Source organism: Cetorhinus maximus, chromosome 2, assembly GCF_964194155.1.
Source record: "Cetorhinus maximus chromosome 2, sCetMax3.hap1.1, whole genome shotgun sequence".
NCBI classification, from domain to species: Eukaryota; Metazoa; Chordata; class Chondrichthyes; order Lamniformes; family Cetorhinidae; genus Cetorhinus; species Cetorhinus maximus.
Window position 1 is genome coordinate 18,908,864 of NC_135880.1, and position 144,179 is coordinate 19,053,042.

Genomic DNA, 144,179 nt, shown 5'->3' on the forward strand with positions numbered 1-144,179 from the left:
GCTGGCCTTGTCCGTACAGTAATGAACGAAAGTCAACACACGCCTGAATAGAGCTTCTGTCACCAGCTCGACGCAACTATAGACAGCTGATTGGGAGACTCCACACTGATCCTCCACTGAGCCCCGGAAAGAGCTGGAGGCATAGAAGTTGACCTTCAGAGCCACTGGCATGGGGTGTCCACCCACACAGTCGGAGCTGATCTCAGGCCCAATCATCTGACAAATGGAGGTGACTGTCTCCCTTGAGAGACGGAGTCTCCTTTGGCATTGCACCTCAGACATATTGAGGTAGCTGCATCGCCGCCTGTAAACCCTGGCAGCAGGATAGTGGCATCTTCTATGGCCCCTTCCACCTTGCACTGCCAGCTGGCCCTGCCCCCCTTGTATCTGCACCTCACCTTCCACAGATCGCTCCCACGGAAGCTGCATTGGGACACCCTGGCCTCCTCTCCCTTCTGCCCTTCTCTTCCTCCTCAAAGGAGGAGCCACCAGCAGAGACCACAATCCCCGTTATCAGGGTGATGGAAGGCTGCCTAATATCTGGAAGGACTCACACAGCCTTAATCCTCTGGGAGCCTGGAAGACAACAATGAGTCCTGAAATGAATCCTACAAATGCTCAGAATGCAGGCCTGAAGCGAGATGAAGCTGTCCAGTTCACAAAAGCAACCAGCAGCACACGATCTCCAAAACTCCTCACTACTCACAATGACAACGCTGCTGACCCTCCTTATCCCGTCCATGGATGGGCTTTTTCAAATTGTGGCCTGCCCGCCTGCCCGTGCGACGGCCGAAAATTCGCACGGACTACGTAAAGCCAGAGACAATTGGTGTGTCAGAGGCCTTAACTGGCCCATTAATTAATGGTGGGCATGCCTCCATCTCCCTTGCGCGCCTGCCTAGCGAAATATCATGAGAGTGCGCATTGATGTCGACATGCTCGGCCGAGGTCAACGTGCATCATTTCATTCTCGAGTGGGTCGGGCGCACACCTGCCTGCCAAGCAAAACATTCTGCCCAGGTTATTACCACCACTTGCTGTGTAGAACAGGTCTTCCTCATGTACCCTCGCATATTAAATCTGTATCTCCCAGTCCTGCACCATCAACTAATGGGAACAGTTTTTCCCTGCCTGTCCTATCTAAACCTCTCATAATCTTGTACACCTCTATCAAATCACCTCTCAACCTCCTTTGCCCCAAGGAGAACAACCCCAGCTTCTCCAACCTAACCTTGTAGTTAAAACCCTTCCATCCTTGGAACCGTTCTGATAAATCTCCTCTGCACCCTCTCAAGGTCCTTGACATTTTTCTTGAAGTGTGGTGACCAGAACTGGATACAGTGTTGTAGCTGTGGTCTAACCAGAGCTTTTATGAAGGTTCAGCATGACCTCCCTATTTTCGTACTCAATGCCTGCATTTATGAAGCACAAAATTATGTATGCTTTGCTAGCTCCTCCCTTCCCACCATCTTCAAAGATCCACGCACATGCACTCCCAGGTCCCTAGAACCGTGCCATTAAATCTATATTGCCTCTCTCTATCCCTTCACTCAAAGTCAAAAGTTAAAATCTAGGAGGTGAGACGGTAAGAGGTGGAGTGAGGAAGATCTTTTTCACTGATGATAATAAAAGCAGTGAACAAGTTGCCACTGAACTAGACAGTCAAAATGAGTTCAAGAGACAAATGGATGCATTTTGGAGAGAGGGATTTGTTGAGAAGACAGCCAAGTGTTCTGGAAACAGACAGATTAACAGCTTCTCCCTGAGCTTAACAAGCCTTACCTGCTTACCCAATGTCAGAGTAATCTCCTTGCAATGCCTGCAGAGGCCCAGTGACTGTAGAACTAATGGGTACAAAACAAAAAACAAAAACAAAAATACCTGGAAAAACTCAGCAGGTCTGGCAGCATTGGTAGAGAAGAGCACAGTTGATGTTTCGAGTCCTCATGACCCTTCAACAGAACTAAGTAAAAATAGTAAAGGGGTGAAATATAAGCTGCTTTAAGGCGGGGGGTGAGGGGGGGGGTGGGGGGGGAGAGGTGTTGGGACAAGAAGAGCTAGGTAAAGGGCCAGTGATAGGTGGAGACAACCAAAAGATGTCACAGACAAAAGGTCAAAGAGGTGTTGAAGGTGGTGATATTATCGAAAGGAATGTGCTAATTAAGGGTAGAAAGCAGGACAAACAAGGTACAGATAACCCTAGTGGAGGTGGGGTGGGGGGAAGGAATCTAAAAAGACTAAAAGGTAGATATAAAACAATGGATGGAAATACATTTAAAAATAATGGAAATAGGTGGGAAAAGAAAAATCCATATAAATTATTGGAAAAAACAAAAAGGAGGGGAAAAAAACGGAAAGGGGGTGGGAATGGAGGAGAGAGTTCATGATCTAAAATTGTTGAACTCAAATATTCAGTCCGGAAGGCTGTAAAGTGCCTAGTTGGAAGATAAGGTGCTGTTCCTCCAGTTTGCATTGAGGTTCACTGGAACAATGCAGCAGGCCAAGGACGGACATGTGGGCATGAGAGCAGGGTGGAGTGTTGAAATGACAAGTGACAGGGAGGTCTGGGTAATGTTTGCGGACAGACCGCAGGTGTTCTGCAAAGCGGTCACCCAGTCTGCGTTTGGTCTCTCCAATGTAGAGGAAACCGCATTGGGAGCAACGAATGCAGTAGACTAAGTTGAGGGAAGTGCAAGTGAAATGCTGCTTCACTTGAAAAGAGTGTTTGGGCCCTTGGACGGTGAGGAGAGGGGAAGTGAAGGGGCAGGTGTTGCATCTTCTGCGGTTGCATGGGAAGGTGCCGTGGGAGGGGGTTGAGGAGTAGGGGGTGATGGAGGAGTGGACCAGGGTGTCATGGAGGGAACGATCCCTACGGAATGCCGCCGGGGGTGTGAAGGAAAGATGTGTTTGGTGGTGGCATCATGCTGGAGTTGGCGGAAATGGCGGAGGATGATCTTTTGAATGCGGAGGCTGGTAGGGTGATAAGTGAGGACAAGGGGGACCCTATCATGTTTCTGGGAGGGAGGAGAAGGTGTAAGGGCGGATGCGCGGGAGATGGGCCGGACACGGTTGAGGGCCCTGTCAACCACCGTGGGTGGAAACCTCAGTTAAGGAAGAAGGAGGACATGTCAGAGGAGCTATTTTTGAAGGTAGCGTCATCAGAACAGATGCGCCGGAGGCGAAGGAACTGAGAGAATGGGATGGAGTCCTTACAGGAAGTGGGGTGTGAGGAGCTGTAGTCAAGGTAGCTGTGGGAGTCGATAGGCTTGTAATGGATATTGGTGGACAGTCTATCACCAGAAATTGAGACAGGTCAAGGAAGGGAAGGGAAGTGTCAGAGATGGACAATGTGAAAATGATGGAGGGGTGGAAATTGGAAGCAAAATTAATAAATTTTTCCAGGTCCCGACGAGAGCATGAAGCAGCACCGAAGTAATCATCGATGTACCGGAGAAAGAGTTGTGGGAGGGGGTCGGAGTAGGACTGGAACAAGGAATGTTCCACATACCCCATAAAGAGCATGTTGCCAGACCTGCTGAGTTTTCCCAGGTATTTTTGTTTTTGTTTTTTGTTTTGGATTTCCAGCTTCCGCAGTTCTTTGCTTTTAACTAATGGGTACAGTCACTTTAACAGCCACAAATAGAATGATTGGAGCCCCTGAAGTTCAATCGAAACCTAAAGCCGCAATGTGCATCCCTCTGTGATTTCCTCTTTGCTGGGCTGAGACTTTATTGTACAATCAAGTTATTTGAGCCCAGTGTCTGCTGCTAAGGGGTGATAAACCTTTCCACCTTCCTGCTGCTAGTTCTTGTTCTTCCTCTTCCTGCTCAGACACAGCTGCAACTGGTGAATGCTATTTGCCACTTTTTGCAACAGTAACATTACTCTGCTGGTATCGATTAAATCTGATCAGATTTGTGGCACTGATGTTGCACCCCATGCTATATATAGTTCAGGATATGTACCGCTGGCATTTTGAGTTCATTTCTCATGCCCACCCACAACCCCCTCCCCCCTCCTCCCCCCAACCACCCCACTCTCTATATTTGGCTAAACTTGTGTTTTTAGCAGATTAGTGGCAATCATTCTGATCTTACAGTGAGATATGTGAAGAGATGTCACTGTGCAAAATACCTTCAAGGGCTTCATTTCCCATGGTTAACATGTTCACATGAGAACTAATTTCTCTGCTGTTTTGAGATACTTGGGAACCTATTTCACATAGCATTAAAATGGCATGCAACGGAATTTAACCAGAAAACATTAGACACCCTAGTTTCCTTTTTTAAATTCAGCATTTATTGCCTCTCTCTCATTGCCCCTGAGAAAGTGGTGGTGAGCTGCTTTTTACAACTGCTACAGTCCATTTGGTACAGTTCTCCCACAGTGCTGTTAAGGAGACAGGATTTAGACCCAGCCAGGGAACGGTGTTATAGTTCCAAGTCAGGATGGTGGTGTTCCCATGTATCTGCTGCCCTTGTCGTTCTAGGTGGTAGAGGTCGCAGGCTTGGTAGGTGCTGTCAAAGCAGCCTTGTCGAGTTGCTGCAGCACATCTTCTACTTGGTGCACACTGCTGCCACTGAGCACAATTGGTGGAAGGGAGTGAATATTTAAGGTGGTGGATGGGGTGCTGATCAACTGGGCTGCTTTGTCCGGAGTTAAGCTTCTTGAGTGTTGTTGAAGCCGCAGTCATTCAAGCAAGTGGAGGGTATTTCTGACTTACACCTTGTAGATTGTGGACATGCTCTAGAGAATCAGCAGGTATATTCCTCACTGCATAATTACCAGCCTCTGACTGCTCTTGTAGCATTAAATGGCTGCTTCAGTTCAGTTTCTGCTCAATGGTAACTCCCAGGATGTTGATGGCGGGGGCTTAGTGATGGTAATGCCATTGAACATCAAGGGGTGATGTTTAGATTCTCTCTTGTTGGAGGTGGTCATTACCTGGCAATTGTGTGGCATGAATGTCATAAGCCATTTATCAGCACAAATGTTGTCCATGTTTTGCTGCATGTGGACATGGGCTGCTTCATTATCTGAGGAGTCATGAATGGTACGAAACATATGCTGTATGTTTTTAGGGTTTCGAGGTATAAAATCCTTCTAATTAAAATCTCTAAGTTCCGAATTCTTAATTTCTAACACGAGGGCCCTCAGGTGTGCCTGAGTGAACAAGGTATGGTTAATTAGTATTTTTGAATCAAATAGAATTTATTAAGCAAGATTTTACAGATGCTTAAAAAACAGCGAAGACAACACAAAAGTCTCTCCTCCCTCAAGTCCCTAGGATTCCTTGAGCATTGCCAGCACAGGCGATGTCTTTTTTCTTCTTCTGTCTCTGAGGTGATGTTGAACTGTATCCTAGGAGAGTCATACCACAGAAGTCATGGTAACACTGTGCCAACAAAGATTCCAATTTTCCAACTTTTATCCCCACTTCTCATGATTCTGGCATTGCTTATTTGGAAATAGTCCAAATTCACCTCTTCCATGGGCTTAGGGTCCAGGTCATCTGGTGTCACTCTACCTATGTAACTAGAAGGCTAGAAAAATTGCATTCAAGAGAACTTTTTCAGCCAGCGCGTGACAAGCCCAAGGAGAGGGGGCGCAATTCTAGATTTTGTCTGTGAATGTTGTACCATTATTTAAAAAGGGTGCGAGGGATAGGCCAGAAAATGATAGGTCAATCAGCCTGACTCCGGTGGTGGGCAAGTTATTGGAATCAATTTTCAGAGACAGGATAAACCTAACTTAGAAAGGTACCGATTGATCAGGGATAGTCAGCACAGTTTTGTTGGAGGAAGATTGTGTCTAACTAACTTTGGTTGGAAGTTTCCGTGACAGCTGAAAGCGGGCATGATAAGTGGCGGGCGCGGACAATATGGCGCAATCTGGTTAACGATGAAGGGAAGGCAGGTCGCGATCGTTCACTCAGCCTGCCGACGGCGGGCCAGCATTTCCCGCCAATGGTTGGCGGGGAGCTCATTGTAGTACATCAACATCTCATTAAAAGGCCATTCTGTCAGGCTCTGGACATCCGCCTGATCGTCCATCCATATTGGCGGGAAAGCATGTCGACGTGTTTCACAACAGCACACAGGCGACGTGCACTTGGCGGCCTTCACTTTGGGGGAACTGAGGTGAGTGAGCGGCAGTGTTTTCCACAGCTCACCAGGGTCGCCTGTTGCTTTGCAGGCTTCAGTGGTACTGGGAGGTTGGGGTTAAGTGCCGCACTGCCCCAGAGGTGACTGTTTTCGGGGGTGTGGTGTCCGGGGGCAGCTGCTACCCGGCCCCCGGAGGTGACTGTTTTCAAGGTGGGGGTGGGGTGCGGGAGAGGGTTTCCGGGGGCATCTACTGTCTACTGCCCTGGCGTTGGATCCCGCGCTTCTGGGTGCGCATTACGCTGGGCGGGCCTTAATTGGCCCGTCCACGCAAAATGGCGGCGGGCAGCTGATCAAGGGTGTCGATCGGCTCCGCAACCGCCCTCACCCGCTCCCAAACCACCCCATAATTGCTCTGGTGACAGTACAGAGGAGATTTACAAGAATGTTGCCAGGGCTTGAAAATTGCAGCTATGAGGAGAGATTGAATAGGCTAGGGTTGTTTTCCTTATAAAAGAGGAGGCTGAAGGGTGACTTAATGGAGGCATACAAAATTATGAGGGGCCGAGAAAGGGTAGACAGGAGAGACCTGTTTCCCCAAGCCTCATAGACACTAAAGCCATTAAGAACAAATATTAATAACACTTTCTACCATAAAGTCAAAACAGAAAGAAAAGTTTCCCTCTGAAATAGATACTCTGCCCTACAAATATGGTTAAATCAACTAAATCATTGCATTTTGTTTAAAGATAATGTGTCATCCTAAGTTCAAGCTGCTTTTTCGTCATTTCTTCAAAGCTGATAACAAGGCTCTTAATTGTCCACAATATAATTAAGACAACACACAACTACTCAAAGCAAGACTCTCATGCAACTTAAAGTCATAAATCCATTAAGTGTAGTTTCGCACAGCAGCTGCCTTTCTGATCCCTTGTAACCCCAACTGCCTTGACTGCCCATTGTCTCAATAACAGAATTCAAACTGAACTATTTAAAAAGTGGTTAAAATTAAATCCATAGATGTCATGTCAGACTGGCAACAAACCCTAAAAATTAATAGTATTATCAAAAACTTACTGTGCAATCATAGAGAAGGCCTGGCATTTATATAGCACCTTTCATGACCATCAGACATCTCAAGTGCTTTGCAGCCAATGAAGTATTTTTCAAATGTTGTCATTGTTGTAATATGGGATGCAATCATCAGCAAAATCCTCACTTCTGACCTTATGATGGAGGGAAGGTCATTGATGAAGCAGCAGAAGATTGTTGGGCCTAGGACACTAGCCTGAGGAACTCCTGCAGTGATGTTCTGGGTAGTGAGGTGATTGGCTCTCAACAACCCACAATCAACATCCTTTGTGCTCGGTATGACTCCAACCAATGGAGAGTTTTCCCCCTGATTCCCATTGACTTCAGTTTTGCCAGGGCTCCTTGATGCCACACTTAGTCAAATGCTACCTTGATGCCAAGGTCAGTCACTCTCACCTCACCTCGGGAGTTCAGCTCTTTCATCCATCTGTGGTTCAAGGCTATAATAAAATCTGGAGCCGACTGGTCCTGGCCAACCCCAAATTGAGCAGCAGGGAGCAGGTTATTGCTAGCACTGCCGAGGACACCTTCCATCACTTTGCTGATGAGTGAGAATAGACTGATGGGGCAGTAATTGAATTGGTTGCAATTGTCATGCATTTTGAGGACAGGGCATACCTGGGCAATTTTCTACATAGCTGGGTAGATGCCAGTGTTGTAGCCGTACTGGAACAGCTTGGCTAGGGGTGTAGCAAGTTCTGGAACACAAGTCTTCAGTACTATTGCTGAAATGTTGTCAGGGCCTTTGCGGTATCCAGTGCCTTCAGCTGTTTTTTGGTATCACGTGGAGTGAATCGAATTGGCCAAAGACTGATATCTGTGATGCTGGGGACCTCAGCAGGAGACGGAGATGGATCATGCACTTGGCACTTCTGACTGAAGATCGTTGTGAATGTTGCAACCTTGTCCTTTGACCTGATGTGCTGGGCTCCACTATTATCATGTTCCATGAAAGAAAAGATTCAAGATAAGTGGCAGAAGGTGTAGAGGGGACATGAGGAAGAACTTTTTTACACAGAGAGTAGTGGGTGTCTGGAATTCGCTGCCCAAGTTGGTGATAGAGGCAGAAACTCTAAACTCTTTTAAAAAGTACCTGGATCTGCACCTTAAGTGCTGTAAGCTGCAGGGCTATGGACCGGGTGCAGGAAGGTGGGATTAGAAAGGGCACCTGGGTGTCCTTGGGCTGGCATGGACAAGATGGGCTGAATGGCCTCCTTCTGTACAGCAAGTACAGAAAAGTTGCTGTAACTTTTCTATGGCTCTATGGTTCTAAATAGAAAAAGAAAATCAGGGCTTTAAAAAGTTCAGAGGTGCACTGACCACAGAGAATCATTAAAATAGAGAGAAAACAGCAAATTTTGGAAGCTTTAGCATTTTTATTATTCTTTCTTGCAAAAAGTCGACATGCTTTTACCTGTCCCCATAGAGGCTGCAGAGTTCATGATACCTGTTGTATGCAAGTTTATAACTTCACGCATTCAAGCAATGTATTCAGTGACAGCCAGTATTTTGGTGCCCATTTATATCGAGCCCCTCTCCATACAGATTGGTTGTACATTGTAACCAAATATATACTGGAAGCCCATCAATACAGGGTGTGCATGTACATTATTACCCAATATATATTTAGCCGCAGGGATGCAGAGTACAAAAGCCTACTGGTTATTTCCCTGGATGAGTAATCCAGAGGCCTAGACCAATAATTCAGTAGACGTCAGTTCAAACCCCAATAGAGAACTTGAGGAATTTAAATTTGGTTAATTAAATAAATGTGGAATTAACAAGCTTGGGTGGAATCTTGTGCCCTCCCCCATGGGGTCTTTGGTGGTGGGGATGGCATTTAATCGGGCGGGAGGGTGGCAAGGAAAGACCCCGCCACCTTCCTGGTTCCACCCTGATTAAGCCCATGGCGGGATGGCCCATGGTGGCCTTCCCGTACCACCGTCAATCGAGTCACTTAAGCAGGCAATTAATGCCCACTCATCCTGCCGCTGGTTAACCCAGCAGCCGGCAGGGGGTTCGCCATGTGGGGAGCATGAGAGGAAAACTCTGACATATTTGTTTGTGGGCTCCTGGAAGTTGGGGATAGGCCCCTCATTTAAAGGCACTCAGTTCCTGATTGAGGGAGCCGGTATTGGGAAGAGGAGGGCCACTAAAAGCCACACCCTGTCCTTGCTGCCAACACCTTCCACCCCCTTCCTGCCATCACTCACCTGTGTCTTGGATGCCTCCTTGCGCCAAGGTCTCGGATTGGTGTAGTACTGGCAGCAGCCACCAGCCCCCCAGTGGAGCTGCTGAGTACAGAAAAGCTGCCGGCCTCTGATTGGCCAGCAGCTCTTGGCGCCAAAATGTGGCGAGCCTTCCCTAAAATAGGTGAGCTGCGTTACCGCCACGAGATTTCACCCCTAGTATCAGTAATGATGACCATGAAACTACTGGATTGACATTAAAACCCAACTGATTCACTAATGTCCCTTATGGAGGGAAACCTGCTGCTTTCATTCCATCTGGCCTCAATTTGATTGCAGACCCACAGCAATGTGGTTGACAAGCCTCTCCGTTATATCAAGCTACTATGAAAAAGTTTTTGTTTTACCCATTCATGCCTGTCCCTAATTATCCCTGAAGGTAGCTAACAGTCAACCACATTGCTGTGGGTCTGGAGTCACATGTAGGTCAGACCAGTTAAGGTTGGCAGATTTCCTTATCTAAAGGATGTTAGTGAACCAGATAGGGTTATTTTTAATTCATTCATGGGATGTGGGCAACACTGGCTAGGCCAGCATTGATTGCCCGTCCCTAGTTGCCCTTGTTCAGAGGGCAGTTAAGAATCAACCGCATTGCTGTGGGTCTGGAGTTTTATGACAGTTGTTGATAGTTTCATGGTTACAATTACTGAGACTTAATTTTCAATTCCAGATTTTTAAATTAATTGAATTTTAATTCCAACAGCTGCTGTTGTGGGTTTTGAACCCCTGCCCCCACAGCAATAGCCTGGACCTCTTTATTTTGAGTCCACTGCACCACCATCTCTCCACGAGAGAAATAAATATAAACGGACCACCTGCATAGACCTAGGTACCAGATAGGACAAAAGCACATCGAGCCTAGTCATAACAAAACTGCTATATCAAATTGTAGCACTGAACAAATGGCTCACCACCACCTTCTCAAAGAAAGTTAGGAATGGGCAACTAATGCTGGCATTGCCAGCATCCCTTGAATGAAGAAATCAAAGAAAAAAAACAGAGAGTGTACATTCATTTCTAAGGAACATATACTGAGAGCCTATGCATATAAGGAGTGTATGTTCATTGTTAGTTATGACACAGCTGATGGTAAATGCTGAGCTATTCAAATCCCAGAGAGAAACTTGAAACAACTATCACAACTTATTTTCAATTTGTATATATTTTGAGATGCATGCCTTGAATTCAGCAGTAATAAGACCACCAAATCTTATAGGTTTTCATAAAACTAGATTAAACATTTATTAATTAGAGAAATGATTTTAAATGCATACATAGATCTACAAATTACTATTGTGATCAGTTCTAAGCCGTCTAATCAATCTAACTCCCAGTTACACCTTTGTTAAGGCAACAGTAGGACACAGATTTTAAAAGACCTGGACAAAGAAACTGAACAAGTCAACTTCCAAGTGAGTTTTCTTAACTTCAGTCCTGTAAAGACTGCAGCCTGAGGCATAAATGCCGAAGGCTTTTCATACTTGTAAGATCTTAAAATTGCCTTCACTGGCACACAGCCTTTGCACCTTTATACATATTTTTCCCCTTTGAATGCAAATACCCATTGTTTCACTATGTCTTTGGACTTTATCTCCCTGATGATAAAACCCTCTCATAGTATTAAGTTTTACCAGTAATCTTTGGGAAAAATAAACACATGTTTCTAAACTTCACCTGGCTAGGTGACACATTTCACCCCTGCTTTGAAAACAATCTAGTTTGGTTTAGTTCAAAATGCAAATGTTCCCTTGACACCCATATTTCTAAACTTCCCCATGGGCAGGATCTTCCAGTCGGCGAGCGGGGGCGGGGCCCGCTCGCCAACGCGTAAAATGATGCAGGATGACGTCGGGTGGAACTTCTGATGTCACCCCGCATCACTTCCATTTTCAGGTCGGCGGGGGCGCAGCTGAGTCAGCTGCCCGCCCGCTGACCTGTCAATGGCCTATTGAGGCAATTGAAAAAGTAATTAAGGAGTAATGGAGCCTCCCATCCAACCTTAAGGTTGGCGGGCAGGCCGGGAGCCCTGGCGGGCTTTGGAAAAAGCATGAAACCTCATCCACGGGCGGAATGAGGTTTCATGAGGGTATTTAAATTTTAATCACATCTTTCAATCACAGTGTCACCTGAAGGGACATGGCAGGGAAATTTTTTAAACTGCTGTATTTAAAGTTTTAAATCGGAGACGATCTCCCTGAGGCAGCACTTAGCCTCAGGGAGACCTGTGTGCTCTTTCGCGCGCATGCGGCTGAGGGAATCCACCTCCCCCCCCACCTCTCGCACTCCCGGCTGAGGGAATTCCCCCTCCCCCGCCCGCACAGGGAGCACATAGCGCTTCCGAGTGGACATCACCCTGGGCGGGCTTTAATTGGCCTGCCCACGTAAAATGACGGCGCGCCCCCGATTGGGGATGCTGATCGAAGGACCGCCCGCTCCCATACTTCCCCCCCCCCGCCAACGGGGGGAAGATTTTTCCCCATGTTTATCTAACTAACATGTCAAACCTAACATCTCTTCTTAAATCAAAGCACAAAGACTAGCTGCCTCCAATGCAATTAAATCTCTCTCTCACACACACACACACACACACACACATATATATACACACACTATTACATTACAATTTGTATGCTTTAACATAACAATATATATATACAAATCTTTTGCATCAACAGAAATCATTCCAGTTCAGAATCCAGGTTTTTAAATGTCCAATTTTCCCTTTAAGCTTCAAACCTTTGACAAAGCATCTGCAATCAGTTTCTTTCATCCAGCGACATGTTTAATCTGTAGATTAAATGGTTGCAGTAATAAACTCCGCCTGAACAGACTTGCACTTGTGTCTCGAAATTTGTCCCGAACTTTAGAGGATTGTGGTCTGTATAAACAATTGTTTCTGATGAATTGATTGCCACATAGATTTCGAAATTTGTCCTGAACTTTAAAGAATTGTGGTCTGTATAAACAATTGTTTCTGACGAATTGATTGCCACATAGATTTCAAAATGCTGCAATGCTATCACCAAAGCCAATGTTCCCTTTTCAATCGTTGAATATCTTCTCTGTTGTACATTCAAATTCCGTGAAAAATACCTTGTCGGTTTTTCAATTCCAGTGTCATCTTCTTGTAACAGTACGGCCCCAATGACTTTAGCACTTGCGTTAACGGCCAACTAAGATTGCTTGGTGTAATTGGGTGCTGCCAAAATTGGTGTCGTAGTTAATACAGTTTTCAAACTGTCAAATGCCTTCCGACACGCCTGCATTCATTGAAACTTCTTGTTTTTCTTTAAGTAGCTCAGCCAGTGGAGCAACCACACTGCTAAAATCTGCTTAGACCTACAATTACTTTATTCGTCAGTCTTTGAAATGTCACAGGTGCATTCTTCATACCAAATGGCATGACTTTAAACTGATATAGTCCGTTTGGCGTCACAAAAGCCGATATCTCCTTTGCTCTCCCCAACAACGGTACTTGCCAATATCCTTTTAAGAAGTCAATCTTTGTGATAAATTTTGATTGTTCCACTTTCTCAATACAATCCGTCAACCATGGCATAAGATGTGAATCCGCTTTTGTCACCATGTTCACCTTTCGATAGTCCACCCACAGTCTTTATGTTCCAAATGGTTTCAGTACCAACACAATAGGTGAACTCCAGTTACTGTAGCTAGACTCACTGATATCATTTTGAAGCATGAAACCAACTTCTTTCTGTACTTGTGATAACTTTGCCGGATTTAATCTATGAGGGTGTTGCCTTATCGAAGATAAAACTGTTACAGAGGCATCATATATAGCTAAATCTGTCATCCCCAACTTATTTCCACAACTAGCTTTGTGTGACTGCAATTGCTTTTCCAAATCACTTTGGCACTTGTCTGGAAGGCAACTCAATATTACATTTAAATTTTCAAGTACCCCGTCATTACCCAATTTGATTAGAGGAAAATCAACTTCAGAATCCTCCGTTTCTACTTCTTTCTCTTTATCTACTACCACCAACACCTCCTTTTGGTCCGCTTCCCTGTCAAAGTACTTTTTAAGCGCATTTACATGACACACCCTCTGATTCTTTCTTCTTTCTGGATTATTTATTCATTAATTTACTTTACTCAATTTCTTTTCAATCCTGTAAGGCCCACTTGTCTTTAATGAGTCACCCAGTACCGGTAACAGAACTAGCACTTTCTCTCCAGCAATAAAATTCCGACATGTAGCCTCCTTGTCGGCTTTCACTTTCATCACTTGCTGTGATATCTTTAAATGTTCCCTAGCTAACTCACATGCTCTGTCTAATCTCTCTCTGAGGTTTGATACGTAATCCAAGACAGTAGTTTCTGGATTTTGACCCACCAGTTTCTCATAAATCAATTTCAGTGGTCCCCTTGTCTTATGACCATAGGCTAGTTTGAAAGGACTAAAACCAGTCGATGCATTGGGAATGTCCCTAACAGCAAATAACAAGAATGGAATTCCCCATCCCAATCCCATGGAAAACCCTGACTGTATATCGTCATCGTAGTTTTTAGAGTTTGATGCCATCTTTCCAAAGCCCTTTGTGACTCCAGATGATAAGCTGTTGACTTAAACTGCTTCATGCCCAAACTGTTCATTACTTCCTTAAACAGCTGTAACATGAAATTTGAACCTTGATCTGATTGTATTTCATTAGGTAAATCATATCTTGTAAAAAATGTAGTTCATTCTTCCACAATCTTCTTTGTTGTAATGTTTCTCAAAGGTATTGCTTCAGGAAAGCTGATAGACACATCCATTATTGTCAGTAAGTATTGTTTGCCACTTTGCGTCTTAGGGAGTGCTCCTACACAATCAATCATGACCCTAGTAAAGGTCTTCAAATGTTGGAGTTGGAATTAAAGGTGCTGGCTTAATCACTGCTTGTGGTTTCCCTATCACCTGACATTTGTAACATGTTCCACAAAATTTGACTACATCCCTATGCAATCCAGGCCAATAGAAATGTTTCTGTATCTTCACCTGTATCATTCCTAAATGTCCCCCCTTTGGAATTTCATAAACTATCCTCAGGATCTTGGACAGAATCTTCTGTTCGGTCCTGCATGTTGACCCGTAAAAAGACACATGGTAACATTGGGCATGTGTCCTGACCCCACGCGTCATTCTGATCTTTAGTTCAGCAGACACGTGCGGGAGTTGGCTGCGTGCCCACCGATCTGTCAAAGGCCTGTTAAGGCCATTAATAAACTAATTAATGTAATTGTCAGGGCTGCCCGTCCAACCTTAAGGTTGGCGGGCAGGTGAAGAGCCCAGGCAGCCTTTGCATTTTTCATGAAACCTCATCCATGGGCAGGATAAGGTTTCATGAAGGGTTTATTTATTAAATAAAAATTCTAATGCAAATTCATAAACATACCCCAACTCATTTAACACTGTCACGTGAGGGGACATGTCTGAATAATTTTTAATTTTTAAAATTTTTCCACCTTTAAAACTGAACTTAATCTCCCTGAGGCAGCTCTGTGCTTCAGGGAGATTTCTGCACTCTTTTGCGCATATGCATGAAAGAGTACAGGCCCCAACTCTCCCTCCTACCCATGCCTGCACAGGTAGTGCTGAGAACTACCGGGCGCGTGTCACGCTGATGGGCCTTAATTGGCCCGGCCACGTAAAATGGCGGGGCACAGCCGATCGCGGGCAGCGATAGGCTCCGCGCCCGCTCCCGACCGGCCCGCCCGATGGGGAGAAAATTCTCCCCCTCATTTCTATACCCAAATGGGATAACAATCTGATGTAAAAGCAAAAAACTGCGGATGCTGGAAATCTGAAAAAAAACCCCAAAAATACCTGGAAAAACTCAGCAGGTCTGACAGCATCTGCGGAGAGGAGCACGGTTAACGTTTCGAGTCCATATGACTCTTCAACAGAACTAAGGAAAAATAGAAGAGAGGTGAAATATAAGCTGGTTTAAGGGGGGGTGGGACAGTTAGAGCTGGATAGAGGGCCAGTGATAGGTGGAGATAACCAAAAGATGTCATAGACAAAAGAACAAAGAGGTGTTGACAGTGGTGATATTAGCTAAGGAATGTGCTAATAGGTGACATTAAGGGTAGAAAGCAGGACGAGCAAGGTACAGATAGCCCTGGTGGGGTGGGGGGAAGGGATCAAAATAGGCTAAAAGGTAAAGATAAAACAATGGATGGAAATACATTTAAAAATAATGGAAATAGATGGGAAAAGAAAAATCTATATAAATTATTGGAAAAAGGGGGATCAGAAAGGGGGTGGAGATGGAGGAGAGAGTTCATGATCTTCCGACTAGGCACTTTACAGCCTTCCGGACTGAATATTGAGTTCAACAACTTTAGATCATGAAAACTCTTGTCCATCCCCACCCCCTTTCCAATCCCCCTTTTTCCCAATAATTTATACAGATTTTTCTTTTCCCACCTATTTCCATTATTTTTAAATGTATTTCCATCCATTGTTTTATCTCTACCTTTTAGCCTATTTTGATTCCTTCCCCCCACCCCACCCCCACTAGGGCTATCTGTCCCTTGCTCGTCCTGCTTGCCTCTCTTTCTGAGTAAGATGTCTGTCATAACTGCTTTACTAGAAAATCCTTTTTCTGTAACTCCACTAACTGCCTTGAGTTAAACATTTGAGTTGAATTGTGGTCTGCTCTGCTTTCCTGAATAATACTGTTAAACACAATGGCAGCTAATTGTATTTCAACACCTTCTTCCTGCCTTTGAACTGCCTGTCCTTCCTGTTTTTCTTGTTTCAACCTATGAGCCTGTGATCTCATTATCACACAATCTGGAAACAATCCAGGATGGTCTCTCTCTCTGTAACACTGCTGTTGAAGACACCTCTACAGGCTGCTCAAATACATAGGCATCACTCACATTTGTGACCTGCTATATCATTACCCAGAATAAATTGAAGCCCTGAAATGGGCAATTTTTCCACCACTCTAAAAGTCACTTCGCCTGTTTTACACTTACTCTTTAAATTAACCCTCCACAATGGAATAGGTTTAGCATCTCCGTGAACCCTACTTATTATCACCTGTTCCCGCAATACTCCCTCTAAACAACAAATGTCACTATCCCACAACATTAAGGATTGACTAACCCCTGTGCTTCTTAAAATTTTAACATCTTTACCTACTCCACCCTGTGCACACAGCAAGATTTTCCCTTCACATACAAAATCTCTAAACATTTCTGCAACCTGCTCCTCCGAATTCTCTTGGGTAAAGGTGTGAACACATTTCCACTTCTTTACCTATCACTGATTCTTCCTGTTCTACCTGCACACAAACCACTGCTTTTTTCCTGGGCCTGAACCTCAGAACACACAGTACTCTTACTTCCAGAACTTTCCTGCACCCCTATAATTCCAATGGATTTTCTCTGCAATTTCCAGCAAACTGACTTTGTGGTGTCCAACTTTATTACAATGTAAACAACTCAATTATCGAATGTCACTTCTACCCTCAGTATCTTGCTTTTTATTCTGAGAAAAAAACTTCCTGGGAATTTCCACCTACTCCTTCCCTTCCCTGACTACCCACCTTCCTTTCACCTTCCCACTTTCTCTCCTTCACCGATTTGAAAGAGTGATGAAGAAAAGGTTTAGCTCTATGAACTAACTCATAATCATCAGCTATCTCTGCTGCTAGTCTTACTGTTTGAACCCTCTGTTCCTCTACATGAGTTCTCACTGCCAAAGGAATTGAATCTTTAAATTATGCCAAAAGAATTACTTCTTTAAGAACTGCATATGTTGTCTCTATTTTTAATGCCCATATCCACCAGTCAAAATTATTTTGTTTTACTCTTTCAAACTCAATATAAGTTTGCTCAGTCTGTTTTTTCATATTCCTAAATTTCTGCCTGTATGCCTCAGGAATCAACTCATATGCACTTAAAATAGCCTTTTTTTATCATATCATAATTCACAGACATTTCTTCTGACAGTGAAGCATATACCTCATGCGCTCTACCCACCAACCTAGATTGCAACAACAATGTCCAGTTTTCCGTGGCCATTTCTTCTGTTTAGCTATGTTCTCAAATGAAACAAAGAATGCTTCAACATCTCTTTCCTCAAATTTTGGAACAGCTTGTACAAATTTAAACATCCCTTCCACTAGGTTTAAAGTTAAAGGGAAGAATTTTCCGGTCGGCGAGTGGGGGCGGGGCCTGCTCACTGATGCTTAAAATGACACACAGTGACGTCGGGTGGGCGTCCCGACATCACCACGCACCATTTAGATTTTCAGTTCGGCGGGCAGGCTGTCGCCTATTAAGGCCTGTTAAAAACAGTTAAAACAGTTAATTGAGCTGCCCATCCAACCTTACGGTTGGGGGGCAGGCGAAGAGCCCAGGCGGCCTTTGCATTTTTCATTAAACCTCATCCACGGGCGGGATGAGATTTCATGAAGTGTTTTAAAATTCAATAAAAATTTTTTAAAAGATTCAGTGACATGTCCCAGCTCATGTGACATGTCACATGAGGGGACATGTTTTAAAAGTTCTTATTGTCCTTTATTTAAATTTTAAAATTTTAAACTGAGCTCCCTGAGGCGCAGAGCCTCAGGGAGATTTCTGCGCTCTTTCGTGCGCATGCCTCGACTCAAGGAACCCCCCCACGCCCGCACAGTGCTTTGGGGCAAGCTGGGCAGGCCTTACTTGGCCCACTCACGTAAAATGGCGGCGCGGACCCGATTGGGGGCGCCGATCGAGTTCGTGCTCGCTCCCGCCCGCCCCCGCACAACCCTCCCGACAGGGGGAACATTCAGCCCAAAGGTTTTTCATCATCAGAACTTTCCTCAGTATCTGAGGTCTCTTTTTAAATTTCCACCCTTTCAAGTCGGTAAGATCTGCCTCTTTCCTTTTTCCCTGTTCTGTTGCTAATGTTTTCCTCTGGAGGTTTAGTTTCTGCATTTCCATTTCTTTTTGAAATGATCTCTCCTTTTTCCTTTCATTTTCTGCTGCCTCTAGTGCCAGTTTTTTTTCCATTTCCAATTTTTTTTCCCTTTTCGTCTGCCTCCAATTCAAGTTTTCTCAGTTCCTTTGCTTGTTCAAATTTAAGCCTTTTCTTTTATAACTGAAGTTGCACAACCTCCAGCTGTGAGGCCCTGGTGTCAGGTATCACTTCCAACTTTAAGTAATGTGCGATACCTTCAATTACATCCGCTTTCCTTAATTGTCCCACCAGCGTGAAATCGCGGTGCGGTGCTGATCGTGGGCAGTGGTCAGCTTCCCGATCGCCCCCGCCCGCCCCCGCTGGGCACCCCCTCCAAGGGCAAAATTCTGCCCATAGACACATCCCACTATTATTCTAGGCTACAATAAATTCCAATAACATTATGAGAATTATTACATCTTCTTGACAGTTACTCAATATATATTGAAAGCATCAATATACAGAGAGCATATGTATATTGTTACCCAATATATATATTGAAAGATCTACATACAGGGAGCGTACATATGTTGTTACCCACTATATATTGACAATGGCTTGACACAGGGAATATATACATTGTTGCGCAACTGTATACTGAGATCCTCTGCACGGAGGAAGTGTATGGAATTCAATGAAATAGAAAGTGCAAGAGAAGAAGATATCAAGGTGCACTAATTACCATGGAACCAACAAAATAGAGAGAAACAAAAAAGATTACTAGATATTACAAACTTGTATGTACATTGCCAGTCAGTATATACTGAGGGAAACACATAGCAAGTGTTTACTTTTTCTTAGGCAATCCCTTGAGCTCGAGGATGACTTGCTTTCACTCCATTTCAATGAATTCTCTGAAGAAGGGTCATACGGACTCTCTCTCCACACATGCTGCTAGATCTGCTGAGTTTTTTCAGCATTGCCTGTTTTTGTTTCAGATTTCCAGCATCTGCAGTATTTTGCTTTTATATCAATGGATTCTGAGTTGGCTGGTAAGTCCAATGTGCGATCTGCAGACTCTGCCACATAGCAAGTGGATAGACATTGTCAACCGATATACACTGAGATAAATGCACATAGCAAGTAGTATAGTATATTGTCAACCAGCATATATTGAAAACCTCTGTATAACGGGAGCTTGTCTATATTGGAAAATAGGGTAGATTATCAAATTAGTTTTCATGAAGCAGCATTATCAATTGAAAAATCTATGCTCCTGTGTATACTGGGTGCCTGTGCATACTGGGTGTCCATGAATATTACTGCTCATTTCTCTTTGTCTAATAAAAGAATAGTTATGACAATGGCCATAAGCAATGTTATTATGTAAACAAGTAATGCTTTTGGCATGTTTACACAGTAGGAACCCTTGAACAGTGCAAAATAATGAGGAAATTCTGGAATAAGTGACTTGCAGTGTAACTTAAAACACACCACATTTTAGCTGGGACTTGGATAGATCGGTGGAAGATTTAAGAATAACCTCCAAAGGGAAATTGAATAAACACTTGAAGGGGAAAGGTTTGCACCTCTATGGGGATAGCAGAGGAGTGGGGCTAATTGGATAGTTCTTTCAAATGGCCGGCAGGGACATGGGCCGAATTTTACAGACCCTTTGTGGTGGTGGTGGGACCATAAAGCGCGGCAAGCCGTTCCAAAGCCCGTTGACTTCAGCGGGACCGTAAAATCCCGCCAGGGGCTGGGGCCTTAAAATTCCGCCCTTGATGGACCAAATGGCCTCCTAGGATTTGATGATTCCACCATTACCCTCGCTGAATGAAGTGAGAATTTAATGATCGTGGCCCCACCCTCCCCCAGTAAAAACAATGACGATCCCAACATTCCTGGATTAATGCCACTAAAGAGTTATTGTGCTGGTTGGCTGGCAACACAGAGTTTTATTGTTCCTATGTCAATTCTAATTGATGATCACCATTGTGCAAGTGTTTGTAACAATTTTGATTAAAAATGACAATTTTCTATTATTTGCATTGGCTGACAATGATATACTGTTTAAAATCCGGTCAGAAAGGGTCATATTATCTTTCCCCCATACATATTTTGGTTTTACATGGAATACCATAAATTGCCTTTTTATATATTTCAAAATTTTCCAATTTTCTGCAGTAGCAAGGAATGTAAGTTTGGAACCAGTGTAGGAAACTTTGCAGCCATTTCTTGCCAATAGGCAAATTGGGTCACAGTTAGCCCACTGCTGAGAGGCGCGGTCTTGGCTAATAGTTCTCAAATTGAACACCCTTAGTTGTTGTGATTTTCATTACAGCTCCATTCAAACTGTCATCTTCAAGTAGTTGTATAAAACCTTCGGCTATAACTGATGGTCTGTAATAAAGAAGATGGAATTCAATGGTATGAGGAATGATTTAAGAAAAATAACTATTCAGTCCTGGCTTCTTTGAACAGCCTGAGATAGATTTCATCTGGCCTTGGTGATTTACCCACTTCCAAGGATGCTAGTTCCCTTAATACTTCCTCTCTCCCTATGTTTATCACACCCAATACTTCACACTTCTCCTCCTTAACTGCAGTGTCTGCATCATCCACCTCTTTTTTGAAGGTAGATGCAAAGTATTCATTAAGAGCCATAACCACATCCACTACCTCCATACATAGGTTACCTTTTTGGTCTTTTATGGGCCCTACGGTTTTCTCAATTATTCTCTTATTCCTAACGTATTGATAAAATGTCTTATGATATTGTGAAATTAGTCAAAAAGAAAAGGGAAGCATTCGTAAGGGCTAGAAGGCTGGGAACAGATGAAGCCTGTGGAGAATATGAAGAAAGTAGAAAGAAACTTAAGCAAGGAGTCAGGAGGGCTAAAAGGGGTCATGAAAAGTCACTGGCAACCAGGATTAAGGAAAATCCCAAGGCCTTTTATACATATGTAAAAAGCAAGAGGGTAGCCAGGGAAAGGGTAGGCCCACTCAGGGACAGAGGTGGGAATCTGTGTGTGGAGCCAGAAGAAATGGGAGAGATACTAAATGAATACTTATCATCAGTATTCACCAAAGAGAAGGACTTAGCGGTCGATTTGTCTAGGGAAGAGTGTGTAGATAGCCTGGATCATGTTGAGATCAAAAAAGAGGAGGTGTTAGGCGTCTTGAAGAATATTAAGGTGGATAAGTCCCCAGGGCCAGATGGGATCTACTCCAGAGTATTGAGGGAGGCAAGGGAGGAGATTGCTAGGGCCTTGACAGAAATCTTTGTATCCTCACTGGCTACGGGTGAGGTCCCAGAGGACTGGAGAATGGCCAATGTTGTTCCATTGTTTAAGAAGGGTAGCAGGGATAATCCAGGAAATTACAGGCCGGTGAGCCTTACGTCAGTGGTAGGGAAATTATTGGAGAAGATTCTTCGTGACAGGATTTACTACCATTTGGAAGCAAATGGGTGTATTAGTGAGAGGCAGCATGGTTTTGTGAAGGGGAGGTCGTGTCTCACTAAATTGATCAAGTTTTTCGAGGAAGTGACAAAGATGATCGACGATGGATGGGCAGTGGATGTTATATACATGGATTTCAGTAAGGCCTTTGACAAGGTCCCTTATGGCAGACTGGTACAGAAGGTAAAGTTGCACAGGATCAGAGGTGAGCTGGCAAGATGGATACAGAATTGGCTTGGTCATAGAAGACAGAGGGTAGCAGTGGAAGAGTGCTTTTCTGAATGGAGAGCTGTGACTATTGGAGTTCCGTAGGGATCAGTGGTGGGACCTTTGCTGTTTGTAGTATACATAAATGATTTGGAGGAAAATGTAACTGGGTTAATTAGTAAGTTTGCAGATGACACTAAGGTTGGAGGAGTTGCAGATAGTGAAGAGGATTGTCAAAGGATACAACGGGATATAGATCGGTTGGAGACTTGGGCGGAGAAATGGCAGATGGCGTTTAATCCGGACAAGTGCGAGGTAATGCATTTTGGAAGGTCTAATACAGGCAGGAATTATACAGTAAATGGCAGAACCCTTAAGTGCATCGATGGGCAGAGGGATCTGGGTGTACAGGTCCACAGGTCACTGAAAGTGGCAACGCAGGTGGATAAGGTAGTCAGGGAGGCATATGGCATGCTTGCCTTCATTGGCAGGGGTATTGAGTATAAAAGCTGGGAAGTCATGCTGCAGCTGTATAGAACCTTGGTTAGGCCACACTTGGAATATTGCGTGCAATTCTGGTCACCACATTACCAGAAGGATATGGAGGTGTTGGAGAGGGTGCAGAGGAGGTTTACCAGGATGCTGCCTGGTCTGGAGTTTATTAGCTATGAGGAGAGGTTGGAGAAACTCAGATTGTTCTCACTACAGCGACGGAGATTGAGGGGTGACTTGATAGAAGTTTACAAAATTATGAGTGGCATGGACAGAATAGATAGTCAGAAGCTTTTTCCCAGGATGGACGAGTCAATTACTAGGGGACATAGATTTAAGGTGAGAGGAGAAAACTATAGAGGAGATGTACGGGGCAAGTTTTTTACGCAGCGGGTAGTGAGTGTCTAGAATTCGCTGCCAGAGAAGGTGGTGGAAGCAGGTACGATAGTGGTGTTTAAGAGGCAGCTTGACAAATACATGAATAGGATGGGAATAGAGGGATACGGACCCCGGAAGTGCAAAATGTTTTAGTTGACGGGCAATATGATCGGCGCAGGCTTGGAGGGCCGAAGGGCCTGTTCCTGTGCTGTACTTTTCTTTGTTCTTTGTTCTTTGTTCTTTGTCTTTGTGTTGTCCTTGATTTTGCTTACCAACATTCTTTCATGCCCTCTCTTTGCTTTCTTAATTTCCTTATTGATTTCACCCTCCTCTTTCTATACTCCTCTCAGCTTTCTGTGGCATTGAATTCTCTCAGTGCCTGACATAAGTTTTCCTTTTCAACCTTCTCTTACCCTGTGAGCTCCTTGGCATTCAGGGGGCTCTAGATTTGGCCATCGCACCATTTTTCTTAGTGGGAATATGTTTACTTTGAACATCTTGAATTTCCCCTTCGAATGTCTCCCACTGCCCTGACACTGATTTACCTTCAAGTAGCTGTTCCCCCAGTCCATTAAATCACTCACCAGCTTAGCAAAATTGATCTTACTCCAATGTAAAACTTTAACTCCTGTTCTATTTCTGTCCTTTCCCATAATTACGTTAAAACTAATTGAATTCTGATCGCATTTTCTTTGTTTATAATTTCACAGCTTAACTCTCACGGATGTCTGTTTTCCTAAAGTGACCTGTCAATACAGTTGCTCCAAATAAACTGGTGAAAGTTTATGTCTTCATCTCAACTCACTTTGTACTGAACTGTCGCGCAAGCCAGATCAAGTGGAGCATCTGGAATAATATCCATCATCTACAAGGCACAAGTCAGTGGTGTGATGGAATACTCTCCACTTGCCTGGATGAGTGCAACTCCAACATCACATAAGAATCTCAACACCATCCAGGACAAAGCAGCCCGCTTGATGGCACCCTATCCACCACCTTAACACTTTCACTCCTTCCACCACGGTAGCAGCAGTGTGTACCATCTACATGATGCACTGGAGGAACTTACCAAGGCTCCTTAGACAGCACCTTTCAAACCCATGACCTCTACCATCCAGGGCAAAGGCAGCAGACACATGGGAACACCACCACCTGCAAGTTCCCCTCCAAGCCACTCACCACCCTGACTTGGAAATATATCACTGTTCCTTCACTGTCACTGGGCCAAAATCCTGGAACTCCCTTCCTAACAGCACTGTGGGTGTACCTACACCACATGGACTGCAGCGGTTCAAGAAGGCAGCTCACCACCGCCTTCTCAAGGGAAATTAAGGATTCGCAATAAAAGCTGGCCTAGCCAGTGATGCCCAAATCTCAGGAACGAATAAAAGAAAAGGAGGTAATTGATGAGGAAACATGAACCCCCTCAGGAGCTCACGTACCCAGGAGCTGCAGATAACTTATCAGTTTTTAACCCCACTTCTCTTTGATCCTAGTGACCTAGAGAATCTAATGAAAAACATCTAGAATCAGATGAAGATATTTTATGATGTGATTACTTAACATCACAGTAACAGGATTACATAATGATAACTTACTCTAGTACTCCAAAGATATTTATTAAATCCTTGACGCTGTCCTTGAATTGATAAAAATTTCCCAGATTTTCTTCATGGTTTATAGTGTCAAGAATTGGAGTGTTGACAAAGCTTGGGCAGAGAGCGTTTACTCGGATCCCATAATTTCCAAATCTAGAAGCTTCCTGGAGGAAAGAGGGATTGCCATTAGCTCTTTTTCAGAAATTGCTGCTCCTCTCCATTCCTCCAATGCTGATCCACCGATGTCTGACTGATCAGAACAGGGAGATTGCAGCTTTGCTCCCTCTTCAGCGCTGTCAGCAAATCTCAATGCGGGTGTTGCTGGCGGGATGGGGAGGTGGGGTTGTTACAATTGCCATTAACACCCCTAGCCTGGAGAGAGGGAGAGAGGGTGGGGTCGGGGGGAACTCAGATTAAAAGCAAAATCTGAAATAAAAACAGAAAATGCCGGAAACACTCAGAAGGTCAGGCGGCATCTCTGGAGAGAGAAACAGAGATAATGTTTTGTGTCTAATATGGCTCTTCTTCAGGACTGCAGTTTTAAGACAATGGGTGAAAGGGCAGGGATAAGGAGATTTTTTTTTACATAGCCAGTTGTTATGATCTGAAATGCACTGCCTGAAAGGGTGGTGGAAGCAGATTCAATAATAACTTTCAAAAGGCAATTGGATATATGGTCGAAGGGAAAAAAAATGAGAACCAGGGAATATGATTGATTGGATGGCTCTTTTAAGGAGCCGGCACAGGCATGATGGGCAGAATGGCCTTCTTCTGTGCTATATGGGCTGAAAGGTCCTTAGAGCTGCTCAGACATTACCACTGTAACATTACTGGAAATATAAGAAAACTCTGTTCTTTTCATGTGTAAACAAAGCTTCCGTCACACTTCCGGCAAAGTTAAGATGGTGTGGCGCAGAAAACTTCAAGGAAATTCCTGTCTTTACTTTCGAATTCCAGAATGTCCAGAGAGCTCTACACATCAGTCCGCTGAGACTTCAGTAACTCCAGTTGTGGAGCACAGTTTCGCATGATAGATCATGCTGCAGGTCTCAGAGAAGTTCCATAAAGACAGTTGAATGTTGAAAGATGGCCAGCGCTGATAATATTTCTGTCATGCATGTAAATGAAAGAATTCTGACTATTTGCATTGGCAATTGGCAGGAGAAGCAGCAAAGAGGAGGGTAATGATGCGATCCACGGAGGATTCTGCCCCTTCCCACCCTGTCACATCAACATGCTTCTCTTGAAAGTGCGCTTGACTCATTGTTTCACATTTCATTAACTCAGCCTAAGATCAAAAGTACTGTGAATTCATAAACTCAACATTGAATACCATCTCAATCTACAATCATTCATTAGGTGTCTTCAAAGGGATCTCTCCACATGTGCCAGAACTCCTGATTTTGAGTTATACAGGACACAAAGGTGCCAGTATTAACCTTTGATCTGTGCCAAGTTAGCTGATCCCAGCAGTGGGAGTGCTAGAATTAGCCTTGGTGCTCCTGATTGCCATCTACTAGGCTCAGATGGAAAACATGTGCATTTGCAAATGCACATTAGGTGAAGACAACATCAAGTTCAGCGGCAATACCCCTTCAGAGTCTATTGATACTCACTGTCCAGGCTCATACTTGGTCAGCTGATTGAAGTACCATGAGGCTGCCATAGAACAATACACAAACCCACTTCAGTAGAGAAGGTGAATGTCATACTTCTGAAAATGTAATTAAATTTCTAACAGCTATTTTCAAGTGTCATTTGACAGTAGATTAATTATATTTAATGTGATGAGCAATAAACAGTATAAACTGGGGTATAGTTTGTACCTTAGTTGGCATTTTGTACTTAAAAATTATGATTGGTTGTTAAATTTTGTACAGTGGTAGTGAATGGGAAGTGCCTAGGATACTTGATTTTGCCTAGATGATGTCGGAGTTTATAGGTTAAACTTACCAATTCTAGGCTTGCAGTGGGTTGCCAGACTTGAAAGGTGGGCAATGTGTAGTCAGGGTTACAAATTGAAATGCAGATTGTCCCTTCAAACACACTACCTCATGAAGATGAATGTGTATGCATCTCAATCAAAGCCTCCATTGTATTCTTTACATCTCAAACATTTTTTCTCTTTTCCATCCATCCTATGATGACAGAAACAAGATTGTGGCCCAGATTTCATGGGCAACAGAGAAGCAACAGGGCTCGCTACTGATCTCGAAGAAAGATGCCCACAAATTCACCAAGGCTCCTTAGACAGCACTTTCCAAACACACAGCCATTATCATCTAGAAGGACAAGGGTAGCAGACAAATGGGAACACCACCACCAAGAAGTTCCCCTCCAAGTGACTCGCCATCCTGACTTGGAAATATATCGCTGTTCCTTCACTGTCGCTGGGTCAAAACCGTGGAACTCCCTTCCTAACAGCACTCTGGGTGGACCCACACCACATGGACTGCAGTGGTTCAAGAAGGCAGCTCACCACCGCCTTCTCAAGGGCAACTGGGGATGGGCAATAAATGCTGGCCCAGCCAGCAAAGCTCACATCCCATGAATGAATTTAAAAAAAAAGATCTAGTGACCTCTGTGGCATGGATTTCCCCTTTTCCGATGTCAGTTTGAATGCAGGCGACAAGTCAAAGTGATCTCCAGGCATCCAACAACAGTGATGTCGTCAAGCAGGGTAAACATTAGCATTCTCACAGACAGCAAACCAGGGAGTTAAAAGTGTTGATTATCATTCACTTTTAATGAAAGTTCTACAAAGAGTGACGTAAATTATTGGGATTTACGCATGGGATTAAAATAGAAGCTGAAGTATTATAGACAAATATTTTTTTAAATTATTTTTAGTATGTGAATTTTTTTTTATCATAATGGAGAACTTTAGCATTCCACAAATATAAAACTAGCTTTTTGGGGACAATGAAGCTGCTCATGAATAACCATGTACTTTGTAGTCTGTTAAACCTAGTTGCATCTCACTCAACAAGGCATAACTTTTTCAAGGGATTTTACAGAGAGAAAAGAAGGCAAGTCCTCAACAGTTCAACAATTTCTACTTGACTGCAGCCTGGGGAATTTCAACAGTGCACCCCCTGTCGGAAAGTGGAGAATCACTGACAGAAATTTCTGATCTCCGTGTTTAACTGCTCATGAGCAGACACCAGGAGTTGCTGCCAGTTTCGGAGTAGTAATAATGGTGAATGTTGAAAGATCCGCCATCTTTACTGCCACCAAAATCTGGGCCAATGTGACCAAAATCTTCAACACAGCTTTCTACTGAGTGACTGACCTCGAGGAAAAGGTTTGTTTGCGAAAGTCAAATGCCTGGAATTACCATTGCAATGAGATTTGAGGGAAATTACAACCAAATTCATCACAGGGAAGGTGCTTGTAATTCTGTGGAACCCAAAACCCTGGATCATAAATATTAAATAGTCACTAATAAATCGCTAATAAATGAAAAGGGGAATTCAGGAGAAACTTCTTCACCCAGAGAGTGGTTAGAATGTGGAAGCTGTAGTTGAGGTGAATAGACCATTTAAGGGGAAGCTAGATAAACACGTGTGGGAGAAAGCGATAGAAGGATATGCTGATAGGCTGAAGAGAAATAGAGTGGGAGGAGATTTGTGTGGAGCATAAACGCCGTATCAGGCCAGTTGGGCTGAATGGTCTGTTTCTGTGTTGTGAATTCCATGTAGTGCTGCTGAAGTAAATGTTGTATATTGCAGGATATGATGACCTGTCCTGATAGTGTCAGGTGATCGACTGTTGTTGTTGACAATACTTACAGCAAGAGATCGAGTAAAGCCAAGTACTCCGTGCTTTGAAGCTGTGTACACTGGACAATGCGCTGCTGGTATGAAACCTAAATAAATTAAACAAATCACAGGGTAAAATAGCATGAATCAGCATCTTCAATTTGACCTAATCTTCCACTGAACTTAGTTATCGTGTATATGAATTGTCATGATTCAATATAAGAAACAAAATGGGAAAGGAGAAAATCTGGGGACTGAAGATTGATAAATCTCCAGGGGCAGGATTTTTACCTCGTCAAGCGGGCATGGCGGGCAGGCCCGGGAGCGGTTGTGAAACCAACCGGCGCCCATAATTGGGCCCCAACCGCGATTTCATGCCGGCTGGCCAATTAACGGCGGAAGTTTGCGCATTAGCATGGGTGTGCGCACTGAAAGTTCCCTGGAGGCACAGAGCTTCTGCCACATGAGAAGGGTCATGTTATCAATGAGACTTAAACATTTTGGTTTTATTTTTAATTCCTGTTGGAAGCCTCATCCTGCCTGTGGATGAGGTTTCATTAGAAAAATCCAAAGGCTGCTTGGCCCATTCGTCTGCCTGCCAACCGTAAGGTTGGACGGGCAGCGAAAAATCACATTTAATTATCACTTTCATGGCCTTAATAGGCCTGTTAATTGTTGCCGGGCATGCTGCCGACTTCCGTGCACGCCCGGTGACTGAAATATCACGCGAATGCGCGATGACGTAGGGATCCTCACCCAACGTCATCGTGCGTCATTCTACGCTCGAGCGGGTCGGGCGCGTACCCACTCGCTCAGCAAAAAATCCTGATGGTTTCCATCCCACAGTATAAAAAGGTGAGCGTACTCACCATAACCTTTCAAAGCTCTCTTGATTTGGGAATCATGTCATTAGTTTGGAAACTTTCAATCGTTGCTTCATTATTTAGGAAAGGTAGGGGAAAGGAACCAAATAACCGCAGGCCTGTCAATTTAACATCCAAAAGGCAAGAGATTATTTGCAAAGAAAATCCATGGAATTGGAAGTAACTTTTGACAAGTGGGATGATGGTTGGTCGGCAGGAGACAGGAAGTGGGAAGAAAGGGTTTGAAATCTGCTTGATGGATATGATAAGTGAATGAGCTAAACTATGCCAAATGGCATTTAATGAGGGGAAGTTACATGTCATCCATTTATGAAAGATAAATTAGAATACTTTCCAACTGTTGCAAAACTAGGAATAGAGGAGGAGCAGAAAGATTTGGGATTCTAAGTTAACAGATCATTAAAAGTAAGTGAACAGGTACAAAAAATATGAATATGGGAACAGGAGTAGACCATTTGGCCCTCGAGCCTGCTCCACCATTCAATTAGGCCATGGTTAACCATCTACCTCAATGTCACTTTTCTGCACTATCCCCATATCTCTTGATATCATTAGTATCCAGAAACTAAACCGTGTACAGATCCACAGGTCACTGAAAGTGGCAATGCAGGTGGATAAGGTAGTCAGGAAGGCATATGGCATGCTTGCCTTCATTGGCAGGGGTATTGAGTATAAAAGCTGGGAAGTCATGCTGCAGCTGTATAGAACCTTGGTTAGGCCACACTTGGAATATTGCGTGCAATTCTGGTCACCACATTACCAGAAGGATATGCAGGCGTTGGAGAGGGTGCAGAGGAGGTTTACCAGGATGCTGCCTGGTCTGGAGGTTATTAGCTATGAGGAGAGGTTGGAGAAACTCGGATTGTTCTCACTAGAGCGACGGAGATTGAGGGGCGACTTGATAGCAGTTTACAAAATTATGAGTGGCATGGACAGAGTAGATGGTCAGAATCTTTTTCCTAGGGTGGAAGAGTCAATTACTAGGGGACATAGATTTAAGGTGAGAGGAGAAAACTATAGAGGAGATATGCGGGGCAAGTTTTTTACACAGAGGGTAGTGAGTGTCTGGAATTCGCTGCCAGAGGAGGTGGTGGAAGCAGGTACGATAGTGGTATTTAAGAGGCAGCTTGACAAATACATGAATAGGATGGGAATAGAGGGATACGGACCCCGGAAGTGCAAAATGTTTTAGTTGACGGGCAATATGATCGGCGCAGGCTTGGAGGGCTGAAGGGTCTGTTCCTGTGCTGTACTTTTCTTTGTTCTTTGTTCTTTGTTAAACCTATCGATTTCTGTCTTGAACATGCTCAATGATTGAGCTTCCACGACCCTCTGGTGTAGAGCATTCCAAAGACTCACCAACTTATGAGTGAAGAAACTCTTCCTCATCTCAGTCATAAATTAATTTCCCCTTATTCTGAGACTGTGTCCTCTGGTTCTAGACTCACCAGCCAGGGGAAACATCCTATCCACATCCACCCTGTCACACCCTGTAAGAATTGAATAAGTTTCAATGGATCATCTCTCATTCTTCGAAACTCTAGAGAATACAGGCCCAGTTTCCTGAACCTCTCCTCATAAGCCAATCCCGCCATACCCAGGGATTAGTCTGGTGAACCTCTGTTGCAGTTCCTCTAAGGCAAGTATGTCCTTCCTTAGATAAGGAGACCAAAACTGTACACAATACTCCAGGTGCAGTCTCACTCTATACAATTGCAGCAAGACATCTTTACTCCTGTACTCAAATTCCCTTGTGATGAAAGCCATATACCATTTGCCTTCCTAATTGTTTGCTGAACTTGCATGCTGTCTTTTAGTGACTCATGAACAAGGACACCCAGGTCCCTTTGGACATCAACCTTATGCTTGGCGGACGGTGGGGGTGGGGAGGGGGGCGAATTTTTATTTAATCGTTTTGAAGTCTTCAGCTCCCTGAGGCAGCTCTCTGTCTTCAGGAAGCTTTCATTCAGCGCTCACCCGCACCTGCGTTGACCTCCTCCTGCCCCTACGCAGGCAGCGCTGAGCATTCCAGTGCACGCTTCACGCTGGCTGGCCGTTAACTGACCGGCCAGCCTGAAATCGCGGTCAGGGGCCGATCGCGGGCGCTGGTCTGCTCCTCAGCCGCTTCCAGCCTGCTGATTGCACCCACATGCCAACCTAAAAATCCTACCCCACGTTCCCAAAGAAATGGCCTGGCTCTCTGACTAGTCCAGTGACATAACCACTGTGCCACCAACACCTCCTAGATTGGCTGCCATTGCAAAAATCATTGTGCTGACCTTCAGTGTATATTTCATTGGCAGGACTTCTATCGCCATGCTCACCTCCAAAGTCACCTGTTCCTCAGGTCTCAAGAAAACTCTTTTTGAGGTGACAGACATTCAATTGCTTGGCCTGGTAATTGCATTTTATGCATGAAGAAGACAAGTAACAACAATCGTTGGAAAGCTGGTGTTGCAGTCCTTAATAAAGCAGGACCCCGCCTGCTGTTGGAAAACTCAGTGCTGTGCAAAGCATAGATTTACTGCACAATGGGATTTTGCAGCCCTCTTTGGCAAGTTGCAAGTTTAACCCGTCTTACAGACCTGAACGCAACGTAATACAAATCATGTAGATTAATGGACTCCAGTAAGATGCTCTTAACTATACCAGAGTATAGTTGCATTGAGGATCTGCGGCAATGTTATCAGTCCTCTAGAAAGCCCTGGTTGGCCGAGCACTAGATACTAAGAATTACTAAAGCTCAAACCAGATCTCCATTTTGATGCTAGGGCCACACCAACTAGTGCAAATGCATCTTAACGTTTTGTATCAAGTCTGATGGTGAAGGTCCACACAATACTCCTCAGGTCTGTGAAGCTTCCTCAACCAGTACCACCATTGTTTGGAACTCTTTCATAGGCAGAAGACCAAACTTTGAATTAATACTCAGTTGCTGAAGTTGCATTATGTTAAAGCAAATCACGCACCCGTTGATACCCCATTGAGCAACTGACTTAAATAATGCTGTGCAATTTTAGCAACAAGCAGCTTCATTAAAAGAACAGGCAAAGGAATTTCTTAATGTATGCATGAACACTACTGATAGGTCACAGGGTTCTTTCAAGGCATTAGTATTCTGGGGCTGACGTGGATTCTGGGTACAACCAGTCCAAAATCATCTGTAACTTAGCAGTGAAGCACATATAGTCCAAAGCTACACGCACACAGACACACACATAGACACACACAGGCCCACACACACATGTGCACACACACACACACACACACACACATGCACACATACACAAACACGACTTTGGAGCTGGGTGAGGAGGGTGTCCTTACTTGCTCAAATCCTCATATCATTTTAAACACCTGGATTAGATCACCCCAACCTTCTACGTTTAAGGGTATTGAACTCAAATTTATGCAGCCTGGTCTCTGTCCTCAAAATTTAAGCTCTTAAGCCTTTAATATCTTTCGGGTGAATCTGTTGCATCTAACCCAAGGCCAATATCTCCTTCTAGAGGTTCCTACCCTAGAAATGAACATAGTTCAGCTCAAAATGGGGTCTGGTCAAGAGTCTGTACATCTACATAACTTCCTCCCATTGGGCGAAGTCATCCCAGATTTGCACTAAGCGGGGTAGTGGAAGGGTAAACCTGCCGGCTGCAATGGCGGCTTTTCATGCCGCATCGTCCCAAACCCACCGCATTAATTATGCATCCCCAGGAAACACATCATTTCCATGGAGGGCAAGCTCTCATTTGCCCACCATGCCATCGTCTCACCGCTTCATCACGCCAGGCACCATGCTTAAAGGGTAGCCGTGCGCACACATTCCAGTGCTTCCAGTGCACAGCAGCTGCAAACAAAACATGGCCCTGAAAGGCAAAAATACTGCAGCGCCCAGGATCAATGGGGTGTCCCTCGAGCGCCTTTTGGATGCAGTGGAGGTTCGCTGTGATGTCCTCTACCCTCACTGGGCAGCAAGCTCTCAAATCTGGCTGGGGAGGTGGTGGCAGCGGTGGTCAGTGCCAACACCCAGCAAAAGAGGACAGCCACCCAGTGCCGAAAGAGGATAAATGATCTCCTCCATTCTGCCAGGGTAAGTCACTCTTCTCATCACTCTCAACTCAAGCGCTCACAAACCCAGCACACATCCACAGGGCCCTCACTCACTGCCTGTTCAAGGGACACCACCATTCACTCTCTCACACACACCTTCATTGTCCTCATCCCATCCATGGGACCACTCACCGCTCATGCAATCCTGGCATACTTATCACCTGGCCTGGCAGGGGACCTGCTTACACTCTCCCCATCTCTAAAATCAAGGTCTTCACCAACTTTGAAAACAGAGCCATCCAGCTGGCCGGCGATGATCTGGACCATTCCTGTGCTGACGGTGAGGTTGGCGCTGCTCTACTAAGTGAGGATCCAGCAGTGCAACATCCATCAGATGACCATGCTGTGAGTGATGTGCCCTGTTTCACAGGCCACTGCCATACACTAATTACCTCTCCTTGCTTCCGCAGGCACATCTGGGAAATGGCCGACAGAGTCCGTGACCCAGGGCTTCCAATCGAGCCCCAAAGAAACCTCTGAAGAGAAATCTGGAGGCAGCCTCCTTGAAGTCCCGTCAGCGCTCACCTACACCCTCCACCAGCGCAGAGACACACACCTCGGTGGGACCTAGCTTTAGAGTAGCCTCAGGATCATAATCTGATGAGCAGATCACACTTTCTAATCCACAGCAGGTGGCAGCAGGGCCTTCCCAGGTGTCCGGCACTCGGAGGACTGCTGGAGGCCAGAAATCTGCTGAGTCTGAGGCAGATGACGAACATCTGGACTCGGTCATGTCACAGTTGCTGGAACTGCAGAGGCAAGCTTGGGAACATCAGGAAGGGATGTCCGCTGCACTCCTCAGATTGCAAGGAGCGATGGAGGAGTCCGTCCGCCTTCAGTCTGAGGTGATAGCGCCGGCATGCCGATGCACTGAGGTCAACACTGATAGGATGGCGGCTGCCATGGAGACCTTGGTCCAGGGCGTTGCTCCGGCACTGCTGTGCGGGCTGAACTCCATCCATAGATGGCCTCCAACAGTGTGTACACGAGAGGGGTGCCAGGCAGCTTGATCTCACTCCTGCTACCTCTTCTCCTCAAGCAGTCAGCCAGGGGCCCTTGGGCACCCATAGGGAGGACACCCCGGGGCCATCCACCCAGGTGGCTCCAGGAGTATCCAGCCCATCTGAATCCCCTATTCCTGTGACCCCAGCAGCTCCAGCTCCACAGCTCGAGGAGGGAGCTACTGCCACACAGCAGTAGGCTGGTGCCCTCCAGGTCTCGGCCCTCCAGAGGATACTCGTCAAGGTCATCACAGACAGGGCGTCACAGTCAGCAGGCTGCCTCCACCTCCGCTGTGGATGTCCCGGGAGCACCAAGATGTAGCTGCAGGGTTAGGAAAGTTAAGAAGATGTAACTCTTTCGAGTTATCAACAGATCGCATGTAACTCTTTCGAGTACATTCACAGTTCTTGGTTTCCGGGAGTGGGACATGAACCCACAACCTTCTGATTCAAAGGCGAGGGATGTAGCTGCACAGCCTGGGCACGGGTGTTAATCACTTGTACATAATGTTCAGTATTGTCAATAAACTCCCAAGAATGTATCACTGCCTATGGTTCCTTGTTCTGATGAGCAGTGTTCGTGTCACTCAGATGTGAAACTTTTCTGCACAAGATAAAGGCAGGTGTCTCAATTCAGGGCCTCTTCCCTGTTCTTTGTGCAGCCTTCGGACCACAGTGATGGTCCAGCCTCACACTCCCTGGACACATTACTGATGCCTGCGTCCCAGCGGTGCTTGACATTGCTGCCAGAATATCGTGGGCAGGCCTCATAGAGTTCCATCATTCTCTCTGTGTGCTCTCAGCACCTTTAAGTTGCGACTGTCCCCCATCTCTTTAGCATCTGTGGCCAGTGATGCTGTGCTACTAGTGGGGGTCAGTTGCTGCAGGCAGACAAAGGATCTGACGCTTTTAAATTTCATGGCTGCGTTTCTATGATACGACCCTGAACATAGAGCGCAAGTGAGCTGCCCTCAGCCAGACAGGAGTCAAACATTCTCAGAGGCTATGTGAAGATCTATGGAATGACCTTACTGCATGTAGTCATCATCCTCCTGCAATCGAGCGACTATTCGGGCCTGCACTGATTCTCCATGACAGGAGCATTAGCACAGCGGGTATGTGCGCTGCCATAAGCCAGACTGGAGTCAAACATTCATAGATGCAATGTGAGGATCTATGGGACCCCCTCACTGCACGTTGTCATCATCCTCCACAAATCTAGCGGTTATGAGGGCCTCCCGAACGCGCCTGTCTCGTCTGGCCAGTGCGAGGGCCTCATCGCCGTCATCTTCGCTTTCAAGGACTTCCTCACCCTCATCACCGACGATATCTTCCTCATTGGAGGAGACCTCCAGCTCCTGCCTCTCTTCCTCAGCCAGCTCCTCTCCGCGTTGCAGCGCTAGGTTGTAAAGGGTGTAGTAGGCAACAATGATGCATGACGCCCTCTGTGGACTATATTGCAGGGCTCCACCAGACTGGTCCGGGCACTGGAACCTCATTTTCAGCATCCAGATGGTTTGCTCCACCAAGTTACGAGTTGCAGTGTGAGCTTCATTATACCGTTGCTCTGCTGCAGTCTGTGGCCACCACACGGGTGTCATCAGCCACTACCCTTGTCCCTGAGGAGCCATCCTTGCAGCTTCTGTGGACTCTGGAAGGCTTCAGGGATCCGTGACCGAATGAGAATGGAAACCATGTGCAGACCTGCAGGATGCGTTGGTGGTGGTCACACACCAGCTGCATATTCAGTGAGTGGAATCCCTTGCGGTTGACATAGTTGACCCTGTGTCGTGACGGAGATCTGAGCACCGCATGAATGCAGTCGATAGCGCCCTGAACCTGTGGGAAACGCGAGATCTGGGCAAATCCAATCACTCTTACATCCTTTCCCTCCTGGTCCCGGGCGAAATACACAAAGTTGTGTCCTCCTGGAGATGGCATCCGTGACCTCATGGATGCATTTCTGGGTATAGGCTTGTGAGATCCCACAGAGGTCACCTGTGGGGCCCTGAAAGGAGCCACTGGCATAGAGATTGAGCAGTGCTGTCACTTTCACAGCCACTGGTAGTGGATGCCCTCTATGTCGACATGGTGCCAAATCCTGCCGTATCTGGCAGATGTGACTGACCAGTTCCCTAGACATGCGCAGTCTTCAGTGTTTCTGGTTCTTAGTCATCTGCAGGCATGAAACCTGCCCAGATCCTGGCTCTGGCTAGGTGCTGACCAGCGACAGCTCGCTGTGGCTCTTTGGCGGTGTGTGCGGGAGCCCCAGCTGGCCCTTCTCCCAGAGGGTGCTGTTCCTCCCTCTGCACTGCCAGGCACCTCAGTCACTCTCTTCTCTGTTGCCTCTGCTCTCTGTACGCCATGAGGCATACAGCTAGTTTACCAGGCTCTATGCTCCTTATGTACTCCTCCCGCAGGATGAAAGACAGAGACGCCATATTAGCTTGGGTCTACTAAGAACCTCCCTTGGTTAAGTCTGAAGGCCCCTTAACACATCCCGGAGAGTGTTGACTACCACTCGGATGGCCAGAGATTAGTGTACTGCATGGCTGCCCGAAACCCCACCCACCTCCACCCCACACCACCTGACTGATTGGTGGCAGCTTTGCCCATTGGACTGCATGCCGTGCTCTCAGCTAAGGTGCAGGCATTCTCCTAAACCGCACTGCAAGGCTGCACTGTTAGCTAGAACCATGGGGGAGACTGGTCCAAACCGGGATGATAACATTGCAAGGGGCTGTGAGCGCCTCCACCAGTGACTGCTCCACAGCCAGCTTTAGCAAGGAGATTGTACAACGTGCCCAGTCATCCAACTGTTCTGCAGTGCACTAAAACGCTCATTAGTTTGTAGTCTGTGCCAGAGGGGTAACAATCTCTGGAGCACTTGCTGGGACTCTGATGCCTCTGCATTGCTTGAGTGGGCAGTTAAGCTGGAGGCCCAACTCCAATCATATCAATGTGGCTGCACCTGAACTGTCTCAGTTGCAGAGAAATGGCCACTTTGTACAAGGTGTCCCTAATGTGTGGCCGCTTCCCTCACCCAAACCCCCCACCCTGCATGTGCTTGTGCACTACCTTCAACTACAAGGCAGCCTTTGCCACCCCCTCTCCACAAGTGCCTCAACCTTCACGCGAATGTTCTGCAATGTTACTGTGTACTCACTTCCGTGTTCCCCACATAGTGCAGCCCACCAAGTGCACGCCTTTTATATGCTGTTGTGAAACATGTCAGTGTGATTGACAATCCAGCACTGGGAGGGGGGGTGTGTGAGGGTGGGATGAGTCCGGTGAGCTAGCCTTAGAATGGTATGCTGATGTATTACAATGAGCTTCCCGATGTCCAATGGCGGGGAACGCAGCCCGCCATCGCTGGGCTGAATGGACAAGTGGGGAGGCGGTGGTGTAGTGGTATTGTCACTGGACTCATATTCCAGAGACTCAGGGTAATGCTCTGGAGACCTGGGTTTGAATCCCACCATGGCAGATGGTGACATTTGAATTCAATAAAAAAAAAATCTGGAATTAAAGGTCTAATGATGACCATGAAACGATTGTCGTAAAGACCCATCTGGTTCACTAATATCCTTTAGGGAAAGAAATTTGCTGCCTTCACCTGTCCGGCTTACATGTGACTCCAGACCCATAGCAATGTGGTTAACTCTTAAATGCCCTCTGAGCAAGGGTAATTAGGGATGGTCAATATATCCCATGAGTGAATGAAAAGAAACAAAAATTGGTTTCACGATGTCGTGAAACTGATTTTTGGCCTTCTCGCCATATTGTCCGCTCATGCCACTGAGCCCGCCCTACGCCAGTGGGCATGGATGATTACCAGGACCTGCAAGCTCTTTTGTTCTACGTCTCTGCCTGAAAACCCTCTCCAAATTCCCTCATCTTCACCTTTACCCTTTGTCTCATTCCATTTCTCTAACCATGATTTAGTTTGCAATCATCGCACAAGCTCCTGACCCATTGCACTCTTCTTCCTAACCGATTCTTCTGCCAACTGGGGCGCTGACTCTAGCAATGAAATCTGCCCCTGAATGTACAGAGGTATGTTTTGTCGCTGCAAATACAGTGCAAACAAACCATACGATCTGAATTACGACTGAGAATGCATGCAATGTTTCTTCTTTGACCTAATTCTTCAATTTCTTTATCGAATGAGTTGTCAGTTGCAGCTAATTAAAAATCAGCACGGGTTTCTTATTCTGTCATGGGATGTGGGCGTCGCTGGCAGGGCCAGTATTTGTTGCCCATCCCTAACTGCCCTTGAACTGAGTGGCTTGCTAGGCCATTTCAGGGGGCAGTTAAGACTCAACCACATTGGTATGAGTCTGGAGTCACATGTAGACCAGACCAGGTAAGGACGGCAGATTTCCTTCCCTAATGGACATTAGTGAACCAGATGGGTTTTTACAACAATTGATGATAGTTGTCATGGTCATTGTTACTGAGACTAACTTTCCATTCCAGATTTGTTACTTGAATTTAAATTCCACCAGCTGCCATGGTGGGACTTGAACCCATGTCCCCAGAACATTAGCCTGGGCCTAGGATTACTAGTCCAATGGTGACTACTCCACTAAACCACCTGCTTAGCTTTGACATAATGAAAGAATAAAGAAAAAACTTGAATTTTATATAGCACATTTGTTGACCTCAGGATGTGCCAAAGCACTAAGGTATTTTTAAAAGTGTCTTCATTGTTGTTATGAAGGGAAATACATTAAGTAGTACGCAAGAAATACATAGCAAGCAGTTACTTATTTGCTTACTTCATGGCCTCCCTTCATTGTACTGAAACAGTGCAGTCAGGAGCTGGACTGACTGTGTTCCTCCGGTAGTACTTCTAATAAAAATGTCAATGTCGTTTGAGCCTTTTCAATAAACATCAGGATTTATGGAGTGTTTACTTTCCGAGTAGCAGCATTTCTTGCCAAGATTGGATTCTTATCTATCGTGTAAGCTGACCTGCATGGGCTATCAGCTCACCAATCTTTTCCAAAGGCAGCAGTCTAAACAATAATCTTTCAGTGAAAAACACATGGAAAAGCCCCATTTTATTATTCTTGGACAAGGCGCAAGCTGCACAAATAACTCTGGGCCTAGACTCTGTGACACACACTAAAGGACTTGGTGAAGCTGACAGCTCCAACACACAACTGAGAAATCTCCTGATTAAAAGGCTCTATGAGCAAGGTCACTGCTTCGTTGTGACTGCGTAAGTTAACTTCCTTGTAATATATTGCATTTCAGGGTCTTTGATCTCTGTTTTCTTTTGGTCTCACATTCCCCAATTCAATTCGCTTCTCCGTGGAAACTGAAAACCAAGACCCTCTCAGAGGCATAGCAACATAGAAAATAGGAGCAAGAGCAGGAGCAGGTCATTCGGCCCTTTGAGCCTGATCTGCCATGCTGGGCCTTTACCTCAACGCCATGCTACCGCTCTCTCCCCATACCCCTTGATGCCTTTAGAGTCTAGAAATCTGTTTCCTTCTTAAATATATTCAGTGACATGGCCTCCACAGCCTTCTGTGGCAGAGAATTCCACAGGCTCACCACCCTCTGAGTGAAGACGTTTCCCCTCATCTCTGTCCCAAATGGTCTACCCATATCCTGAGACTGTGACCCCTTGTTCTAGACTCCCCAGCCAAAGGGAACAGCATCCCTGCATCCAGTCTGTCCATCCCTGTCATAATTTTATGTGTTTCAATGAGATCTCCTCCCATTCTTCTAAACTCCAGTGGATACAGGCCTAGTCGACCAAATCTCTCCTCATACAACAACCCTGCCATCCCAGGAATCAGTCTGGTGAACCTTTGCTGTGCTCCCTCTGTGGCAAGTATATCCTTTCTGAGGTAAGGAGGCCAAAACTGCACACCAGAGCTCTCTTTCGAAACAAATAGCTGCATTGGAAGTGTAGTGGGACATGAACATGGTCTCATTTAAGCTGCAGCTATACCCAGCATTTCATCCGATTATAATGAGAGAAGCTGAGGCCTAATCAAATAGATTAAATAACGTAATAATGTGAAAATACAAACAAGGAGCAGGAGTACGCCATTCAGCCCCTCGAGCCTGCTTCGCCATTTAATAAGATCATGGCTGATCTGACAGTAACCTGAAATCTGCATCCCACCTACCGCCGATAACCTATCACCCCCTAGCTCACCAAAAATCTATCCACCTCTGCCTTAAAAATATTCAAAGACTCTGCTTCCACTACCTTTTCAGGAAAAGAGTTCCAAAGGCTCACAGCCCTCTGAGTGAAAAAAAATTCACCTCATCTTCTTTTTAAATGGGCGACCCCTTTTTTAAAAAAAGTGACCCCCTAGTTCTAGATTCTTCCACAAGAGGAAACATCCTCTCCACATCCACCCTGTCAAGACCCCTCCGGATCTTATAGATTTCAATCAAGTCGCCTTTTACTCTGCTAAACTCCAGGGCCAGAATATTGCGCTCATCGGACAGGCGCGTGGCTGGCCCGAACGAGCGTAAAATGATGTGCGATATTTTGGTCAGCGGGTGCGCAAAATGGTCAGCACACCTGCCGACAGTTAACAAGCCTATTAAAGCCATTAAAGATCTAATTGAATTAAAATTTTCGCTGCCCATCCAACCTTATGGTTGGCAGGCAGGCAAAAAGGCCAAGCGGGCTTTGAATTTTTAAGGAAACTTCATCCACGGGCGGGGATGAGGCTTCTGACAGCAATTAAAAACTAAATAAAATTTTTAACATTTCATTCATAACATGTCCCTGCTCGTGTGACAGAGTTACATGATGGGACATGTTTTTTCAACATTTTAAAATTCTTTATTCTTAATTTTCAAAAGTCTTCATCTCCTTGAGGCAGCTCGGTGTCTGAGGGAACATTTCCTGTGCGCACCTGCATGCACGCGCAAACTTCCGCGCTCCCCCTCATCCGCCCCGCCCCACACAGGCAGTGCTGAGCGTTGTAGCACACGCTTTGCGCTGGGCGGGCCTTAATTGGCCCACTAGCATGAAATCTTGGACGTGGCTTGGTCATGAGCAGTGGCTGGCTTCCTGACAGCTTCTGCTCACCCTCGCCAAGCCCACCCAACGAGGGCAAAATCCTGGCCCAGAGGATACAAGCATAGTTTGTCCAACCTTTCCTCATAAGACAACCCACCCATTCCAGATATTACTCTGGTCAAACATCTCTGAACTGCTTCCAATGCATTTACATCCTTCCTTAAATAAGATGACCAGTACTGTACATAGTACGCTAATGTGGTCTCACTAATGCCCTGTACAACTGAAGCATAACCTCCCCACTTTTGTATTCAATTCCCGTCACAATAAATGATAATGTTCTATTAGCTTTCCTAATTACTTGCTGTACTTGGCATACTAACTTTTGTGACTCATGCACTAGTACACCCAGATCCCTCTGAATCTTGGAGCTCTGCAATCTCTCACCATTTAGATAATAAGCTTCTTTTTTATTCTTCCTGCCAAAATGGACAATTTCACATTTGCCTACATTATACATTTGTCAGACCTTTGTCCACTTATTTAACCTATCTAGGTCACTTTGTAGCCACCTTATGTCCTCTTCACAACTTACTTTCCTACCAATCTTTGTGTCGTCAGAAAATTTAGCAACCGTACCTTCGGTCCCTTCATCCAAGTCATTTATATTAATTACAAAGAGTTTAGGCCCCAGCACTGTTCCCTGTGGCGCACCACTCGTTACATCCCACTAATCAGAAAAAGACCCATTTATGCATATTCTTTGCTTCCTGTTAGTCAGCCAGGCCATGCCAATATGTTACCCCCTACAGCATGAGCTTTTATTTTCTGCAATAAGGTTTGATGTGGCACCTTATCAGCTGCCCTCTGGAAATCTAAGTACAGTATATCCACCGGTTCCCCTTTATCCACAACACATGTGACTTCAAAGAACTCCAAAAAATTGGTTAAACATGATTTCCCTTTCACAAAACCATGTTGACTCTGCCTAATTGCCTTGAATTTTTCTGAGTGCCCTCCTATAACGTCTTTAATAATAGCTTCTAACATTTTCTCTATGACAGATGTTAGGCTAACTGGCCTGTAGTTTCCCGCTTTCTGTCTCCTTCCCTTTTTGAATAAAGGAGTTACATTTGCTATTTTCCAATCTAATGGAACCTTCCCTGAATCTAAGGGGCTGAATCTTGTGGCTGACATGCGGGTAGCGGAGCCCGCACGTCAGCGCTTAAAATGTTGCGCGCTGACATCGCCCGAGCACCCTGACGTCAGTACACGGCATCGCGATGTTTCAGTCGGTGGGCGTGCTATACAGCGTGATGCGCGCCCACCATTAATTAAAGGCCTTGTTAAGGCCATTAAGTGACCAGTCGACCAGGATTTTGAGGGGCCCGTGCGAACTTCGGGTCAGCGCACAGGCCCAACGGGCAGGCGGGTAAGTGACTTTTGTTTTACAAACCTCATCCAGTGGCGGGATGAGGTTTGATATCGGAATTAAAAATGTGTAATAAAGTGTTTGTGTATTTCATTAACATGTCCCATCTCATGTGACATGTTCACATGAGGGGGACATGTTAATGATTTTTTTATTTTTCTATTTTCCATGTTTCACTGCCTTTCAGCGATCTCCCTGAGGCAGCGCTTTGCCTCAGGGGAGATGTGCGCTCTTTCGTGTGCATGTGCGAAAGAGAGCACTCTTGCAGTTGGGGAATCCGTCCCCCCCCTCACCCGCACAGGGAGCGCAAAGCGCTTCCCGTCGGGCGTCACGCTAGGCGGGCCTTAATTGGCCTGCCCACTTAAAATGGCGTCGGGGCTCGTTTCGGCAGCGGTGATCGGCTGCCCGCCCGTCAAGGGCAAAATTCTGCCCAAGGAGTTTTGGAAAATTAAAACCAACGCATCAACTATCTCACTAGCCACTTCTTTCAAGATCCTAGGATGAAGTCCATCAGGACCCAAGGATTTGTCAGCCCGCAGATCCAACAATTTGCTCAATACCACTTCTCTGGTGATTGTAATTTTCCTGAGTTCCTCCCTCCCTTCAGTTTCCTGATTTACAGCTATTTCCATTGTGTTTCTGAATGTTGCTGGAGAGCCTCACACAGTTACGTGTTTTACCTTATTGGCATGTTACAGGTTTTATATGTTGCGGAGTCGCATGTCTGCCAATTGCTGGGGAGCCAGTAATAGGGTTATCAGTTTAAAAATTAAAATTGTTTCTTTATGAGGAGAGTTTTACAAGGAGTGTGTTTAATTTTTTTTTCTTTCATGGGATGTGGGTATCACAGGCAAGGCCAGCATTTGTTCCCCATCTCGAATTGCCCTTGAGCTGAGTGGCTTACTTGGCTATTTCAGGGGGTAGTTAAGATCACATTGCTGTTGGGCTGGAGTCACATGTAGGCCATGCCAGGTAAGGATGGCAAATTTCCTTCCCTAAAGGACATTAGTGAACCAGGTGGGATTTTACAACAACAACTTTTTCATGATCGCCCTTACTAAGACTGACTTTCCAATTGCAGGTTTATAATAATTGAACTTAAATTGCATGAGCTGCTTAGATGGGATTTGAACCCTTGTCCACAGGACATTAGCCTGGGATTCTGGATTACCAGTCCAGTGACATTGTCACGAGACCACCGTCGCCCCCGAAAAGAGTTGAAAGAGAAAGCGGCGGGAGTTGGGTACAATGTGTTGAACCCCCAACCACCCCCCCACTCCCGCCCACTGTCATCCTAATGACTCATCAGCCCTGTTTGTGTGGGGCTGGGCTGGGTTAAAATCTGGTGTTGGAACAGTGATTCTGAACTGGGGTTGGGGGTCTGCGGTTCCTCTAGGGGTCTGCGGGAAGGTTTCAAGCAGCCTGCCAAAAATACCAAGAGAGTGGGTAGAGTGCCTACACCTCCTCTCTGTTATCAATTACTAAGCCCAGACTTAAGTGACATGACCACTCCATCCAGCCAGTGGTTGGTTACCAAACTTCCAATTTTTTTCGGAATGCCGGGGCGATTTGTTTGTGTGCACGGGCCCTTTGCATCTTTCCGTGTGGCTGTGCACCTGTGGTGACCTAAAGGGGGTCAACTTGTGGCGGCCTGCACGGGAACTTCCAGGTTGCCTCATGGCCACGTGGTTTAAAGGGAACATTGTGGCGCCTGAGCTTTGCCACTCACATCGGTGGCAGCACATTACACCATACCCCCTCGCCCAAGTCTCAACCTGGTGCCTAGCATCAGCAACAAAGTTTCACATTGATTGAATCAAAGAGGATGGACAGTAAGCTCATCTGTTTAATTCTGTAACTAACTTATATGCAGGAAAGATAATACACGTGTGTTCCAGAGACTCCTTATAACACGAGGATGCAGATTCTCAGCAGCAGAAAGGTTGAAAATCCCTGAGTTAGCAGGCAAAATGGTCGAGGACCTGGGCTTTCAAAAGCAGAACCATTTCTTGCAGTATATATTACTCCAGCTTCCTCTGGGATAATAAAGTGCTGTAGGCTCCGAGTGGGTAGGTGGTTTAAACATCCAAATGCAGGAGCATTAAAAATTGGATGAAAGCAAACATTACCAGTTGGATTCACAATAGGGAAGTCTACCACTATTAATAGCAAATTAAAAAATATGTATTTCATTGTTTTTGCCACTGTTGCTATTTGGGAGTCCCTGGAGGGGAAATAACACATAGCGACAACATCAGTGTGCCGTACCCAGTTTATGTCCTGGTGGGCAGCTTAGCTTCATCCAGTTTTGGGCCAAATGAGCTGACAGAAAACAAAAACGAAGGGAAGTTTGCCTGACGCATGGTCAATTATCCAGCTGATGAGGTAAGTCCCTCCAGACACAAGGACCATTCTCCAAAGCTTTGGTATTAACCTGGCTTAGAGTTGAATTAAAAAATAGATTGGAGTTTAGTAACTGTCAGAAAATAACATTTAGGGATACTATATATATATATATTTTTTAAAAAATTATTATTTCACAAGGACGTGGGTGTCGCTTGCTAGGCCAGCATTTGGTGCCCACCCATAATTGCCCTTGAGAAGGTGGTGGTGAGCCACCTTCTTGCACCGCTGCAGTCCACGTGGTGTAGGTACACCCACAGTGCTGTTAGAGAGGGAATTCCAGGACTTTGACCCAGCCGCAGTGAAGGGATGGTGATCTATTTCCAAGTCAGGATAGTGCGTGGCTTGAAGGGAAACTTGCAGGTGGTGGTGTTCCAATGCATCTGTTGCCTTTGTCCTTATAGGTGGTAGAGTTCGCCGGTTTGGAAGGTGCTGTCGAAGGAGCCTTGGTGAGTTGCAGCAGTGCACCTTGTAGATGGTACTCACTGCTGCCACTGTGCGCCAGTGGTGGAGGGAGAGAATGCTTAAGGTGGTGGATGGTGTGCCAATCAAGTGGACTGCTTTGTCTTGGGCGGTGTTGAGTTTCTCGGGTGTTGTTGGAGCTGCACTCATCCAGGTAAGTGGAGAGGGTTCCATCACACTCCTTACTTGTGCCTTGTAGATGGTGGACAGGCTTTGGGGAATAAGAGGGTGAGTTATTACTCACATCAGATTCCCAGTCTCTGATCTGTTCTTGTAGCTACACTATTTGCTGGTCCAGTTCAGTCTCTAGTCCAGCTCTTGCTGCATGCAGGCATGGAGATGCTTTTGTATCTGAAGAGTCATGAATGGTACTAAACATTGTGCAAATGTCAGAAGGTATCCCCACTTCTGGCCTTATGATGGAGGGAAGGTCATTGATGAACAGTTGAAGGTCTCTTCCCTCCATCATAAGGTCAGAAATGGGATGTTTGCTGATGATTGCACAATGTTCAGCACCATTCGTGACTCATCAGATACTGAAGCTGTCCATTTCTAAATGCAGCGAGACCTGGACAACACAAGTATCAGGCAATCACCATCTCCAATAAGAGAGAATCCAGCCATCACCCCTTGACAGTCAAGGGCCTTACAATCACTAAATTGCCCACTGTCAACATCTTGGGGTTTACCATTAACCAGAAATTTAACTGGACTAGCCATATAAATACCGTGGCAACAAGAGCAGGTCAGAGGTTAGAAATCCTGCGGTGAGCAACTCACTTCCTGACTCCCCAAAACCTGACCCCCTTTATAAGGCACAAGTCAGGAGTGTGATGGATTATTCTCTATTTGCCTGGATGAGTGCAGCTCCAAAAACATTCAAGAAGCCCAGGACAAAGCAGACAACTTGATCGGCACCCCATCCAGCACCTTAAACATTCACTCCCTCCACTACTGACACACAGTGGCAGCAGTGCATACCATACAGAAGATGTACTACAGAAACTCACCAAGGCTTCTTCAACAGGAAATCCAAACCCGCAACCTCTACCGTCTAAAAGGATAAGGGCAGCAGACCTATGGGAACACCACCACATGCAAGTTCCCCTTTTCAAGCTATATACCATCATGACTTGGAACTATATCGCTGTTCCTTCAGTTTCACAAGCTGAAAATCCTGGAACTCCCTCCCTAACAGCACTGTGGGGGTACCTACATCACATGGACTGCAGCAGTTTAAGAAGGCGGTTCACCACCACCTTCTCAAGGGCAGTTAGGGATGGGCAACAAATGCTGGCCCAGCCAGCGATGCTCGCAAACCCAAAGAAAGAATAAGATAATCTGGTTAGGGTTGTTGATTGAGCTTTTGGCCAGGACACCTGGGGTAACATCCCTGCTCTTCTTCAAAATAGTGCCATGGGATCCACCTGAAAGGGCAGACTGGGCTACAGTTTAACGTCTCACCCAAAAGTGCAGCACTCCCTCAATCACGTACTGGAGTGTGAGACTAGCTTTCAGTACTCAAGTCAAGGAGTAGGATTTGAACCCACAATTTACTCATATCAGAGGTGAGGCTTCTACCCACTGAGCCACAGGCATTAATTGCATCACATCACTTAAAACATGGGACACAGACTTTTTCAAAGCTGCTGCATCTGAAACTTCCACTGAGACAGCATCACTGATGACGCCTCTTGAATCTTGCTCTCTTTCAGCTTCCAGATTTCACTGAGGTCAATGTATGTATAGCGTAAGTTGCAACAGGTTTATGTGAAAGATAAGGCTTTGAGAAATAGGGGAGCTCTTTACTCAGCATCTGTAGTGGCAGGTGAAGCCCTTCTTGTGTCTGGAATTGAAAGCTTGTGCGGTTCCACCCTAGGGAATGATACGGTTTCTCTGCCGTTATGGATACTGGATAAAGAATTCACCATCCCACCGAAATTTTGAAATAGTTCTTAAAGTGACCATTTTGAAAATAAGGTTGCCTGCAATAAATGGAGAGCCAATGCAAGTCCCTAGGGTGTCTGCAATTCATATGTTTAACATTCTATAACAGTGCAAAATAAAATTACATAGTTTGTGTTGTGTAATATTATTGAAAAAACCTGCAGACTATCTCTACAAACCTCACTTCCTCCTTTCGATAAGAAAATAGTGTTTGTGTTTCTGCGTTATAAAAAGTGGCAATGCTACAAAAATAATCAAACAAGAATGGTATATGTTTGGAAGGAAAGCAGAAAGGGAGATTAGGAAGTAGAAAAGATCAGGGCGGATAAAAGGAAGACCTGGACCATTCTATAGGAAAACGGGGAAAGCTTTGACAAGCACGGGAGAAGGAAGAGGATTGTTCAAAAGGGTTGGGGCGACTATCAGCCACAGGGATCACCTTGGTCTCGCAATAGCGGCAAGGCAACAATGCATTAAAAGTGGGATAGTGAGAGTATTTTAATAAGGTGTGGAAGGCTCACTTTTGGAGATAAATATTGAAAAGAATTAGAAAGAAGCAGTCGCTTGTTAGTACAGAGCTTGAAAGGAGAGACCTGTTGCTGAAGCTTTTCATCCTGCACTCATCAGGACAAACACAAGAATGCCAAATTTCAATCTATCACAACAATTTACACTACAGGAGAAAAGGATGCTGGTGGCTGGCAAGTTGATTTTGATAGGCTGAGGCATTGCCATGGAGAAAGCAACGGAGAAAAATAGGCTCCCCGAGCTTTTGGGTAATTCACAATGGGCGCAACATGTCTCTCTTCACAGCAGAAAGGAAAAATTTTCCATTCTATTGCATGTTTCTTTTTCAAACTCTTTCACGGGGCGTGGGTGTTACTGGCTAGGCCAACATTTATTGCCCATTGCTAATTGCCCTCAAGAAGGTGGTGCTGAGCTGCCTTCTTGAGCTGCTGCAGTCCATGTGGTGTAGGTACACCCACAGTGCCATTAGGAAGTTGAGTGCCAGGATTTTGACCCAGTGACAGTAAAGGAATGGCTGATATATTTCCAAGTCAGGGTGGTGAGTGGCTTGGAAGGGAACTTGCAGGTGGTGGTGTTCCCATGCGTCTGCTGCCCTTGTCCTTCTTGGTGGTAGAGGTCACGGGTTTGGAAGTTTCTGTTGAAGGAGCGTGACCTGCCATCATTTTTCAGCCAAGTAAATATTTCTGAAAGCGAATGCTAGAAATATGAAATAAAAAACAGGAAATGCTGCAAATGTTCAGCAGGTTTGGCAACATCTAACGGAGTTATTGTGACATTAACTCTTTCTCTCTCCACAGATGCTGCCAGATTGGCTGAGAATTTCCACTATTTTCTGGTTTAATGCAGTTTTGAAGTTCACTCACTGTTCTTTTCTGGATGAACGCAGTGGTCAAATTATACAGAGCAAAATCCCACAAACAGCAACAAGGAGAATGACTTGCTTTAGTGGTATTGTTGTAGGAGGAAATGTATTTGAGAAGAGCAGGAAAACTCATTGCTCTTCTGCGAAAAGCACCATGGAAACTTTCAGACCCACCTGAACAGGCAGATGTAAAAGATCTGAATTGTTTACACAGAATTTATGCAATGCTCCACATGAGCCTCCTCCCATTCCACTTCTTTCATCTAACCCCATCAACATATCCTTCAATTTCTTCCTCCCTCATATGCTTATGAGAACATAAGAACATAACGAATAGGAACAGGAGTAGACCATTCGGCCCCTCAAGCCTGCTTTGCCATTCAATAAGGTCATGGCTGATCTTGTCGTGTTTCAATTTCCACAACTCCATCTGCCAAACTCCGGGCCCCACTGGACTCTGGGTCCCACCGAACTCCAGGTCCCACTGAACTCCAGGTCCTCATGAGTTCCACCCTCTCCACAAATCTCCCCGCTGTCACACCCTGATTTCACCGCCGCCCTCCCTCCCCCCAATACTCCCACCTTGTTGACGGCACCATCGTTGCTCCCACATGGGCTGCAAAACTGCAGCAGGGCAGGCATCGCCTTCACTTCTGATTCCAGCCGGCCCTGCAACCTGGGCTCTGGTTGTGGGGAGGCGGGGAAAGAGAAAGGGAGGGAAGCTGGGGGGAAGAGGGGAGAGGGGCAGCAAAGGACATGGGTGGAGAGAAGGGGAAGGGGCAGGGAGGAAGGGAGGGAGGGGGCAGGGGAGGGAAAAAGAGGGACGGTGGTGGGGAGGGTGGAGGAGAGAGAGGAAGGTGAAAGAGGGGAGGGAGGGGAGAGGAGGGGGTGAGAGGAAGGAGAGGGGAGGAGGAAGGGGAGGAGGTGGGTGAGAGAGAGAGAGATGGAGGGGGAGTGGGGGAGGGAAAGAGGATGAGGTCAAGAGGGGAGGGAGGAGGAGAGAGAGAGGTGGAGGGAGAAGGGAGGTGGAGGGGTAGTTGGGGAAAGGGAGAGGGAGAGGGAGAGAGGAGGGTGAAGGGAGGGAGAGAGAGGCAGAGGGGAGAAGGGGGTAGGGAGCGGGGAGGAGAGAGAGAGGCGGGGGAAGGGAGAGAAAGGGGGGAGATGGAAAGAGGGAGGCAGAGGGCTGGTTAGGGGAGAGGGGGAGGGTGAGAGGGGGAGAGGAGGGTGAGAGGGGGAGGGGGAGAGAGAGAGTGAGGGGAGAGGGGGTGAGGGAGAGGGGGATAGTGGGAGGGGGAGAGAGGGGGGTTGTGGGAAGGGGTAGAGTGAAGGAGTGGGGGACTAGAGAGAGGGGTGGAGGGAGGGGAGAGAAGGAGGGAGGTGGAGAGGAAGAGAGGAGTAGAGATGGAGGGGAGGGAGAGGGCACGGGAGAGGGGGAGGTGGAGAGAGACGGGGAGGGGAGAAAGGGAGGGTGGTGAGGAGGGAGGGGGAGAGGAGAGAGAGGGGGGCGGGGAGAGTGATAGGGTAGAGAGGGAGCGGGTAGAAGGAGGGGGAGAGACAGAGGTGAAGGGGAGGGAGAGGGAGGTGAGGAGGAGGGGGGAGGGGAAGGGGAGAGAGTTGGGTGAGGGACAGAGTGGGGGGAAAGGGGGTAGGAGAGAGAGAAGCAGAGGGGGAGAGAGTGGGAGAGGGGCAGGGAGAAGGGGAAAGGGGAGAGAAAGTGGGGGAGGAGAGAGAGATGGGGAAGGAGATGGGAAGAGGAGTGGAGGGAGTGGAAGGGGGAGAGAAAGGGGAAGAGAACTGCTGGAACCTGGGGAGTGATATGGTGTTCAGGGGTGGAAGAACATTACCCCAGGGGTGTGGGTGGGTGGTGGTACTGCTGCAATCTCTGGGGCGGGGGGGCGGGGGTGGGGCAGGGGGGCGGGGGGCGTGAGGACAGATGGATGAGGCGGGAGATGCTGCAGGTTGTGCTGCACAAGTTACAGGTTACAAAAAAATACATAAAACTAGATTATCAAAACAGATGTTAAAATAGGGTTTGCTTTTTCTAAAGTTAGCTCAGTTTGAAGATATGGAAATGCAGAAATGTGGAAAATAAAGGCTCTGGCCAGGAATCTGCGGTCCCACCGAGGCATGTCTCCACCCCAGCGGATGCAGCGAGCTATTTAAATCTTCATTCAGTTCGAATGGACTGTAATATCCCACCGGGTGGGAGGGAAGGTAAAACCCTGGCCGAGAATTGTTTTCAGTGTCTGAATGCCACTAATCACAAATGTTTGAGCGCTGTGGTTTGGGGCAGCGGTGACATTGATGTTAGTTATGTTATTTGTAACGTTAAATAATAGTTAAATGATTGCTTTTGAGCGTAATTGATGTCAAATGGGTGCAATAAATGCTGGCCTAGCCACTGATGCCCACATCCTTTCAACGAATAAAAAAAAAACGCTTTTTCTCCCCTCCAAGTATATATAGGCCAGAACCTTCTGTTTGGCGAGCGGGGTCGGGCCCCGTTGGGCGTCCCAATGTCACCGCGCGTCATTCAGGGCCTCAGTTTGGCGGGCGCGCAGCAGAGTCGGCTGCGCGCCCGTCGGACTGTCAAAGGCCTATTAAGGCCATTTAACCTCAAATTAAGATCATTAACGGAGCTGCCCGTCCAACCTTAAGGTTGGCAGGAGGGCAGGCGAAGAGCCCAGGCGGCCTTCGCATTTATCATGAAACCTCATCCACGGGCGGGATGAGGTCTCATGAAGGGTTTATGAATTTAATGAATTTTTAAATTAAAATTCATTGACATGTCCCAGCTCAAGTGACACTGTCACATGAGGGGACATGTCTTAAAAATTCTTTTTTTCCTTCATTAAAATTTAAAAAAATCGAACGAATCTCTCTGAGGCAGCTCAGGGAGATTTCTGCGCTCTTTTGCGCGCTCGCGTGAAAGAGCGCAGGCCCCGACTCAGCCTACTCCACCCCCCCAACCCACACTGGGAGCGCTCAGCCTTAATTGGCCCGCCCACGCAAAATGGCAGCGCCCAGCTGATTGCAGATGGTGATTGGCTGCGCGCCCGCCCGCGCCCGCGCCCGTGCCCGTTCCTGCCCAACCCCTCCCCCGACGGGAGAAAATCCTCCCCATAGAGTTCCCTTTTGTTGATTCTGCCTCCACCACCCTTTCAGGCAGTGCATACCAGATTATAACAACTGGCTGCACGAAAAGAAGTTCTCCTTATCTCACCTCTGGCTTGTAAGCTATTTATGTTGAATCTGTGCCCTCTGGTTAATGACCCTCCGCCAGCGGAAACAGCTAATTATTTATTAAGTCCGTCAAAACCCTTCACGATCCTGAACAGCTCCAGCAAATCTCTCCTTAACCTGCTCTCCTTTAAGGAGCACAATCTCAGCTTTTCCAGTTTCCCTGTGCAACGGATATTGTTTTAACTTCTCATGTTAGAAAATGTTAACTATATTAAAAAAAACACTCTGTGGCATGTGACATTTTTGTATTCTTACCTGACATGGAAGAGATGTTCACAATGCTCCCACCTTGTCCACCACGATCACACCTCATATGGTCCAAAGCCAGATAACTTGCTTGTATCAATGCCACCTGCATAAGAACACACACACACACAAAAACATGTCTGACATAAAATTCATTGCGTGAATTAGACACAGCCGTATGTTCAGCAGTAAGCCCCATTCACCTCTCACCCGGGTGCTTGATAAACCACATTGGCTCCTGGTCCAGCGATGCCTCAATTTTAAAACTCTTATCCGAGTCTTCAAATCCTTTGAAGGTCTTGCCCTTCCCTGCCTCTGTAACCTCCTCCAGCCCTACAACCCCCTGATTCAGGAGGTTAAAAAAAACCCAGTAAAAACTGGGAAAGAAGAATGCAGGTCCGAACTGGTCTTGTATACCTTAAGACGGAACACCAGTAAAAACTGGGCAATAAGAGCATGGTTCCAAAAGATTTTTTTCCTTCTGGGGAGGCTTCTGCACTCTTCCAATTCTGAAGGCTTGTGCATTCCTGATTTTAAGCACTCCATCATTGGTGGCCGTGCTTTCAATTGTCAAGGCCCTGAGTTCTGGAATTCCCTTTCCAAATCTCTCCATCTCTCTACCTTTCCTTCATCCTTTAAGATGCGCCTTAAAACTTATCTTTTTGAGTGAGCATTTTGCCTAATGTCCCTTTATGTGGCTCAGTGTCAAAGTCTGTTTGAAAACACTCCTGTGAGGTTGCAACTTGTTATCATTAAAGGTTGCCTGGGCCCTTCACTCTTAAGTGCTTATCCTAAATTCTTCCTTCTTGTTACCTATCCCCTTCCCTTCCAAAGTCTACTCAGAATTTACCCTTTGGATTGTGTCTTCCAGTGACCCAATCCCTCAATGTTCTCTGAAGCAACAGAGAGACTTTTATTTTAGCATTAATGGCGTTACGTAAATGCAAAAATTCTGTAAGGAACTTGTTGTAGCTGTTAGAGGGAATTTGGAAATGCATTAAAAACTTTGATGGTTGTGTTTAAACATCTTGTTTTGGCAAACAGGGTATTCATCACATACTTTATGCACTGTTAGAGATCACTTAGGCAGTCTGAGTTGCTGTAGCAACGTGCACTTTTATATGCATGTTGTTGTCTGAAGCTATGGATAGTCACAGTAGAGGCTCCAACATTCTTCCCATCATGAATCTCTCCTGCTTGTGTCATTTGCCATATGTTGGAAGAATTTGCATGTTGACATTCAACCTTGTTTGTGTTATGAATGCACCTTCCTTGGCCATCAAGTCCTAGGGTGGGGCTTGAACCCAGAGCTTCTGGCTCAGAGGCAGGGATGCTACCCACTGCGTCACATAATGCATAACATAATAAAACCAATATTGACTACACCCTACTGATCTATTAACACACCCTCAACCACAAAAGGTCCATAAATTGTCCTTCTCTGCAATTGTTTACTCAGCTGAACAATAAAACTTTGAACACAAGTCAGAGAAAGTTTTCTATTATTCGGGCAATGAATAAGACTGGGACTAGCAGCTAGAAAATAAAAATGTTTGGTGCACTTATTTCGTTATCAAAACATTTCAAAACACTTTCCCTGGCCAATTTCTTGAGTGTGCGATAATCTATTATTATGCAAGCAAAATGCTGCAGACCTTCAGTGCCAGTAACATCCTACACACAGTAATGAACATAGGAACAGGAGGAGGCCATTCAGCTCCTTGAGTCTGTACCATCACTCAGTTAGATCATGGCTGATCTGCATTGAAATTCCACGTACCTGCTTTGATTCCCTTGCCTAACAAGCAGCAGCAGTGTGTACCAAATACAAGATGCACTGCAGGAATTCACCAAGGCTCCTTCGAAAGTGCTTTCCAAACCAACAACTGCTACCATCTAGAAGGACAAGAGCTTCAGAAAGATGGGAACACCACTACCTAATCCCCCTCCAAGCCACTCATCGTCTTCTTGTGGAAATATATTGCCATTCCTTCACTGTCACTGGGTCAAAATCCTGGAACTCCCTCCCTAATAACAGCACTGTGGGTGTACCTACACCAAATGGACTGCAGCGGCTCAAGAAGGTAGCTCACTGCCACCTTCTCAAGGGCAATGAGGGATGGACAATATATGCTGGCCTTGCCAGCGACACCCACATCCCATGAAATACCCATCTGGTTCACTAATATCCATTAGGGAAGGAAATTTGCTGTCCTTACCCAGTCTGGCTGACATGTGACTCCAGACCCACAGCAATGTGGTTGACTCTTAACTGCCCTCTGAAATGGCTGAGCAAGTCATTCAGCTCAAGGGGGATTAGGGATGGGCAACAAAGGCTGGCAATTGCCAGCGATGCCTACATCCCATGAAGGAATAATAAAAAACAAGAAATCTGTTAATCTGTTTTGACCTTTTCGATTGATCACCAAACTCAAAAAGTTTCTACTACCCTTTATGTAATGAAGTGCTTCCTGACATTACCCCTCAATAGCCTCACTCTAAATTTACAATTATGTCCATTTTGTTCTGGATTCCCCCAAGGGAGGAAATAGTTTCTCTTTATCCACTCCATCATCTCCTTTAATCATATTAAACATATCAATTAGTTCACCATTTAATTTCCTATGGTGCCGTCAATGCCAACCTACTCAATGTAATCTGTGCTCCTAATTGAACCCTTTTATATCAGCTGTCATCCTGGTGAATCTATGCTCTACCCCATCCAAGTGCAATACATCCTTCTTTATCAATCGAGGCATAGATTACAAAAGTAGGGAGGTCATGTTGGAGTTGTATAGAACCTTGGTGAGGCCACAGCTAGTACTGTGTGCAGTTCTGGTCACCACATTATAGGAAGGATGTGATTGCACTGGAGGGGGTGTAGAGGAGATTCACCAGGATGTTGCCTGGGATGAAACATTTAAGTTATGAAGAGAGGTTGGATAGATTGGGTTGTTTTCGTTGGAGCAGAGAAGACTGAGGGGTGACCTGATCGCGGTGTACAAGATAATGAGGGGCATGGACAGGGTGGATAGGGAGCAGCTGTTCCCCTTAGTTGAAGGGTCAGTCACAAGGGGACATAAGTTCAAGGTGAGGGGCAGGAGGTTTAGGGGGGATGTAAGGAAAAACCTTGTTACCCAGAGGGTGGTGACAGTCTGGAATGCACTGCCTCGGAGGGTGGTGGAGGCGGGCTGCCTCACATCCTTTAAAAAGTACCTGGATGAGCACTTGGCACGTCATAACATTCAAGGCTATGGGCCAAGTGCTGGTAAATGGGGTTAAGTAGGTAGGTCAGGTGTTTCTCACGTGTCGGTGCAGACTCGATGGGCCAAAGGGCCTCTTCTGCACTGTGTGATTCTGTGATTCTTGAGGTGCGGTACTAGAACTGAATGCTTTACTCTAAATGGAGTTGAAGAGAAACAAAGACAGAGGGAGGTATATGGAAGAAGATGGAAAAGTATTTGTCATGGCCACCTTAGCTGAGGAAAATCAGCGTGAGACAGGAATCTAGCAAGGGTGAAGATATAATGGGGCAACAAAAGAAGGAATGATTTCAAAGGCAGGGCTTTATATATTTAAGAGAAAAGCATTGCCTCCGAATTAGGATAGATTTGGCAAGGAAATAACTTTTCATTGTCCGATACTTACCAGGTTGACAGAAATGGTCTTTTCCCAGGAATTTTCGTTGTTTATCCCAGCATTGTTGCACAGTACGTCCAGTCTTCCAAACGTCTGCAACGTTTCACAAAAAACATCTGGAAGAAACGTTGAACGAATTTTGATTTGGTTGATCAGATTTAGAAACTGCAATTTCCCTCTAGCATTCTACAATGGATGGGCATTTAAAATCTTTGGATTGGTGGAAGGTTTTAGGATGTCAGGAATTCATACAGCTTTCACTTGCTTAGTGCGTGTTTTTAGCACAGCTTTGATTGAAATACCCAACTGCGCTGTCTTATGTGCTGGGGAGAATGACAGGCTAACATCAGCTGAGGCCTCTCCTGCAGTTTATAAAGAATGTGTTTGAAGTCTGAAATTTTGTCTGCTCACCACAGGTGCTGAATGAGCTGCTGAGAGATTCTGGCGCTTTCTGTTTCAGGCTCTTTTCTTTCTAGCTTGCAATACTGTTAAGGCGTCCCAAATAGGCTCCATTGCCTTCTCACCTAACCAATAGGATGGCACAGCAAGGGCAGGAAATCTCCGACTGGTACTCCAGGCAGGAGATCTGTTCCATTTGGGTGCCATAGCATCAGGAAGGTGAGATCAGACATCATCTTGTGGGGCAACCCATCGGCTCCAGGTCACCGCGATGACCAGTGATCCAGTTGGCCTCCAGGTCTGAAGAGTGTACGTCCATTTGGGGTGGGAACATGGGAGATCCTGGTGGGAAGAACCAAAACGTTAGTGGACCAGGCTAGTTTTGTGGATCCCGGGGCAGACCCTGCCCCTCCAGGCCAATAATACTAAACAGGAACTCACCCTTTTGGAGTTTCTCTTCAACCCAACTGCCAGCTGAGGGAAGCCACTCCACCCAGTTCAGTGCAAAATTGGTGTTCAGGATCCTACGTACATCATAGGGCCTCGATTTGTATTTTACATGGACCTAGTGCCTGACTCAAAGTGCTGCTCCAACCGGCCTAGTGTTAGGCCACAGGGAACTGTGCTGGTGGCAATGAAGCAGCCATTTTTGGGGTATTCCTGGCCTGTTTCCACTTAATGAGAGGTCTTAGCATTCACCTCCACTAAATTTAAAGCTGCCTTTAGGACCTCAAGAGAGGCTAATCATGAAACCTCCTTGCCAGGCTGTCTTTTGCTATTCCGTCATCCAGATTTTTCTATCTCGGTCAACAGGCACTGCACCCACTCTATGCACGTGAAAAGTTTTTGTTCTGAGCTTGTTTCAGGGTCCTTCCTTTTGTAAACCAAAATTGAACGAAAAGGAACGACATTTAGTTTAAAACCAATAATAGTGATTGGACGTTCCTTTGCCCACCACCTCAGCCCAGCCATGATCCCTGCCAATGTCCCTGGTTTGGGGCATCTTTATACATTCCTGCCCAGCTCCTGGCCAGTGAAGGATAGCCGGCGAGTGATCCCAAGGTGAATCCAAGTGTTGTTGCTGTAAGACCAAGTCTCCAGCACCAGAAGAAGCTTGAGGCCAATTAATAAGACAGAAGAGAAAGAAAGGATTGCACTTAGACAGCACCCTTTATGACACCTCAAAGCGCATTTCAACCAATGAAGTTCTTTTGGTTGTATCATTGCTGTAATATAGGAAATGGGACAGAAAATTTGCACACAGCAAACTCCTACAAACAGCAATTTAATAATGACTGAATAATTTGTTTTCGGGGGAGGGTGGGGCGGGTACGGGGTGACTAGATTTGATTTGATTGAGATGTACAAAATTGTGAGGAGCCTGGATGAGGGAAGGGCCTATTTATTTTAGCAGTGAGGTCAGTAACTAGGGGGCATAGGTTTAAAGTGATTGGTAGAAAGATTAAAGGGGGGGATGAGGAAAATCCTTTTCACCCAGAGGGTTGTGCGGGTCTGGAACTCAGTACTTGAAAAGATAGTAGAGGCAGAAACCACTAATTCATTTAAAATTTGTCTGGATACGCATCTGAAGTGCTGTTACCTGCAGGGCTGCAGGCCAAATGCTGGAAAGTGGGATTAGGCTGGGAGGCTCATTTTTCAGCCAGTGCAGACATGATGGGCCAAGTGGCCTCCTTCTGCGCCATAAAATTTCTAATAATGCCAACAGCATGGGTTCATCCCGATATTGGGATGTAGACCTTGGGGCCTGTCTCCTCACCTTGTGCCACAGTAATACCATGACACAAGTCATGATTATCCACCCTCGGACAATGAGGAGGCTGCACAGAGAGAGGCGGAACTTGTTTTATTGAAGTTGGTTGAGGGATAAATATTGTCCAGGGCACTATGAAAAACTCTCCAGCTCTTACTCGAATATTGTTGTGGGATCTTTTACCACCACCTGAGAGAGCAGTCAGGGCCTCAGTTTAATGCCTCATTTGAAAGTGTAGAGCTCCCTCAGTAGTGCACTGAAGTGTCGGCCTAGATTATGGGCTCAAGCACCTGTAGTGCAACCTGAACTCATACCTCCGGACCCTGAATGCTTGCAGCAGATCTTGTACTGAAAACCTAGGCTGTTCATGAGGCCTTCAGTGAGTGAAGCTTTTGTCCAAAATGGAGGCATTGAGCCTTTCTTCCTGTCCTTCTTTCTCTTGAGAAGCCTTTGAGACCTTCTTGCCGCTACCCTGGGGACTATTGGCAGATGAAGGGAAATGGAATCTGGCCTCTCTTCCAGCATTTCTGTGTGATAGGCAGGGAAGAGGTGGGCAGTGGTGGTCAAGGTGGGGGTGTGGGAAGATTAATAAGAATGGGGTGGGGAAGCAACTATGGACCCCAATGCTTGATTTTCCCCAAAGCTTCCACTGCTATCCGTCCAATTTGGGACTAAATCAGAGAAAAATCCAGGTCTTAAACCTCAGAGTTGACGGACATTAAACCTCTACAAAATAACGCATCTTGTTTTTGCTGCGATATACACTGAAGGGTCTGCATGGGCCTGATTGTTAATTCAAACTTTGTCCGACTCTGAACGTTTAGGAATTGTCTCCAAATTTCATACTCAAAGTGAAATGAAATATTCAAATGAGGGAGCATTCATAAAGGTCATACATTTCTATGACACTTCTATTTGAGTTTTAAAACTGTTTATCTTCCTTGCATAGCTTCATTAGTACCTTGTAAATATTTACGACAGGGATTTTACACTTTATAGGTGTACAATACTAAGGTAAGGTTGTACAGATAAGAGTCAACCACATTGCTGTGGGTCTGGAGTCACATGTAGGCCAGACCAGGTAAGGATGGCAGATTTTCGTGGGCATTAGTGAACAAGACAGGGTTTTACAACAATCAACGATGGTTTCATGGTCACTATTACTGAGACTAGCTTACGTTCCAGGTTCTTTTGATTAATAAGTCAAGGGCCACAGATGATGGAGGGAGGGAGGCTCCAGGATCATAGGAGGCAGGACAAGGGTGAAGGGTTAGGGTCAAGGGGGAGAGATGGAAGGTCAAGGGTCATTGTCACTGTGTCAAGGGTGATGGTGAAAGGTTCAAGGGTGATTGAAGGAAGGCGCAAGGTGAGGCTGGGAGAGCCAAGGGCGATGTGCAGAAGCTCGAGTGTGCCAGAGGGAGGCTGGAGGGTGATGACTGACAGCCAATGGATTATCTTGGACGTGTCCGATGACATGGCTGCAATTACAGGTTCAACTGGCAGAAGTCCAAGTTTAAGTGGGAGGAGGTCACTGCAGGGAGAGAGGACTCTTGGGTGTGGCACAAGAGAGGCTCAGTTATTCCCATTGGCTAGCTACTCTATGGATGATGGCTTACTCTATGGATGGCGGCCATGTACACAGAGATGCTCATATCTTTGCCTGCCCTCTTCCCACTGCTCATTTTGTACAGTTGCAATGGGTCTCATGCACCCAGTCTTTCTGTAACCACAGGGGGAGGAGGAGAGGATTCGCCAGAGACAGAGGGCTGTGACCAATCAACAACAGAGGCCATAAAGCCATAAGCAGGCAGCACCGGGGGGGGGAGGTTGGTCAGGAAGAGGCAACCTGGGTAGGCTTCATCGCCGATGAGAATTGGAGCATCAGCAAGTGTTCCAAATGAGCACCAATTACCTTCAACACTCTGAAGTGTTGCCAGGAAAGGTTGAGGATCTCCAATGAAAAGGTCACCGATCTTTCAACAGGACATGGGTTTAGAGAGAACCTTATGCCAGTCGCCCTCAAAGTGACTGCAGTGCTGAAATTTTATGCCACCGGCTCTTTTCAGGGGTCCACAATTGATGTATGTGGCATCTCCAAGGCTGCCTCACAAAAATGTATAAAGGAGGTGGGCAGTGCCCTGCTCTGAAGGGCCAATGATTTCATCAGGTTTTCGGCTGAGGCAGACAGCCTGACCTCAATGGCAATGGGCTTCGGGGCCATCACTCTGTTTCCACGAACTGCAGGGGCTGATTGGCTGCACCCGTGTGGCCATTAGAGCTCCCCAGGAACAGCCAGCAGACCAGATCAATCACAAGGGCTTTTACTCCCTCAAAGTACAGCTGGTCGGTGACTGTACACACAGGATTCTGTAAGTATGCCCTCACTCTCCAGGAAGCTCCTTTGGCCCCTATATATTATGCCACTGCCAGTTCACAGAGCTCTATGAGGCCCCTGCCCAAGCTGACAGGTGGATCCTGGGTGTCAAGAGCTATTTCCTCAGGATGTGGCTCCTCACACCAGTGCGCCCCCCCCAACCCCAACACAGCCCCGCGGAGGTGTGGTACAATGCAGCTCATGGTACGGCCAGTGCAATCATAAGGCTTAGTGAATCATTGGCTTAGTGAAAATGCACTTGCATTGCCTTGACTGGTCCAGCAGAGCAGTACAATATGCACCACCGAATGTACCACAGATTGTGACGATCTGCTGTGCATTGCACAACACTGTAACAAGGAGGTGGTGGCATAATGGTAATTTCACTGGATTAGTAATGCAGAGGCCCAGGCTAATGTACTGGGCATGTGAGTTCAAAACACACCATGGCAGTTTTAAACTCAAATAATTTTTCAAAAATCTAGAAATGAAAGCTCCCCTCAGTAATGAAGACATCAATTGTCACCTGGTTTACTAGTGCCCCTTTAGGGAAGGAAATCTGCCATCCTTACTCAGCTTGGCCTACACGTGACTCCAGACCCACACAATGTGGTTGACTCCTAACTGCTCCATGGCCTGAGTTTCGCGCTCGTTGGGCATGCGTGATCGGAGGGCCCGGAAGTGGTGTCTGTTTCTGCCCGTGAATGTTGGAGCGACGTGATTTCACGCTAATTAAGGGCTAGCCAGCGCGAAACACGCCTGGACATTGGTGCAGCGCTTCCGGCGGGGTTGGGCGTGTGGCGGGCGCCAGGTTGAATGGTGACCAGGAGGGGGGTATGAAACGAGCCCAGGCAGCTCCCTGAAGACTGCCAGGAGTTGGGGAGGAGCCTAACGGAGCTGTCAATGAGAGACTGGAAAATTTGGCGCAAGTGATGGCCTGAGCAACTGGTGGGCACATGGCAGGCGGGATGCCAATGCTGGTGGGCACTCAGCCCCACAATTCTCAAATGACTGCCTGCGCACTCTAGTGGAGGCAGTGAGTGCCCGGTGTGAAACATTCATGCCGCGGGATGGTGGGAGGAGATCACCACACCAGATGAAGAAGGACAGGGCAGAGGTGGCTGTCCAGGTGGCCGGGCATGATGTGCGCTGCACATAGATTCAGTGCCGGAAACAGTTCAATGATCTCCTGCTCTCTGCAAGGGAGAATACCGACTTGGCATGGAAGTAAGTATGGATGTCTTGGAGGGTAGCCGTAAGTCACGGCGCTCTTGGACGTGAGATGCATAGTACCACATATCCCTGTGCCTGCCAAGGGTGGGAGATGTTGATGCTTGCCTTGTGTGTATAGAAGGGTGAGGAGTGCCAATCTGAGGCGCACCTCAAACTGACCCTCCGGTAGTGGGGGCTTGGGTCGCAAGGCTGGAATGGTGTTGCAGGTAGAGGATGGGCTAATGAATGCACTTGTTTACGTTCAGAAGAGAAGCCATAATGAGCTGGAGTGAACACGAATGGGTGGTGGGGTGCTCAACATCCTGATCCTGTCCAGGGTTGAGGTGGGTGCTCTGGACGTGGAATGCGAGCGAGGAGCAAGGTCCACATGTCTCGGAGAGCCAGGGGTCTTGGCGGACGGTAAGAGTGCGGTGAGCAGATGAGAGGCTGGGGGAGTGTGCAAGAGGGGCAGGGCTGTGTCACCTCCAGTGAGAAGGTCAATTCCAGAATACCCATCGCTTGGTCACTCACAGTGCCTCAGCGATGCACGTGTCCGTTTTGGTAAGCAACCACCGTGTTTGCACAGACACTTAGTGATGATGTTCTTAACTGACATATTCTGTCTCTCCCTCAGAAGCGCCATCCTCATGACATGCAGCAGACCCTGAGGATCCCCCCTTGACACCCAAGGAGGGACCACCAAACGGTGCACCCATGTCATGTCCACTCTGCGCCAAGCACCAGTGCAGATTCAAGCACGTTGGTGGGCTATAGCACTCCATTTGGAGTGCACTGTGGTGAGGGCACATCTCACTTGCATGAGGAGCTGGCGGAGGCAGAGAGTGCCCAGGGCGTCAGCAGTCGGAGGACAGTCCGAGGCAGATGACGAACCTCTGGATTCGTCCATCAGGCGGCAGATGCTGGATGTCCAGCAGGATGCGTGGGAAGATCTGGTGGAGATCTGAGGGTCTACGTGCCTTGCTATCTGTTATGCAGGAGTCCATGTGGAGTGTTAGCACTGTGTTGACTCAGAGCTCCGAGCACACTGCCTCTTCCATTGAGAGAGTGCCGACTCTCATGGAGAGGCAGCTCCAGAAACATAATCAGGGGTTCCTGTGGTCATGCTCGGACCTGCAAGCCCACACATCGGCTGTGACCTCAGAAGGTCGCTGCCAGTGTGAGAGATGGATGAGGTGCCTAGTCTCTCTGCTAGATGTCCATTCATCAATGGTGAGCAGGGATGCCCAGACAGGCTGCCTGTCGTCCCTCTAGACTCCTCTCATGACACTCCAGACAAGGGCGGCAGCTTCTCTGCCCCTGTACCGGTGACCATAGCATCTTCTGAGGGCCAGAGAGCAACCACCAAGGTCATCAGGGGATGGGACAACAGCAGGATCAGCAATCTGCCTCCAATGCCACTGCCAGAGAGGGGTGCTGGGTGAGGGGGGGTGGGAGGCGCCAAGATGCAGCACTTGCAAGCCTAAGTTTAAGGCATCATGAGCACAGGATGGGGTTATCACCGGGGACATGTGTTCATTTCATCAGTGCTATATATTGCTTTTGTGTGACTTTGGCAGCCATATTATGATTTGTTCCTTATTTGCAACTCTGGTAAAGATATAAAGCAAAATTTTGTTTCAATGCCCTGAGTGTCCTTCATGTTTTCCATAGGTGCAGGTGCCTTATAGACAGCAGGGGCAGCAGGTTTACAGAGGTTGTGAGGCGACACTGGGGTCATGGCCTTGCCTTCTCAGGAATGTGGGTGGTGGAGGCGATGCCCTTGCGCTGAGTTGGAGGCCAAGCCCTGGCTGTCTAGCTGAAGGAGCATTGAACCAAGGCTTCCCTGGTGTCCCTGGCTCCCTAAAGGCTCATCATGTCTGCCTCCACGTCCTCACCCTGTGCCTGCCTGGGCTCCTTATCAGATATACCTGCCGAGTCTTCCTCTGAGGCGTGCGGAGCTGCCTCGTTATCCTCATCCTTGAAGGGCTCCCCCCTTTGCCAGTGCCAGATTGTGCTGAGTGCAGCAGACCACGAGGATAAGCAACATGTCCTCTGGAGGAAATTGGAGGGAATCCCAGAATTGGTCCAGGCAGCAGAACCTCATCTTCAGTAGCTTGACTGTCCTTTCAACCACCACCCTTGTGGAGGCATGACTCTGATTGTACCTCTTTTCTGCCCCTGTCCCAGGGTGCCGGAGTGGCATCATGAGCCACCTCTTCAAGACATACCCTTTGTTACCCAGCAGCCAACCATCCAGTCGGGCTGGAGCTATGAACAGCCTTATCACATGGGAGTGTCGCAGGCTGTATGCATCATGGGAGCTGCCAGGGTACCTTGCACAGACTTGCAGAATCTGTGTCTTGTGATCGCGTGCTATCTGCATGTTCATGGAGTGGTAACCCTTCCTATTCACAAAGACTGACCCATTGGCGCGTAGATGGCCACATAAATGCAGTCTATGGCACCCTGGATGCTGGGGGGTCCAGCACTTGCTGCAAAGCCTCTAGCTCGCTCAGCCTGGCTGGCTTGGTCTGTCCGATAATGAATGAATGCGAGGACCCATCTGAACAGAGCATCAGTTACCAGCTTGATGCAGCAATGGACAGCTGATCGGACACTCCACACGGATCCCCACTGACCATGGAGAGGACCAGGTGCATAAAAATTGAAGGCTACTGTAGCCTTCAGAGCCACTGGCACAGGGTGCCCCCCCTCCCCCCACCCCCCATGCAGTTGAGGTGATCTCCAGCCCAATCATATGGCATTAAGATGTCACGGTATCCCTAGAGTGGAGGAGCCTCTTGCAGTACTGGATCTTGGACATGTTGAGGTAGCTGGATCGCTGCCTGTACACTCTGACAGCAGGTGAGTGGCGTCTTCTGTGGTCCTGCCCCCCCTTGCTGACCCTGCTGGCACTGAACCCCCAAGCCTGCGCCTCTCCTCCCGCAGGTCTCTCCCTGCAATGCTGCCTGCGAACCCCTGACCTCCTCTCCCTTCTCAACAATAAAGCAACAGCAAACTCTCAACCTGAACTCCTAACAACTCCCACAGCCATTGCTCCTTCCCCCCTTTTATCCTGCCCTGTGGATGAGAGAAATGAAAAAACAAGATGGCTACCTGCCTGTGTTGCCCGTGTACTGACCAGAAAATCGCACGGGCGACGAAAAATTCCAGTCAATTGCTCTTTTAAATGCCTTAAATGGCTGATTAGTTGTCGATGGGCGCACTGCCGACTCTCGCGCGTGCCTGAGGACTGCGATATCACACGAGCGCGTGATGACATCAGGACGCGCGCCCGACATCATCAAGTACGATTCAATGTTCTTCCGGGTCTGCCGCGCGCCCGAAACTAACACGTAAAATCCTGGCCCCTGAGTGGCCTAGCAAACCACCCAGTTCATGGGCAATTAGGGATGGGCGACAAATGTTGGCCTAGCCAGCGAGGCCCACATCCCATGGAAGAATAAGGAAGAAAAAAATTTGCCAGACAAACAAATGGAGGCGAGGCACTCCAATTCAGACCAGGATGATGTTAAGCGTTTTGAAAAAGAGACCAGGAATGTGGTGGCGCCTTTCCAAGATGTGAGGGCCATTGGAGACTTGCCAGAAACAACCTGATTTTAACTTAAAAACAAAAAGCTAAAAGCTACTGCGGATGCTGGAAATCCAAAACAAAAACAGAATTACCTGGAAAAACTCAGCAGGTCTGGCAGCATCGGTGGAGAAGAACCAGCCCTGCTGAGTTTTTCCAGGTAATTCTGTTTTTGTTTTGGATTTCCAGCATCGCAGTAGCTTTTAGCTTTTTGTTTTTATCTCTGCAGTTCATTTGTGTCAGTTGTGAGTAACCAGCTAGTCTCCTTGACACTGCATGTAAGAGAGTACCACCAGAGATTGCATGTTCAACCATAAGCCCTACAGTGTATATGGCACATCATGTCACAGCCATGAATATCCAATAAAGACTGAATGCAAACACACAACAACGTCGTTGGCTATACAAGTGCTGAGATGTCTCTCTGGCCCCTGCGGCCATCAATGATTGTCAACCATGGGGCATGCCAGGACAATATGCCCTCTGAATAAGCAAGTTCCAATAAATGGGCCTGACACACTGTCACGAAAGTATAATAATTCTCACAATATTATTGTGATTTATTGTAAAAGTAGGTTAATAGTGGGGTTTGGATTGTTTCTGTGTCTGCGTGTATGTGTGTGTGTGATTTAATTGAGTTGGAGACAGCTGGTCTGGAGGGTTTGACTCATCAAAAGAAGCTAGGTTTGAAATGCTAAATACATAAATTGGCTAAAGTTTTAGAATGTGAGGCGAGGAGAATTTGCATTTGTAGATAAATCAGGGTAGCTTGAATTTCAAAGAGATGGTAGGATGTTACACCTAGCCAGAGAAGCTAGGCCAAGCAATATGTTTATTTTTCCCAAAGATTACTGATAATATTAGCACCATGCAATCACGGAATCACAGAATCACACAGTGCAGAAGAGGCTCTTCGGCCCATCAAGTCTGCACCGACACATGAGAAACACCTGGCCTACCTACCTAATCCCATTTAACAGCACATGGCCCATAGCCTTGAATGTTACGGCGTGCCAAGTGCTCATCCAGGTACTTTATAAAGGATGTGAGGCAACCCGCCTCCACCACCCTCCCAGGCAGCGCATTCCAGGTTTAGATTATGAGAAAAGTAAAGTTCCAAAGACATAGGGGAACAATAGAATTTGCATGAAAAGCATTACATGTATAAAGGGAGATGGGGCTGTGTGTCAGGGAAAACCTTGTAAGTTCTACCAGAAGTGTGAAAAGCCTCCAGTATTTGTACATTAAGTTGCTGTCTACAGAAACTGAAGCTGGGAAAAGCCACTTTGAATTCTACTGTCCAGGGTATTGTGTTGACTTGCCTGGGTCTGTTTAAATCTATTTTTGTATCATTGCCTTTGCGGGGATATAACTTAAAGCCAGAATAATAAGGGGTTTTATGAGTTATTATAGTAGTAATTTGTAGACCTATGTATGTGTTTGAAATATTTTCTTATGTTGATAAATGATTAATTTAGTTTTTCTAAAAAAAATCTCTGAAGTCTGGGTGGACTTATTACTACTGAGTTCAGGGCATGCATGTCGAAATAAATACAAGTTTCAAAATTGTTGTGACCACGTGGGGCTGAATTTTGCCATTGGCAGGGGGCGGGGCCTGCTCGCCAACGCGTAAAATGACGCGGGTGACATCGGGGGCAACCCCTGATGTCACCCCGCCCCATTTAAATTTTCAGGAAGACGGGCCCGCAGCAAAATCAGCTGTGCACCCGCCGACCTGTCAATGGCCAATTTAGGCCATTGACAGGATCATTAGAACAATTAAAGGACCTGCCCGTCCAACCTTAAGGTTGGCGGGCAGGCCAGGAGCCCCGGCGGGGAATAGATAAAACATGAAACCTCATCCATCGGCGGGATGACGTTTCATGCAGGGATTTTAAAAAGTTTAATAAAGTTTTAGTGTAATTTATGAACATGTCCCACCTCATGTGACATTGTCACATGAGGGAGACATGTTAAGGATTTTTTTTTCTTCTATTTTTAACGTTTTTAAAACTGTCAGCGATCTCCCTGAGGCAGCACTTAGCCTCAGGGAGATGTGCGCTTGATCGTGCGCATGCGCGAAGGAGCACGCTCTCGCTTTTGGGGAATCCCCCCCCCGCACAGGAATCGCATAGCGCTTCCCGCTGAGTGTCACACTGGGCGGGCCTTAATTGGCCCGCCCACGTAAAATGGCGGCGGAGCCCGCTTCTCTGGTGGGGACCAGCTCCCCGCCCACCGGAGATTGGGTCGGGCCTGCCCGCCCGACAGGCAGAAAATTCTGCCCGTGATCACGTTTCCCTTGTGGATTTGCTGTGCCTGGCACACATCACCTGCTACATCATAACATGCGCACATGAATAAAGTTAAATTAAATATAAAGCAAATTTTGTTAAAATTATGAGGCTTATAACATTATTATCATTTGGGAATGTAATTTTAAAATTTGGAAATGAATGAGGTCATGTGACCCTTTTTTAATTCTTTCACCGGATGTGGGTGTCGCTGGTTAGGCCAGCATTTATTGCCCATCCCTAATTGCCCTCGAGAAGGTGGTGGTGAGCTGCCTTCTTGAGCCACTGCAGCCTATGTGGTGTAGGTGCTGTTAGGGAGTAAGTTCCAGGATTTTGACACAGCGACAGTGAAGGAATGGTGATATGTTTCCAAGTCAGGATGGTGAGTGACTTGGAGGGGAAATGTCAGGTGGTGGTGTTCCCATGTGTCTGCTGCCCTTGTCCTTCCAAATGGTAGTGGTCGTGGGTTTGGAAGGTGCTGTCTAAGGAGGTTTGGTGAGTTCCTGCAGTGCATCTTGTAGATGGTACACACTGCTGCTACTGTTCGTTGGTGGTGGAGGGAGTGAATGTTTGTGGATAGGGTGCTAATCAAACAGGCTGCTTTGTCTTCGATGGTGTCAAGCTTCTTGAGTGTTGCTGGAGATGCACTCATCCAGGCAAGTGGAGAGTATTCCATCACACTGCTGACATGTGCCTTGTAGATGGTGCAGTCTGAAGTCTGCCTGACAGTTAGCCTGGGTGGTTTCATTGTTTGAGATCAAAGGAAGGCTTAGATCATTTTACTGAGAAGAAAGTGCAAGGAATTTACGATTGGAGTTAACAGCAGCAGTCTGTGATTTTACAATGAGTAGTCTCTGAGTCTCCCAAAATTTCCAGAAAGGTTTCGATTTATAAAAAGTGATGCTGTAAACTATCCATTTATTTCTCAGATGAAAGGGAGTTAGGGGCAAGGGTAACTAATTAGCAGTTCAACCTGAATGCAAGATTAATGCATTTCACATTGCCATAGGGAAAGGGGCAGAGGAAGCCATATTTGAGATCAGGTTACAGACTTCCCTACAAATCAATGAATATCATAGGCAGACAGCAGAGACTCTGTGTGGTCAGCAGAGAGAAGAAACTACTTGACTTTGCAAGCTGCCACTTGGAAGGACAAAGGCAACAGATGCATGGGAACACCACCATCTAAAGGTTCCCCCTTAAAACACACGCCATACTTGGAAACATATTACCTTTCCTTCACTGTCACTGGGTCAAGATCCTGGAACTCCTTCCCTAACAGCACTGTGGGTGTTCCTACATCACATGGTTCAAGAAGGCGGCTCACCTGCACTTTCTTAAGGGCGAATAGGAATGAACAACAAATGCTGGCTTTGCCAGCAATGTACACCACCCATGATTTGATATATAAAAAGTGTCACCTATATTTTGTGCTCAAGTTCCTGGTGTGGGACTTGAAGCCACAAATGTCTAAATCAGAGCCATTTCTGATTCCCTGTGAAAATTGATCACAATCATCTGGAATGCACTTTGAAAACTAAAATCCAGTGAGAATACTGACATTTATGGTAATGCAAAAAAGACAAGTTGAACAGAACCTGGGCAAAGATGGAGCTTAGAGGAATTAATAGGCTTCATAAAGGTGAACTTGGTAAGTTTGGAAGAAGAGTTAAGTTATTGTTAGGGAAGAGGGTGAATTTCAGGGACGTACTCATTTGTTGACCTTTACTTTGGCAGAATGGCTGCGGGAACACTGAAAAACAAGGTGAATGATTTTTCCAGTCTGCCGCCAGAGTTAGGGTAATGCATAGGTCACCAGCATGTTTTCACAGTTTCTGGAGATAGGAACATAGGGTTCCTAAAGGGGAAATCGTGTTTAACAAACTTGCTGGAGTTTTTTGAAGAGGTAACAGAGAGGGTTGATGAGGGTAATGCTGTTGATGTGGTGTACATGGACCTTCAAAAGGCATTCAATTCAGCGCCACACAACAGACTTGTGAGCAAAGTTATAGCTTATGGGATAAAAAGGACAGTAGCAACATGGATGCCACGTTGGCTGAGTAATAGGAAACAGAGAGTAATGGTCGATGGATAGTTTTTGGGCTGGAGAAAGGTTTGTAATGGAGTTCTCTAGGGACTCTTGCTTTCCTGATATATATTAATGATCTAGATCTTGATGTGCAGGGGATAATTTCAAAGTTTGCGGATGATACAAAACTTGGAAGCATTGTAAACTGTAAGGAGGACAGTGTAGAACTTCAAAAGGACATAGAAAAGTTGGTGGGGTGGGTTGATAGGTGGCAGATGAAGTTCAGTGCAGAAAAGTGTGAGGTGATGCATTTTGGTAGGAAGAACATGGAGAGACAATATAAAATAAGGGGTACAATTCTTAAGAGGGTGCAGGAGCAGGGGGACCAGGGAGCATAAGTGCATAGATCGATGAAAGGGGCAGGAGAGGTGGAGAGAACTGTTAATAAAGCATACAGTATCCTAGTCATTATTAATAGGAGCATCGAGTACAAGAGCAAGGAAGTTATGCTGAGCTTATATGACAGGAGTTAGCCTCAGCTGGAATATCCTGTACAATTCTGGGCACCACACTTGAGGAAGGATGGAGAGACAATATAGGTAGAAGATCAGCCATGATCTAGTTCAATGGAGGAACAGGCTCGAGGGGCAGAATGTCCTACCCCTGTTCCTAGAGAGACAAGACGAGGTTTACAAGAATGGATCTAGGGATAAGAAACTGCAGTTATGAAGATAGATTGGAGAGGTTGGAACAGTTCCCCTTGGAGAGGAGAAGGCTAAGAGGAAATTTCATAGAGGTGTTCAAAATCATGAGGGGACTGGATAGAGTAGATGGAGAGAAACTGTTCCTGCTCGTAAAAGGATCGAGAACGAGATAGCACAGATTTAAAGTGATTTGCAAAAGAAGAAAATGTGATGTGAGAAAAAACTTTTCACACAGCAAGCAGTTCGAGTCTGGATTGCGCTACCTGGAAGTGTGGTGGAGGCAGGTTCAGTCGAGGCATTCAGGGAGGCATTGGTTGATTATTTGAATAGAAGCAATGTGCAAAGGTACGGGGAAAAGGCAGGGCAATGGCGCTAAGTCTTAATGCTCATTTGGAGAACCGGTGCAGGCAAGATGGGCTGAATGGCCTCCTTCTGTACCGTAACAATTGTGAAATACTGTGAAATAGGAGCAGGGGTAGGACATTCTACCCCTCGAGCATGTTCCTCCATTGAACTAGATCATGGCTGATCTTCTACCTCGATGCCATTTTCCTGCACTATCCCAGTATCCCTTAATATCTTTAATCTCTAGAAATCTATCAATCTCTTTCTTGAACATACTCAATGACTGAGCCCCCACAGTCCTCTGGGGTAATGAATTCCAAAGATTCACCACCCTCTGAGTGAAGAAATTCTTCTTCATCTTGGTCCTAAATGTCCTAACTCTGATTCTGAGACTGTGTCCCCTGGTTCTAGGCCCCCCCCCAGCCAAGGGAAACATCTTTCCTGCATCTACCCTGTCGAGCCCGCTAAGAATTTTGTATGCTTCAATGAGATCACCTTTCATTCTGCTAAATTCCAGAGAATACAGGCCCGATCTCCTCAATCTCTCCTCATAAGACAATCCCACCATTCCAGGAATCAGTATAGTGAACCTCTGCTACACTCCTTCCATGACAAGTATATCCTTCCTTGGGTAAGGGGACCAAATCTGCACACAATGCTCCAGGTCTGGTCTCACCAAGGCTCTATAAAATTGCAGCAAGACTCCTTTACTCCTGTACTCAAATCCTCTTGCATTAAAGACCAACATGCCATTTTCCTTCCTAATCACTTGCTGCAGCACTATGTTAGCTTTAAGTAATTTGAATAAGGACATACTGCGAATGTGGCGCATTTATGTGTAATAGAAGCTACATATATTAATACACAGGGCCCTGTTCTTTGCAGACAGAAAGAACATATACACACATTGTGCCTGTTTCAGCTAAAGAAGACAAGTGACATTTGCTGGTTCACTTCTCAGGGCAATGCCTTGACCAATCAGAGTCAAGCTGCCTGGTTTAACTTTCAAGCAATGCTTGGCAGTTAATTGGCAGTCACCTCACCATCAACTGGTGCACTCTCCATGACATGACTCTAAAAATCAGAGTCCATTTCCCAACCAATCAGCATTCTCCTCATACAGAGATAAAAACAAAAAACTGCGGATGCTGGAAATCTAAAACAAAAACAGAATTACCTGGAAAAACTCAGCAGGTCTGGCAGCATCGGCAGAGAAGAATAAAGTTGACGTTTCGAGTCCTCATGACCCTTCAACAGAACTGAGTAAAATTAGGAGATGGGTGAAATATAAGCTGGTTTAAGGTGGGGGGAGGGGGGGGCAGTGGGGGGGGAGAGAAGTGGGGTGGCGGGGTTGTGGTTGTAGGGACAAGCAAGCAGTGATAGGAGCAGACAATCAAAAGATGTCACAGACAAAAGAGCAAAGAGGTGTTGAAGATGGTGATATTATCTAAGAGAATGTGCTAATTAAGAATGGATGGCAGGACACACAAGGTACAGCTCTAGTGGGGGTGGGGTGAAATAAGACTAAAAGGGCATAAAAGGTATAAATTTAAAAATAACAGAAATAGGTGGGAAAAGAAAAATCTATATAAATTATTGGAAAAAACAAAAGGGAGGGGGAAGAAACGGAAAGGGGGTGGGGATGGAGGAGGGAGTTCAAGATCTAAAGTTGTTGAACTCAATATTCAGTCCGGAAGGCTGTAAAGTGCCTAGTCGGAAGATGAGGTGCTGTTCCTCCAGTTTGCGTTGGGCTTCACTGGAACAATGCAGCAAGCCAAGGACAGACATGTGGGCAAGAGAGCAGGGTGGAGTGTTAAAATGGCAAGCGACAGGGAGGTTTGGGTCTGTCCTGGAGCTGAGATGACTGAACTCCAACAGCCACAACCATCTTCCTTTGTGCTAGGTATGACTCCAACCAACCGAGTGTTTTCCCTCTGATTCCCATTGACTCCAGTTTTGCTAGAGCTCCTTAATGTCATGCCTGTCAAATGCTGCTTTGATGTCAAGGGCAGTCACTCTCACCTCACCTCTGGAGTTTGGTTTTTTTGTCCATGTTTGAACCAAGGCTGTAATGAGGTCAGAAGCTGAGTGGCCCTGGTTGAACCTAAACTGAGTGTCAGTGAACAAGTTATTGCTAAGCAAGTGCTGTTTGACAGCACTGTTGGTGACCCCTTCCATTACTTTCCTAATGATTGAGAGTAGACTGATGAGGTGGTAATTGGACGGGTTGGATTTGTCCTGCTTTTTGTGTACAGGACATACCTGGGCAATTTTCCACATAGCTGGGTAGATCCCAGTGTTGTAGCTGTATTGGAACAGCTTGGCTAGGGGCGCAGCAAGCTCTGGAGCACACGTCTTCAGTACTATTGCCGGATTATTGTAAGGGCCCATAGCCTTTGCATTATCTTGTGCCTTCAGCCGCTTCTTACTATCACGCGGAGTGAATTGAGTTGGCTGAAGACTGGCATCTCATGATGCTGGAGACCTCTGGAGGATGCCGAGATTGATTATCCATTCGGCACTTCTGGCAAATGCTTCAGCCTTTGTTTTGCACCTATGTGCTGGGCTCCCCCATCATTGACGATATGGATATTTGTGGAGCTTCCTCCTCCAGTGAGTTGTTTAATTGTCCACCACCATTCACAACTGGATGTGGCAGGACTGTAGAGCTTTGATCTATTCCTTTAGTGTGGAATTGCTTAGCTCTGTCTATCAGTTGCTGCTTATGCTGTTTGGCACGCAAGTTGTCCTGAGTGGTACCTTCACCAGGTTGACATCTCATTTTTAGGTATGCCTGGTGCTGCTTCTGGCATGCCCTCCTACACTCTTCATTGAGCCAGGTTTGATCCTTGGCTTGGTTGCAATGGCAGAGTGGGGGATATGCCAGGCCATGAGGTTACAGATTGTGTTTGAGTACAATTCTACTGCTGCCAATGGCCCACAGCGCCTCATGGATACCCAGTCTTGACTTGCTAGATGCGTTCAAAATCTATCCCATTTAGCATCTCGGTGGTTCCACACAACATGATGGAGGGTATCCTGAATGTGAAGACGAGACTTTGTCTCCACAAGGACTGTGCGGTGGTCACTCCTACCAATGCTATCATGGATAGATGCATCTGCGGCAGGCAGGTTGGTGAGGATGAGGTTAAGTGTGGTTTTCCCTCTTGTTGGTTCCCTCACCACCTGCCACAGGCCCAATCTAGCAGTTATGTCCTTTAGGACTTTGCCAGCCTGGTCTATAGTGGCGCTGCGGAGCCACTTTGATGATGGATATTGAAATCCCCCACCCAGAGTACATCCTGCACCCTTGCCACCCTCAGTGCTTCCTCCAAGGTTCAACATGGTTAAGTACTGATTCAAGAGTTGTGGGGGTGGGGTGTGGTAATCAGCAAGAGATTTCCTTGCCCATGTTTCACCTGATGCCATGAGACTTCATGGTGTCTGGACTCAATGTTGAAGACTCGCAGGGCAACACCCTCTTGACCATATACCATTGTGCCACCACCTCTGCTGGGTCTGTCTTGTCTGTGGGACATACCCAGAGATGGTGTTGGTGTCTGGGACATTTTCTGTAAGGTATGATTCTGTGACTATGTCATTTGACTAGCCTATGAGACAGGTCTCCCACTTTTGGCACAAGCCCCCAGATGTAAATAAAGGGGACTTTACAGGATTGACAGGGCTGAGTTTGCCGTTGTCTTTTCCGGTGCCTGGGTCAATGCCGGGTGGCACTGCGGTTTCATTCCTTTTAATGGTTTGATACAACTGAGTGGCTTGCTAGGAGTGTAGGCCATCACAGCAGATGGATTTTTACATCAATGGACAATGGTCATCATAAGACTTTTAATTGAATTTTTATTGAATTCAAATTTCACCATCTGCTGTGGTGGGATTTGAACCCAGGTCCCCAGAGCATTACCCTGGGTCTCTGGAATACTAGTCCAGTGACAATACAGCTATGCCACTTTAGCTCCATACCCATTGGTAATCTTGCCTGGCAACAATCTATTAATCTCAGTCTTGAAAGTATCCTAGGGTCCACAGCCTTTTGGATGAGGGAATTCCAGATTTATACTATCCTTTGTATGAAAAAGAGCCCCTCTGATTCTTGCCGAAATGCCCTGGCTTTAATTTTAACATGATGTCTCTCTTGTTCTTGGCTCCAATGGTTGAGAATGTAGCTTCTCTGTATTTACTCTAACAAATCCCTCTAACATTTTAACCAAGAAGCTTTTAATTCCTCTGGTGTCAATGCTGTATCTTATTCATATGTTAGTTTTTGCAAAATCATGATTGATGCAAATCAAACATCATTTTGAATTCAAATGCATCTCAACGATTGTTACTTTTCCAAAATGGCACTGCTGATCATTTTAATTAAACTCAGCCACCTTAGCTGGCCTTTTCTCATTTTACCCTTTGTTACAGTTTGGCAGAAGTAATTAAATTGCTCTTTATCTCTTCTGCAAGAAAATTGTATGCCTTAACAATTTCCTTTGCACTCAGAGGCATTCTGAATATCATCTTTGTACAAATAATTGTTCCTGTGAATTTAGCAACAGAAGGGAAACCATAGCAACAACTGTGATTGTTCTCAGCTCCTTTCATTCCTCTTACTGTGTCAGCCTTGGCTCAGTTATAGTGTACTGTCGTGAAAATATAACAATTTTCATAACATTATTGTGATTTATTGTAGAAGTGGGTGAATAGTGGGGTTTGGATTAGTTTCTCTGTGTGTATGTGTGTGTGTGTGTGTGTGTGGGATTTAACTGAATTGGAGACAGTTGGTCTGGAGGCTTTGAGTTATCAACAAGAAACTAAGTTTGAAATGCTAAATATGTAAACATGGCTGAAGTTTTAAAATGTGAGGCATAAGGCACATTTGCATTTTTGGATAAATTAGATTAGTTTGAATTTCTAAGGGATGGTAAGATGTTACACATAGCCAGAAGAAGTGAAGACAAACAGTGCGTTCATTTTTCTCAAAGATTATTGATAAAATTAGTACTATGAAAGATTTATATTATGAGAAAAGTAAAGTTGCAAAGACATATCGGAGCAACGGAATTTGCATTAAAAAGGGAGAAACATGTATAACGGAGATGAGGTTATGTGTAAGGAAGAAGGCATTCTAAGATCTAACACAAGTGTGAAAAGCCTCCAGCCTCTGTGAATCAAGTTGCTGTCTACAGGAACCGAAGCGAAGAAAACTCACTTTGAATATCACTGTCCGGGTAATCGTGTTGCTTTGCCTGGGTCTGTTTAAATCTATTTGTTTTTACTGTTGCCTGAACAGAGGGGTAACTGGAGCCAGATTAATTAGGAGTTTTAGGAGTTATTATATTAGTAATTTATAGACTTTTGTATGTGCTTGAAATCTTTTCTTTTGTTAATAGTTGTTTAATTTAGTTTTCTAAAAAGCTCCAAAGTCGCGGTAGTCTTATCATGTCTGAATTCTAGGCACGCATCTTGAAAAAAAATACAAATTGTAAAACACATGATCAAGTTTCCCTCGTGGATTTGATCTGCCTGGCACACATCATCTGCCATGTCATAACATACACATACCTCTGAGTCAGGAAAGTTGTGGGTTCAACTCCCAAGCCAGAGGCTTGGGCCCAAAAATCTAGGCTTACACTCAATTACAATACTGAGGAACTGCTGCATTGCTGGGGGATGTCAGTTTTCCGGTAAAACATTAAACCAAGGCTGTGACTGTCCTCTCAGGCAATTCAGTGTTGCTATTTTAGAAAAGAGCAGGGAGCTCTCTCATGCCCTGGCCAATATCCCTCAATCAACAACACTGCAGAAGCAGATTATCTAGTCATTTATCTCATTTTAAGAGCTTGCTGTCCCCAATTTGACTGCTGCATTTCCCACAGTACAACAGTGATAATACTTAATTGGCTGTAAAATGGGAGGTTAATTTTTTTCTTATACCATGTTGTTAAACTTCAGCTAAAGCACAGCTGCACCCCTTCCTTTCAATTGGGAGCAATTTTTTGTGCAAAGGAAACAAAGGGCAGAATCGGCCTAGATTTGCACAAAGTGCAGTAGTGGGTGGGTAAAACAATACTTTCATGCTGTATCATCACAAACCTGCCACATTACTTATGCATTCTCGGGAAACACGCCGCTTCCATGGCGGGCGGGCTCTCATTTCTCCGCCACGCCATCACCTCGCTGTTTCATCCCACCTGGCGCCATATTTAATGTCTAGCTGCACGCACACACCCCAGTGCTTCCAGCCCATGACTGCTGCAGGCAAGATGTCCATGAAAGGCCAAAATACTGCAGCCCCCAGGTTTAGTGATGCATCATTGGAAGGCCTTTTGGATGCCGTGGAGGCCCGCCATGATGTCCTCTACCCCCGCACTGGCTGCAGGACGGGCAGTGGCTTGATGAACCCAGGCTTGGGAGGCAGTGGCCGTGGTGGTCAGCACCAATGGTCCCTCATAAGAGGACAACCACCCAGTGCTGCAAGAGAAAGATTGATCTCCTCCATTCCTCCAGGGTAAGTTGCTCTTCTCACACTCTCAACTCACCCACTCACAAGCCCATCACACATCCACAGGGCCCTCACTCACTGCCAGTTCAAGGGACATCACCATTCACTCTCTCACACACACCTTCATTGTCCTCATTCCGTCTATGGGACCACTCATGACCCACACATGTCAGGCATACTTATCATCTGGCCTGGCAGGCATCCTGCTTACATTCTCTCCATCTCTATTGATGCAGGACAAGCTGGTACACAACAAGAGGGAGAGGTCACAGGCTAGTGGAGGAATACCTGAAATGAAGGTCCTCACGGACTTTGAAAACAGAGCCACCAAGCTGGCCGGTGAGGATCTGGACCATTCCTGTGCTGACAGTGAGGTCTGCGCTGCTCTACCAAGTGAGGGTCCAGCAGTGCAACATCCATCAGACAACCATGCTGTGAGTGATGTGTCCTGTTTCACAGGCCACTGCCATGCACTAATTATCTCCCCTGCTTTCGCAGGCACATCTGGGAAACAGCCGATGGAGTCCATGACACAGGGCCTCCAATCAGGATGATGAGCCTCGGGGCTCGGTCATGTCACAGTTGCTGGACCTGCAAAGGCAAGCTTGGTCCGCTGCACTCCTCAGATGCAAGGCATGATGGAGGAGTCCGTCCGCCATTGAGTTGGTCCAAGTTGAGTGGAATGCCTGAGGTGGCATTCAGTGGCTGCGGCTAAGGGCGGGGCAAGATGTCAAAGCAATCGCTGACTAAAGTAACCAAGAATTGCCCAAGAAGCAGAGGAAATTTTGCAAGCAGAGCAATTCCACTTACATGTACAGGGTGCTGACCCAGGTCTACCCTCCCACCAGGACCTCGTCCAAGACCATGAGTGTTATAAATTCCTTTGTTGTCAACATTTTCGAGTGCATCACCTCCGAGGCCTCGCACCTCATTCAATACAACAAGCGCCACGCCATCTCGGCCAGGGAGATCCAGAGCGCCGTCCGCCTCATGCTGCCAGAGGAACTGGCCAAACATGCTTCGAAGGCACGAGAGCGGTCACCAAATACACCAACTTCAGGCTAAGGTGATAGTGCCGGCATGCCAATGGACTGAGGTCAACACTGGTAGGATGGCTGCTGCCATGGGGACCTTGGTCCAGGATGTCGCTCGTGCCCTGCTGCGTGGGCTGAACTCCATCACTGATGCCATAGTTGGCTTCCGACAGTGTGTATGTGAGAGGAGTGTGGGGCAGCTCAATCTCACTGCAGCTACCCCTTCTCCTTCAGGAGTCAGCCTGGGGGCCTTGGGCAGCCATAGGGAGAAGGATCTGCAGGTGTCGCCCCCCTCACCCCCTCACCCCCCAGGAGCATTCATCCAAGAGACTCCAGGAGAGTCCAACCCATCCGAATCGCCTTTTCCTGTGACCTCTGCAGCCCCAGCTCAAGAGGCCGAGCAGGGTTCCACTGCCACACAGCAGGACACCGAAAGCAGGCAGGAGCCTTCCAAGCCTTGGCCCTCCAGAGGACGCCGCCAAGGTCATCCCAAACAGGGGTTAGCAGTCAGCAGGCTGCCTCCACCTCCGCTGTGGATGTCTGGGGAGCGGTAGGTTAAAAAGTTAAGAATATGTAGTTGCACAGCCTGGGCATGGGTATTGATCACTTGTACATAAGGTTCACATTGCCAATAAACACCCAAGAATGTCTTCCTGCCTAAAGCTCCTTGTTCTGATGAGTAGTGTTCGTGTCACTCAGATATGAAACTTTTCTGCACAAGATAAAGGCAGGTGTCTCAGTCCAGGGCCCCTTCCCTGTGCTCTCATAGAATCACTGAATCTTAACGGCACAGAAGAAGGCCATTCGGCCCATTGCACCAGCTCTCTAATGAGCGTTATGACCTAGTGCCATTGCCCTGTCTTTTCCCAATACCCCTGCACCTTGTTTCTATTCAAATAATCATCTAATGCCCTCTTGAATGCCTCGATTGAACCTGCCTCAACCATACTTCCAGGCAGTGCATTCCAGAACAGAACCACTCATTGTGTGAAAAAGTTTTTTTTCATGTCACATTTGCTTCTTTTGCAAATCACTTTAAATCTGTGTCCTCTCGTTCTTGATCCTTTTACGAGTGGGAACAGCTTCTCCCTATCTACTTTGTCCAGCCCCCTCATGATTTTGAACATCTCTATCCAGCCTTCTTCTCTCCAAGGAGAACAGTCCCAACCTCTCCAATCTATCCTCATAGCTGAAGTTTTTCATCTCTGGATCCATTCTTGTAAACCTTTTCTGCACTTCACATCCTTCCTATAATATGTGCTCAGAACTGTACACAATATTCCAGCTGAGGTCTAACGAGGGTCTTATATAAATTCAGCATAACCTCCCTGCTCTTGTACTCCATGCCCCTATTAATAAAGCCCAGGATACTATATGCTTTATTAACTGCCCTCTCCACCTGTCCTGCCACCTTCAATGATCTATGTACATATACACCCAAGTCTTTCTGCTCCTGCACCCCTTCAAAATTTTACCCCTTATTTTATATTGTCTGTCCATATTCTTCCTACCAAAATGCATCACCTCACACTTCTCTGCATTGAACTTCATCTGCCAACTATCTGCCCACTTCACCAACTTGTCTATGTCCTTATGAAGTTCTACATTGTCCTCCTCTCAGTTCACAACACTGCCAAGCTTCGTATCATTCACAAACTTTGAAATTGTCCCCTGCACACGAAGATCTAGATCATTATGAGGAAAAGCAAGGGTCCCAATACTGACCGCTGGGGAGCTCCACTGCAAACTTTTCTCCAGCCCGAAAATCATCCATTGACCATTACTCTCTGCTTCCTATTTTTCAGCCAATTGTGTATCCACGTTGCTACTGTCCCTTTTATTCCATGAGCAATAACTCTTCTTGCAAGTCTGTTGTGTGACACTGTATTAAATGCCTTTTGAAAGTCTGTGTACACCAGATCAACAGCATTACCCTCATCGACCTTTTCTGTTACCTCTTCAAAAAACTCCAGCAAGTTAGTTAAACACGATTTCCCCTTTAGAAATCCATGCTGGCTCTTCCTTATCAACCCATATTTTTCCATGTGACTGCTAATTCTATCCAGAATAATTGTTTCTAGAATCTTGCCCACCACTGAATTTAAACTGACTGGTCTGTAATTGCTGGGCTTATCATTACAACCTTTTTTTCAACAAGGGCGTAATGTTCGCAATTCTCCAGTCCTCTGGCACCACCCCTGAGTCTAGGGAAGACTGAAAGATTATGGCCAGTGCCCCTGCAATTTCACTTCCTTCAATATCCTTGAATGTGTCTCATCCAGTTCCGGTGCCTTGTCAACATTAAGTACCGACAGTCTATTCAACACTCCCTCTTTATCAATTTGGAACCCTTCTAGTGACAGAGTCTCCTTGTCTGCCACCATGGCCTGGGTAGCATCTACCTCCTTGGTAAAGATGAATGCAAAGTATTTAATACCTCAGCCATGGCCCCTTCATCCAAGTGTAAATTCCCTTTTAAGTCCCTAATCGGCCCTACTCCTCCTTTTACCACCCTTTTACTATTCATATGCCTATAGATGGATTTCAGTGCCTTGAAAAAAGTGCAGAGGAGATTTACTAGAATGGTACTAGAATGCATGACCTCAGTTCTCTGCTGATGCCTGAGTTGTTCTTCTCAGAGCTGAGAAGGAATAGAAATGTTTTAATAGAGTTGTTCAAAATAATGTAGGAGTTTGATAGAGTGGAATGAGGTTGAGTTTCCACCGGCTCTATGGTTGGTAACCAGAGGACACAGACTTCAGACAATATTGGCAAAAGAAGCAGGCGGAGGATGAAGAGATTTTTTTATGCAGTCAGTTGTTATAATGTGGAATGCACCAGCTGAAAGAGTGGCGGAAACAACAAATAATAACTTGCAAAAGGAAATTGGATAAGTGCTTGAGGAGGAGAAATGTGCCAAGCAATACAGAAATAGCAGGTGAGTGTGACTAATTGGATAGCTCTTTCAAAGAGCTGGCACAAACATGATGGGCAGAATGGCTTCCTTCTGTACTGCCTGATTCCACCTCCACACTTCACTCCCAAAACTATGCTCCTCTAAATCAAGACTCATGCCAGCGCCTTGCAAATTTTTGGGGATCCAATCGAGACATGGTATTAACAATTTTTGGCATTTCATTTAACAATGTTTAATACATGCAAATAGGGGTTGGTTAGCTCAGTTGGCTAGATGGCTGAAATGTTAGTGCATAACAACACTAACAGGGCTGGTCCAATCCCTGTACCAGCTGATGTAGTTCTCGAGGCCTGCCTCCTCACCTTGCCCCATAGTGATATCATAGCACAAGCCATGGTTAGCAATCCTTGGACAACAAAGCTGCTATTTGAGAGAGATTCCGTTCAAGTAATGTATAAATATTGGAGGAGTTTTACTTTCAGACTGTTCAATGCGCTCAGCCAAGAAACCTTTGAGTGTGCAAACTGTAAAATAGTTTTTACTGACCTTTCATTTGGGGCAGTGATGTGACGTCACAGGGAATAAATGCAGTTTTATCAGGCCCATATCCCTGATCAAACTCTGCTTTAGTAGCTGCACCTTGTCCATGATTGATATCACACATCACGACCTGAAAGGTGAAAAATAGACCTTTACACTAACCTAGAAAGAAGATGATGCAGAATTAGATGAAAAACCAATTATTCCAATACTCCATTGCACATTTAGTGTAAGAGTGGTAGAAGCATCTTCAACACTTATTGGTATTTGGCAGAAGAATCTGCTACTATTAAACAAAATCCTTATTTTCGCTCATGCCAACAAAAGAAGGATAGAGCATTTCACATTCTCAGTAAGCCCCAACATGCTGCATTGCCAGTGAAGTATTTTTAATATGCTATCATAGTTGCGATGTTGGAAAACCATTAAATCTGCTCAGGTCTGAACTTTGTGCATGCAGCTGGGTGGAACTCAAATATGCCTAATTTAAGTTTGTATAACACTTAGCTATTTTATAAAAATTCAGCACTTTTAGTGGCTGTTTCACTTATGCTTCATGTGATGTTTGTAGGTCAGTCTTTAGATAGGCATGGGTCAATTATCATCCGCTGAAACATTGCCAAATCATGCTACTAATCTACTTATTCCTGGGAAATGGGTTCTAATTGGGTGTGTAAGTTATCATAACTTTGGCATAAACCAAAGCAAAGGGCCTCTGCTTGGAAGATTTAGGGAAGAGTGAAATTGCACTCAATTCTCCAGTCCTCTGACACCTCCCATGAATCTAGGGAAGACTGAAAAAATTATGGCCAGTGCCTTCGCAATTTCTACTCTCGTTTCCTTCAATATACTTGGATGCATCTCGTCTGGTCCAGGTGTCTTGTCAACTTTAAGTACCGACAGTCTATTCAAAACTTCCACCTTATCAATGAACCTTTTGTATTCCTCTTGGTTCTCAACTGTATTTTTTACCTGACACCTGTCATAAGCACACTTTTTCTTCTTTACCTTAATTTCTATCTCCTTTTTCACCCAGGGAGTTCTGGATTTGTTTGCCCTACCTTTCCCTTTTGGTGGAATATACCTTTACTGTGCCCAAAACAATTCTTTTTTGAAGGTAGCCATTGCTCAGCTACAGTTTTTCCCACCAATCTTTCATTCCAGTCCACCTAGTCCAGCTCCGTTCTTGCCCCACCGAAGTCGGCTCTTGTCCAGTTAATTATTTTTACTCTGGGTTGCCTATCGTCCTTTTCTATCATCATCCTAAAACGTACAATACAATGATCACTATCTCTTGAATGTCCCCCACAGACATTTGGGACAGAATATCGCGGTCGGGGGAGGACCCGACACGCCGACGCGTGATGACGTCGGGCGTGTGTCCCGACAACATTGCGAGTCATTTCGATATTTCGTTTGGCGGGGGTGCTCCAGAGACGGCTGCGTGCCTGCCGAACTATCAACGGCCTATTAAGGCCATTAAAAAAGTAATTAAACTTGTTAACAATGCTGCCGTCCAACCTTAAGGTTGGCGGGCAGGCGAAGAGCCCAAGTGGCCTTCGTGTTTTTCAGGAAACCTCATCCACGGGCGGGATAAGGTTTCCTGAAGCTTTTATACAATAAATAAATACATTTTCTTAACTTCACAAACATGTCCCAGCTCTTGTGACACTGTCACATAAGGGGACATGTTTAAATAAATTTTTACTTTATTTATTAAGAAGTTTTGTCACCTATTCAATCTCCCTGAGGCGGCTCCGTGCCTCAGGGAGATTGCTGCGCTCTTTCACGTGCATGCGCGAAAGAGCACAGGCCCTGACTCTCCCTCCATCCCCCCCCCTCGCTGAGCGCTACTGGCCACGTGTTACGCTGGGCGGGCTTTAATAGGCCCACCCACGAAAAATGGCGGCACACAGCCCTGCCCGCTCCCACCCAGCCCATCCGCCATAGGAAATATTCTCCCCTTGATCTACTTGGCCCACCTCATTTCCAAGAATCAGGTCCAACAGTGCATCTTTTCTTGTTGGATTGGACACACGCTGCGGTAGAAAATTTTCCTGAACACAATCTAGGAACTTTTGCCCCTTTCCGCCCTTTACAATTACTGTCCCAGTCTACATTCAGATAATTAAAGTCCCCCATTGTAACTACTCTATAATATCTGCACCTCTCTGCAATTTCCCTGCAGATTTGTTCTTCTACGTCCTTCTCACTATTTGGCAGCCTATAGACTACACTGAGCAATATAATTACACCCTTTTTGTTCCTTAGCTCTAGCCAAATTGATTCTGTCCTTGAACCCTCTGGGACATCCTCTTTCTCCAGCACTGCAATGCTCTCCTTAACCAATGCCGCCACCCCTCCTCCTTTCCTTCGTTTCCTCTCTTTTCTGAACACCTTGTACCCGGGAAGATTCAACACCCAATTCTGCCCTTCCTTGGGCTAGGTCTCTGTTATCGCCACAACATCATATTTCCACATGGCCATCAAGCTTGTACGGTGAATAAACAGCTCAGGCCCCATTTATGAGGTGACCAATAAGGCCAATCTTACAGCGTGTCAAACTGTAGGAATCCCAAAGTGTATATTGACCAGTGAATGTAGGCTTGTAGTAGACAGTAGTAGAGAACCCATTGGCAGATTTCTATACTAGCACACCAAGGAAAGGGAGCTCATTTGACTGCTCCATTTGAAAGGGGAATTTGAGCCCAGGATGAAGCCCATTAAGGAATTAAGGAACTTCTTACATGCAGCTGCAGATTCAAATATAGCAAACGTACCAGCTTCACTGGTCATTATATGTGTTGGGATTCCAACAGCTCCACGCACTATAATATTGGCCTTATCGGCAATCTCATAAATAAGCCCAAGCCATTTGTTCACTGATGCTGTAATTGGGCACATCAAAGCCTTCCTGCAGGATAATGGCTACCCTGATCAGACCGTTGCTCGCCGTATATCGCAGAAACTCATGAATGGACCTAAGGCCCCCACTTTCGGTCCTGAAAAGTGCCCAGTCTACCCCAGATTACCCTGAAAGGGCAAGGTGCCTGAAAAATGTGTGCAACAGGTGAGGCTAGCTGTTTCACGCTGCTACTATTCAGGAGCAACACGAGTGGTACTCGCCACTAACAGGATGCTGCCGTCAAGCATAAAGGTGTTCTGCCAATCGCACAAAGGAGTAAGGTGGTTTATGAATTTCAGTGCTTGTGTGAAGACAGGTTTGTAGGCCATATGTCCTAACAACTGGGGGTTCATATCAAACAGCACACCCATTCAGCTGTTCCCACCAGGCAAAGTGTTGACCATACTCAACCAGCTCATGCTTGCAAATGTCAAAACATAGCGACAAACATTTGATATGATTCCGTGATTGGACAATAGTTACTAAACAATCCTGATTGTGCTAAGAATTATGCTAACCACCAATTTAAGATTATCAATTGAGCTCACAGGGTGGCTCACTTACATGTGATTGAAGCTACATATATTCACACACACGGCCCCACCCTTTGAAAACAAAAAGAATATATCCATGTGCCTCTTTCAACTAAGCAAAAGCTTGTGGGACAGCCATTCCCTGGTTCATTCCCCATGACAATGCCTTGTCCAATCAGAGTCGACTTGCCTGGTTTGAATTTAAACAAAAACTTGGCAGTTAACTGTTCCCTGGTGCATTCTCCATGGCAATGCCTCGACCAATCAGAGTCCACTTGCCAACCAGTCATGCGGTAAAAGTTGTTGTTCCCTTTGAAATTTGGTATTCTTTCATCTGTCCTGATCAGTGAAAGGTGAAAAGTTTCGCCAGCATGTCTCTTTTCTCAGCAACTCTCAAGTTCTGTACTACCAAGCGACAATTGGAAGATTGCTTCTCGGTCTTGGCTAAGTGTTGGCCTCTGAATTAGATGATCATATTCACACTCTGGAGACTTGAGCATATTAGCGAGGCAACAGTTCAGTTCAATGCTGAGGGAGTGCTGCATTGTTGGAGGTATCATCCTTCCATTGAAACGTTACACCGAGGCACTGAGTTCCTCCGCAGGTGAATATGAAAAACATCACAGTACGATATGAATATAGCAGGGGAATTCTCCATGGTGTCCTGGCCACATTTGTCCCCCAACTACAATAACCAGGAAAAAACAGGCTGACTGTTCATTAACATTGCTGTTTGTGGGAGCTTGTTATGTGCAAATTGGCTGTTTCTATATTACAACAGTGATTACAGGGCATATGCACTGTAAAACACTGCATTACACCCTTCAGTTGCAAAAGGCATAATATAAATTGGTCCTCCCCATTTCTGTAACCTCCTCAAACCCTGCATCCTTCCGAGAACACAGCCTTTCTCTAACTCCGGCCTCGTGCCAGTCCATGATTTCCTTTGCCTCATCATTGGCAGCCTAATATCTCCTTATAAGGCTCAGTGCCAAATATTGTTTCATAATGCTCGTGTGAAGGACTCTGGGATATTTTATTACATTAAAGGCACCAGACAAATGCAAGTTCTTGTTGTTTTAGTCTTGCCTCCTGAGCCTCCTGCTCCACCATTCCCCATTAACTGCTTTTTACATTCACGCTTTTAATGTCTAAATTTGTTTGCCCCTCCTCCTCCCTCCCCAATCTCCCCCCTCCCTCCACCTTCTGTCTGGTTTTACTATCTGGATACATTGTTGGCACAGTTAAGCCTGTTCTCTGTCTTTGCCCCCAACTCAATCCATTGAAATGCTGTACCAAAGCAGGTATTGTGCTTTGATGTGCGTCTCCTTGTTTCCCTAGCAACTCGTTATCATCCTGGGAGCAATCTCAGCTACAGACATACTCAGTGTTTCACTATTTAGTAAGTGAATTATCACATTATCACATTTCTGTTTGTGGAACATTGCTATACACAAATTGACCGCCACAGTTCCTACATTATAACATTGATTACATTTCAAAAGTACTTTATTGGCGTAACTTTTGTAATCTTCGTGTTTGTTTTGCCCAGCAGTGAAAATGCCTCACGTCCCCTCTTTTTTCAACTTGCTACTATTTCTCCCCACTCCCCCATCCTTTCTCTAACGGTCTTAATGATGTAAGCAAAAAGCAAAAAACTGCGGATGCTGGAAATCCAAAACAAAAACAAAAATACCTGGAAAAACTCAGCAGGTCTGGCAGCATCTGCAGAGAGGAGCACAGTTAACGTTTCGAGTCCGAATGACCCTTCAACAGAACTAAGTTAGTTAACTCTTAGTTCTCTTGAAGGGTCATTCGGACTCGAAACGTTAACTGTGCTCCTCTCCGCAGATGCTGCCAGACCTGCTGAGTTTTTCCAGGTATTTTTGTTTTTGTCTTAATGATGTATTTCTCTTTATCAGTTATGATAACACTTGAAGCTACCATTAGACTTTTCCTCAACATCCTAAATTAGCCCTCAGCATCCCCTCAGCTATACACTCACAATTCTACCATTATCATTTTTATTAATTAGTTAATTATCCATCCTCCTCAACAGTAATTATTCAAGAATTTGCATTCATATAGCACCTTTGGAGTCAGCTGTTGCTCAGTTGGTAGCACTCTTATCTCTGAGTCTGAAGGTTGTCATTTAAGTGCCTTGAGCACAAGATCTAGGCTGACATTTCAATGCATTACTGTGGGAGTGTTACATTGCTGGAAGTACTATCTTTCATATAAAATGTACACCTGAGGCCCTGCCTGCCTTCTCAATGGATGTAAAAGATCCCATGACACTGCTTCAACGAAGAGCAGGGGTGTTATCTTCAGTGTCCTGGCCCTCAATCAACATCAGCAGAAACAAAAATATCCTGTCATTATCACATTTCTGTTTGTGGAACATTGCTAAACACAAATTGACTGCCATAGTTCCTACGTTATAACATTGATTGCATTTCAAAAGTACTTTATTGGCTGCAAAGTGCTTTGGGACACAATCGAAATGCAAGTCTCTCTTTCTCTTTTAAATAAGCAATATGACAATGTGCTAACAATTGTTTCAAATTGCTCCAGCTCTTGGTTTTTTTTTATTGTTTCAAGCGATGTGGGCGTCACTGGTGAGGTCAGCATATTTATTGCCCATCCCTAATTGCCCTTGAGAAGGTGGTGGTGAGCCATCTTCTTGAACCATGCGCAGTCCGTGTGGTGTAGATATATCCACAGTGCTGTTAGGAAGGGAATTCCAGGACTTTGACCGAGTGACATTGAGAGAACCGTAATATATTTCCAAGTCCGGATGGTGAGTGGCTTGGAGGGGAACTTGAAGGTGGTGGTGTTTCCATCTATCTGCTGCCCTTGTCCTTCTAGACGGTAGCGGTCATGAGTTTGGAAGGTGTTGTCGAAGCTGCATGACCTTCCAGCATTTTGCAGCCAATTAAATAGTTTCAAAAGCGAATGCTAAAAATATGAAATGAAAAAAAACAGAAAATGCTGGAAATAGGACATGGGTTTAGAAAGAGCCTTGGTGAGTTGCAGCAGTGCATCCTTTAGATGGTACACACTTTTGCCACTGTGCATCGGTGATGGAGGGAGTGAATGTTTGTGGATGTGGTGCCAATCAAGCGGGCTGCTTTGTCCTGGAAGGTGTTGAGCTTCTTGAGTATTGTTGGAACCGCACTCATTCAAGCCAGTGAAGAGTATTCCATCACTCCTGACTTGTACCTTGTAGATGGTGAACAGGCTTAAGGAGTCAGAGGTGAGTTACTTGCCGCAGGATTCCCAGCCTCTGACCTGCTCTTGTAGCCACAGTGTTTATATAGCTAGTCCAGTTTAGTTTCTGGTCAATGATAACCCCCAGGATGTTGATAGTGGGGAATTCAGCAATGGTAATATCATTGAATGAAAAAGGGGGATGCTTAGATTCTCTAGTTGGAGGCGGCCATTGCCTGGCACTTGTGTAGCGCAAATGTTACTTACCACTTATCATCCCCACTTCTGACTGTATGATGGAAGGAAGGTCATTGATGAAGCAGCTGAAGATGGTTGGGCTGAGGACATTCCCCTGAGGAACTCCTGCAGTGATATCCTGGAGCTGAGATGATTGACCTCCAACAACCACAACCATCTTCCTTTGTGCTAGGTATGACTTCAACAAATGGGGAATTTTCCCCTGATTCCCACTGACTTCAGCTTTGCCAGGGCTCCTTGAGGCCACATTTAGCTAAATGCTGCCTTATTGACAAGGGCAATGACTCTCACCTCAGCTCTTGAGTTCAGATCTTTTGTCCATTGTTAGGGGGGAATATAGGGGTACAGTAAGAATTTATTGAAAGGGAATGAATTACTTAAAATCTCCAAGCACATTGGCAGTTAAAGGTTACCAGATGAACCTTGCACAGCCTTAAGGTCCTACAAACAACAGAAAGGCCTTGGAGCCGGACTGTAGTCAGAGGATGGCAATAACAACTAAGATTAAGTGCTCTTCAACAGATAGGGAAAGAACAGATGGTAAGGTCTCTGTCTGGGTGAAAACAAATAGGGATGTACTTGTTACCAGAGATGTCTTGTAATGTAAACCTATATGTTGACGAGATCGGAATCTGGAAACTGTTCTTGCATGTGACCAATAATGTATAAATATGTTGAATACTTGTAGTTTAGCAGAGTACTGTCTCAAGCTGTATTGAGATGGTTCTCCCCTTGCAATTGCTCGAATAAACAATCGTGACCTGTACCTGAGACTCCTGTGGTCCGTTTGTCAAAGTGACCACAACAATTTGGCATAGTCGGCAGGATACTTGGATCGGATCCTCGGGACGGCTCTGCAAAGTGGGTAAGTATATTCATTTACCACCCGTAGTTAGTGCAGCAGGCCTACCCGAGAACGGTCCGGTCCAGTATCAAAGAATCAGGAGGAGGACTCAGGACAGGAGATAGGAGGCGCCAGGGATAAGAGGCAGAGCCGTGCAGATGGGCTAGCGGTGCCAAAGCTGCGCAGGGAGGGCCGGACCATTACTAGAGATAGGAGGCAGAGCCGTGCTGGTGGGTTACGGTTTGAAATATAACCATAACCGAAGCCGCACAGGGAGGCCGGGACCCAGTAAGAGGAGGGCAGAGCCGTGCTGATGGGTTACGATTTGAAATATAACCTTAACCGCAGCCGCGTACGGAGACCAGGTCCCAGTGAAACCGCACATACCTCAGATAATTAAGTTGTTGGGACTGTGCGAACGTACCACGCAGAGATAGATGGAAAATAGGAACAGAATGCCATCAGGGAAACAAAATAGCGCTATGGAATTCGACTGGGGAACCGCAGACTCCATTACGAGGTTCATAGCGGAACAGCAGTCAAAACTAATCACTAAAATGCAGAAGGAGGGGTGGAATCCACAGGGAACCCCCAGAGAACAAAAACAGTGGCGGATAGAGCAGAAAAAGGATAAGGAAAAGAAAGGGGTGATGGTTTTTATTATCTTGTACCTGCAGTTGTGCAGACGGGTTAATACTAAGTTCCAGTCGATTAGAGAGAGAGAGAGAGACAAAGTCAGATCCAGGACAGATCAGAGCAGTGGCGGCAGCTTGTAGTGATACTGATTAAAAGGGGGAGAGCTCCGAAGGAGAAACCTATGATGGAGTTGGGACAAAACCGCTCTCATACGAACCAACCGCCCCCACTGTGCCCGTTGAATCCCATGGCTCCTATGGCAGTAACTGTTAGGAAAAGTAAAGTCAGGATAGGCGAATTAAAAACCGAAGGGAGAAAGGGGGGGCTGAGGAATAGGGGGAGGATGAGGAGATTGAGAGGGTTACGGAGAATGTTAAGCACGCACCATTCAGCCCGGGGGAAGAAGCAGGTTTTGCTTAAAAAACTGCTGAGACTTAAAACTCGGCATAGCAGATTTTTGGACCAAACTGTGGGAAATGCAAGATTTCCATGCAATGCACCCCCTTGATACCCATATACTGGTGAAGGCTAAATGCCCAGGGGATGTCTGGGGAAGATTACCCCTGCAGTTTAGGAGTGGAGACTGGGCGAAACCTGGGGACGTCCCAGATCGGGAGAAGGTGACAGCCCTGCACAGGGAGTTCGAGGAGGCAGTTAAGGAAGCCTCGGGGGAGGGAGAGACGAATTGGTGGTGTATAACGTCCGTCGTACAGAAGGGTGAGTCCATAATGGACTATGCAGAGCGGAAGTGGGAGACGTATGTACAGTTTTCAGGACAAGCGCATCCCGTGGGGGATGACGAGATTTTCCTGAAAATGTGGAAGGGTGATTGGGACCCGAAAGGTCTGCTACAAGAGCTGCTTGTGCTGAAGAGAGAGAGAGAGAGAGAAAAGGGGGGTACCCCTAGGGGTGCTAATAAGCACTGACAGGCAGTAGCAGGGGAAATGTGAGCTTTCGTCAGTTTGATTGTCCCTATAGGTGGAGTTTTTGATTATGCTGTATGGCTTGCCAGTGTTCTTGTATTGTAGCTTCACCAGGTTGAGACCTAGTTTTTTTGTTTTGCCTGGTGCTGCTCCTGGCATGCCCTCCTGCACTCTTCATTGGAGGGTTGATCCCCTAGCTTGATGGTGATGGTAGAATGGGGGATATGCCGGGCCATGAGGTTACAGATTGGAGTTGAATTTAATTCTGCTGCTGCTGATGGCCCACAGCGCCTCATGGATGCCCTGTTTCGAATTGCTGGATCTGTTCTGAAATTATCCCATTTAGCACGGTGCTACTGCCACAGAACATGATGTAAGATATCCTCAATGTGAAGACGGATCTTCACATGGACTGTGCAGCAGTCACTCCTATCAACACAGTTGTCAGTGGCAGGTAGGTTGGTGAGGACAAAGTCTAGTAGGTTTTTCCATCTTGTTGGTTCTCTCACCACTAGCTGCAGACCCAATATAGCAGCTGTGTCCTTCAGGACTTGGTCAGCTCGGTCAGTAGTGGTGCTATCGAGACACACTTGGCGATGGACATTGAAGTCCCCCACCCAGAGTACATTCTGCACTCTTACCATCCTCAGTGCTTCCTCCAAGTGATGTTCAACATAATTATTGATTCATCAGCTGAGAGGGAGGTTTGTTCAGTAGATGGTAACCAGGAGGTGGTTTCCTTGCCTATGCTTGCCCTGATACCATGAGACTTTATAGGGTCTGGAATAAATGTTGAGGGCAACTCCCTCCTGCATACAACTGTGCTGCCACCAGGCAGGACAGACCCAGGGGTGGTGATGGTGGTGTCTGGGACATTATCTGTAAGGTATAATTCTGTAAGTATGACTATGTCAGGCTGTTGCTTGACTAGTCTGTGGTACTCTCCCAATTTTGGGCCAAGTCCCCAGACGTTAGCAAGGAGGACTTGCAGGGTCATCTGGGCTTGTAGGCCTCAGGCCTGCAGCCACTAATTTTTGCAATTTTGTATTTTTGTATTTTATTTCTGTTTTGCTTTTGATTTTAAGCCTACAGTGAACACTTAAAGTTATTTTGTATTAAATCTTACTTGGTAGACATTGATCTAAACCCAGCTATGATTGTGTTTTGATCAATTAAACTATAATAATCAGTACTGACCTATTTTCCCAGCCCTTGTTTTTTCATTCTGGCCATGCACAGCTGGTATTTAGACTACATCTTTGTTTTACATTTCTCAAGCTAGAGTACTGAAGTAAGCTGCCTTTTGTTTTTCAGAAGTCCTTTTTCTTACTGGATTCAGTGGCCCTTGGACTCCAGGTCAGGACGATGAGTAACTTTATGGTGGTCACCTAGCATGGTCATCAGAATACGAAGTTTGATTGATGGACATAACACTTGAAGGACGACAGATGGGAAGACACCATCAAAAGATGCATAAACAAATTGGATATTGAGAAGTCTGCATGGCCTTGCAGTGCCCGTGAGGACAGCTAATGAGAACTGAGACTTGTTCTGGGAAAGGACTGTACCAGGCCTCGGAAGGCTGGAATGGAGCCAGAAATTTGGCTTAAAGGGACGCTGCTCCAAGGATTCGCTGCTGCAGCCGCAGCGGAATAGCCACCACTGAAGATGGAGAGAAGGGCCAAGAGCGGAGTAACTGACCATAGTGCCCACCCGTAAGGTTACTCAGTGAATTAGTAATGCATTTACCAATGAGATGGTAATGTACGTACCGATTTAGGGCGCTGTCGTGGAACAGACTAAGTTGGGGTTATTCTTTGTGCTTTAGGAAAATCTGTCTTTCTTCTTTTCTTCTGATATATGTAAAGTGCTTTCTCCTGTCAATAAAGTTATCTTTCTTACTTTTTATTTATCTTTCTCTTTTTTATATATTATCAATTATAACTGTCATAGCATTATGATTATTATTATTATAATCATTATTCAATAAAATTGTTTTAACACGTTACTTGTTATATTCACTCATTCCTGTTACGTCTAGAGTATGGCTCCGAACGTAAGTGAGCCTCTGATAGTAACTCTCACGCCCATCCCCACAGGCTCAGTGTGCCATTGTCATTTCTGGTGCTCAGGCTGATGCCAAGCGGTCCATCCCGTTTTATTCCTTTATGACTTTTCTGTAGTGATTTTGTATAACTGAGTGGCTTGCTAGGCCATTTCAGAGCTGCTGTTGGTCTGGAGTCACACGTAGGGCAGAATCGTCCCAGGTTTGCACTAAGCACAGTAGAAGCCGCAATGGCAGCTTCTCATGCCATATTGCCCCAAAACCCACCGCATTCATTATGCATTCCTGGGAAACACGTCGTTTCCATGGTGGGCGGGCTCTCATTCGCCAGCCACACCATGAGCTCGCCGTTTCATCACCCTGGGCGCCATATATAAACTGCAGCTGGGCGCACTCCTCTCAGTGCTTCCAGACCACCACTGCTGCACAGAAGGCATGGCCCCAAAAGGCAAGAAGACTGCAGCCCCCAGGTTCAATGATGCATCCCTTGAGTGCCTTTTGGACACAGTGGAGGCACGCCATGATGTTCTTTACCCCCGCTCTGGTCGCACGATGGCAGCAACATCACCAATCTGGCTTGGGAGGCAGTGGCAGCGGTGGTCAATGCCAATGCCCTGCAAAAGAGGACAGCTGCCCGGCGCCACAAGAGGATGAATGATCTTCTCTGTCCTGTCAGGGTAAGTCACTCTTCTTATCATTCTCACTCACAAACCCATCACACATCCACAGGGCCCTCACTCACTGTCAGTTCAAGGGAAATCACCATTCAGTCTCTCACAAACACCGTCATTGTCCTCACCCCATCCATGGGGTCACTCACCGCCCACACAAGCCAGACATAGCCTCACATTTTCCCACATTATATTCCATCTGCCACTTTTTTGCCCATTCATTTAACCTGTCTATATCCCTTTGTAGACTTTTTGTGTCATCCTCACCACTTGCCTTCCCACGTATTTTTGTATCATCTGCAAATTTGGCAATAGTACATTCACCTCCCTCATCTAAGTCATTAATATATATTGTAAATAATTGTAGCCCCAGCATTGATCCCTGTAGCACTCCACTAGTTACAGGTTTGCCATCCTGAAAATGCCCCCCTTATCCCAACTCTCTGTCTTCTATTATTTATCCAATCCTCTACCCATGCTAATATACTTCCCCCAATACCATGGGCTCTTATCTTATTAAATAGCTTTAAGTGCGGTAACTTACTGAATGCCTTTTGGAAATCCAAACATATTACATCTACTGGTTCCCCTTTATCTACCCTATTAGTTACCTCCTCAAAGGATTCCAATAAATTTGTCAGGCATGATTTCCCCTTCATGAAGCCATGCTGACTCTGCTTGATTAGATTATGTAATTCTAAATGCTCTGCTATTACATCCTTTATAATAGACTCTAACATTTTCCAAATGACAGATGTTAAGCTAACTGGCCTATAGTTACCTATTTTTTTGTCTCCCTCCCTTTTTGAATAAGGGTATTACACCGGCAGTTTTCCAATCCTCTGGACTTTGACAGAATCTAAGGATTTTTGGAAGATTACTACCAGTGCATCCACTATCTGTGTAGCAACTTCCTTCAATATCCTAGGATGCAACCCATCAGGTCCAGAGGACTTATCGGCCTTTCGCCTCATTAGATTCCCTAGTACTTCTTTCTCTAGTGATAGTTATTATACTTATTTCCTCCCCCTCTTTTGCCCCTTGATTACTTAGCATTGGAATGCTGTTAGTGTCTTCTACCATGAAGACTGAAGCAAAGTATTTACTCAACTCATCTGCCATTTCCTGTTTCTACATTATTATTTCCCCAGCCTTATTCTGTAAGGGGCCTATGTTCACTTTGGCCCCTATCTTCCTTTTTATATATTTAATGTATTTAATTTAATCTTATTGTCCGTTTTTATATTACTTGCTAGTTTACCCTCAAAGTTTATTTTCTCCCTCTTTATTATTTTTTGGTCATCTTTTGTTGGTTTTTAAAACTTCCCCAATCCTCTGGTTTACCACTAATATTTGTCACATTGTATATCTTTTCTTTTAATTTGATACTATCCTTAACTTCCTTGTTTAACCATAGTTGGTTTATCTCCTTCCTAGAATCCTTCTTCCTCACTGGGATATATCTTTGTTGTGAGTCAAGAACTATTTTCTTAAACGTCTGCCATTGTTCATTAATCATTTTTCTGCTAAAATCCTATCCAAGTCCACTCCAGCCAACTCTGCCCTCATTGCTTTGTAATTACGCTTATTTAAGTTTAGCACAGTTACTTCCAACCCAAGTTTCTCACTCTCACACTGAATGCTAAATTCTACCATATTAAGGTCACTGTTTCCTAGGGTCTCTTTTATTCTGAGGTCATTTATTAAATTTGCCTCATTACACATTACCAGATCCAAAATTGCCTGATCCCTGGTTGGATCCACAACATATTGTTCGAAGAAACTGTCCCAAATACGCTCTATGAATTCTTGCTCGTGGCTACCTCTGTCAAGTTGATTTTCCCAATCTACATGAAGATTAAGTTCACTCATGATTAATGCTTTTTTACAAGCCTTCGTTATCTCCTGATTTTTTCTCTGTCCTACAGTATAACTACTGTTAGGGGGCCTATAGGTTACTCCCACCAGTGTCTTCTTCCTCTTGTTATTTCTCACCTCCACCCATATGGAGTCTATATCTTCAATCCAAGATCCTTTCTTTCTATTGTACTTATTCCATCTCATACTAACAGAGCTATCCCACAATGCTTTGCTTCCTGCCTCTCCTTTTGAAAAGTCATATACCCCTGAATATTTAGTTCCTGGCTTTGATCTCCTTGTAACCATGTCTCCGTAATGGCTATAAGATCATACCCATTAACCTCTATTTGTGCCGTTAATTCATTTATTTTGTTCCGAATACAATGTGCATTTAAGTAAAGAGCCATTAATTTTACCTTTTTACCATTTTTTTCCCCCTTTGACCCTATTTGCTGCTGTTTTTTTTTTTATGTGTGTACACTCTGTCCCTTCCTGTCACACTCTGGATATCATTAAGTAAATAGCTGCCCTGGAAGGCTTCCATATTCTTTTTCTTTGTAAACCTACGTATACCCTCTCCAGAACCCTTCCCCACTCTATTTAGTTTGAAGTCCTCTCTACAGCCCTAGTTATTTGGTTCGCCGGGACACTGATCCCAACATGGTTCAAGTGAAGCCCGTCCCACTGGAACAGCTCCCTTCTACCTCAGTACTGGTGTCAGTGCCCCATGAATTGCCCCACACCACTCTCTGAGCCACACATTGAACTCCTTGACTTTATTTACCCTATGCCATTTTGCCCCTGGCTTGGGTAGGAATCCGGAGATTATTACCTTGGAGGTTCTGCTTTTTAATTTAGCTCCTAACTGTTCATATTCTTTCAGCAGAACCTCCTTTCTAGTCCTATCAATGTTATTCATACCAATGTGCACAACAACAACTGGATCCCTCCCCTCCCACTCCAAGTTCCTCTCCAGCCCTGAGGAGATGTCCTTAACCCTGGCACCGGGGAGGCAACACAGCCTTTGCGACTCACGCTCACGGCTGCAAAGAATAGTATCTATCCCCCTAATTATACTGTCCCTTACCACTACTACATTCCTATTTCCTCCTCCCACTTGAATGGCTCCCTGTACCACGGTACCGTGGTCAGTTGGCTCATCCTCCCTGCAGTCCCCGCTCTCATCCATGCAGCTTGTAGCTGTTGGACAGTCACAGGAGCCGAGGCTCCTTGAACACTACCCCGTGGGCCCTCATACCTGCTTCACCTGCAGTCACACCCTCCTATCCCTGATCACAAACCAAATTTGAATGACCTAATCTGAGGCGAGTGACTGCCTCCTGGAGTGAAGTGTCCGAGTAACTTTCCCCCTCCCTGAGGTGGCCCAATGTCTGCAGCTCAGACTCCAGCTCCTTAACTTGGATCCCAAGTTTCCTGAGCTGCAAACACTTGGTACAGATGTGTTCGCTCTGGATCACCTTGGATCACATCATGTCCTCCACCTCCGTCCTGCCGTTGGGTTTTGATCTTATCTTGGAACATGAAGAGAATTTGTGTCTTTCACCACTATTGTTTTTAAGAATGTGTGTTACTTGTCCCATTCTAAATTTAGGTACATGAGTCTGTTTATCACTTTTAGTAAAAACCTCTCCCAAAAATCCGCACTGATCAGAGCTCATGTGACATTCCCTCTCTCCCCTCCCCCAAGGGGAAGACAACTAGTTGCGTTGATGCCCCCCCTGACAGAGAACATGACCCGATGGCTTTGATGCTGAACTTACTCTAACCTGCTAACAAGTTATCCCATGGGATTGGGAGACCGGGGGTGTGGACTGGATCAGGAGAGGTAAAAAATAGATAGGAAGAGGATGGGACCAGGAGCAGGTGGGTGGATATTTCACAAGGTGTCCAGCACAGTGATTCACAAATAAAACAAAAGCCTTGCACTTCAAGTTCAACCCCCCACCCCCACTGCGTGTCTCAAGACACAGATGTTCTCCCACCCACTCAACACTGTTGCTGTAAAAAAGTGAAAATCTGCTCAACGCATTCTCTGTTCATGGTGAAATGATGGAATCCATAACATTTGTGCAGCACAAGCACGGTTACTCCCTTCTCTAGCTGAAGGCTAAACTGCAGGCAGAAATGCAAAAAAAATTTACTTAACCATTGCACTTGGCAAACAAATATTTGTCAGGCCATTCTGGCTTGCTCTGAGCAAAGCAACAGCCACAGCCCCCGCATCATCCCCTCACACCCCCTCCCCACTCCACCGGTTCCGTGTGAGGTACCACTGTGTTACCTTTGCTTCTTTCTTTAACAAGGCTTCAGCAAATGCCTTCCCCAGCCCTTGTGATGCGCCTGTTATCAAACCCACGCAGTTCTTCAGGGTCATTCCGCTTGCCAAGGGTTCCCTCGCTGCTGAGTTCTCTGTGTGCTTTCCCCTTCTACCTGCCTTTGAGTGAACAAGGCAGGCGACTTGCTGCTCTTTAACGCTCCTCAAAACTGGCAGCCAGCCAGGAAACGCCTGCTGCAGCAACAATTTCAAGAAGTGGCATTTGCATTCCTAAATCCTTTCATGCTGCTTTTTCTACTGCCTGGCGATTCAGATCCAGCCCACTCATCCTCGCCGAAATTGACACTGTTCTGCAGATAAAGTGCTAATTCAGTAATTGCTCACGTCCACGCATTGGATGAGCCTCCTTGGGCCCGGGTTGTATTTCCGTGTGGAGTCGGGGGAGTTTATTTATTCATATTTACCACTTAAACGTCGCTGTGAATAAAGAGGTGCGATCCTCAAACTACTTCGTATTCAAAATCATTGTTTAACAGGGAAGAATTATTGCACCCTCGATGATCTCCCCTGCGCAGAAGGAATTAAGGTCAAGACCGAGAAACCCTGATGTCGCCCCACCTAGTTGTCAAGAGCTAACCAGGTGCCCTAGCTGCTATACAGGCACCGTGCTGAAAGCGCGCGTATTGGCACAGGAAAACAAAAGCCACTTAACGCCCGTGACTGAATACAGACGTTTAACCCTTCGCATATGCAAATAAAGGACGTCATGTCTTTTTTGATGTCCCCCATGCCAAAGTGGGTTCCCTTGAACTCAGCCAGAGCCAGGAAGATCAGGTCTACGCGGGGCCTAGTGCACAGTCCTTAAGGGGACTGCTGCCACCAAAAGGGTGAATTTATAGCCAAAAAGTACCAGAATGTGGAGTCTGGAGGGGCGGGAGTATTCTTCCTGGCTCCACATTAAAACTGCAGCCCACTGAACCTGCCAACCCCACCCCTGACTGCTACCATGCCCCTTGTCCTGATAATTCCCCAATGACCACCCCTCCCAACCCCTAATCCCAAGGTACAAACCTGCCCCTTCCCGATCGACTCCTGGCTCCCGGTGTCCAGGTTGCCCTCCCTGTCCTAGTCACCCTTTTGAGGCTCAAGGCCCAATATTGCTTGTGCCTTAGGCCCATCCATTCAGGTGCAGGGGATGAACCTTTAGTCCCATTGCAGTTTTCTCAGCCGAAGTGAAAGAGACGGTTGTGTTGGGGGGCGGTGGCGGTTTTTATTTGGCCAGGGCTTGCAGACGAAATGCAGTCTAATGTTTAAGTCACAGGTATCAAAATAGTTTTAATATTTTTATAATATGCTCCTAGCTCCACATTAACATTGGAAATGATCTATCTGAGCGCATACTCCTTTAATGACATCCCCCTCACTGCCGTTGTTCCACTCCAAGGTGCAGGGTGTAACTAGTGTCACAAGATTGCATGGAGGCCCATTGACACACCTTGCCATGTCAGATCCAGCATTGGGCCTTGCACCTGAGTTAAATGAGTTCAGCAATTTGCGAAAACTTGCTTGACGCCCTCAGGCAACTTGCCAGCATGTAACTGATTATACCGGATTAATGTCAAATCCTTCTACCAATAGCATTGATGGTGCAATGTTATGTGACAGGTGGCACCAGGGCAAAGTTCATGTTCATTCGCCAATGAAGCCTCCCGTAAAGTAGCCAATTTCCCCATAAGAAGGATGAATGAAATTGCTGTGACGAGGGTTCCCCTCTGTTGTGGCTTGAATGAAGCATCAGCGCCATCTAGGGTGGCAGACCAGCATCATCCTCAGGGGTAAAAACAAAAAAACTACTGCGGATGCTGGAAATCTAAAACAAAAACAGAATTACCTGGAGAAACTCAGCAGGTCTGGCAACATCGGCGGAGAAGAAAAGAGTCGACGTTTCGAGTCCTCATGACCCTTCAACAATTCCCCTTCATACTCAGGGGAACATGTTGTGACCTGCAGAAGCGACATCAGCTTGGAAACTTTCTTTCCATCCTTCAGTTGGATGGACACGCCATTGTTCATGCGCAGGAGTGGTTAGGTTAGCGACAACTAATTCATGGAAGCCTTACATTTTCAAAATAAGAAACACCATCGTTCGCTGCTAGATTATAAAAAAAATCACTAAAAATTGCTGTAGTTTTCACGTTCTGTATGTTCTTTTTTGCAAGTTTTTAATCTAGATATTAAGATGTCTGGCAGCACTGAGTTATACTGGTGTCCATGACATCTAAAGTGACAATTTTTAATGTTGGCAAAGAGGTGAGAGGACACTTCATTAATGCGTTCGTATCAAAGGATTTTAGTGTCAAAGTAGGCTATTCAGCCCCTCAAATCCATTCTATTACATCAAGGCTTATCTGCATCTCAGTTCCAATTACACTTGTTATCATGACCCAATACAAATTTATCGATCTCTGTCTTTGAACCTCCACATGTTCCCCAGTATTCACAGCCTGAATACTGTGAGAGAAATCCAGGGACAGAATTTACCCGTTGGCGAGCGGGAGCAGGACCCGCATGCCGATGTGTAAAATGATGCGCGGTGATGTTGGGCGAGCGTCCTGACGTCACCACACGCCATCGTGATTTTGTTGGGTGGGCGCGGAATGATATCTGATGTGCACCCGCCATTAATTAACGGGCCACTAAAGGCCCTTCAGGTGCCAATTGATGGCTATTTTTCGGCGCCTGTATGATCTTCGGGTCATTGCACAGGCGCAACGGGCAGGACACATTTGTATAAACCTCATCCACGGATGGAATAAGAGGGCTCAGAGGGGTCGCGAGTGTGCTCTGTCAAATATTGATTTTTTTAAAGTTACTGATACTTTGCCTGTGTGATCTGCAATATTTCACAACCCATACCAGCTGCTTGGTCTGGACTCATAACCTTCAGGTCTGCACTCTGCAGTGAAGAATCTTTTTTGGGCCTGCAAGTTTCAGGAAGCCTTCCCTTAGCCTGGGGATGGGAGTTGAACTCCCCACTGGAGGCACCTCCTCTGAGGAGGAAGGGAGGGCTAGAAGGGGGACGAAGCCAGGAGTGCATATTCAGCCTTCAGGGGATCCATCTTTGGGAGGACAGGCGCAGGCACAAGGGGCGCAGAGCCAAGAGGTAGTCCAAGAAGGGGCCGCAGAAGACACCACTATCCTACTGCCAGGGTAAACAGGCGGTGAAGCAGTTACCTCAATATGTTTGAGGTGCAGTGCCCAAGGAGGCTCCGTCTCTCAAGGGAGACAGTCAGCTATACCTGTCAGATGATTGGGCCTGAGATCTTCGCTAACTGTGTGGGTGGACCCCCCATGCCAGTGGCTCTAAAGGTCACAGTTGCCCTCAACTTCAATGCCTCTGGCTCCTTCCAGGGATCGGTGGGTGATCTTTGTGGTGTCTCCCAATCAGCTGTCCACACTTGTGTCAAGCAGGTTACAGATGCTCTGTTCAGACGGGCATTGACCTTCATCCACTACCGTTGGGACCAGGCAAGTCAGACACAGTGAGCCAGAAGCTTCGCGGCCATTGCTGGCTTCCCCCGCATCCAGGGTGCAATAGACTGTACACATGTGGCCATCAAGGCGCCAGCAGGTGAGCCCGGTGCCTTCGTCAGGAAGGGCTTCCACTCCATGAACGTGCAGATAGTGTGTGATCACAGGATGCTGATTCTACAAGTCTGTGCAAGGTACCCAGGCAGCTCCCACAACGCCTACATCCTCAGACACTCCCAGGTGCCGGGGCTCTTCAGTGCTCCAGCCCGGCTGGATGGATGGCTGCTGGGTGACAAGGGCTATCCCCTCAGAAGGTGGCTCATGACGCCTCTCCGCCATCCAAGAACAGAAGCTGAGCAGCGGTACAATAGGAGCCACACCTCCACAAGGGCTGTGGTGGAGAGAGCCATCGGTCTTCTCAAAATGCGCTTCCAATGCCTGGGCCAGTCAGGGGGCGCACTCCAACACCCCCCAGATCGAGTGTTGCTGATAGTAGTTACATGCTGCGCTCTCCACAATCTTGCGCTGGAAAGGGGGGACGCAGTGGATGATGAAGACATCGATGCAGTGGCTGCGGCTGAACACGATGAGTCCAGCAGTGAGTCCGAGGATGAGCACACACAGGGAAATGCTGAGGGGGTAGACGCTGACCCGGGCATACTCCAGGGAGGCAGGGACACCCGGGAGGCTTTAATCGATCAAACTTTCAGCTAGCCCACCATATGTGGACCTCCAGGACAAGCCTGGGCTGCAGGCTCTATACTCAATACCTGAGTACAAAATCTGCCTGGATAGGAACATTAACTAAGAACCTTGTTAATAAAGCTGAATGTCCCACAAATGACTCATAATATTATTGGTAACCAACCACTTGCAGAAGAAAAGAGGCACCCCCAGCCATGGTGACATGTCTTAATTTAATATTATAACAAAAGGAACTTAAGAAAACAAAATGAAAAAGGTGTTAAGCATCACACCAACTCATAAAGACCTCATTGCGGGCCAACACAAAAGCACCAGTGAGAAACCCGTGGTGTGCCTAAGATGCTTTATGTTTACATTTTCGGGTGCTACGTCTTGGTGCTGACTCCTCGCTGGGAGTGGTATCTGAGACAGCCTGCTGACTGTGCTGTCCTGTTGGCCTCGATGACCTTGGCGGACGTCCTTTGGCTCATGGAGCCCGTGCTGGCCCCGCCTGGGAGGGGGCGGCCAGTTCCACAGCTGGCATCACCCCAGTCATCGCAAACTCATCGGATGCAACGGTCACTGGCAGAGGGGCGGAGGAGCTGCTTCCCTCACCCGGACCGCCCTGAGAGGAGCCCACAGAGACGACAGGCAGCTGCTGTGCTGATGTGAGGTCGCTTTGGACATCCCTGCTCCATGGATGGATGGTCATAGAGCTGGGAAACTTGGTGCCCAGGCCATCTCCCACACTGGCACTGACCAGCTGAGGTCAATGCCGATGTGAGGGTTTGCTGGTCCGAGCGCATCCTTAGGAAGACCTGATGGGTCTCCTGGAGGAGCCTCTCCACCAGAGTCGCCATTCTCTCCATGGAGGACGCATGGCACTCGGCCATGAGGCTCATTGCATCGGTGATGGCCCGTGTGGACTCCTCCACCACGGAGACCAAGCCAAGCATAGTCTCATGTATCTCCCCCAGATGCTCCCACACACCCGGCCGCATTTCCTGCACCTGCTGCATCGCGGACAATTCCAGAGACACATCATCAGGCACTGACTGAGCATGTGCCTGGTCCCCTGCAGTCCTCCAACTGCTGGCACCATGGGCACTCTCTGTCTCTGCCAGCTCCTCCAGCGACGGTGAAGTGCCCTCACCGCTTTCCCCCGGGACACTAGCCAATGTTCTAATTCCTGCCAAGGTGCTAGTATCTGTGCTGGTGCCTGCCTGGCAGAGATGGTGTGACGCTGGTGAGTCCATGACTTCAGGGCCCTCAGCTGTGAGAGGGGGCCTCTGCTGCTCCTCCTCCCGGCCCTGCTCTGCTGATGCTGAAAGGAAGAACAAGGACATTAGATCAGTTAACATGGAGACAATGTCAATGTGCAACCCTGTCCCCTGGATCATTATGCGCTCATCCTTTCATAAGCAATGGTCAAGCTATGTTGCAAACTTCAATCACTGAACATTCAGCACTGCCATGGCTGGTGGGAGAACAATGGTGACTTCACTGCTGGGCAAACATACCTGCCCGTGGCACCCCAGCTTCACCCACACCAGTGGACCTGAGCGCATGGCACCTTGCCAGATCTAGGGCCTCCTGCTCGAAGCGGCTGAGGATCACTAACTGTGCCGGCCCTCCGCCAGTCCTCACCCGCTCGGCGGCATTATGTGCATTCTTCTCCTGAAAAGGAGAGAAGAGCATTGATCAGTGCAACTTATACCTGGACTCTCTTCGCGGATGGCCCACCCCAACCAGAGTGGGACATTGCAGGGCTCCAGTGTCTCCTCACCCCGCTGCTGCCGAACACTCACTCAAAGACGCTGGGCCTATCCCTCCACCCCACCCCCTTGGCTAAATGCTGCCATCAGGCACCACACGGTCTAACATTCCATAGCAAGGAGGCGCAAGCATGTGGAGCGCAGAAGACAGCAGATCGATTGGTGCCACGCCACCTTGAAGCTCCCCTCCCAGCCTGTCAGCATCCTGACTTTGACATGTCCTGGAGTTCCAGCACTGCGCCTAGGTGCAGCTCCTCCAGGTTGCCCCTAAATCAGTAATGTGGGTCTCAGTGTACCACATGCTGCGGGGGCAGAACCCATCTCTTCACCACCCTCTCAGGGTGACCTCGGCATGGGCAATATCTGCTGGCCCACCCAGCGAAGGACACATGCCGTCAATGATTCAATGCAGTAACTACACTCAGACTTGGCGGGGGGGGGGGCACCAGTGGGGAAAGCCTACCTACTGGGTTAAGAGACCAATGCCAACATAGTACTCACCCTTCCCGAGCGCAACAGGTCATTGAAGCGCTTGCGACACTGGATCCAGGTGCGCCGCATCACATCGCGGGAGCTCACCATCTCCACCACCTCCTCCCAGGCACGTTTGGTCATGTGGGGGGGGCCTCCTCCTGTCCTGGGGTATGAGGACCTTCTGCTGTGCCGCCACCTCCTCGAGGAGGGCAGCAAGACAGTCACCCGAAAAACGAGGGGCACAGTGCCTCCCCTGCCCTACCCTCCTGCCTGGCCTGCTCACCAGCAGCAGCTCTTGGGAGCCCCTCCACTACCGTGATTCACAGCCTCGGAAAGGCTGCAGGAGCTTTTTAAAGTAGGCCATTGGACCCGGTGGCCATTGAAGTCCCACTGCCACCGCCTGGCCACACCCGCTGTCCTCGGGAGCCGCGTTTCACACTGGGTGGGCCTTAATGGGCCCCCACCCTGCATAAAATGGCGGCGCGGACCCGATCGTGGGCGGTGACTGGATTCATGCCTGCCCACTCCCGCTCCCACACGGCTCGCCTGATAGGCAGAAAATCCTGCCCCAGGTTTCTACAATCCTCTGTGGGGATAAGTGTTGAGTGATTTTGCTCCTGAGGAACCTAGTTCTAATTTAAGGTTATGTTCACTCATTCTTGAATTACCCACCACTAAGAAAGATGTTTTCCTATATCCAATCCTTTTAACATTTTAAACACCCCAATCAGATCACCCTTGAATCTTCTATACACAAGGGAATACAAGTCAACTTCATGTAACCTGTCCTCAACTGTAACTCTCGAAAACCTGGTATCACCCCTGCTACTGCACCCTCTCCAATGCCAAAATATACTTCCCGATTTGTGGTGCATCAAACTGAATGCAATGCATCTGCCGGGGTCTGACCGAGGCTCCATACAGCTTTGAGTTTATTCATGTCCCCGCCTCCCATCTTAAGGTATTGAGTGGCATAATGGGCCTTAAACAAATGTAATTGTTCTAGCAATGTTCTTTACATTTTCGTTTGTCATACCATTTGTAATATAATTGCCAACGTAATATTACGATACAGTTCCCTTAATTCGAACAGATTAGATGCGTACAATATTCACTGTCCAGGTTCATCATGCAGCTCTGCAGGCCCACATATACTTCTTAAAATATACAAACATACGATCACACGAATCAGGAGCAGGAAGAGGCCCCTCGAACCTGCTCCGTCATTCAATAAGATCATGGTTGATCTGAATGTAACTTCAACCCCACATTCCTGCCTACCCTCGATAATCTTTCACCCCCTTGTTAATCAAGGATCTATCTAGCTGTGCCTTAAAAATATTCAAAGACTCTGCTTCCACTGCCTTTTGAGGAAGAGAGTTCCAAAGACTCACAACCCTCTGAGAGAGAAAAAAATTCTCCTCATCTCTGTTTTAAATGAGTGACCCTTTATTTTTAAACAGTGATCACCTAGTTCTAGATTCTCCCACAAGAGGAAACATCCTCTCCACAACCACCCTGTCAAGACCCATCAGGGTATTAAAGGTTTCAATTATGTTGCCTCTTACTCTTCTAAACTCCAGTGGATACAAGCCTAACCTGTCCAGCCTTTCCTTATAAGACAGCCTGCCCATTCTTGGTATTGGTCTTGTAAACCTTCTCTGAATTGCTTCCAATGCATTTACATCTTTCTTTAAATAAGGAGACCAGCACTGTACACAATACTCCAGATGTGGACTCACCAATGCCCTGGACGGCTGAAGCATAGCCTCCCTAATTTTGTAATAAATTCCCCTCACAATAAATGATAACATTCTATTAGCTTTCCTAATTACCTGCTGTTCCTGCATATTAATATTGGAAATTATCTATCTGAGCACATAATCCTTTAATGACACCCCTCACTGCAGTTGTTCCACTCCAAGGTGCAGGGCGTAACTAGTGTCACGAGCTTACATTGAGGCCCAATGACACACCTTGCCATGTCAGATCCAACATTGTGCCTTGCACCTTATTTAAATGAGTTCAGTAAGTTGTGAAAACTTACTGATTCATGTACTGGGACCCCCACATCCCTCTGAATCTCAGAGTTCCCCAATCTCTCACCATTTAGATAATAAGCTTCTTTTTTATCCTTCCTGCCAAAATGAACGATTTCACATTTGCCCACATTATTCTCCATTTGCCAGATCTTTGCCTACTCACTTAACCTACCTATGTCATTTTGCAGCCTCCTTATATCCTCTTCACAATGTAATTTCCTACCTACCTTGTGTCATCAGCAAATTTAGCCACCATTCCTTCGGTCACTTCAACCAAGTCATTTATACAAAGTTGAGGCCTCAGCACTGATCCCTGTGGTACACCACTTGTCACATCCTGCCAGAAAAACACCCGTTTATGCCAACTCCCTGCTTCTTGTTAGCTAGCCAATCATCTATCCGATCCAATATGTTACCCCCTACACCATGGGGAGGATTATCCCCTTGTCGGGCGGGTGCGGTGGGATGATCCGGGAATGGCCACGAAAGTGTGCGCTGATGTGTGTGCATGCGCGGGGGTGCGCTCAGTGAAAGCTCCCTGAAGGCACAGAGCTGCCTCAAGGAGCTGAAGAGCTTTAACATTAAAAGGAAAGGTTTCAAAAATAAGGAAAACATGTCCCCTCAAATTGCTCATGTGAATCTGTCACATGAGCAGGAAAATGTTAAAAATGAGTTCTAAAAAATTTTTTTTGGTTTCTCATTTACTGTCGGAAACATCATCCTGCCCGTTATCGAGGTTTCCTAAAAAATGCAAAGGCCGCCTGGTCTATTCACCTGCCTACCAACCGAATTGTTGGATGGGCAGCAAAAAATTTGATTTAATTAATTTATTAAGGGCCTTAATAGGCCTCTTAATTGTTGGCGGGCGTGCTGTCACCACTCGCCCACGTCTGCCGAGTGAAATATCGCAAGAGTGCATGATGAGGCCTGGACACTTGCCCAACGTCATCGTGCACTATTTTACTCCCATTCGGGTTGGGCATGCGCCCGCCCGACGAGGGAAAACTTCTGCCCCGTGAGCTTTTCTTTTCTGCAATAACCTTTGATGTGGCACTTTATCAAATGCCTTCTGGAAATCCATGTTTGCTGGCTGGCATAAAGCTTTCCAAGATGTGTTAAATAACTCATGTTTCAAAATGTCAAAGCAATCGTTTCAAAATCCTTCACAACTGAAGTATAAATTTGCCCCTTTCTTTCCCAGCCCCCCTTGAGATAAAGTTCAACAATCCATTCATATTGACCGAATTGGGGAACTTGAGTTGGTTGTACAATTATGGCTATTGTGGCTCTCTTTTGCTTAATCAACACCACAGCTATTGAACACCTGATGGGGGTAAAGCCACATTACATTCTATGAACAACCGTGTGGAAGAGCAGGCGCAGTAAATGCAGCAAACCTAAATATTACAGCGATCAAATAGCAATGCATTGAGCAACACTTCAAGAGAGTTACCTTTTCCATAATCGGGGATTTTATCCAGTGTGGATTGATGGATCAACTCGACTCAGTTTTTACGTGTTGAGTTCTAGGTTAGCGGGTTTGTGGATTCAAACCCCAGTGCAGGACTTGAGCACATACCTTAGGTGAGGCATTAACCTAAGACTCTGTTTGCCTATTCAGGTGGATGTGAAAGTATACTTTATATACAAGTAGGAAAATGTTCCTGCTTAATATTTTGGTAGGAAGAATAAAGAAAGGCAATATAAACAAGATAATACGATTTTAAAGATGCACTGCAGCAACGCACCAAGGCTCCTTCGACAGCACCTTCCAAACCCACAAGAACTACCATCTAGAAGGACAAGGGCAGCAGATAGATGGGAACACCACCACCTGGAAGTTCCCCTCCAAGTCACTCACCATCCTGACTTGGAAATATATCGCCGTTCCTTCGCTGTCACTGGGTCAAAATCCTGAAACTCCCTTCCGAACCTCACTGTGGGTGTACCTACACCACATGGCCTGCAGCAGTTCAAGACGGTAGTTCACCACCACCTTTTCAAGGGCAGTTAGGGATGGGCAATAAATGCTGGCCCAGCCAGCAAAGCCCACATCCCATGAATGAATTTTTTAAAAAGGGGGCTGGAAGCATAGAGAGACCTGGGGGCATACGCACACAAATTCTTGAAGGTAGCAGGACAAGTTGAGGTCATTAAAAAGCTATGTGGAATCCTAGGGGGAGGTGATGGCACAGTGGTATTGTCGCTGGACTAGTAACACAGAAACCTGGGGTAATGTTCTGGGGACCCAGGTATGAATACCACCACAGCAGATGGTGGAATTTGAATTCAATAAAAATCTGGAATTAAAAGTCTCATGATGACCATGAAACCATTGTTGATTGGGAAGGGAAGGAAATCTGTCATCCTTAGCTGGTCTGGCCTGCATGTGACTCCAGACCCACAGAAATGTGGCTGACTGTTAAATGGCCTAGCAAGCCACTCAGTTGTAACAAGCTGCTACAAAATCACAAAAAAGGAATGAAACCGAATGCACCACCCAGCATTGACTGGAAATGACAATGGCAATCTCAGCCCTGTCAACCCTGCAAAGACTTGCTGACTAACATCTGGGGGGGGCTAGTGCCAAAATTGGGAGAGCTGTCTCACAGACTAGTCAAGCAACAGCCTGACAAAATCATCCTCATGGAATCATACCTCACAGATACTGTCCCAGACACCACCTTCACCATCCCTGGGTATGTCCCAGTGGCAGGAGGTGGTGGCACAGAGGCATACAGTCAGGAGGAAGTTGGCCTTGGAGTTCTCAACATCCACTCCGGACCCCATGAAATCTCCTGGCATCAGGTCAAACATGGGTAAGGAAACCTCCTGCTGATACCACTTACTGCCCTCCCTCAGCTGATGAATCAGTGCTCCTCCATGTTGAACATCACTTGGTGGAAGCACTGAGGGTGGCAAAGGCACGGAAGGTACTCTGGGTGGGGATTTCAATGTCCATCACCAAGAGTGGCTCAGTAGCGCCACTACTGGCTGAGTCCTAAAGGACATAGCTGTGAGACTGGCTCTGCGGCTGGTGGTGAGGGAGGCAACAAGAGGGAAAAACATACTTGACCTCATCCTCACCAACCTACCTGCCACAGATGCATCTGTCCATGACAGTAGCGGTAGGAGTGGTCACTGCACAGTTGTTGTGGAGATGAAGTCCCGCCTTCACATTGAGGATACCCTCTATCATGTTGTGTGGCACTACCATTGTGCTAAATGGGATAGATTTCAAACAGAACTAGCAACTCAAGACTGGGCATCCAAGATGCACTGTGGGCCATCAGCAGCAGCAGAATTGTACTTGAACACAGTCTGTAGCCTCATGGCCCCCACTCTACCATTACCATCAAGCCAGGGGTTCAATGAAGAGTGCAGGAGGGCATGTCAGGAGCAGCACCAGGCATACCTAAAAATGAGGGGTGAACCTGGTGAAGCTATAACACAGGACTACTTGCATGTCAAACAGCATAAGCAGCAATTGATAGACAGAGCTAAGCAATTCCAGAACAAACAGGTCAGGTCTAAGCTCTGCAGTCCTGCCACATCTAATCGTGAATGGTGGGGGAATATTAAACAATTCACTGGAGGAAAAGGCTCCACAAATATGCCCATCCTCAAAGATAGGGGAGACCAGCACATCTATGCAAAATATAAGGTTGAAGCATTTGCAGCAATCTTCAGCCAGGAGTGTCGAGTGGATGATCCATCTTGGCCTCCTCTGCCGGTCTTCAGCCAATTCGACTCACTGCACATGATATCAAGAAACATCTGAAGGCACTGGATACTGTAAAGGCTATGTACCCTGACAATATTCCAGTAATAGTACCGAATACATACTCCAGAACTTGCCACGTCCCTAACCAAGCTGTTCCAGCACAGCTGCAACACTGGCATCTACCTGGTTATGTGGAAAATTCCCAGATATGTCCTGTGCACGAAAAGCAGGACAAATCCAACCCAGCCAATCAAGGTCAGAAGTGGGGATGTTCACTGATGATTGCACAATGTTCAGCACCCTTTGCGACTCCTCAGATACTGAAGCAGTCCATGTCCGAATGCAGCAAGACCTGGACAAAATCCAATGCAGTGGCAAACAATATTTGTGCCACACAAGTGCCAGGCAATGACAATCTCCAAGGGAGAATCTAGCCAGCACACCTTGACATTCAATGGCATTACCATTGATGAGTCCCCCCACCATCAACATCCTGAGGGTTACCATTGACCAGAAACTGAACTGGACTAGCCATATAAATATTGTGATGACAAGAGCAGGTCAGAGGCTAGGAATCCTGTGGCAAATAACTCAGCCCCTGACTCCCCAAAGCCTGTCCACCATCTACAGGATACAAGTCAGGAGTGTGATGGAATATTGTCCACTTGCCCAGATGAGTGCAGCTCCAACAACATTCAAGAACCTTGATACACCCAGCTCAAAGCAGCCCGCTTTATTGGCATCACATCCACAAACATTCACTCCCTCCATCAATGATGCACAGTAGCAGCAGTGTGTACCATCACAAGATGCACTGCAGGAACACATCAAGGCTCCTTAGACAGCACCTTCCAAACCCACAACCACTACCATCTAGCAGCACAAGGGCAGCAGATGCATGGGAACACCATCACCTGGAAGTTCCCCTCCAAGCCACTCACCATCCTGACTTGCAAATATATCACCGTACCTTCGTTGTTGCCAGATCAAAATCCTGGAACTCCCTCCCTAGCACGAGATGGGCCGCAGTAGTTCAAGAAGGCAGCTCACCACAACCTTTTCAAGGGCAATGCAGTGAGGACACTCCATAGATCTTCACATAGCCTCGGTGAATGTCTGACTCCTGTGTGGCTGAGGGTAGCTTGCTTGCGCTCTGTGATCAGGGTCATATTATGGAGATGTAGCCATGAAACTTTAAATACACCCAATCCTTTGTCAGCCTTCAGAACTTGTGCCCTTCAGGAGCGCACCATCACCGGACACAAATGTTGAAGAAATGGGGGGCCAGCCCCACCTCAAAGGTGCTGAGAGGACTCAGAGAGAATGAGGGAACTCTGTGCCTGATCATGACATTCTGGCAGCAATGACAAGCATCATCGAAGTGCAGGCATCAGTAATGTGTCCAGTTAATGTGAAGCCGCACCATCGCTTTGGTCTGAAGGTTTCTCACTGCACAGGGAAGAAGCCCTGGACTGAGACACCTGCCTTGATCTTGTGCAGGGACCAAGGTTTCACATCTGAGTGACACGAACACTGCTCATCAGAACAAGGAGCCATAGGCAGGGAGACATTCTTGGGAGTTTATTTACAAAAGTGAACATTATGTACAAGTGATTAATACCCATGCCCAGGCTGTGCAACTTCGTCTTGGTGCTCCCTGGACATTCACAGTGGAGGTGGAGGCAGCCTGCTGACTGGTACACCCTGTCTGTGATGAATTTGGCATGTGTCCTCTGGAGGGCCGAGACCTGGAGGGCCACAGCCTGCTTTGGGTGTCCTGCTGTGGGCCAGTTGCACCCTCCTTGGCTTGTGGAGCTGGAGCTGTGAGGATTGCAAGAAGATCGGATTTGAATCGGCTGGACATTCCCAGAGTCACCTGGTGGATGGCCCCAAGGTGTTGAGCTGCTGGTCCTCCTCCCAATGGTTGCCCGACGACCCCTGGCTGACTCGTTGAGGAGAAGGGGAAGCTGGTGTGAGATCGAGCTGCCCCACACCCCTCTCGCATTGAAGCTGTTGGAGGTCTGGACCAAGGTCTCCAAAGCAGCCGCCATCCTGCCAGTGTTGATGTTGGTGCGTTGGCATGTCGGCACTATCACCTCAGACTGAAAGCAGACAGATTCCTCCATCGTCCCTTACAATCTGAGGAATGCTCCAGACATCCTTTCCTGATATTCCTATGATTGTCTTTGCAGCTCCACCAACTGATTGAAGATCGAGTCCAGAGGCTCATCGCCTGACTCGGACTCAGCAGATTCCTTGACCCCAGCGGTCTTCCAAGTGCTGGTGACCTCGGAAGTCCCTGCCTCCGCCTGTTGTGCTCACCAGGTTGTGATCCTGAGGCTACTCTATATCTAGGTCCCACCGAGGTGTGCATTGCTGCGCTGGTGGAGGGTGTGGGTGATTGCCGTGACGGGTCTTTAACGGTGCTGCCCTCTGGGTCCTATTCTGAGGTGCTCTCGGTGCTGAGGTTGGGTCCAAGGTTGCCTGTGGGAGACGTGTCAGATGTGCCCAGGGCAGAAAGTGGAGATTATTGGTGCTTGGCAGTCATGTCGAGCACAGAACAGTGGACTCAGAGTAACACTGAGATAGGGATTATGTGGTGCAGGACACATATGTGAGTGTTCTCCGTTAATCTCACTGTGGCAGCAGGAACTGTCCACATCCTCTCCAGCCAACTCTAAAGTGCGACTAAGGAACAGAGTCAGGACCTTGAAGTGATTGTGCATGATCTTGTCCTGCATAAAGACAGGCGGAGAGAGTGTGATCATGGTGCATGCCAGGCCAAATGAGAAGGACGCCAGATGTGTATGCATGTGGAATGGAGCCATGGATGTGATGAGGCGGCGATCTCCAGAGGAGAGGAGGCCAGATAGAGATGTGAGGGTGCGTGTGAGAGAGTGAGTGGTGATGTCCCTTGAGCTGGCAATGAGTGAGATGCCAGTGAATGTGTGATGGGCTTGTGAGCTGAGATTGATGAAATGTTTGACTTACTCTGGCGGTATGGATGAGATCATTATTCCATTTTCCGCACTGGATGGCCGACCTCTTGTGTGTAGTGTTGGCACTGCCCACCTCTGCCACCACTTCCCAAGCCAGAGTGGTGAGATGATGGGCCCCCTGCAGCCAGAGCAGGGCTAGAAGACATCGTGGCCGGCCACTATGTCCAGAAGGCATCCCAGGGATGTATTACTGAACCAGGGGGCTGCACTATTCCTGGCTTTTGGTGCCATGACTTCACCAGAACAGTTCTGGGCTGCAAGATTTAAGAAATGTACGTGAGGCTGCAGTTTTAATATGGCGCCTGGTGTGAGGAGGTGGCAAAGTAATGCCGTGGTGGACAAATTGGAGGCTACCCGCCAGTGATCTGGCATGTTTCCAGTGACTACATAATTTATGAGGTGGAAGGGAATGACACAGTGTGAAAGCCTGCCATTGCAGCTGATGGGTAAAACATCATTTTTCACAGGTACTACCACACTTAGTGCAAATCTGGGATGATTCCTTGTAAGGGAAGTACCAAACAACAGCAGATGCACAATGGCATGAAAAACCAATTACCGCCATGAATTGCTCATGGGCATATTGAACTATTTGAGGAAGACGTGCGTGTTTTTAAAGAAATACAAGCAAGGACACTGGCCAAAAGATGGCTGACAATGCAAAGTGACCCACTTTATGGAAAATTCCTCTGCGAATTATACTGACAGACCTGTCCTGAGAGAACATAGGTTGTCACACCTGAAACAGTGTCATAGCCTTCTTGGAGCAGAGACACTTGTAAGTGAGACTTGAAAGGACTGAACTTTAATCTCCTGTGGTTGCGGAGCCAAAAGACTGACTAGCTTGTCTCAACAGTCACCAAAAAATCCATCTCCTGTTGATTCATATCTCAGAATGTGTAAATGGTTCTGTATGAATACAAGACGACTATTCCGCCTCCTGGAATAAAGGGGAAAAAAATGGGTTAAAAAGCTCTCTGCAGAGCAGGGCAGGGTATGCTGTAGAGTGACAGCACAAGAAGGACAACTCATCACCCTTGCAATTGCAGGTGGAGTCTATCTCTCTCTCTATCCCTCTCTCTCTCTGTTGCTGGGGGCAAGGCTCAGCAGAAGGCACAATCAAAAAAGAAATAGGACAGCCTCTTCAGCTACTCTGCAGAACCAAGTGTCCACAAACCCACTGTGAAACTGCCAAAGCCGGCTCTGCTGGAATTACCCAACTTAACAGCCACAATGGACTGCCACCTATGCCTCACGGACAAGCCAAAGGCTGATTCGTATATATTTTTAAACTTTTATTTGGAGTCTTAACTTCTCATTTCTGATCTGCGTGTATGTGTGTTGCGTTTTTATTATTTTTTCTTGGAATTTAGTAATTAATAAACTTGCACTTAGACTGAAGAAAGCCTAATTAAATTGGCTACTTCTTGAAGTAAATACATTTGGACTTGGAAAAGAGAAACCACGGGGTGAATGGATCCCTTTTAAATTAACCTTGTTGCGACCAACTGAGGCTGTTGAATAAAGAAGGGGAGCCAGCTCATCCCTCCTCACCTGGAAGCATAAAAAAATTGGGGTCCCTTTCGGGAAGTTAACAAATCGAGGGACCTGCCCCTGGACCGGTTGCAAAAGCTATCAAGAATATCAGTTGAAGGGACCAAAATAGAGGATTTGAATTTTATTGAGGAGGTGGAGTCATATACATTACTCGTTACTCAACACCTACTGCCTACTGCAAAGAAGCTGCAGGAGATAAAACAAGCACAGCAGCAAGATGACAAATGTGTCCAGATAAAAGGATGCTGTCTGGAAGGTTGGCCAGACTATAGTCCTAACAACCCAGTCCTATAGCAGTGTTTTGAACAGAGAAAGCACCTCACAATCATTGATGATCTTCTAGTTTTATTTTATTCATTCAAGGGATGATGCTGGCTAGGCATTTATTGCCATTCCCTAATTGCCCTTGTTGAGAGGGCACTTAAGAGTCAACCACATTGCTGTGGGTCTGGAGTCACATGTAAGGAGAGCAGATTTCCTTCCCTTAAGGACATTAGTGAATCAGATTGGTTTTTACAGCAATTATTTCATTTAATACAACAATTAAATCATTAGGCTTTTTAATTCCAGATTTTTTATTAAATTCAAATTTCACCACCTGTTGTAGCAGGATTTGAACCCAGAGCATTGCCCTGGGTCTCTAAATCACTAGTTCAGCAACAATACCACTACACCAACACATCCCCTCAATAGAATAGTCACTCTGAGAACACTTCAGCTTAATATTTTTCAAAGAATTAATCAGGGCCACTTAGGGATAGCAAAATGTCAGGCAAGAGCTCAGCAATCAGTCTGGTGGCCAGGGATTACTCATTCTATAGAAGAACTAATTTCAAATTGCCTTACATGTACAGTGAACAGGCAAGGGCTAAAGGAACCACTCTCACCTTCTACTTTTCCATTAAGGCCATGGGGGCACCTGAGAATGGATTTATTTGATTTTAAAGGCAAGATATCCCCAATTGTCATTGATTATTAGTTCAGGTGGATTGAAGTGAACAGATTACACAGCATCATGGCGGAAGCAGGCATTCAATCTCTGAAGACAATCCATGCAACACATGGCATTCTGGACATTGTAGTGTCAAATGATGGTCCGCAATTTGCTAATGAATTATTCCACATTTTTGCAAAGGAATGTGGATTTGTTTACGTGACTTGCTCACCTCAGTATCCACAAGCAAATGGGGAAGTTGAGAGAGGTGTTCGAATGCTCAAAGACTTGATGAAGAAGAATGAAGGTCTTGTTAGGGGGAAATTAAATATATATATTAAAAAAGGAGAACACAGTAAGAATTTGCTGAACATGCTTAAAATCTTCAGGCAGCCATTGATGCTAAACCTATTGACAATTGAGGATAAGCAGATGGACATTGCACACAAAGAGGCTTTGAGTTTTTGTGTGATTTACACAGAAGTCAAGAGATGAGGTAATGTCCAGTAACAGGGAGGACAATTCAAGCGGTGCAATGATGCGGTGAAGCCTTGAGAGCTAGACTTGAGATAAAACATGGCATAAAGTTAGATTAAGCGTACTCCCCTCTCACATAGGGAAGGGGCAGATGGTTTTAGCTTAGATATGGGAAGACATACAATAGACAAGGAGGGGGCTTTGATGAAACACAAACAGTCTTGAGTTGTGAGAACCAAGGTCTTTGTGTACGTGTTTTAATTTTGATTGGATAATATAATTATGTATACAGCCTTTAGAATAATTGGTTAGCAAAATCACATGTTTATGTACTCAATAGGATAGTGTTAACATGGGACCTGTATGTCGGTTACCGATTGGATGTATTCAAATGTATTCAAATGTATTATGATAAGAAAAAGTACAAAAGTAATGAAATGTAATCAATCTGGGAGCTGGGTCTTCATTCTTAGGAATGATTGCGGCTCCCTTGCATGTGCTTGAATAAAACCAGTTAAAGGAAGCCTGAGTCTCTGTGGTCGCTGTGTGATCGGGGATTGTAACTTCTCCTCTTCAACTGGCCTATGTGGTAGCTACTGGATTGGAGGGAGTGCCCTCTTCAGTCTCAATGTAGCTCTTGTGAGTTACAGTACCTCACCGCTACTGAACGGTTTCTCACCAAGAGAGTTGTTGATGGGAGTTTGACTGAGAACCCAACTTCCAGCTCTGCAACAGAAACCAGAGCCTAATGTTCCCTCAAGCAACCACGAGAGGGTTAATTGGTGTGAGAACAAACAGAGAAACAAACAGGCTTTTAATTTCAACTTCAGGCACAGAGCAGGTGACTTATCAGTACTTCAGTTCAGGGAGAGTATGGGTATGAGACCAACAGAAAGAAGGCATAATAATCAAAGATCTCCACAAATGGGATATTACAGGATTGAGACAGACCATGGAACTATGAGGAGGAACCTTAATATCCTGGGAAAGAAAGCTAATAGAAACTTGGGCTTACTACGCAGATCCTGATGGAGAATAGGAACAAGAAACAAGTGAAAGCTCTACGGCCACTCAGGAGGACGAGACTCATATCGAAAGAAGAGAGAGTGCGAAATATTCTCGACCACAGAAAGAGATCAGAACGAGATCAGGGTCAAGGCACCTCAAGAGACTAAGATAAAAGCAAAATACTGTGGATGCTGGAAATCTAAAATAAAAACAGAAAATGCTGGAAAAACTCAGCAGGTCTGGCAACATTGCAGAGAGAGAAACAGAGTTAACGTTTTGAGTCCGTATGACTCTGAAGAAGAGTCATATGGACATGAAATGTTAACTCTGTTTCTCTCTTCACAGATGCTGCCAGAGTTTTTCTAGCATTTTCTGTTTTTATTTCACCTCAGAGACTAACCCAGTGAAGTATGACTCTTTGTGGGAGATGTGGGAGGATGTAAATAATTGGGATAAAAGGTTTGGAAGGAGCTTTAGAGAAAGCACCTGATGTTGATGTAATGATGATATAATACACATGACTACGTAACAGAGATCTGGAGGAGGGAGAAGTTCCAAACTCATGCAGAGCTGCTAAGATGTACAAAGAGCTATAAAGAGCTAATAAATGGTTTTAACAAATTACAGTCTCAAGCAGCTTATTTTGGGAGAATAGGGAAACCACAGAGAACCACATCTAGACCCTCCCTGAGCACACTAAACAAAATATGTTTGAGGACCAGGATCTCAAACCCGAGACTAAGGTCATGGTTCTCCGGGGAGCAGTGATCCCTGCGCTCCTATGTGCTTCAGAGACTTGGGCAACCTACAGCAGGCACCTCAAAGCACTGGAGAAGTACCACAAGCAGTCTCTTTGCAAGGTCCTCCAAATCCGATGGCTAAAGGTGGTCGAACAGCAGCGTCCTCTCCCAAGCCAACTTACCCAGCATCGAGGTGCTAATCACTCAAAACTAGCTCCGCTGGGTGGGATATGTTGTTCGTATGCCTGACACCAGACTCCCGAAGCAGCTGCTCTACACAGGACTTGGTATCAGCAGGACAGTCCCAGGAGCACAGCGGAAACACTTTAGGGATGTCCTCAAAGCATCCCTGAAGATGCTTCTCTTTAGGGATGCGCGAGGACATCCCTAAAGAGGCCAAAATGGAAAAGTCTCATTTGGGGAAGGCGCCGATCACATCGAGAGACTTCATCAAGGAGGTGAAGTTGAGGTGTCAGTAGGGAGGGCCCATACCGACAAAAAAAGCCATCGACCCAACCCTTTAAGCGCCACTTGGCCCACACATGGCAGAGTCTGCAGATCGCACATTGGGCTAAGCGACCATTTCAGAACCCATCGAACCCGAGAGACTGCCTAAGCAGAAGAAGACAAAAAGGAAGCTGTGCTAAAACTTTATTAAACCGTGATCAAGCCTCAGCTGAGAATTGTGTCCAATTCTGGGCACCACATTTCAGAAAGGATGTCAAAGCCCCAGAGGGGGTGCAGAGAAGACGTACTGAAATGTTCCAATGGACGTAGGCCTCAGTTATGTGGAGAGCTTAGAGAAACTGGAGTTGTTCTCCTCAGAGTAGGGAATGATAGGAGGAGATTTGACGGAAGTGTTCAAAGTGATAAAAGGTTTTGACTTTGTCAGGAGAAACTGCTTCCACTGGCAGGTGGTGAAAGAAAAACAAAGTCGAGAAAAGAAAAGAATGATAACAATGAGAGGAAGAGAAAGATGCAGTGAATTATTATGACCTGGAATGCACTGCCTGAAAGGGTGGCGGAAGCTGACTCAGTCGTAACGGCTAAAAGGAAATGGGATAAAAACAAAATGAAATACTGAGGCTGCTGGAAATCTGAAATAAAAGCAGAAAGTACTGGAAATACTCAACAGATCTGGCAGCATCTGTGGAGGGAGAAACAGAGTTAACATCTCAGGTTGTGACCTTTCGTCAGAACAGGAATTGGATAAATATTTGAAGGAAAAGAACGTTACAGGGCTATGTGGAAAGAGCAGGGGAGTTGGGCTAATTGGTTAGCTCTTACAAAGAGTTGGCACAGGCATTATGCACCGAATGGCCTCATTTTGTACAGTATCACTCTATGGCTAACGCTCACTCCTCAACCAACACCAAAAAGAAATAAGATTAACTAACCATTCATTCAATTGATGTTTATGGGACCTTGCTGTCTGACCTTGTTGGCTGCTATGTTTACCTATCTAACAACCGTGGCTACGTATCCAAAGTAATTAATTGGCTGAGAATCAATTTGGTGACAATAGGTGCTCAGGCAACGAGCACCCCAACTGAGAACCCAAAGCTGGTTTGAAATTGGACCTCGGGCCTCTTTAACTTTTCATGTGTAGGATGACAGCACCTACATGGGTAACTCACACATTGAAGATAAAGAATGTCACATCATTTGCCTTGGCGACAATGGTCTAAAAGTAAATGTTGGGAGAGGTATTGGAGCAATAGAGTCTAATTGTGATGACTGTAGAGTGTTGACTGTTGGTGGGCGGCAATGGATAGGGGATGGAGGTGAGCATTCCTGCTCTTCTTGGCTCGACAGTGTTTGTTATTTTCAATAAAAATGACTTTTAATAAAACGTATCTTTACTTGGGAGCCGAGGAGGAGAATCCTGAGTGGGAACAGGTTCCAGGCCCCAGGATCCTGCTGCACTCGCTGGAAGCAGAATCTGGGAATGGGTCTTCAAAGCAGGCATTAGGCCCCAAATGAGCATCAGGAAGGGACCTCACGCCCGATTTAGGTGGCTGCCCGGAATGCCCCAAAAAAAGGCCTGTTGAAAATTAGCAGCAGCCCAAATGCATGTGCGAATTCGGCACGGGCTGTAGTGCCACTAAATTTAATCAGCATCCTGCCCGTTTAGTGCCCGAAAAACAGATGTAACGCTTATTCTTTTCCACCCTGGGGATGTCCTAAGGATGTGAAATTTATATATACAGCAAAAACTTTTATTTATATCGCACCTTTAACGTAGTGAAACACGTTCAGATTCTTCCTTACTGGGCTTCTGTATTTTGAATTCTTGCTGATGCCAAAGGTAGATAGGGAGTTCCCAGAAGGAAAAAACAGTATTGGGAAATAAGGATACTGGTCCAAACTGGTCCTGTATACTTTAAAATGAAACACCAGTAAAAACTGGGAAATCAGAGTGCTGGTCTGAGCTGTTTTTTCCTACTGGGTTGACATCCAAATGCATGGGAATATTATAAGTCCGAGAACCAGCCTAAATTATTTAGATAATCTTAGCCAGCTGTTACAATTGGTTTCAATGCCCGCAGTTCAGTGAGAGAAAAATTTGCCAGGCTTCCTCCTTTGTATTCTTATCCAATGACACCATGATCTGTACTGGTGCATGGCAAGGACAAGGTCAGCCTTTGGCTGTAACTCTCCCCTTGCAGTAAAATAACTTGCCGACACTTATATTCAGCTTGAGACATGAATAATAGCTCCTTGGATTAAACACCTGAGAGCAGCTAAGTGGTTCTGGAACTCTGCCCCGGGAAAAAGCCACTGCCTTTAGATAAAGAGCAGAGACAGTTTGCAATAAAATAAATATCTTAGCTCAATCTAAAAGAGGGAGAAATCAGTCCAAGTTTTACATTTGGAGTTGATTTTTTTTTTACTGTTTTCTACCATAATGCTATCAGAGATGAGATAACACCAGTGGGATAATTTCTCCATCAACACCACTGCGTAGCAATAACTGAAGAGGAGTGGCACTTGGACAGAACACTGGCATTCTTTAAGAGTGAACGGTTTATGCACTGTGTGAGGTCAAGTATTGTACTACTCGTTTCTTTCTGTATCGTGCTACAGATGTTTACCTAAGGCGCGAAAAGGACCTGACAAATTAGATGAACTATTCCACATTGGCCAGTAGAATCAGGGGACATAGCCTCCGCTTGAGGGATAGTGGAGGGTAAATTCTACTCTAAGGAAACAATGACCTCGATTTTAAGTCCCTCCCCACCAATGCACGGTGGGCTGGAGAGGGTTATGGGGTGGGGTAGGTGAGGGGAGTGGTCAGTGGAAGTAGTTAGAATTGATACATTACAATGCAAATTAAATCGATTTCTTTGATGAGATAACCCGTTGGACACAGTATATGAGCAATCTGCGACTTAATCTGTGATGAGTGTAGCATGTTTGGCAGGAACAGGTGACTGTGCAACTGTGTTTGTCAAAGCTTTTCATCACTGGTGGGGACGGGGGGATTCCTTGTGTTTGGGTATGTTGCAGATCAGCTGATAGAAATTGATAGCTGTGATTTGTCAACAACTCCATTATTATTGGGTCTTGTGACAACCAGTGTTAAACCATTCTGAAGCCAGATAGTGAAGTAGGAAACCGGATACCAATCTTCTACTTAATACTAGATTTATTTACAGAATGAAGCATTAAAAATGCCTGCCTCTTCCATAACCAACAGCCTGTGTCCCAGCAGTCTTTCCTTATATGTGCTCAAGGCATTTAATCAGTCAATGCCCTTCACCTGTCTTAATCTTGATCCTTAATCTTGACAAGACAATTAATGTACCATCAACAAAAGGATTGTAGAAGTTGAATTCAATGGACCTTAGTATTTTTGAGTCTTGCCATTCCAATGTTCCTATACAAATACATCTGTTAATTTTAGCCTGAATGCCCTTGTAGTATTGCCATTGTCTTACAGAAAATACAGGGGATCTTGGTGGGTGTGCCATGTGATTGCTGGTGTGATACAAAAAACAGACTTTTGAAGGCTAGGGTAAGAGGTAGAAAGCTGAAACGGCTGTTGCGAGAGACTTCTGAAGATCTGGAGGTTGTAATGGTTCAATGATCACCCTTTGAAGATAGAGCAGGGAATAGGCAATTAAGCAGAATCAAAGGAGAGGAAAACTTCAGAAAAGGTCAACACAACCCTCTTCATTTTACCTTAAAATAAAGACAGTTCCAAAACAAAGCAATCTTATAAAGCTCATAATTGTAACATTGTGTGCAGGTAATGGGCTGGCATGTTTTCTATATTGCATATATTAGTTTGCAGACAACACAAAAACTTGCTGTGTGGTTGATAGTGAGGAGGGCTGCTATAGACTGCAGGAAGATATCAATGGACTGGTCAGGTGGACAGAAAAGTGGCAAATGGAATTCAACCCAAGGAAGTTTGAGGTGATGCATTTGGGGAGGTCAAACAAGTAAAAGTAATACACAATAAATGGGAGGATACTGAGAGGTGTGGAGGAAGTGAGCTTAGCTTACATAAGAGGAAGACTTCCCAAGGAGAATAGCCTCACTGCGAAAGGCAGTTCAGGGATTAAAAGTTCATAGGCTGACAAAGTAAACCCTCAGACCTCAGAATCACCTTGGACTGGTTCTGTGAGAATTGAATGTCTACTTAAAGGAGAGTGTAAAGTCCATCTGTGTAATGTGTTTCTGGTTGTGCTAAAAGGAAAAAGGGAATGTTCTGTTAAGTGGTTGAAAGGTTAAGTTGCCTGAAAAGACAGGGCGGAATTCTCTCATGCCCCTGCTGGTGAGTGGAGAGAATTAGAAACATAGATAATAGGAGCAGGAGTAGGTCATTCGACTCTTCAAGCCTGCTCCGCCATTCAATATGGTCATGGCTGATCCTCTATCTCAACGCCGTACTCCCAATCTCTCCCAGTACCCCCTTACACCTTTGGAGTCCATAAATCTATTTCCTTCCCAAATATATTCAGTGACTTGGCCTCCAAAGCCTTCCGTGGTAGGGAATTCCACAGGTTCACCACCCTCTGAGTGAAGAGGTTTCTCCTTATCTCAGTCCTAAGTGGCATTCCCCATATCCTGAGACTGTGAACACTTGTTCTAGAGGCCCCAGCCACAGGAAACATCATCCCTGCATCCACTCTGTCCATCCCTGTCAGAATTTTCTATGATTCAATGAGATCCTCTCTCATTCTTCTAAACTCCAGTGAATACAGGCCTAGTCGGCCCAATCTCTCCTCATACGACAATACTACCATCCCAGGAATCAGTCTGGTGAACCTTCGCTGCACTCGCTCTATGGCAAGTATGTCAATTCTTAGGTAAGGAGACAAAAACTGCACACAATACTCCAGCTGTGGTCTCACCAAGGCCCTGTACAGCTGCAGTAAGACTTCCTGTACCCAAGTCCTCTCGCATCCACTATTTCCATGGCTACCTCCTTTAGTACCCTGAGATGTAGATTATCAGACCCTGGGGATTTATTGGCTTTCAGTCCCATTAATTTCTCCAGCACTATTGTTTTAGTAATACTAATTTCCTTTCATTCCTCTTTCTCACTAGACCCTTGGTTCCCTACAATTTCTGGGAAGTTACTTGTGTCTTCCTCCCTGAAGTCAGAACTAAAGTAATTGTTTAATTGCTCTGCCATTTCCTTGTTCTCTATTATAAATTCTGTTTTGGACCGTAGGGGACCTACATTTGTCTTCACTAATCTTTTCCTTTTAACATACTTAGAGAAGCTTTTACAGTCCACTTTTATGTTCCTTGCAGGTTTACCCTCATACTCTATTTTTCCCCTCTTAATCAACCCCTTGGTCCTTCTTTGCTGAATTCTAGACTGCTCCCAATCTTCAGGCTTGCTACTATTTCTGGCAATTTTATGTGACTCCTCTTTGGATCTAATACTATCCTTAATTTCTTTCGTTAGCCATGTTTGGGTCACTTTTCCTGTTGTGACAGAAAGGGATGTATAACTGTTGCAATGCATACATTCATTCCTTAAATATTAGCCATTGCCTATCCACCATCATACCTTTTAATGAAGTTCCCCAAACTATCTTTGTCAATTTATACCCCACCCCTTTGTAATTTCCTTTGTTTAGACTTAGTACCCTAGTTTCAGATCGGACTACTTCACTTTCCATCCTAATGAAGAATTCTATCATGTTATGGTCACTGTTCCCTAAAGGACCCCGCACAACAAAATTATTAATTAAGCCCTTTTCATTGCGCAAAACCAATTCTAGGATAGCCTGTTCCTCGACATACTGGTCTAAAAAACTATCTCATACACACTCCAGGAATTCATCTGCCACAGTATTATTGCTAAATTGGTTTGCCCAGTCTATGTGTAGATTAAAGTCACCCATGATTACTGTAGTAACCTTGTTATATGCATCTCTAATTTCCTGTTTACTGCCATCCCCTTCTCTATCACTACTGTTTGGAGGCCTATAGACAACTGCCACTAATGTTTTATGCTCCTTTTTGCTTCTTAGCTCCAGCCAGACTGATTCTACATCTAGATTTTCTGAGCCAATATCATCTCTCACTATCGCACTGATTTCATTCTTAACTAACAATGCCACACCACCTCCTTTTCCTTTCTCCTGTCCATCCTAAATATTGAGTACACTTGGATATTCAGTTCCCAGCCTTTGGACCAAAGATCGTTTTCATGCTGGTGTGAAATGACAGCGGGATCTTCCCATGCTGCCCACCATGTTGGATCAGGAATCCCGCTAGGTGTTGGCGTGAAACCGATTTGCATCCTGCTAATGGAATGCAAATGAAGGCCTGACTGGAATCTTCCATCCATGCCTGATTCTTTACTACGCCAGCAAGAAAACACACCGGTCCAGGACACGTCTGGACCAATGTGGCGTGCAAAAGTCAGGACTTACCTTAAGGGCCTTGGGCAGCTCGTGGACATCCAGCTCCCGAACCCTGAAGTACCATGTGCAGCTCAGGGTGGGTGAAGCCTTATTGACATGGCTCCTCTGCGAAGCAGCTTCCAAAAGGTGGTGGGAGTTGTCCGTGCAGCCACCTCACTCAAGCTTCGGACTTTCTTCCAGGGACAGCGACATGGGTTTGGACATCCCTCCAGGGACGTCGCCATGGGATCGGATCCCCAACCTGGAAGGCAGCGGTGATAGAGTGCTAGAGGGGCTGGTGCTAAAGAAGCCCAAGAGGACTGCAGATATGGTGGGGTCTGGGGGCATAGAGTGGGACATTTGGGGTTGGGGGTGCAGGAAAGGGTTTTACAGGGGTGTAGCTAGGCGGTACATGGGAAGTTGGTTGTTGGGTCGGGGTGGGGAGGTTGGTGGGTGGGGGGATGATAATGTTCAGTTGTGTGATGGAGGGGGTAACGTCCAAGTGTGTGATGGGTTGGGGGGCATAATGTCCAGGTGAAGGGGCTCACAGGGCGGTGTTGGTGAAGTTAACAGCTGACTCCTGAGGAGAGAACTCAGGGTGGGTATGGTAGGAGGGAGTGGTCAAGGTTACAGGGGGCAGAGGGAGCTGGTAGTGTGGGAGGGTGAGGCTACAGCATTGATGTGTGAAGGGGTGGTGAGGGATGTTCGTAGGGACTTGGAGGTAGACACGGACTCGAAAGGTGGGCAGGATGAGGTCGGGTAGGTTAAGATTTTCGGGTAAGAAGGAAATGTAAACGTTCACCTGGACATTATCAAAGGAAAAGGGTTTGGGTTGGAGGGTAACAGTGGGGCAGTCGAAGGTAATGCTGGAGGGATGGGGGGAAAGGGAGTGGGTGACTGTAGGAGGAGAAACAGTGCCGGAGCGAAGAAAAAAGCTTATAACTACCATGCTGGTCAAATCGAAAGTAATCAGAGACTTGTGTTGGATGAGCCGAGATGCTGCATGCGAGTTGGCTCAGTGGGTGGCTGGAGGTGTAAGTCATCTCAGCTGGACAACTGAAAGTGAGCCCCAGCAGGCAGCACTGGCAACGCTAGGGACCTGCGTCATGCGTTTGATGGAAGAAGGCTCAGTGTGCGCGGTGAGCGCTTGGACTTGGCTCGCAATGGCCCTGCCACATATTCTTCTCCCTGCAGACTCACTCAGTGGATTGGGTGTCCGCAGGGGAGGTGACTGGCGGAGTTGGGGTATGTTGGGAGGTGGGTGGGGGTGGGGGGGGGGGGTAATGGTGGGGGTTGGGGTGTTCACTAAGCCTTAAGAACCACGTTGAAAAAAGACAGCAGACATTATAGCAGTTAAAGTGATTATATTTACAAAGGTTACAATTGTGACAATGAGTTGTTCAGCCGTGCAACCAGTTGTAATAACAATTGTTTTTATTTTTTGTGGCTACTACTTGCAGGTGCTCCGCCAACATCCACAGGAGCGGTGGAGGCAGCCTGCTGACCCGTCGCCCCTGTTACCTTTGATAACTTTGGCAGCCGTCCTCTGGAGCGCCAAGGCCTGGAGGGCCCTGGCTTCCTTTGGCTGTTCTCCTGTGGGCCAGCTGTTCCCTCTGTGGTCACAGAGGATGAGGCTGAAGGGGGCATAGGCAAAGGAGATTCGGAAGGTCTACACAATATTTGAGATCCCTGAGTGGATGATCTCAGGTGTCCAGTTCCGCTCCTCCTCCCTTAGGGTGCCTGAGGGCCCAAGACTGACTCCTTGAGGGGAAGAGACACCTGGGTGGAAATTGAGGTGCCCCATCACCCTCCCACGTGCCAACTGCAACAGCTCTGCCATGGCTACTGCAGCAGCGTGCAGGTCTGTATGCATCCCTAGTAGGATCCGCTGGGCTAGAATCTCCGTGGAGTCCGCCAATCTCCATAGAGACCTTGATGCCCCCACAGGTCAGCACCACTTGATTAGAGAGCGGGTGGACGGATTCCTCTGACTTGCGTGCCACTCTGTTGAGGACCTCCAACACCTTTGCCTGATGTTGCTCAGCTTCTTGCTGACTCTCCACCATTAGTTGGGATTCAGGGGTAACACTCTGGCTCTTCTTTGTATTTTTGCTTCCACCTGAGAGGGTAGATAGACCTTTTGTGTAACATCTCATCTGAAAGATGGCACCTCTGACAGCGCAGCAAACGTTCAGTGCTGTACTGGGATGTCAGGTCAGATTTTGGGCTCAGGTCTCTGGAGGGGGACTTGAATGCAAAGAAACCATAAATTAGCTGACAAGGCTGAGCTTGTAATAGTGATTTATTAGAAATCCCAAATTCAATGAATGTTGTGGATTGGTGAATAAATGTCACCATTACTCCCATTGATCAGTTTCCATGTGTTATAAAGGGATACTATCCTATAACCTTGAAGATCAGCAATGTTCATACTATCACATAAGCTACATCTGTTGTGACATGATGTATATGTACCTTTAAGGGTGCGTATATTAAACTGCTGTCAATCATTGCCACCCCAAGGCAAGATGTGATGTATTAGTCCCATGTCTTGTAGTCAGTCTGCAAGCAGTAGGGGAGTCATATGTACTATACTTAGTCTCCTAGTTAACTCTTTTTGTTTATCATCTTGTCTTTAAATAAATAACCTGCATTATTGTTTCACCAATACATGTTGTGTGATTGGTATGTTTATATTGAAGAGAAGAACAGAACAACATCTAGCCTCTGAATCCTGACAATTAGTCCTTTTTTTCTGCATTATTATTTCTTGTTGTTGGATGTTCGAATAATGTAAGCCTGAAGTTTTAGGAAGGATGGTTCTTAACATTGTGGCTGAATCAGGACACCAAGACACATTAACATCCAGAAAATGAGGTATGCAAATTATTGGATACAGAAAATTAACTATTATAAGTGGTCCCCAAGGTTTCTGTGCTGCTCAGCTAATCAGCCCATTAAGACAAAAATCTTTGACTCCATCAATGTTCTATGAACAGCAATACAATATCAAATCTTACATGGATATAGTGTCCTTAATGTAACAAGTTGGGTCACAGAAATGTAATCAGACAACATTGGCACTGAGCCACAAAAGGAGGCAACAAGATAGGGGACAAAAGTAAATTTTAAGGGGTGTCTTAAAGGAGATAGAGGTTTAGGGGGGAATTCCAGAGTTTAGGATCTAGGTGGCTGAAGGCATGGCCACCAATGGCGGGTTGACAGAAGTGGGGATTGCACAAGAGGCCAAAATTGGAGCAATGTAGATATCTTGGAGGGTTGTGGGCCTGGGGGAAGTTTACAGAGATCATAGAATGGTTACACCAGAGAAGGAGGCCTTTTGTCCAGTGAGGCCATACTGGCTCTCTGAAAAAACACTTTAGCTCATTCCATACCCCTGCCCTTTCCCTGTAGTCCTGCAATTTTTTTCATTTTAGGTAACTTCCAAACCTGCGACCTCTACCACCTAGAAGAGCAAGGGCAGTAGATACATGGGAACACTAGCACCTGCAAGTTCTCCTTCAAGCCACTCACCATCCTGATTTGGAAATATATCGCTGTTCCTTCACTGTCATTGGGTCAAAATGCTGGAACTCCCTCCCCATCAGCACTGAGTGTACCTACACCATATGGACTGCAGCAGTTAAAGAAGGCAGCTCACCATCACCTTTTCACAGGCAACAGGGACGGGCAAGAAAAATGCTGGCTTAGCCAGTGATGCCAACATCCCATGAAATAGAGAAGGTGCATATTAAATTCCGCTTTGAAAGCCATCTTTCAATCTACTTCCACCACCCTTTCAGGCAGTACATTATAAATCATAGTCACTCGCTGTATAAAAAAATCTTTTCTACATGTCATCTTTTCCAATCACTTAGAGTATGTGCCCTCTGGTTCTCGATCCTTCTGCCAATGGTAGCTTCTCTCTGACAGGGAGCATCAAGGTTATTTGCACATAAGGATGAGAATAAGATGAATTATTGTGAAGGAAAGCAATTATCAACATGGAGTTATAAGAGAATCCAGCTATAAATAAGGAGTTTTAAGATTAAAAAGTGTTTCTCCTATGAAGTCGGGATTAAAATTAAAAGCAGAGTTTATCCGCTGGAAAAAGGTTCAAGAAGTTTATAAACATGCTTGGGAATGATTGTGTGATCAAGGACAGCCACATTCTGTAGCGTAAGATATAATATATCATCTAACACAAAACAGGGACTGCCTCCACATCACCTCAGCAAGGCATTGGTAAATTGTAAGATACCACAATCTAACAATGGGTAACATTAAGGAAGACTCTAAACAGCTTGTCAATAACTTGGAATCCTGGAAACTGAGTGTGGTGACTACTATCTGCAACTCTCAGCATCCTGTTTGCTTGAAAGACATTGACTAAAGGATGTTGATGAAAACAAAGATGTTGTCTAGCATGAGTGCCCAACATGTTTTCTGCTGGTTCATTTCCTTTATGATATAAATATTGAAACCACACAGCAGGATTTTTAGATTTGTTGTACTTAATCCAGCGTCTCTTAAAGGTAAAGGCATAACTGCTGTAGTGTAGTGATGAAAGCTCTCCCCTTAATTGGAATAGAGGTATCTTGCTAGTCTCAGTAGCTTTTTGCTTGGGGATTTAAGGTAAATACTACTTTAAATATTGCTGGATATCGTAAATATCTCCCTGTAACATGAATAAGACTTGTATTCACTATTAGAGACAAGGTAATACTTTCTTTTCCTAGAACTATTAATGTTGTGATTATCATCAAATGTGCATTGCATGTTCTATTCTTTAATAAACTTTTATATAATTTAGAAAGTATATTGTCTCATATAGTCTTCTGTATCAAAACTCGAAAACCCATCTCTGTACACCCTTCAGTGGGGAGGTGGTGGCATAGTGGTATTGTCACTGGACTGATAATCCAGAAACCCAGGGTAATGCTCTGGAGACCTGGGTTCAAATCCCACCACAGCAGATGGTTGAATTTGAATTCAATGAAAAAAATCTGGAACTAAAGGTCCGATGATGACCATTGTTGATTGTTGTAAAAACTCACCTGGTTCACAAATATCCTTTAGGGAAGGAAATCTGCTGTCCTTACCTGGTCTGGCCTACATGTGACTCCAGATGCACAGCAATGTGGTTGATTCTCAAATGCCCTCTGAATAAATGTTGGCACATCCCATGAATGAATAAAAAAAAGGTACACTGTTAGGGAGAGATGCCCAGACCCTTATAAAAATATTTGGGTTGTTATTAACATTGTGTCCAGCTGAGGTTGCTAGGGAAGTTCCAGCTCCTTATCTTACAAATCAATTTCATTTTTTTCATTGTTCCATCATTTTTACATTGTTCCATTCATTTTCCCATCTGCCCAGCTTGTATTTCAGGGCCCCAGCTGTGCCTGTCTCTTTATGGGGTATGTGGAACATTCCTTGTTCCAGTCCTACTCCGGCCCCCTCCCACAACTCTTTTTCCGGTATATCGATGATTACTTCGGTGCTGCTTCATGCTCTCGTCGGGACCTGGAAAAATTTATTAATTTTGCTTCCAATCTCCACCCCTCCATCATTTTCACATGGTCCATCTCTGACACTTCTCTTCCCTTCCTTGACCTCTCTGTCTCAATTTCTGATGATAGACTGTCCACCAATATCCATTACAAGCCTACCAACTCCCACAGCTACCTCGACTACAGCTCCTCACATCCCGCTTCCTGTAAGGACTCCATCCCTTTCTCTCAGTTCCTTCGCCTCCGTCGCATCTGTTCTGATGATGCTACCTTCAAAAACAGTTCCTCTGACATGTCCTCCTTCTTCCTTAACCGAGGTTTTCCACCCACGGTCGTTGACAGGGCCCTCAACCGTGTCCAGCCCATCTCCCGCGCATCCGCCCTCACGTCTTCTCCTCCCTCCCAGAAACATGATAGGGTCCCCCTTGTCCTCACTTATCACCCCACCAGCCTCCGCATTCAAAGGATCATCCTCTTCCATTTCCGCCAACTCCAGCATGATGCCTCCACCAAACACATCTTCCCTTCACCCCTCCGGCGGCATTCCGTAGGGATCGTTCCCTCCAGGACACCCTGGTCCACTCCTCCATCACCCCCTACTCCTCAACACCCACCTATGGCACCTCCCCATGGCCACGCGAAAGATGCAACACCTGCCCCTTCACTTCCTTTCTCCTCACCGTCCAAGGGCCCAAACACTCCTTTCAAGTGAAGCAGCATTTCACTTGCATTTCCCCTAACTTAGTCTACTGCATTCGTTGCTCACAATGCGGTCTCCTCTACATTGGAGAGACCAAACGTAAACTGGGTGACCACTTTGCAGAACACCTGCAGTCTGTCTGCAAGAAAGACCCAAACCTCCCTGTCGCTTGCCATTTTAACACTCCACCCTGCTCTCTTGCCCACATGTCTGTCCTTGGCTTGCTGCATTGTTCCAGTGAAGCCCAACGCAAACTGGAGGAACAGCACCTCATCTTCCGACTAGGCACTTTACAGCCTTCCGGACTGAATATTGAATTCAACAACTTTAGATCTTGAACTCCCTCCTCCATCCCCACCCCCTTTCCGTTTCTTCCTCCTCCCTTTTGTTTTTTCCAATAATTTATATAGATTTTTCCTTTCCCACCTATTTCCATTATTTTTAAATCTATACCTTTAATACCCTGTTAGGCTTTCCGCCCCACCCCCACTAGAGCTGTACCTTGAGTGTCCTGCCATCCATTCTTAATTAGCACATTTGTTTAGATGTCACCACCTTCAACACCTCTTTGTTCCTTTGTCTGTGACATCTTTTGATTATCTGCTCCTATCACTGCTTGCTTGTCCCTACAACCACCCCACCCTCAACTTCTCTCCCCCCGCCCCCCCACCTTAAACCAGCTTATATTTCACCCCTCTCCTAATATTACTCAGTTCTGTTGAAGGGTCATGAGGACTCGAAACGTCAACTCTTTTCGTCTCCGCCGATGCTGCCAGACCTGAGTTTTTCCAGGTAATTCTGTTTTTGTTTTGTATTTCAGCCTGTTTACTCTAGGTTTAATTCAGTTTGTTTAACTGATTGTGCGTGTTACTGCATCATTGCCAGAGGCACCCAGGCGTTTTAAAATGATGCCGTATCTTTTTGCATTACATTCTGCTTCTTGCACGTTAAGCCTTGATCAATCCACTACAGAATGTTCTGGATGCCTGACTGGACGTCACGGCCCTCTACCCACCGAAAGGCTGATGCCACGTACATGTTGCAACAAGCAGCTATGGAATATTGCCTTTGTGATCAGATTAAGAAGTGTCAAATATTGCTGACCTCACAGAAATAACCAAGGTTTATCAACAGGTAAATTCACACGTTTCACGTTTTGGTTGGAAAATATCCTTTTGAAGTATGTCGTGGTCTATGAATAGTTTAAATGTGAGGAAAAAAACAGTAAAGGAAACCTTGCAGTTACAGATGAACACACTCTTACAAAACTATTCCTGCCTCTACCTGCTTTGCTACCACCAATTTTTTGATCTTGCCCAAACACCAACTGACCCCACTACCCCCATTGACTACTTGACCACCAATCCTCTACTGACCAACCAACCCCCATCCCTTCACTGACCAACCAACACCCCCCCAACTACAACTGATACCCTTCCACCCCAACTGACCGACCACCCCCGACCGACACATTCCCAGGAACATTTAAAAGAATCCTCTGCTGCTTGTGGATAAAATGCTAGGAGGTTTTGTGAAGCATTTTGGGCCTTAACTTCCGTTAAGTTGGAATGCCCTCCGTCCCTAGTTCCTTCCCTGGAAATCCAGCTGACCCTTTCTCGCCCGACCTTCCAACTCAGGCCTGGGCAAGAACTGTCCAGTGCACTAAGTTCCTGAGGCCTTGTGTTGAGGGCTGGAGAGTAGGAGGTAAGGAAGCCACGCCTCCTTTTTAACAGCACTAGTTGCCATAAAGCAGGTAAGTTTAAAGGTCCTTCCACTTTCAGAAGCCAGGGATAAGGTCAGTTTGTCAGGTAAGTGGGTAAGATTTAGGTGCTTGGAGGAGGGTGGTCGGTCAGTTGGGGTGGCAGGGTGTCAGTTGTAGTGGGGGGGGTGTTGGTTGGCCAGTGAAGGGGTGGGGGTTGGTTGGTCAGTAGAGGATTGGTGGTCAGGTAGTCAATGGGGGTAGTGGGGTCAGTTGGTTGGACAGGTGGTCAGTGGAGGGGTGGGGGGTCAATGGGGAGGGTATCAGGAGGTCAGGAATTGGAGGGACACTTGTGGGGGGTCAGGGGAGTGGGGGTGGTCTCAGTACTGTAGTCACTCAGGAGTTAGAAATGGGCCTGAATTTCATGCTTGGCGTGTGCAAGTCGGTGGGCCCAGAAGTGGATGTGAAATGTGCTTCTGCCCAGCGATCAGCCCCCGAGTGCAATTTCACTCTGGCTGGCCAACTAACGGCCAGCCAGCGTAAAACACGCGCTGAGAAAGCCTCAGCGCTGCCGAGGCGGGGGGAGGAAGAGGGCGGGCACCGACAAAAGTGAGGGCACAGGTGGGCGCTTCTAATGAGCTCCCTGAAGGCAGACAGCTGCTGCGGAGCTGCCTCAGGGAGTTGCAGACCCGGACAGATTAAATGACAAGAACAAAACGCAGCAAATGGTGTCTATGCAGCACATTCAAGCACCCGGCAGCAGAACTCAAAAAACATCAATCACCAGGTATCATTTGTTATTATATTTTACCCTGGACAGTTCATCCCGCCCTCGGATGAGGTTTTGTTAAAAATGTGGCCTGCCGGTTTTGCCGGTGCGACGAGCACGAAATCGCACGGGTAACGTGATATCGTGGACAGTAGGGTTTTTAATGGCCTTAATTGATCCTTTAATTGTCGGCGGGTTTGGCTTCGACTCCCACATGTACCCGCTGAGCTCAATACTGTTCGCGCGCGCGATGATGTCAGGACGCACGCCCAATGTCACTTCGCACAATTTCACAGGCGTTCGGGTTGGGTGCCTGCCCGACCAATCAACAGACCATGATTCTGGTCATGGCTTTAATACTTCTCACTTCTACTGGGTAACTATCACTGTCAGACGGTCGGAACTTTTGGATGGTTCAGGTTACAGGGCATCTACTCGATGGAACTTTGAACGTACCAGGCAATTGCTATGCAATCTTTACGTGGGGACTTCTGAGGAGTGGGGTAGAGGGGGGAGGCCCTAGTGCATCTTTGGGGTAGCCTCCACTTATGATGCCCTGGAGCTCGGAAGCTTTTCATTAGATAGCACTTTGCAATGCTGCTAAGAAAAGTTCCTGTCACAGATCTAGAACGTGCTGCCTACGAGGTGGAAGCAGAGGCGATCGATGATATTCAAAGGAAATTGGCAACGCACAACCAGCAGTATAACTCTAGTCTGGTGGCTCTGAGATTCTCCATACAGGTACTTATTGTACCCTTAAAAACTGCACTGAGCGGCTGTATTATTACGATACTGGAATCATGGACGTAATTTGCTAGACTGTGATTTTCCAGTCTGACACCGGGTGCAAGCGAAGCCTCACGCAGTTTACCAGCAGAGTGAGACCTCGTGTGCTTCATCTTTGGATGCAACTGCATTTATTTCGACTCTCACAATCCCACATCCTCATTCATTGTAATCTCGTAAATCTAGTATGCTAGCAAATCAGGTAACAGTTCAGCAAAAGGATTCATCGCCAGAGCCAAAATCAAGCACCTCTGCCCTCAGAACTGATTATTAAATTGCTTTCAACATAATCATGTTTCCCATTTTGATTAAAAGGGAGACCCAGCCTTTTGGCTGATTTAGATCTATCGATTTGATTTGTCCCAGCAAAACATGCCACAGCGACTATAAATACACTGCTCGCATAACTCTCTGCCTGATAAAACTGAGAGCCAGGAGAGATGATAGTCAAGCACTCATCTTGCTGGGTGCCTTCAGTCCACATTTGGACTTTGCGCTCATGGGTTAGTTACTGATTTTGAGGGCACTCAGATTCTGACTTCAATACTAGGATGAATAGCAGAAATAACCTGCATTTATTTAGTGACTTTCATGTCCTCAGGGTGTCCCAAATTGCTTTGCGGCCAATGAAGTAATTTTTTGTAGCATAGTCACTGTGACAGGGAGAGGGCCAGTTAGTTCAATTAGCGAGATGGCTAGTGCTTGGTTCAGAGTAACACCAACAGTGCTGGGTTCAATCCCTGTTCTAGCTGAGGGCCTGACTCCTTGGCCTGCCCCCTAGTAATATCACAGCATAAGCCATGGCCCAGCAATGCTTGAATAATCAAGCGTGCTAACTATAGCAGAAGTAGTCACTGTTATAATGGCGGGAACACCACAGCCAATTTTTGCCCAGGTAACTCCCATAAACAGCAGCGAGATAAATCGATAATGAGTTTTACTGTAGTTGGTTGAGGATAATTATTGGCCAGGACAACAGGGAGAAATGTCCAGTTCTTTTATGAACTAGTGCTGTAGAATCTATTACATCCACATGAGAGGGCTGTTATGGCACAGCCGATGGTAAATGCTGAGTTGTTCAAATCCCAAAGGGAAACTTGAAACAAATTGCCACAACTTGTTTTGCAATTTGTATAAATTTTGAGATGCGTGCCCTGAATTCAGCAGTAATAAGACCACCAAGTCTTATAGGCTTTTACAAAACTAGATTAAACATTTATTAATAGAAGAAAGGACTTTAAACCACATACATTGATCTGCAAATTACTACTAGGATAATTTCTAAATCCCCTATTCAATCTAACTCCAAGGGCAGAATTTTCTGCTTGCTGGGTGGGAACGTGCTTGACCTGAACGAGCGTAAAATGACGCACCATCACGCTGGGCGAGCGTACTGACGTCATAGCGCGCGATATTTCATTAGGCAGGTGCACGTGGGAGTTGGTAACGTGCCCGCCGACAATTAACAAGCCGATTAAAGTCATTAACACTCTACTTGAATTAAATTTGTCGCTGCCCGCCAAACGTAAAGTTCGCGGGCAGGTGAAAAGGCCAGGAGGCCTTTGCATTTTTTGTGAAACCTCATCCACGGGTGGGATGAGGTTTTGATCCGTCATTAAAAAAGTTTAAAAAAATGTTTCTACTAATTTCTTATATGTTCCTGCTCATGTGACAGAGTCACAGTGACATGAGGGGACATGTTTTTTAACACCTTAAAATTCTTTCTTTTAATTTTTTTATATCTTCTTCTCCCTGAGGCAGCGCATGCTCCCCCCACCCCCCCATCACCCTCCTCCCCCACCACACACAGGCAGCGCTGCAGCAGTAAGGCAACAGTAAGACACATCGATTTTAAAAGATCCAGGCAAAGTAACATGATACCCTGAACAAGTCGACTTCCAGGTGAGTTTTCTTGACTTCAGTCCTTTGAAAACAGCAGCTTGAGGCATAGATGCTAAAGGCTTTTGCACACACTTGTAAAATGCTTTCCCTTACACACAGCCCTTGCTCTTTCTTGATACATATCTTTCTCTTTGAATGCGAATCCCCATTGTTTCACTCTGTCTTTGGACTTTATCCCTTATAATAAAACCTTCTCATAGCATTAAGTTTTACCAGTAATCTTTGGGAAAAAAAAACACACCGGGCAGGATTATCCCCCCGTTGGGGGCGAAGTTGAAGTGCCGGCGTGCACAGGTGGGCCTCTGATCGGTGCCCCCCATTGGGGGCGCGGTGTCATTTTACATGGGTGTGCCAATTTAGGCCCGCCTAGCGCGACGTCCGCACAGAAGCACTATGCGCTCCCTGTGCAGGCAGAGGGGGGGAATTCCCTCAGCCGGGAGTGTGCTCTTTCGCGCACGCGCACGAAAGAGCACACTCATCTCCTTGAGGCTAAGTGCAGCCTCAGGGAGATCGCCTCTACTGTCAAAAATATTAAAATTAGAGAAAAAAAAATTCCCTGACATGTCCCCTCATGTGACACTGTCACATGAGTTGGGACATGTCCATAATTTTTACAAAAACGTTATTAAAATTTTTTTAAACCTACATGAAACCTCATCCCGCCCGTGGATGAGGTTTTATGCTTTTTCTAATTCCCGCCGAGGCTCCTGGCCTGCCCACCAACCTTAAGGTTGGATGGGCAAGTCCTTTAATTAGTTAAGTGACCCTGTCAATGTCCTCAATTGGCCATTGACAGGTCAGCGGGCGCGCAGCTGATTCTGCTGCGCCCCAGCCTACCGAAAAATTTAAATGGGACGCGGTGGCGTCGGGAGTTCCGTCCGACATCATCGCGCGTCATTTTACGTTTTGGCGAGCGGGCCCCGCCCCCCGCTCACTGACGGGAAAGTCCTGCCCACCATTTCAAAGCTTCACCTGGCTAGGTGACACATTTCACCCCTCCTTTGAAAACAATCTAGTCTGGTTTATTTCAAAATGCAAATGTTCCCTTGACACCCATGTTTCTAAACTTCCCCATGTTTATCTAATTAACATTTCCAACCTAACCTCTCTCCTTAGGTCAAAGCACCCATACTAGCTGCCTATAATTCAATTCAATCACACACACACACATACACACACACACACACACAAACACACATCCCATTATTACTCTATTTTCCAATAAATTCCAATAACATTATGAGAATTATTATATCTTCTTGACAGGGCAAATGGGTTTCATACAAAAATTGACACCTCTGACAGTGCAGCATTCCCTAAGTGCTGTACTGGAGTGTCAACTTAGATTCTCTCTTCAGATATCTGGAGTGGGACTTGAACACAGAACCTTCAAGCTCGTAGGTGAAGTTGCCACTAATTGAGCCAGGGCTAATCAATGGAGGCATTGTTCTTCAGATTAATTGTTCAAGTGAGGCTCCATGTGCTTATTCTACTGCGTTAAATAAATATATGAGGTACTATGGGACCAAATAAATAGGAACAGATGATCCTGCTGGTAACATGTTTTCATAAATTGAATACTAGTTACTGCTGTTTGTGAGATCTTTCTGAATAAAAACTGCTTGACACATGTAACAAACAACTTTTAGACACTCCTGAGAGATGTGGCAAGGCACTGCATCCACACAAAGCTTTCTCCAAATTGTGAGGCGTATGATTTCTCTTCAAAGCTGGACAATGTTTACAAATGAAGTCGAAATCTGTACACGTATTACGCCCGCTTTTTCCAAACACTGGAATGGGTATAAATGATACCAATTTAGCTGATGTTAGAATAGGAGGTGTAAGGCCTGTTAAAGGATTTCGTTGAGAAATTAGTCACTGATGAGTGGGGCAGCCATTGGTACATTTTGTGCTTGTTTACCATCTGAAAAATGGATGCAACACATCCCCCTGTCTCTGACATCTTCATGTGGCCACTTGTCTCCATCTCTCTCCTGTCCTGTCTCTCATTCTCTTCTCATCTGCCTTTTTTTCCAGCATCCTTCTTTGTGCTTCTCCATGTCCTTTCCTGCTTCCCCCGCTGCCATTTTCTTTTAATCTTTTATTTCAAGTGCGGGGTATGAGGTGCGATAGTGTAGCATTGTGGTGTCGGGGAAATAAATCAAAAATGGCTTCAGATTGAATTTGGTATGGAGGGTTGGCAATGTATGGAGGGTATGGAGGATGTCAGTGGCTCCAATACCACCCCCCCTCAACCATTCATGATTCCCCATCAACTCTCAGCCATTAAGTCTCCCTTTCCTTCTTCTATTCACTACCCTTTCCAACTTCTAATACCTCTTCACTCCTAACACTTCACCTTCGGAGTACCTGCTTCACCCCTTGCTCTGCTGTCATTCACTTCACCCTTAATCCTACATTCACGGTACCCCCGTTCCTAACCAGCTTTCCTCTTCCAAATATCCAATATATATCAATGACTTGGATGAAGTGATCAAATGTATGGTTGCTAACTTTGCTGATGACACAAAGATAGGTAGGAAATTGAGCTGTTAAGAGGGCATAAAGGGTCTACAAAGGGATTTAGATAGGTTAAGTGGGTGGGCAACAGTTGGCAGATGGAGTATACTGTGGGAAAATGTGAACTTGTCCACATTGGAATGAAGTATAGAAAAGCAGTATATTATTTGAATGGACAGAGACTACAGGATTCTACAATACCGAGGGATCTAGGAGTCCTGGTACATGAATCAGAAAAAGTTGGTATGCAGGTGCAGCAGGTGAAGTAGGAAAGTATTGCTGCAGCTGTACAGGGCCTTAGTTAGACCACATCTGGAATACTCAGTACAGTTTTAGTCTCCTGACTTAAGAAAGGATATAATTGCAATAGAAGTAGTCCAGAGAAGGTTCACTTGTCTGATTCCTGGGATGAAGGCGTTATCTTATAAGGAAAGTTTGAGCAGGTTGGACCTATACCCATTGGAGTTCAGAAGAATGAGAGGTAAGCTTATTGAAACATAAGATTCTGAGAGGACTTGATAAGGCTGATGCTGAGAGGATGTTTCCCTTTTATAGAACTAGGGGACACAGTTTACAAATTAGGGGTCTCCTATTTATGACTGAGATAAAGAGCTTGTTTTTCTCTCAGAAGGTTATTAGTCTGTGGAATTCTCTTCCCTAAAGGGCAGTGGAGGCAGTGGTTATTGAATATATTCAAGGTTGAGTTCAATTTTTGATTGCCAAGGGAGTCAAGGATTATGGGGGATGGACAGGAAAGTGGAATTGAGGCCACAAACAGATCATCCATGATCTTACTGGATGGTGGAACAGGCTTGGGGGGCCGTATGGTCTATGCCTGTTCCTGAGTCTTGAGTTCTTCCCTCTTCCTGTCCTCACTTCTGATCCCCTCAGGGGCTTTATGATTCAATTTTTTTGTAAAAAAGAAATCGCATTGGAATGAGGAAAGAGGTTGTCAGTTTATCGTTCTCGTACTTCTGTTGTCATCTTTTACAGGTTTTAAACATTATAAGTACTTTCTCACAAGCACAAGCAGTTAGAATTGTTTTTTTCTAGCTGTCGATAAAACACAGGCAATGTACTCAGATGGCTTCAAAGTTCAACTGTTTTATGTTTTAACATTGAACTAACATTAATATGAAAACTCACTTACCTTGTCTCACATTCTCATCCACCTTTCTTGTTTTCAGTCTCCTTTCATATATTTTTAGAAGCTTTTATAGCACAAACTAAAGCTAGAACAAGCATTAATCAGAACACTGTCGTTTATTGACACATTCACTCACACGTACAGACAAACCGCATCACTCTTGTGCTTTTGAACACTCAATATTAATTTTACTTCAATGGTGTTTTTGAAATGTTGTCCCATTGTTCAAAACTATTTGAAGGAAAGCTTCTGGGCTGAAGTTGCCGGAAGCCAAAGGAAAATGTTCCATCAGTATCGGGACAGCTGACCAAAAGTGCTGATGGATCCTGGGAAATGACGCAGACTGCACATGCTCAGACTGTACAATCAAAATAAAGCTCACAAGAGTCACAGCTCTGGATAAAAATATGCTTATCTTTTAAGATGGAATGAAGCCTTCAGGTAAAAATATTAATGACGGAACTAAGAGGCACAAAAGACAAATCAGTAGACGAATTTAATCGTTACTGCAAAATATGTAATTTTGTTAATATTTTGAAGAAATTGTTTAAAGCCTTATTTTGGGATTAATGAGAGAAGAAAAAAATACCAATCGGTTTTAAAAAAAAGTGTTCAGAAAGCAAATTGAGCAGTTTGTGGTCAGATTGTGAGATCTCAGGATAATATAGGGCGGAATATTCCCAGTTTGCACTAAGTGCGGTAGCGGGTGGGTTAAATGGAGTCCTACCCGCCAACGAAAATTGGCGGGCTTTCCCGCCGTATTGTCCTGAGCCCGCCTCATTATTTATTCACTCGTGCGAAACATGCCATTTTCATGGCGGGCAGGCTCTCATTCCCCCGCCCGCCATCACCCTGCTGCTGCATCACGCCGGCCGCCATCTTTAAAAGGCGGCCGCCAGCAAAGCACTCATCGTTACCAGCTCACCATCGCTGCCCGGGAGACAAGGCCAGCAAAGGAAAAAAGACTGCAGCCCCTCCCCCACCGCTTCAATGTCGGGTACCTCGAGCGACTGTTGGACGCCGTGGAGGCCTGCCAGGGTGTGCTCTACCCGCGATCTGGCCACAGAATGAGCAGTAAAGTCACCAACCAGGCTTAGTGACAGCGGTGGTCAGCGCAAATGCCCCTGCAGAGGAGGACAGCCACCCAGTGCCGCAAAACGATGAATGATCTCCTCCGTTCCGCCAGGGTAAGTCACTCTTTTCATCACTCTCAACTCGCGCACTCACAAACCCAGCGCACATCCACAGGGCCCTCACTCACTGTCAGTGCAAGAGACATCACCATTCACTCTCTCACAAACACCTGCATTGTCCTCAGCCCGTCCATGGGACAACTCAACACCCACACAGGCCAGGCATACTTATCACCTGGCCTGCCAGGCACCCCGATACATTCTCCCCACCTGTATCCATGCAGGACAAACTGGCACACAACAGGAGAGAAAGGTCGTGTACAGGTAGAGGGATGGCGGAGATCCAAAGTTCTGACAGAATTCGGAAACAGAGCCATCCAGCTGGCCAGTGATGACCGGGACCAGTCCTGTGCTAATGGTGAGGTAGCTGCTCCACCAAGTGAGGATCCAGCAGTACAGCATCTATCAGACAACCATGCCGTGAGTGCTGTGTCCTCTCTGAGGCTACGGCCATGCATTAATTATATCCCTTTGCTTTTGCAGGCACATCTGCCAAACAGCTGACGGAGTCATCATAGAGTCATAGAGTCACAGAGGCCTACAGCACAGAAAAAGGCCCTTCGGCCCATCGAGTCTGTGCCAGTCAAACAAGTACCTAACTATTCTAATCCCATTTTCCAGCGCTAGGCCCATAGCCTTGTATCCCATGGCATCGCAAGTGCACATCCAAATACTTCTTAAATAGTATGAGGGTTTCTGCCTCTACCACCCTTTCAGGCAGTGAGTTCCAGATTCCCACCACCCTCTGGGTGAAAAAAATTCTTCCTCACATCCCCTCTGAACCTCCTGCCCCTTACCTTAAATCTATGCCCCCTGGTTATTGATCCCTCCACCAAGGGGAAAAGTTCCTTCCTGTCCACCCTATCTATGCCCCTCATAATTTTATACACCTCAATCATGTCCCCCCTCAATCTCCTCTGCTCCAGGGAAAATAACCCCAGTCTATCCAATCTCTCCTCATAACTAAATCTCTCCAGCCCAGGCAACATCCTGGTAAATCTCCTCTGCACTCTCTCTAGTGCAATCACATCCTTCCTAAAATGCAGATTCCAGAATTGAACGCAATACTCTAGCTGTGGCCTAACCAGCATTTTATACAGTTCCAGCATAACCTCCCTGCTCTTATATTCTACGCCTCAGCTAATAAAGGCAAGTGTCCCATATGCCTTCTTAACCACCTTATCTACCTGTCCCACTACCTTAAGGGACCAGTAGACATGTACACCAAGGTCCCTCTGATCCTCGGTACTTCCCAGGGTCCTACCATTCATCGTGTATTCCCGTGCCTTGTATTTCCTGCCCAAGTGCATCATCTCACACTTATCCAGATTAAATTCCATTTGCCACTGATCAGCCCATCTGACCAGCCCATCTATATCCTCCTATAATCTAGGGCTATCCTCCTCACTATTTACCACCCCACCAATTTTAGTGTCATCTGCGAACTTACTGATCAACCCTCCTACATTCAAGTCTAAATTGTTTATATATTCCACAAACAACAAGGGACCCAAGACCGATCCCTGTGGAACCCCACTGGACACAGGTATCCAGTCACAAAAACACCCCTCGACCATCACCCTCTGCTTCCTGCCACTCAGCCAATTCTGGATCCAATTTGCTAAATTGCCTTGGATCCCATGGGCTCTTACCTTCATTATCAGTCTCCCATGCAGGACCTTATCAAAAGCCTTGCTGTAGTCCAAGTAGACAACGTCAAATGTATTGCTCTCATCTACACACCTGGTCACCTCTTCGAAAAATTCAATCAAATTGGTCAGACATGACCTCCCCTTAACAAAACCATGCTGACTGTCCTTGATTAATCCCTGCCTCTCCAAGTGTAGATTAATTCTGTCCCTCAGAATTGCTTCCAATAGTTTCCCCACCACTGAGGTTAGACTGACTGGCTTGTAGTTCCCTGGTTTATCCCTTCTCCACTTCAGTCCACGACCCAGGGCCTCCAATCAATCCCCGAAGAAACCTCTGAAGAGGATCTGGAGGCACCCTTCCTGAAGTCCAGTCACAGCGCTCACCCACACCCTCCACCAGTGCAGAGACACGCACCTCAGTGGGACCTAGCTTGAGAGTAGCCTCGGGATCACAATCTGGTGAGCACATCGCACTGTCTGATCCACAGCAGGCGGAGGCAGGGACTTCCCAAGTTCCCGGCACTCGGAGGACTGCTGGAGACCAGAATATTGGACTCGGTCATGTCACAGTTGCTGGAGCTGTAAAGGCAAGCTCGGGAACATCAGGAAGGGATGTCCGCTGCACTCCTCAGATTGCAAGGCACGATGGAGGAGTCCGTCCCCCTTCAGGCTGAGGCGATAGTGCCAGCATTGCAATGCACTGAGCTCATCACTGGCAGGATGGCAGCCTCCATGGAGATCTTCGTCCAGGACATCGCTCCTGCACTGCTGCGCGAGCTGAACTCCATCGCTGATGCCATAGTTGGCCTCCAACAGTGTGTACATGAGAGGGGTGCGGGGCAGCTCGATCTCACTCCAGCTATCCTTTCTGCTCAAGGAGTCAGCTGGGCACCCATAGGGAGGAGGATCAGCAGGTGAATGCTCCAGGGCCATCCATCCAGGTGACTCTGGGAGTAACTGGCCCATCCGAATCCCCTCTTCCTGTGACCTCCGCAGCTCCAGCTTCACAGGCCGAGGAGGGTGCCACTGTCACACAGCAGGATCCCGAAATCAGGCTGGTGCCCACCAAAGTCATCACAGACAGGGCATCACAGTCATCAGGCTGCCTCAACCTCTGCTGTGGATGCCCGGGGAGCACCACGACATAGCGACAGGGTTAGGAAAGTTAAGTAAAAGTAGTTGCACAGCCTGGGCATGGGTGTTGACACTTGTACACACTGCACACTATTGTTAATAAACTCCTAAGAATGTCTCCCTGCTGATGGCCCCTTGTTCTGATGAGCAGTGTTCTTATCACTTGGAGGTGAAACCTTTCTGCACAAGATAAAAGGCAGGTGTCTCAGTCCAGGGCCTCTTCCCTGTGATTTGTGCAGCCTTCGGACCACAGTGATGGTCCAGCCTTACAATCCCTGGAAACATTACTGATACCTGCACCTTGGCAGTGCTGGTCATTGCTGCCAGAATGTAGTGGGCAGGTGCCACAGAGTTCTCTCATACTCTCTGTGCTCTCAGCACCTTTAAGGTAGGGCTGGCCCCAATCACACCAGCATCTGCGACCAG

General features: G+C 46.2%; 1 protein-coding gene across 1 annotated transcript; it reads right to left on the reverse strand.

The window, feature by feature from the left end:
* Positions 1–20,267: 20,267 nt before the first annotated feature.
* Positions 20,268–98,118, reverse strand: LOC144692551 (15-hydroxyprostaglandin dehydrogenase [NAD(+)]-like). The gene is made up of 7 exons (XM_078561551.1): positions 97,925–98,118; positions 81,724–81,847; positions 56,008–56,114; positions 52,369–52,465; positions 28,272–28,348; positions 24,481–24,644; positions 20,268–20,744 (listed from the first exon to the last, which is right to left on the reverse strand). Exons 1-7 carry the CDS (start codon positions 98,015–98,017, stop codon positions 20,636–20,638), a joined length of 771 nt encoding a protein of 256 aa, XP_078417677.1. The 5' UTR covers positions 98,018–98,118; the 3' UTR covers positions 20,268–20,635.
* Between the last annotated feature and the right edge of the window lie 46,061 nt (positions 98,119–144,179).

Excerpts from the sequence above, each read along its gene's own strand:
- LOC144692551 (XM_078561551.1), bottom strand. The coding sequence starts at position 98,017 with ATGACCCTGAAGAACTGCGTGGGTTTGATAACAGGCGCATCACAAGGG. Across the intron at positions 56,115-81,723 it reads ATCACTGCCCCAAATGAAAG|ATGTTTTTTGTGAAACGTTG; the intron begins GTCAGTAAAAAC and ends CGTTTCTTCCAG. Across the intron at positions 20,745-24,480 it reads AATATCTTTGGAGTACTAGA|ACCATCAGTTATAGCCGAAG; the intron begins GTAAGTTATCAT and ends TCTTTATTACAG.